Source organism: Canis lupus, chromosome 2 (genome assembly GCF_011100685.1).
Source record: "Canis lupus familiaris isolate Mischka breed German Shepherd chromosome 2, alternate assembly UU_Cfam_GSD_1.0, whole genome shotgun sequence".
NCBI classification, from domain to species: domain Eukaryota; kingdom Metazoa; phylum Chordata; class Mammalia; order Carnivora; family Canidae; genus Canis; species Canis lupus.
In genome coordinates this window covers 14,285,190-14,428,997 of record NC_049223.1, presented here as the reverse complement: position 1 = coordinate 14,428,997, position 143,808 = coordinate 14,285,190, and the positions used below count along the sequence as shown (strand labels likewise).

Below are 143,808 nucleotides of genomic sequence, written 5' to 3'. Positions count from 1 at the left end.
ACGTACATGCGAGTTTAAAATGCCTATACTTTTGACTCCTTGTAACTAAGGGTGTGTGTTTTCACTTTTTCTTTTTCTTGAGTCTTCCAAGATTTGCATCTTCATCAAGGCATCGCATGTCAGGGAAGATGAGAAGGACCCATGCTGCCGTGAGCTGGCCCAGCCGGCATGGCTTTGGCTCCCGAGACGCAGCGTGGTCCGAGCCGGGTCTGCGCAGCTGCCTCTTCAGGCACGAGCTCTGGCTGAGCAGGAGCAAGCCAGGAGGAGAGAGCATCTGGCTGAGGTCTCCTCGGGGTGAAGCGCTCACCCTCCGACTTGGCCTCGCCCACCCCTCCACCCTTTCCAACCCTGACGCTGCCTTGGCCTGCACTGGCGAGTGGTACATGTGAGCTGCCCCGTGACATGTGGTTGTGCTTAACTCTATAGAACTTTGAACCAACCTCAAGCTGCGCCAGTGAAAAGATCAAAGTCAATAAAGTGTATGTATTTTATAAACGGTGAACTTTTGTGAAGAAACCAACTCATTTAAGCCAAAGCCAAGGGAGTGTTATGTTTTGACTGATGCATAAAACAAAGAAAGAAGGTTGTTTCCCCCTGTGTGTTATTTGGGGTTGTTTTTTTAAAAAAAAGACTGTTTATTAAAGTCCATACTTTAAAATAAACATAGAGAACTCTCGTGTTCTTTCTGTAAACACATCGGAGTCCTTTGAAGCCGTGGATAATGAGTATGATAGCAGATGACTGTTTATCCCCTCCTGGGCTCCATGTTTAGTTAGCTGGGTCTCGAAAACTTTAAACCTCCTTCTCCTTAAGAGAGATTTTCAGAATTGACTCTGTTCGAACAGAGAGAGGGGGGGAAAGACCTCAAGACTTAGTTAGCATCTATATTCAAACTTCCCTGCAAACAAGGTCCCCCCCCACCGGGTCACACAGCTGAGGCCACAGACCCCTCTTGCCCTGTGTTAACATCGAGCCTAAACCCACTGGAGGTCCCCCTACCTGCCCGCCCGGGTCCCTTCCCGGCCTCTCCAAGCAGCACCGTGCTGGCACCTGTTGGAACCTTGTCTTTGGCAGGAGAGGACTCCTAGTGCGTGACACTTGCTGATTGCTGATTTCTGTGGTGTGACTAGTTGAGCCACCCATGTCACCCATGGAGCACTGGGTGCGGAGAGATGGGCACAGTGCTCGGGAGGCTGGCCTCCGTCTGGCATGCAGCCTCCACCTCTGCCATCCTCTGCCCCTCTTTCCCTCCTGAGCCTGGGAATCAGCAGACTTCACTGCAGTAAGTGTTTCTAAGGAGCAGTTTCCCCCACTGTGGGGAAGCTTTCTTTTCTTGTTCTAATGTCCCCCTCCTAGTACCACAGAGATCCTGGCTTCCATTTTCTTTACTCCCCCAGCCTGCAGCAATCTGCCAGGCTATTCTGGTCATTTCCTTTGGACAGTTCCTTGAATTGTTTTGATGCCATTGTATGACTCACCGAGTCCAGCTTCCTTTCCCCTCTTAGGCAGCTGGGAAAACCAGGCTCCCCTCACATTTTCCTTTGTTAATGGCTGTATCCTGAAGTCATTCATGCCTGGCTGGTCAGGGGGTGGTGTGAGCTGTAGGCCTAGTGCCCAGCCCTCCCAGGCATCAGTGATGCTCCTTGATAGGTGGAAAGACCTTCTGGCAGGAAGTTGCGGTGTCGGGGGTGAGGCAGGCTTTCCACTCGGTTCCTAGGTGTCAGTGGGTGAGTGCGGGATCCACAGCCTGGATCAACTGGAGGTAGGATACCTAATCAAGATCATGAGAGTTTTGTCCAAACACATAAACACAGATTTGGGCCTCATAGTTTAAAATCTGGAAGCTTGAGTCTTGCCTTGCAAGGAGATGGGACACTTACCCCAATGGTGCATGTGGCTACCTGGGGCATTCCTGGGCCAGGCATGCTTGGGCCTAGCTGTCCTTCCCTCTTGGAGCCTGACTCCCCATCAGCTCACTGAGGTGAAGAAAACAGTCTTAGGAATCAAAGATGGCAAAGCTTTCTTAGGACCATTTGGATCCAGGTTAGCTCCTCAGCCGAGGCAGGAACCGAGATGAGAGATGGCGGGGGAGCTGAACAACGGTCTCCTCTGGCCTGGCCACCCTGTGATTTTTAAGTACCTACTACCTGCTTGGGGTTCTGAGGGGAAGAGAGAAGGGGCAATCCTTTGGAAGGGCTTATGCCCACGTAGCTGGAAGTAGGGAGAGAAAATAGAGCCCCACAAAGAGAGTGACAGCTTTGTCCTCCAGTCAATAACTTCTGTGAACACTGATTGTAACAGCAGGAAGAGAGCTTAGCTATTGCACAGTAAGTAATGCAAACCACCCTGCACCTGTCACCTCATTTAACTAGTACATTAACCCAGTGGCTTACATGTTTTATTATCCCCATTTTATTTTATTTATTTTTTAAAGATTTTATTTATTTATTCATGAGAGACACAGAGAGGCAGAGACATAGGCAGAGGGAGAAGCAGGATCCCCGCAGGGAGCCCAATGAGGGACTCAACCCCAGGACCCCAGGATCATACCCTGAGCTGAAGGCAGATGTTCAACCACTGAGCCACCCAGGCATCCTTATTATTCCCATTTTACAGCCAGGAGGCTGAGGCTTAGGAGAAGTTACTAATTTGTCCAAGACCACAACAGAGCTGAAGTCTGAGCCCAGATTTAAGTGGCTTCAAAGGTTTTCTTCCTGTCACTACGCAACTGTGCTGCTCTGAATCCCAGCTTGTGTGTGTGTGTGTGTGTGTGTGTGTGTATAGTGTCCTGGTCATGTCCTCCTAGAACATACTAGTAACGGGGCTATAGCCTAGCTTTGGTACCATGCCCGGCCAAGGCAGGGATGAGAGGAGGAGCTGAATGTCCCCCACTTTTGCCCCAGAGACCCAGTGGCCTGCAGGTTTCCCAGAAGCAGCTGCTTGGAGTGCTCAGTAGGCTCTGGGACTGCCCTGGGTCTGTCCCCACCTCTCCCAGGCCCCGCCTCTACTCTGGAGTCCTTGTGTCCAGCTGGCTGACTCAAACCTGCATTCCTCTGTGCCATCTAATCTTTTCGGGAGATGACCCGGCCAGACGGCCAGCCTGGCTTTTCCTTTCACTTTGGCCCTTGGACTCTACGCTGGGCCCCATGCCCTGCAGTCCACGTGAGGTCTGCTCTGCTCCTCCACCTGGTTGCCCACCAGGCCACACGCGGCTGGGAGGAAGGTGGATAGAGGCCCACCGCTTTTGCAGCTTGCTCCTTGAGCAGAGACATGGACCCCAGCTCCATTCTCCTTCTCTCTCCTGAGTGCCTGACCTTCTAACTGATCCAGCTGGAGTGTCCTCCTCACGGTGGCAGCACACATCATGGCAAATCAGCTCCACTAGTTGTCCAGTTAATTAATAATCATGGTTGGCAATTCCCAGGGTAGAAGAGGAGACAAGGCCTGGGGTCTGTATGTGGTCTAGTTAGCCATGGGTGACTCAGGGAAGATGACTTACCTCTCTCTTCCCATTTCCGTATCTGCACAATGGAGAGATAATAATAGAATTTCCCTCATGCAGTTGTTTCAAGGATTAAATGAGTTAACACATGTAAAGTGCTTAGAACAATATTTGGCACTGGGTAATCCCTATCTAAGTCTTAGCTATTCCTATTATTGTACATACGTTACTTCACTTGTTCCGGGGGTCCTTACTTTGTGGTCACCAAGCAATGGGTTGACCAGATCCCCGAACCAAAATCAACTAACTTTTCCCTGTTAGTTCAAACCACATTAGTAACCAATCAAATTCACAGTATGACACTTGACTTCATTAGCTCTGGCTGACTCTTATTTTGAGGTGACCCAGAGTTACCGGACACTGTCCAGGGGTCTGAATTGGTTAGGCATACCTCCAAAGGTAAGAAGGAGCTTTTAGCTAAGAGATAGTCTAGTCTTTTAAATTCTTAAAATTCCCCAGATAGCTTTGGACAAATCCCATAGTCCTCTTGCCCACCCAACATTATCATATCCAGATGGCCTAATGAGTGCTCAGCATTTTCAACGAGCTATATGGGACTGTGTATTAAAAATCAGAAAGAAGAGTCCCTGCTTAAAAGTCTAGTATGTAGACCACAAAATAACAGTAAATTCCAATGCAAGTAGTCAGTGGTATAGACTAGAAAATGAGCAATGTGTGATGAGTAACTTCGTCACTAACCTGATAAAACAAATCCAGTGGAGCTTTGATGCTCCAAGCTGGTGACCTGTTTGAGCCCACTGTTTGGTTTGCAGTTCCCCTTGTCTCTGCTGGGTTGGCTTGGGACCTGCGTGTGGCAAGGCAGATTCTCAGGACCCTGGCAAGAACCCTGGCCCCCCTGGCCATGGGACTTGCAGAGCGGCTCTGAGCTCAGGAAAGGCGTTGGTGGGACAGGCTGCTGGCACCTCCCAGCACAGGCAGCCTGGCTGCTCTGGTTTCCCTCAGCTCACCACTCTGGCACTGTTGGTGAGCTGACTGGAGAGCTGAGTAAATAAATAGCTCGCCTACTGGGAGGATAAGAGGTTTGTGTTCCTCCACCATGGAGCAGAAGAGTGAGACTTCCAGAGCCATCAGCACCTGCTCTGAGCCTGGGAAAAATGAAGGAGACCTTGACTGTGACATAATGATTAAGCTGATTGTACACTCACACCAAGACAGTGTGTGCTGTAGCTGACCTTGAGGAGTCTGAGGGCCTCACGGTTTCAGAAAATGGTCCCTTCTGCTACAGTGTCTATCTGGGTGCTCGTTCCCCAGAAGCTGAATGTGGCATCTTACTCTGAGCTGGGTTTCGGGATGTGATAGAGGTCTGAACGTGTGTGCAGATGAGCATGTGTGTGTGTGTGTGTGTGTATGTGTGTGTGTGTTTGTGCGTGCCGGGCACCCATCATTGTTGCCCGGGAATCTGAGGCCAGGGCTGGGGTTGTCAGACTTGCAGCTGTGCCACACTTGCTTGTTTTTACCAGCATGTGAATAGCACCCTGAGGACCTGTGAGAAGTTAAGTCACAGCATTTTCAGAGTAGTAACGTGTCAGACACAGTGAGTGTCCATGAATGGAAAGTATAGGATGGTGTTTGGAAGTGGGGTTGGGGGGGTCAAAGCCCACCTGACTACTGGGAGCTCGGATAGATCTAAAGAAACCATCACAGCAGAGACTTTTCCCTGAGAAACACTGAGGTGGAATGTGTCCCTGGAGTGCACCCTTGCCCCCTCCCTGAGGGCAGGAAGGTGGTGACCCGCTCACTCCCAGCACCCCCACAACTAAATCTCTGTTCCTGACCATGTTCTCCACATGCTCTGCTCCCATTTCCGTGCTCAGTGTTCTCATTCTCTTCCCTACGTCCTCCCATGAAGCCCTTCTCTTGAGGAGAGTGTGATGGGCTAATTTCCCCTATGATGCCAATTACTGATCAAGCCTGAAGTGTTATTCTCTCCAAGATAATGGCCTCTTAAGAGAGAGGACGATGATAGGTCTTGGTGTGGAATTAAGTGTGGAATTAGAGGCATCAGTGAGTGAGGAGGGAAGGTGGGGTTTCAACACACACGTGTGCCCACTGGAAGGTGGACACACATGCGCATGATGCAATCTGCACGGCTCTGCTCTCTGGAAGGGCAGTGCGGGCTCCTGTCACCGGAGGAGAAAAGGCGGGAGACGTCGTCCAGGCCCGGGTCACCTCTTCCTCCCGATCCTTGCTGAGGGAGTGCCTGGAGCTCACAGCTGCTGTCCCGGACGCTGTCTTTTCTCTCTTGCAAAAGTGCAGCGCATGCAGGTTGGCGCCTTGCCCTCGCAGCACGCGGGCTGAAGGGAGCAGGGGCTCCTCCTGCAAGCCCAGGCGAGGCCGCACCCCGGGGCTCCCCCAGCGGCTTGGGCTGCGAGTCGCCGTCTTTGGGCGCGGGGCTCCCCCCGCCCCCCGGGGCAGCGCCCGGGCTCCGCAAGCCCCCACTCTGGAGGGGGAGAAGGCAGGCGGCCGGGAGCCGGGTCGGGGTGCCCAGCCTCGCGGGCGGGCTGCAGCTGGAGCTCCGTGCCCGCCCCCCCCCCCCCCCCCCCACAGCCCCGCTGCCCGCGCGGACGTTCCAGGCCGCGGCTGCATCAGTCCGGCCGCCAGGATTCCTGTCTGAATTCCTCCTCATTAGCAGTGATGTGCTCTCCCCCCGGAAGTTCCGAAGAGCTCACTTCAGCGGACAATGATTGTTTTTGCAGGAGGGACCCCGATGGTTTTTCCGTTTCCTGTTTCCGTCATCTGCAGGGAAAGCCACACTGCATGGAAAGCAGATGGCGAGCGCGTCCCTCGACGGCCAAGGGGAGAGCGGGCTGGGCGGCTCCGGGCGGCCCCAGAGGGGCTGGGCCCTGGGGACCGCGCGGGAGCCGGGGTGGGAGGGGGCGGGGGGGCGGCAGCGCTTAGAAGGCTCCTCCCTTCGGGGCTCGGCTCCTGCGGAGTCCCGCGGGGCGGGTTCGGGGAGGCGCGGGCGGCAGGCAGCTAGCTCCCCTCTGGAGGGAATTGGTGCTAAAGCCTCAGCGCCCGAGACCGAGACCCGGAGACCCGGCCCGACCCCGAAACTCCTCTGCCTCCGCGGAATGTGATGAGAAGCATATTCTCTACCGTATCTTTCCCGAGAACATACACCCTATTTCTCGGTCTCCAAAAAAGGCGGAGGAGGCTTGCTGCTCCCCGGGCTCGGGCTGGCCTGCAGAGGCCTTCACAACCACAGCCCCGCCCCGAGCCCCAGGCCTCAGGACTGTGCCGTGCCGCGCAGAGGTCCCTGCGGTCACCCCAGCAGCCCTTGAACCCCGGGGTGACGGAGCGCACACTCGCACTGGTGGCCGCTGGCTCATCGGAGGCTCATGGGAGGCTCACGGGAGGAGGCTGCCCACCCTGGGCACTCTGACAGGGGTGGCCAACACCCTGCTCCTCTGGACACTGGTGGAATGTGCCTGACCTCTGACCCGACACATCAGCACTCCTGGGGAAAAAGCTCATCTTCAGGGGTGGGGGTGCATGGCAGACAACTTTGACTCAGAACAAACACAAGGGGAAGGTAGACAGACAGGTCTTGGGGGTACAGGGGGTGTGTGGTCAGCCTGCTGTGTGTTGTCAGTTTGCCTGCAGTCCAGCTTGCTGCAGGCTGGTGGCCCAGTCCTCTTGGGAGCAGGGGCTGTGGGCCCAGGGATGGATGGTTCCCGTAAGTGCACAGCTGGGCCCTGCTGGTGGAATGTCACCCAGAGAAGAGAAGCCTCCCCACCCGGGGAAGCAGGACAGTGAGGCTTGGGTTCCAGGGTGTAGGCAGTGTCTGGAGGAAACTGCGCACGGTGTGGGGGGGGGGGGGTTGCTGGGAAGCTGGTTGGAAGTGGGGGGAAAGGGCCAGAAGCAGGGAAAGAACAACCAACTGCAAGCAGCCGTGCAGGTGACTCAGTGTAGGGGAAAGCAAACAGGCGGCTGGGGCCGGGAGCTTTGCAGAATGGCTCCCAAGTGCTAGAAGGCAAGGCTCTGAGGGTGGGCCCCCGAAGCCACACGATGGTGTGAAGTGTTTCCCTCCGGAGAGTGAGCGTGTGCAGGGAGGGCCACGGTAGTGGAAGATTTGCACACACATGGCATTCCTCTGTCAAGCACTGATGACTTCACCTTCCAGACCATCTTGGATGGAATTCCGTGCACCATCTTGTTAAAATCTAGTTGATAACCCAGTTTAATTCCACACGCTCCGGATTCAGGAAATCCAACCCGATAGGCAGAGATGTCTTAGGGTAACTGAAAATCCAGACCCCAGAGGACAAAAAGCTTCAGAGAGGATAAGTTGGCATGCAGTTGCTCAGGAAGTCTGAGGAGTTGTTTGTGAGGCAGATGGGGAAGAGGAGGGCCCAGAGGGCTTGTGTGGCAGGAGGACCCCAATCCTACCCATGATATTGTGACTTACCGTGAAAAATATATACAATTGGCCCTTGAATAATGTGGGGACTGGGGTGCCAACCCCCTCTGCAGTTGAAAATCCACATAGAACCTTTGATTTCCCCAAAACTTACCACTACTTGCCGATAACATAAACAGTCTATTAACACATACCTTCTATGCTTTCTGTACTATACTGTATTCTTACAATAAAGTCAGCTAGAGAAAAGAAAGTGTTATTAAGAACCCTGCGTGAATAGGTAGACCCGTGTAGATCAAATCTGTGTTGTTCATGTGTCAATTATATTTGATCTTCATTGACTTTTCTGGCAAAGAGCTCCTAAAACTTTTGGTATCTCCTAAATAGTAAGGCATCTTTTGTTAGGTAAATGAGGTGACCTTTGGACAGGAGAACCCACCATGTGATTAGAGAGTTGGAATTTTCAGCTCTACTCAATCTCCTGGGAAGGAAGAGTGGCTGGATATTGACTCACCCACCAATGGCCAATGGTTTCATCAGGTCATGCCTGGGTAATGAAGGCTCTATAAAAACTCAAAAAGACAGGGTGTAGAGAGCTTCCAGTGTGGGGGTTAGGGGCAATCTTATGGGACGGAGGCCTTGACCAGTGGGATCTGATGCTGTCTCCAGGTAGATGGTTCAAGAATTGAGCTGAATTGTAGGACACTCAGCTGATGTCTGACAATTGCCACCCCCCCTCCCCTGCACAGGTGTTGACCATTCCTGTCAGGGTGGAGTTGGGTGTAGAATGCTTTACTACTCATATTCTCAAAGTCTGGGACATCGCTTGCTCTCTCTCAAGGCTTTGACGATCTCTTCCTCTTCTGAAGTTTTTCTTCTCTCCTGGCCTGCCATTCTGATTTGATTCTTCACACAGCTCATCTTATGTTGTTCCTCGTCCTGAGTAGAACCCTGTGTCCTCCCGCAGAACCACTCACAGGGCCTGGCTTGGAATGCTGGCCTTTCTCGGGCACATGGAGTAATGAGAAAGGATTACCTGGGTCATTGACTGATGGGTTCACAGATTAAGGGCTGTTGAGAAAATCTGTTTATGGTGTCCCCAACCACATAAGGTGGTGACATATCTGGGGATAAAGGGGGGATGATTTGACTGTCATCAGGCCTCTGCCCTTGGTGTCTATCAAGGCTCTCTGAGGGGTTGGGAAAGCACAAATCTTCATGTGTCACTTCAGCAGGCCCGGGAAAGAAACACATAGCTGAAGGCCTAGATTCAGTGCTGTGTTTCTTGTTCTCTGACCCAGAGCAGGTTTGTTTTAGGGTCTGAGAACTTTTTATTTTTCCCTCCTTAAAAGATAATAATAATAATAGAACCAGCCATTGAGCTCCTATCTATATTAGATCACACACACGCACATGCTCCACAATATATAATTCCAGAGCAAATATATGAGATGGGTACTATTATTACCTCATTTTTCTGGTAAGTGGAGAACTAGAGAATCTAAGAAGTGGTCTGAGTCTAAACAGCTAGTAAGTGGTGGAAGCAAGAGTGACGGGACCGTCTGCCCCTAGCACCGATGCTCCTGAGCGCCACGCCCTGCACTGTGCTGGCAAAGCCTCAGAGATGAGGTGGGGCCATGGCCATACCCCATGACACCACCAGCCTCTCCCTGGATTCCTAGAGCCTTAGACCGTTGATGCCGGGTGGGTCAGCAGGGCCATTAACCATGTCAGTCCTCTGGGGAAATAGCTGGACTCAAGTCTGATTCAGATGTTCTACTGTTTGCTTTGTTCTGTCTAGGAAATCCTGTTCTCACAGTTTGCCAGGCAGAGGCTCGCTGGTGTGGTGTCCACACTGGAGCTTGGCTGATGTTTTGGTGCAGGAACTGCACGCCTTCTTGGGAAGTCACTGCTCCTTCCCTGATAAGAATACAGTGTGCAGGACAAAGCACCCAGCCAGGAGCCAGGAGACCTGGGCTGGGGTTCTATCATAGACTTGCCCTGCCCCATGCCCTTGGGCAGGTCTCTTACCTCCCTGGGCCTCAGTTTCTCCTATTAAAACAAGCGGCCAGGAGGCAGTTGGTAAAATTCCTCACAATGCTGAATGTTTGATGATTCTTCATAAAACTCCAGGGCACTTTTATTCCTATGTTTTGTTTTTGTTTTTGTTTTTGTTTTCTGTCCAAGGGCATCTGGCTAGATGCAACAAAATAAAAATACCCTCTGGGATCTGAAATGTGAAGTGAGAGATGCCTACAAATGTCAGACTTGTTGGAATCTCTCCTTTCTGTTAATCTTCGTTATTATAAACTCATTGATACAGAGTGAGATGCTGTATTCCAGATGATTTGGGTGGTAATTTTTATTTACCCAAATGATGTACAGCTGACCCTTGAAAATGCAGAGGTTAGAGACACTAACCCCCTACGCAGTTGAAAATCCCAGAATAACGTTTGATTTTCCCCAAAAACTTAACTACTCAGCCTACTTTTGACTGGGAACCTCATTGATATACAGTTGATTAACACATATTTTATATGTTATATGTATGACCTATGGTGTTCTCACAATTGGATACGTAGAGATTTAGGAAAATCGTAAGGAAGAGAAAATACATTTACAATACTACACAGTATGTATCAGAAAATCCATGTATAAGTGGCCCCTTGTAGTTCAAATCTGTGTTGTTCAAGGGGCCAACTGTACAACAGGTAATCGAGAAGTTAGGGTGAGTAACATAATGTGCCCACCACCCAGCTTCAGAGATCAAGCATGGCCCACGCAGGCAAAGCCTTTCCCTCGGTTTGCTTCCCACTCCCCTCCCTGAGGTGGCCGCTGTCCCGAGTCCATCTTCATCTTACAGGCACAGCACACCTGGCTGCACGCCTGGAGAGGTAGGACATCACATAAGCAGCATCACGTAGCGTGTTTCATTTTGTAACTTGCTCTCTTTCCACATTTTGTGACTTTTATCCATGCTGATCCATTTCTATGCCTTATGAAAGTCTACTGTAGACATCAATCAAAATTTCTGAAAATACATTTTCCTCTTGGAGAATTGCAGCCTGCTTCCTTCCTTCCTCCTTTCCTCCCCGCCCCTCTTTCTTTCTTTTTTCCTTTCTTTCTTTCTTTCTTTCTTCTTTCTTTCTTTCTTTCTTTCTTTCTTTCTTTCTTTCTTTCTTTCTTTCTTCTTTCTTTCTTTCTTTCTTTCTTTCTTTCTCTTTCTTTCTTTCTTTCTTTCTTTCTTTCTTTCTTTCTTTCTTTCTTTCTTTCTTTCTTTCTTTCTTTCTTTCTTCTTTTTCTTTCTTTCTTTCTTCTTTCTAATTATTTATCAGTGCTCTTCTTGAACACTCCTGTGTATGTTTCCTGAACACTTTTTCTAGGAGGGTTGCTGTTAGCCCAACTTTATAAAGTATTTCCAGGTTGCTTGTCGAGGTTGACCTACCTGCCCTCTTCCCAGCAGTGCCTCCATGTCTTCAATAACATTTGGTTTGATTCTGTCAGACTTCTCTTTATAAACAACAAAGTCCTTTGAATGAGTCAAACTTTCAAGTGCTGCAAAATTCAAAACCATGAAAGGGCAGAATGTGAAGAGTTTCTGTTCCTGTCCCCAGCCCCCTGGTTTCCGGTTCAGTGGACACCATTATCAATGGTGTCCTTCCAGACATGTTGTGTGTCTGCAGATAAGGGTGCTCGTGTGGTTGTGTCCCCTCTCTGACTGCTCCCTCTGCTACTCCACCATAAGCCTCCTGCCCCCATTCCCTTCACCTAACAAAGTACCCCACAGAGCCTTCCATATTCCCCTACAGAGCTTCTGCATTTTTTTGTTGTTTACATCATTCATTGCTACTTGGCTGTTTTTTAAATTAGAAGAATAATTTTTTTTGCAAAAGTATCATACATAAAGAGTATAAAACATTTATGTACAATCAGAAAAGAACAAAACGGACCCCTGCATAGTCTTCTCTCAGGCTTAGAAGAATTATGTTGGTATCTTTCAAACCCTTCTTGCTCCCCTTCCCACTGACAGCCCCTTCCCTCCACCTCTGGCTCAGGCCTCTCCAAATTTGGTGGTAATGATTTCTTTTCTTTATAGATTTACAACTCATATACATTCCCCAAAGGAATCATGACTCGGTTTTGACAGTAAACACAAATTTAACTGGAAGAAAAAGTAAACCTGATACTTGGTTTCCAGGAGAAGATCTGCTCAATGGAATCTCTGGGTTTAGATTCCTTGAGTTTAGAATTCCAGAATGTATAGAGAGAGCCCCCTCTGGAGAGATTGGAGAGCAAGGTGATGGTGAGACCTGGAATGTGGGCTCACACTTTGAAGCATCTGGTGTGGAACTGGTTCTGGGTCCCAGCAGTGATGTGATTGGGCAGGTAGGCTACTCAGAATTTCCTGGGTCTAAACTCATCATAGCCTACCTCCAGCTCCCTGGGGTTTGTCAAAGGAGCACATTTCTAGGGGGTGGAGGTGAGGAACCTCAGCTGGTCCAAGCAGTAGGTCATGGAGGAGGAAGGAACTTTATTAGTACATGGATATAATAAGTCAAATAAGTTCAATTGGCCCTCAGTTGGTTTAACAAGATATCAACAAGGATGTTCTGATGACTCTGTTGGCACATCTCTGGAGTTATGGTGCTCCCATCTGGACTGTGTTGCCTCTGACTCTTCATTTTGGGGCCTCCCTTCAGCGTCCTAGGGATGCCCTTTGCCTCTCTCCTTGTGGGATTTTTTTTGTATATCCCACACTGCTTTTTCATGGTTTACTCTCTCATTTTAGTGCAGTACTTTCTTTAGTAGCTTCCTAAGAAATATGTAGGAGATAAAGAAGATTTGCATTACCCTCATACTCAATGGTATTGCTGGCTATAGAATATAGGTCAGATAGCATTTTTCTTTAAAATATCTTCTTACTTATAATATCTATTTTCAAATTTTAAAACCATGAGTATTGGTCCTTTGTGTGGTCTGTCTCCCCCCCCCCCCCCCCCCCCCCCCCCCCCCCCCCCCCCCCCCCCCCCCCCCCCCCCCCCCCCCCCCCCGGAAACCTGTAGGCTCTTCTAATGGTTCTTGGAACTAGAAATTTCACATGACATGCTTTGGTAGGAGTCTCAATGAGCTCTCACAATTTGGCAATTCATGTCCTTCCATTCTAAGAATGTTCTTGAATCATTTCATTGATGCTTTCCTCACTTTTCTCTAGTGTTTTCCGGAACTCCTGCTAAATATCAGTACTGAACCAGCTGGTCGATCCTGTAATTTTATTATTTCACTATTTTTCATCTTTTGTGATTTTGACTACACTCTGGGATATTTGATCACATTTAACTTCCATCTAGCTTGGTATTATTGCTTCTGCAATTGTATTTTGAATTTCCAAGATCTCTTTTGTGAGCTCTGAATGATCCTTCTTCAAAAAAACTCCATTTTCATGTCATGGATGAAAATCTTCTGAATTCCTCTGAGGGTATTGTGAGTGTGTGTGTGTGTGTGTATGTGTGTGTATGTGTGTGTGTGTGTGTGTGTCCATTCTGGCCTGCGCAATTTGAGTTGAGGAATAAAAGGCTGATTAGAAGCTCCGAGTTCATGACTGTTCAAAATCATGATTGTTGATTTTCATGCTCTCATGTGACCTAGGTGACCATTTGTTGGGGACCTCTGGTGTCAATATCTTAAGAGCTTTCCTCTTCGGCTGGTAAGATTCTCCATAGAAAGTCTCTTGATCCCCTGGCTACAGAGGAAGAGTCTGGCCACCTGTGTTCCAGGTGCTGAATGGGAGGAAGGGGCTGAGATGTGTCTGCAGTAAGCATTCAGTACTTCTACCTGCAATAGGGACTGGTGTCATTAGCCCTGTGACTTTCTGTTTTACCCTCTCCAGAGAGGCAAGAAAGAAATGGCACAGGAACAGAGAGTGAAAGAAGGCTTTGGAGATGAATGACTTCTGAAACCACTGTCACCTGGTTCTTAGCTCATTGCCATTTTCACCCCAGTTCTGCTACTGGCTTTGGGACAACTGGATTGCTCATATTTTGATTCTGCTTTCACATGGAAATCTTTGGGAAGCTTATCTCTTTCTTGTAGTGCCTTGTCAAACACAGGCAATAAGAGCAAACTTGTGGTACTGATGTTTTGTTTCTCTATCTCCTAACTAAAACCACAAGTTCATTTGGTCCATTTTTCTTATTGTAGGCAACAGATTGTTTCAGGCAATGTTCTATGTATTCTGGGGTTTTTACTAGATCAGCACCACATTTCTGGTCTTGATATCTGTATACATCAGCTTAAGCCAAATTATGCTGTAGTAATAAATGACTTCCAAAATCCTAATGCCTTATGACATCAAATATTTCTTGCTCATATACATATTGACAGTGCTTTGGCTTTCACTCTATATTCTTTGTTCTGTGATATGGGCTGAAGGAGGAGCCTCTATCTCAGTCTTGTGATAGAGGGAACAAAGCAGTGGCAGAACCATGCAGTGACCCTTGAAACATCTGTTCAGACAAGGTGCAAATTCCATTAGACCAAGATACCCCCCATGTGAGACTTGACTTCCATAGGCAACATGTAAAGTCCCCCCCATGAGGAAGCCTCCCAAGGAGGGTCTCTCTAGGGGTGAATCTAGAAGAAGGAAGCAGCAAATATTTGGAATAAATGATCCAATAGTGCAATCTGTCATGATTCCTTTATTATTATTATTTTTTCATCTTCTTTAAACTGGCTAACCTAAAACTGGGGTTGGTCTTTCTTCATGCCGTACTGCTGTAATAAAGTGAGAAGTGGTCATCTAACATCTCTGCCCTTACATCCATATCTCTTCAGTGGGCATGTGGCCTGGATTCTCAAAGTCAACTGACACTTTGATTGACTCCTTTACCACCGCACACCATGCTGTTAGCACTGGATCGCAGGATATGAAGGAGATTCCCACTGTTACCCATCCCAGCAAGGCACCAGCACTAACTCTCAGAGCCCCACTCTGCCCTGGAGGTTCTTTTATGTAGAATCCCATTCCTGCTGCTGCTGAGATCCTGGGGATACCTTAGATGTCTGGGGGCATGCTGGTTTCCAGTTTTACCTTCCCATGAGGTCCCTCTTGATCTCATGTATCCTCAAAAGAACCTCCCATTACTTGAGGTAGCTTGAGAGAGATTGATTCTAGCAAGCAGAAAAATTGAACACAACTCATGTCTCCAGATATCCTACATTTGAACATGAGGCAGGTATTGGACCCCTCTTGTTCTCTAGCTGCTGACTGAGCATAAATTAATTTAGTTTACATTTTTAGGAGCAATAATTAGCTCATGATTCATGCTGAAGAAAATGTTCCTATCTCTTCTGCTCTGTAAGGATTTATTTTAGTTTCCTCATTGTTTATGTTGAAAGTTCCAAGATCCATTGGCTTCACTAAATCTGCAAAAAATCCACTGTCTAAACAAACAGCACCTTTCTCTGGGTCTGTAGGATACAGGCTATTTATTTTTATCTGAAAGTGACCAGCATTAATTTATGCATTTGTTCCAGATGTGGCGCCCCAGAGGGCTAACCTAATCAGTGGGCAACAGTGTCATCTTGGCTCCTGAAGTGAGAAGGATGGAGCCTCCTCATGCTGGAGAATGGTGGGGCCACGGTGCTGTGAGGGCAAGTGCTGCTGTATAAACATCTCTCCCTACAGATACTCGAATCGACCACATAAACCAGTCAGACGTATCTACTTGTATGTCTGTATTGTATTATTTGGCTTGTGAATGTGTTAGGGAAAGTCACAGAATTGGGGTTAATCAAAAAGCGGTTCTTCACCTTGACTCCAGCAAGGGGGGAGGAGCTTGTGGTGGTCATCAGGGCTGTTCACAGACCCTTCCTTCTCATGGGCTCACCTGCAATTGCACTGCCCTGCAGGTGCAGGCGGACCACAGGACTCGCCCCGGCCAGTGACATGTGAGCAAAGCCTGTAAGTGCTGGTGTGCAGTTTGCCACAAGTCCTCCTGACCCAGAGATCATGGATGCACCTGCAGTTTGTCCCTGCTTGATGAGATGCTGAGCTGGTCTGCACGGGACATATGGTGTGAGCAAGAAATTAGCTTTCTTATGTTAAACCATTGAGAGTCTGTGGTTATTTATAAGTGTAGCTAAACTTCCATAATCTTGGCCAGTAGAGTAACCTGGTGACTAAAAATCTAAGCTTTTTCTGACTCTGACGCAAAGCCCAGGAAAACATGAAGGAGAAGACTTAAATGCAACTACATTTCTAAAAGTCAACATTTTCTAAATGGTAAGGATCACCATATAAGAAGCAAAAGAGAAAAGGTAAACTGAGTGAAAGACGTTTGCAGTTCATGGGCTAAGGGCTGGTTACCCTAGTGTGTACACAACTATGCACTTGCCCCACCTCCGCTTATGAGGGCCTCCCCCAGAGGGCCACAAAACTCAACTTCTCACCTGCTTCCAGAATTTGCTCAAATGCCATCTTGGTGAGGCTTTCCTTGCTCATGCTGTTTCAAATTGTAGTTCTCCTCAGCCTCTCTCCTTTTCTTGGCTTTATTCTTCTGATAAACACAATAATCCAGGTTTGTGTAGTTGTACTGATTTGTTTATGTTGGTCCATGTCAATCCACTAGAATGTAAGTTCCATGAAGGGGGGATGTTTTCTTTGTGTGTGTTTGTTTTGGTTACCATTCTATTTCCAGTGTTTAGAGAAGTGTTAGGCACTTAATAAGTGTTAGGCACTCAATCTATTCATTCAATAGATTGATGAAGTCTGTTAAATGAAAAATTACAAAGAGGATGAATTCTATGCTACCATGAAAAAAGAATTTTTTCCCTTTCACATAATACAGATTGTTGGGAATTTTTTGAACAAACAAATGATTTCTTCAACACATAAATTGCAAGGAGTATAAAAGAAGGAAAGTAGAGGGAGAATCTGGAGATTAAAAAAGCCTTAAAAGGCCTATCAACAAATTCAAATATGGTTTTGAAAAACTAAGGCATCTGTGAAGTATTTGGACATTTGAATACGGACTGGACATTTTTAATATTAAGGAATTTTTGTTGACTTTTAGGTGTGATTATTGTATTTTGGTTATATTTTAATAGTCATCTTTTAGATATATACACAGAAATATTTATGGGTGAAATGCTATGATGTCTGGGAGGGGATAGGCCAGTGTGGTTGAAACAAGGTTGTTCTTGCATTGATACTACTTGAAGCAGTGAGATGGGAACATGTGGGTTCCATTGTAGGATTTTGCCTATTTTTTGGTGTTGAAAATGTTAGACATATACATGTTCCACACACACAGCCCTCTATTGACTTGTATATGCATAAAATATCTCTAAAAGGATCCTCAAGAAGCTTATTATATTGGTGGTCTATGGGAAGGGAAACTGGGAGGCTATGCTATGAGTAGAAAGGAGTTTGGGTTTTTTTTTTTAAAGAAAATCTATCCATCCATCTGTGGTCTATATATACAGTGGAATATTACTCAGCCATTAGAAACGACGAATACCCACCATTTGCTTCAACGTGGATGGAACTGGAGGGTATTATGCTGAGTGAAGTAAGTCAATTGGAGAAGGACAAACATTATATGGTCTCACTCGTTTGGGGAATATAAAAAATAGTGAAAGGGATGAAACGGGAAAGGAGAGAAAATGAGTGAAAATATCAGTGAGGGTGACACACATGAGAGACTCCTAACTCTGGGAAACGAATCAGGGGTAGTGGAAGGGGAGGTGGGCAGGGGGTTGGGGTGACTGGGTGATGGGCACTGAGGGGAGCACTTGGCAGGATGAGCACTGGGTGTTATGCTATATGTTGACATATCGAACTCCAATAAAAAATATACAAAAAATAAAATCTATAAATAGTTTTTGAATTTTGAACACAGTGAATGCATTATTTATTCAAAAAATTAAGTTAAAAAAGGAATCTTTTCATCCAAATTGTGGTACCAGACAGCCTGAGATCATACCCCAGCTCCATCATTATTAGCTGTGTGAACTCAGGCAAATTATCAAACATCTTTAAGCCTAAATTCCCCTTCTATAAAATGGGGAAAACGGTTATCTCCTTCCTGGAGATGAAGAGCGTAAAACCACCTAGCATAATGTTTAAGACACAGCAAACCCTTAGCAAATTTTAGCTCTTGAATTTTTACCCTTAGTAAATTCAAGCTGTTTCATTGTTAGGAGTCTTGAGCAAAGCGGAGTGGGGAACCAAGGGCAGGAGTGAGCAAGATCACTGACTTGAGCTGAAAGCTCAAAAAGAGAGACCCTTGTTTGTTTTTGATGTTCAGATGGTCTTGCCTTGATTAATATCAGCTGCGTGAGAATAGACTGTTATTTATCTTAGAGAAGATGACTTTGGTTGGTACTCTGTCTGATTTTCATGTGTCTTTATTTTAAAATTGTGGTTTGAGGCCTGCCTCAGGAATTGGAAACAGCTGGGGCCCTCTGAACCTCTGAGTGGCTCTGCTGTGGGCAAGTCTTACCTCTTTAGGCTACGCGCTGTCTTCATGTGTAAGATTAGTCAATGGGGTCGGATGACTGTCCAGGACTTCCAGCTCTAACACCCTGTGATCTGGTCACTTGTTACTTCCAGAAAAATATTCAGAAGTCTGTTTCCTGTGGTTCCTGAATTCAATGGTCAATAAATTCAGAGGGGACTTCAAATTCATTCATTCATTCATAGAACAAATACATGCCAGGCATGATTCTCAACCCTGGAAATTCAGCAGTGAACAAAAAATCTCAATTTCAATAGTGAAAGATAAACAGCAAGAAAGTGAACCAGCCACCAATCAACAAATCGAAATAATTTCTAATGATTACACGTACCATCAAGAAAATAAAATACAGAAGTGGCATAAAGAGCAACTGTAGGGTGATCAGGAAAGTTCTCTTTCTAGGGGAAATAGCTGAGTCAGACCTTAAAGATAAGACATGAGTCACGCAAAGATCTGGGAGATGTGGTCTAGAAACATGGGGTTCAGCTAAAAAAAAAAAAAAAAAAAAAAAAAAAAAAAAAACAGTGACTTTCTGCTGTACTTCTCTGGTGTGTCTGCTTTTAAGGGAACTCCCTGTCCACCCCCTAGTCCGCCCTGCAGCCCACAGAAGGGCTGCATTACAAGAGGTTTATTACTTTAAAAGATAATGCCTCCTAAAGTTCTTCTGTGAACTTCTCTAGGGATTTGATTTTCAAAAGAGTAAATACTGTATTTTAATGAGAGATCAATTTGGTAAACAAATGCCTTGCTTTATTCTGAAGACTGTCCTAATAACTCGTAGCAAAAATTAAGGAAGACTTTGGGGGACAGTATTTAGTTCTCAAGAAGAAAAGGAAAATCTCTGGAATTTGCTTGCATGCTTATCTTAACCTTATCTTTTTTTGTTTTGTTTTTTCAACGCCTGTGCCCTCAGAATCTTCAAGGAGGGAAGAATGACAAGTCCCTGCTCCTGATACCCTATCTACTGCAGGTCACTTCGCTCTGCTCTGGGAGGTCCCCTTCCTTCGGGCACAGGGTGCACAGGACGGAGATGGGCTGCATCAGCCACGCGCAGAACTTGTCTTCCGGAGTCAACCCCAGCTCTTCTGTTTTTGTAAACTTAATGAGATCAGTGGCACCGGTTTTCAGCTGGTGTTTCAGAAAAGACCTTGTGAAGGTCAATCAATTGAACTCAAATCCTGGCAGGCATTTCACAACAAAAATTCACACCCTGGTCTCACACATCTTTGGCCCTGCACCCCAGGAATCAAAACCCAGGAACTGTGTAGTCACATGAGTGAGCTCTCTCAGGAGTTGGCAAAAGATGTTGTCTGGATAGAACTTACTCATTCAGCACAGGGGGGGGCAGTGCTGATGCCCCATAATGCTTTCGGGGGACCCATAATAATGTCTTACTGTTTCTTAAAACCAGAAGGGAAAAATGAACTTTTAGGGCAGAGAAGATGTTTCAATAGATAATATTAACATATTTGTCTTTTTATCAACAGCTCATAAAACATAATTTTTTTTTTTTTAATGGAGGAAGAGTCTATGAAGGTAAAAGAGCCCAGGGTTCTGGGTATGTTCAGGGTTAATGACTAATAATACAATGATAAAGTTACACATTTATTGTTTATGAACTGTAGAAGACATGTTAGAGTTGGAAATTTTTTTTTTTAATATTTTTTATTTATTTATGGTAGTCACAGAGAGAGAGAGAGAGAGGCAGAGACATAGGCAGAGGGAGAAGCAGGCTCCATGCACCAGGAGCCCGACGTGGGATTCGATCCCGGGTCTCCAGGATCGCGCCCTGGGCCAAAGGCAGGCGCCAAACCGCTGCGCCACCCAGGGATCCCAAAGTTGGAAATTTTTAATGAGTTTATATATTAAAAAAAAAAGTCAAACTGTGAGAAATGATTTGCTGCCTGATAAGGATCTTTCTTCTGGCTTCTTTACTCAAGGCAAAATTTTTTCCTGATTTTTTCCACCAATTTCCCACCCTCTCCCCCACCTTTTTAGCATCACAGATGTTACTTTGGTCATCCTTTTAGTCACGTTGCCATGAGAAATAGGTGAGAAAGTGTAGGTGAAACAGACGGCCCATTACCTGAAATGCAAGTACCTGAGAAATATCTTTCTTCTCTCCCTGGGTCTCTCATCCTTTCTTCCTTCCTTCTTCCCTCTCACTTTTCTGCCTCATTTCCTCCCATCTGCTTTCTGTCTTACCCCTTCCCCCTCTGGCTTCCTCCCTTCCATACTAACATAGCATGCTTTTCCTTGTGCCATGCCCGATGGAGCTTGAAGTGACTTCCAAAGAGGAAACCCAGCCCTGAAAATCATAATAAGATACATTCAAAAGGATGTTCTTGTAATGTGTGTCCCTTTCCCAAAGAAATTATCTCCTGTCCTGCTTACGTACAAGGCCGTGTGTTTGTGTCTGTGTACTTGCGTGTGCATAGCAGAATCCACCTGCTTTACCTTCTCAGGAAGTCGTGCCGTAAATTTTGTCTGATAAGTCTTCACTCTGCTTTCCTTAGAAATATCCTAAAAATATACTTCTGTGTCTTGACAACAAGCTGAGGAACATGACAGCTGAGGACACTGAATTAATGTAAGTCATAAAAGTTTTACCTCCATGAGACTCGCTCTGGAGATCATAAAGCTGTAGTCAATGAAAAATAGCACTTGACTACAAGCGTGGGGGTAGATAAATTTTCCTTTGCATTTTGCTCTGATCTTGGCTGCAGAGTGGGCATAGTGATGCTTTTGTTGTAAAACTTAGAGTTTGTAAATAAACATAATTTAGGCTTAAAAAATGGGGTAGGGCCAGATTTGGTTGCAGGGCAAAGAGGTCTTTGCTAAGTTGTAAAGCCCCCAGATTTATGCAATGCTGGAAGGCCACATGGTACAGAGAAAAGTTGGATCTGCATTCAAACACTGGCTCTGCCACTTGCTACAGTGTTGATGGCTCCCGGGCCATGGCCAGGCTCTGACCTCTTCAAGAGTACTGAAATTTCTGGAATTAAGCTTTCTCTACTCTGAAAGTGCACAAAGATCTAAAAGAAAATGTTGTGGGTTTTTTTTTTTTTTTGGTTTTGGTTTTGTTTTGTTTTTGCCATATTGTACGTAATATGTTACAGAGGCATGGTACAAAATAAAACATTTTATAATAGTAGTATTTTTGAACAGCCTTTTATATACTACAACTATATTATGTACACAATTAAAGATTACATTACGTATATAGTATTATTTCATATTCATCTAAAATATCTGCTCACTTTGAAGATGGAAAAAAAATCCACCTAAGGACAGGAGGGGGTGCAATAAGTGAAGCACAGGAAATGTTTTTCCTTGCTCACTCCTTCAAACTTTTTTTAAGATTTATTTATTTATTTATTCATAATAGACATAGAGAGAGAGAGGCAGAGACACAGGGGGAGGGAGAAGCAGGCTCCATGCCAGGAGCCTGACGTGGGACTTGATCCCGGGACTCCAGGATCGCTCCCTGGGCCAAAGGCAGGCGCCAAACTGCTGAGCCACCCAGGGATCCCCTCACTCCTTTAATTATTAACACAAATGGCAGCACATGGCATACCATATCCTGCGTCTCATAAAGACATTTTGTTCCAGTTTTATTGAGATAGGATAGGCACACTACACTGTGTAAGTTTAGGGTGTACAGCACAAGGCTCTAATGCATATCGTAAAATGATCACCACTGTAAGTTAACGTCCATCATCTCATATAAGTACATATTTTTCCCTTGTGATGGAAACACTTAAGATCTATTCTCTTAACAACTTTCCTGTGTAGCATGCAATAGCGTTGGCTACAGTCCCCATATCGTACGTTTCATCCTCAGTGCTGATTCACCTGACAGCTAGAAGGTTGTGCCTTCTGGCCACTTCCTCTGATTACCCTTCCTCCCTCCTCCCACCCCCCTCTTTTGGTAACCACAGAGCTGATCTCTTTTCCTGTGAGTTTGTTTAGATTCTGCACGTAAGTGAGATCATACAGTATTTGTGTTTCTCTGTCTGACTTATTTCACTCAGCATGGTGCCCCCTGGGTCCTTCCGTGTCGTTGCAAATGGTGAGATCTCCTCATTGTTTAAGGCGGAATAATATTCCGTCCTACTTGGGTTGTTTCCATGTTTCAGCTTTTTAGGACCGTGAAGCTATTCTATCACGGTGGATATGTTACACTTACTCATATGTCAAAACCCATAGGACTTCACAGCACAGAGTTAACTTTAATGTAAGCAAATTTTAAAAAATCATTTAGGAGGCAGGGAATCCCAGTTTGGAATATAGGCATGCATGAATGTAAGCCCCATCACTGAAGGGGCGGGAGAAAAGGTGTTGATCATGGACCCTTGGAAATGAGTGAAGACCATAAGATCAAAGACAAAAGGAATTGCTCATAATCATTGAACTCTGGTTGGTAAAGTTGTCTTCTATGAGGATGGATTCAGGGTTCTGAAACCACTAGATATGTAAACTGGAATTGAGGGACGCATGGCTGGTTCAGTGGTTGAGCAACTGCCTTTGGCTCAGGGTGTGATCCCGGGGTCCTGGGATTAAGTACCGCATCAGGCTCCCCACAGGAAAGCCTGCTTCTCCCTCTGCTTATGTATTTGCCTCTCTCTCTCTCTGTCTCTCATGAATAAATAAATAAATAAATAAAAGATTTTCTTAAAACCTGAAATTGAATAGTGAGGTGAATGTATGGCAGACAGCAGGAGCCAGGTTTCTTGCTTTGGGATTGTAAGGTTATAGACAAATAGAGAAGGCTAGAATAAATCCATGTAATACTGGATTAGAAGTGAGGACATCAGCATGAATTTAGGTTTTGCTTAATTTTGATACAGATGCCTACATACACACATGATTTCTTTGTCTATTTGCTAGGAGAACCTCAAAGGAAGGACTCCCCAGTAATAGCAAGCACACTCAACCAAGATCTAGCCTTGGTTTCTCATACCACTCTCTGATAGAAGGGAACAGCATTTCATAGAGAATAGCTATTTCTCAAAAGGGCAGGGATAGGAAATACACAAGATGAGCCTAGAGCTTTCTGTGGTGCTAAAAAGCAAAGCAGGCTCAAAAAACAACGATAACAACAACAACAACAACAAAAACAAAAATAAAACAACATCACAAAACAAAACATGCATACACACATACACACACACAGACCAGTGGAGGCATGTCTAAGAGCCACAGAAACCAATGCAAGAGCTCCCTAATGATCAAAGCTGGACTAATTTGAACAACAAAATAAATAATATAATGTTATTTACACATATTTGTACAAAGTATAATAAAAATATCCATGAGTGAGTCTATTCTGATACAAATTAATGACTGAATGCATTATATTTGTTTAGGTGGAGGGAAAGAGACACATCTCCCATGCAGAAAAATACCTATTAACTTATGCAGATACTCCCTTCTGGAGGAGGAGCATAATGCCCATTCCTTAAGTGTGGGTTACACATGGTGACCTCCTTGCAAGAGTACAGTGTAGAAGGGGGAGGCAGCAAGAGTAACTTTACAGTGGAGAGATCTGATAAACACTACCACAGCCAGGTGGTCAAGGTCAACATCAACGTAAATCATGTTAGGATGTGCCCTTGATAAGATGTGATGAGAATGGTACTTTACCTCTGTTGTCTTCCTCCTAAAACCCATAACCCTAGTCTAACCATAAGAAAAACAACAGGCAAACTCAAATGAAAGAACACTCTTTAAAATACTTGACCTGTCAAGATCATCAAAAACAAGGAAAGTCTCAAGAACTATCCCAGTCAGGAGCAGTCTAAGTAGACAGAACTACTAAATGCAACTTGGTATCTTGGATGGGATCCTGGAACAGAAAGAGGACATCAGGTAAGAACTAAAGAAATCTGAATCAAGTCTGGGCCTTAGTAAAGATGTAACAATACCGTTCACTAATTTTGACAAATGTTAACAATTAGGTAGGCTTCATGCAGACATATGAGGCTGTGTATTATCTTTGCAACTTTTTAAAACTCTTTTAAAACCAAAAGGTTTTTTTTTTAAAGCAATAATACAGTTTATCAATTCTCTTTTCAAAATCTAGAAATTCATCTGCATGCTCCTTTCCTTTACCATTGCAAACAGGTTCGTGCCCCCCAAGAGCACTAGTTGGTTTCCGCTAGTCCTTTCTTTCCAGAATTTTTCTGTTAGCCTGAAAATCTGCAGTAGCCCCTATTTAGTTGTAAATGACTTTTGTTCCATGAAGTTCAGAGATTTTTGCAGCACAAAGTGTCTTCTGACTTGAGTCATCTGTGATGTATCCATGGGTGCCCCACCCCCACTCTGTCCTCATCTCCATGACCAAGGCCAACATGACCTCATTGACTGGTCCTTCATGGCCCAGCAGGCAGAGCACACCACTGCCATGCACCACACACCACGGCAGATTGTTTCTTACTCAGTACAATGGCCTGATGTTTTTAAATGGGTGATCATGAAAATATTCTTTTGGGGCAGTTTAATTATTTGGATGCTTGTAATGCTTTAAATGTCTGCATCTTCCTATGGCTGCAGATGATAACCTCTTTCATCTAAGGAGAGGCCTGGACAAGACCCGTCTTGCTGAAGGACTCTGCATACTAATCACAGGGCCTGCAAAAGGCACACACAGCTCTTGACATACACAGACTGGAAGTAAATACTAGGCTTCCCTCTCTTCCTATTTTCCTGAGCTCAGAGGACAGAGAGGCCAATGCAGGTTTCCTACCTTGTGCTCTATGCATCACTAGTAGACTGCAAGGTGATGGGTGTGCTGTGAACACACAGGGTTGGGAAATCCTATACACTATAGCCATCTCTTGAAGATTTAACATATAGATTAGTCTGCTGGAGGCTCAGAGAACCCTGTAGTGAAGAAAGATTTGACTTTGTTTGCCTAAAATTCCCCACACCCACTGAGCTCTTATACTATGTATGAAGCATCTACCACCCAACCAGCAGTAGTCCTTAAATGTAGTAGCCCAGAGAACACATAGAAGGTGGGAGAATATGGAAGTTTGAAGACTAAATATCTACAAAGTAGATGAAAATGTTGGCCACCAGCTGCTCGTTGGGATTTGGAAAGCCGGGTTTGGCAGAAACCTTTGCATGGATCCCAGCAATTTCAGCCATGGCTGGTGGAATCATTTTTTGCCCTAGAAGGGTGAGTGGTAGAGGTGGGAAGGGGCTGTAGGAAACCACAGATTCATGTTCTCCAGCTACGCATGGTGAAATCACCACTAACTCCTGCTCTTTTACTGTAAGGAAGAGCAGAAACAGTCCCTGAAGAACCCTCCCTGCTTGTACCATGGCACTGGGTAGGATGCATGTGGCCCAGAACCTCTTGGGATGCTCGAGCGTTATGCTGTTTACTTCATGGGGGAGGCCTAGAATAACTTCTCTTTCTCCCCTGAGGTTTTCCCAGTCTCCTGGGAGGTGATTAGCTATCCTTCTAGCATCACTGTGTTTATTGAGATAAGTTAATCCTTGAATTATCTGCTTAAGAGAAGATAACTCCAAAGTGTGTGCCTGTCCAGATCTGAAATGCCTCTGAGAAGAAAAGCAGACCCTTTCAAAGCAGCCGCAGGGAGATGAAAGTGTAAATGCAGCCAGACCTTCCCCTGCAAGAAGGTCAAGCCCTGCTGTGTTTGGTAGGCAGAATCATAAATAGTTATAATCCCTTTCTTTGGTTGATTTAAAAGCCTTGGGGACAGACAAAACTTAGAGTGAAACACAGAACTGGACATTCAAACATGTCTAAGGAAATCCTCCTCCTATGAGGCAATACATATGGATCAGCCCTATCTTCTAGATCTCAAATTCTCCTTTTGTATAAACACAAATGTAACAAATCCACAGACATTGCATTGCAGTAATTTCCATGTGTAGTAATAGAGCCTTTTTTTCTTTTTTTCTTTTTCTTTTTTAAACCTGGTTATAGTTTAGTTGCTTCACTGAATGACTCTGTATGACAAGTTTTTTCTCTGGTCTTTGTCTTTATAAAATGATTTGTGTCTTGTGGATATTTAGTTTTGAGGGTGAGAAACTGAATGATTCCTTAATCTGTGGGGGCTTTTCTAAACCCTGTTTTCTCATCACTAAAATACTTTATTTCAGATTTCTGGCCCCCAGAACTGTGAGAGAGGTGATTTCTGTTGTTGTAAGCCACCAGGTTTGTGGTTATTTGTTACAGCAGCCCCAGGAAATAAGACAGCCCTGCAGAGGTGAAGATCTGTGTTTATTCAAAGATCTGGGGAGGACCCATGGAAAGGTGATGAGTAGCCTGAGATGATGGGGGAGAGTCAGGAGCCAGGCTTCCCCAGGCTTAGCGACTTTGGAAGGATGTTTGGCTTATTAAGTACAATGAGAAGCCACTGAGAAGTTTAAAGCAGGAACTATAATGACCTACTTTTTAAAAGGAGACCATTCCTGCATGGAGAGGGAATGGAAGCAGGGAAGCTGGTGCAGAAGCATGAGTGAGGGCTAACAGTGGCCTGATGAGGGAGTGCTGGTGGAGATGAAAAGTTGCAGATCAAGTCAAGACATATTTGGTAGATAAAGTTGACAGGACCCATTGACTGATTGGCTATGGCGGTGGAAGAAAGGGAAAAACCCAGGATGATGTCTTGGTTTGAGCCAAAGGAGTAGATTGTGATGAAGCCTAGAGAGAAAACAAATTTGGAATAGGGGGTGAGACTCAAGAGTTCAGTCTTGAACAAGGGAATTTTAGATGACTGTGGATTATGCAAGCAGAAATGTCAGGTGAGAATCTGAGTGCACAGCCTGCAGCTTAGGAGACACATCTAGGCTAGAGATGTAATTAAGGAATCATTATAGAGATTATATGAAACTTGGGTCTCCAAGGGAAAGACAGAAAGACACTCAGAAATAGACCTTAGAAATACCAACATTTTGAGAAAGGAAGAAGAAAATGAGCCAATAAAGGAGAGCAGGGGTTGAAGGGAAATCTAGGAAAGCATGCAGTCCCAGAGGCCAAGGAGGGAAGCGTTTGAGAAAAAACTGTGCTCAACCCCTTTCAGTGCTGCTCAGAAGTAAAATAAAACAAGGCCAGAACAGTTCTGGCCTTTTGATTCAGCAATGTAGAAATCACTAGAGAGCTTGCACAAAGCAACATCAGGTGAATGGTGAGGGTGGCCTCCAGATTGGGGTGGGTGGAGGAGTGGGTGATGCAAAATGAAATTCCAGGTGGAATAGAAGTAAAACCATAAGGACAAAATTACAAAAATATTGTAAGACCATACAGGAGAATCTTTTTTTATAATCTTGTGGGTAGGAAGGCTTTGAAAGGAACCCCACATCAAAACTAACTGTTGAATGATCAGAATTAATAAGTAAATAAATTTACTTATTCAATAAAAATTAAGAAATTTGACTGCACATCAGTTATTAAAAAGCTCTATAGGAGGATACCTGGGTGGCTCAGCAGTTGAGCGTCTGCCTTCAGCTCAGGCGTGATCTCAGAGTTCCGGGGTCAAGTCCCACATCGGGTTCCCTGTAGGGAGCCTGCTTCTCCCTCTGCCTGTGTCTCTGCTTTTCTCTGTGTGTCTCTCATGAATAAATAATCTTTTAAAAATTTTAAAAAGCTCTGTATGATAAAAAAGAGACCACACACAAATTTTAGGGGAAAAATGCACTATGGATTTTGATATGGAACTATCATATATTTGTAATATATACAATAGAAAAAGGATTGCTACTTAGAATTTATCACAAATTTCTATGAATCAGTAAAAAAGAATACATAATCTGACAGAAAAGTGTGCAAAAGATACAAAGGTACCTTACAGAAAATGAAAACCAAGTGGCCAATAAGTATATGAAAAGGTGCACAACCTCATTAGTCATCTCAAGCATGTTCATATCAATTGCTGGTAAAGGGTCCTGGGATTAGGCATTCTCAAACATGGCTGGTTATGGTGGGTATGTAAATTGGTACAGCCATGGAGGGCAATTTGGAACACTATTTATTAACAAAATCCACTTTGTATGATAGGCCCTTCAGAAACACTAACATGTCTATAGAAGATGCTTCATTGCTGGGTTTGTAATAGAGAAATGTAATCAAGACATCAGCCAGCCTTCTGTCCTTTCTGGAGCTCTGGCTCCTCTTCCAAGTTCATACAGAACTCAGTTCCTCGTGGCTGTAGGACTGCAGTCCAGTTTTCCTGTTGGCTACCAGCTGAGGGGTGCTCATAGTCTACTGCCATATGGCTCCCTCCCAACATGGTAGCTCACTTCTTCAAGGCCAGCAGGAGACTCTCTCTCCAGAACTATCTGCTAACACAGGAGTCTATATTATGTGATGCTTTCAAGGGAGTGACTTTCCTATCAGGCGAAAGTAGATAATATCAAGGAAATTATTTAAAAAGTCATGGAAGTTATTCTGGCCTGGTATGAAGTAAATAAGCCCATGAGGATTTTTTTTTGCTTATAAATTTAGCTTATTTCACAGGAGATTAGAATATACTCAATTGTACCATATCTATACCCTGTGTCCTTCATCTTCAACTTGTAAAAAAGATTGGCTTATAGGCCCAAAGCTTACAGTTTGATACGAGCAAAGGAGTAACCAAAATGAACTAAACTAAGCTATATATATAAAAAAAAAGTCACTGAAACACTAAGCTTCCTGCTAGCTCTCTGCCCTGCTGTTGCTTGTACAAACATTTCCGTAGCTTCCTCTCTCCTGGAGAGCATTGGGAAATGCTGTCAAAAGCAAGTTGTGTGCAGGGTTTTGCACCCTGGGTTTTTGTTTGTCTTTTTTTTTCCATTGTGGAGAACCTCATTGATGATATAAGACTTGATTAAGACTGAATAGCACCAACAGGAGAAATATATGAATATATATATATATATATATATATCTCCTATTTTATATATATGCTGCTGATATATACGTATATACATAAATACATATATATGTGAGTGTATATATATATATATATATATATATATATATATATATACACATATATGTGCACATATATAACCCAGGATTTCCTGCAGAGCTTGTCATCTTTGGAACAGTCACAGTGGAAAATAAAAGTATCTCTAGACCTGTTGTTCCCCATGGCTACAATAACACAAAGCTGTGTTCTTTGGACACTTTTTGCTGCCCCAGCAGTCCATAAGAGATTTCCTCTTTGTCCTTAAGCCACCATCATGAGCAAATTGTTTTGTCAGTTGGCCAGGACCTCCAGATAGATACCCAAGGATCACGTTAGCAGGAAACTCCAGCTGCATGTGTGGAAGTGGGGTGGCTATGCCTTAAAGAAGGTTTCATTTTTGTTTCAAGTTGTCATAATCTTTTATTGGGCTCAACAATGCTGGATGAAAACACATCCAGGGTTGTTTCTACATCTGGAACTTAGCTGTCCTGCTGAGGATAGTCAGGGTGACTCCGGGGAATAACCATGGAAAATGATGAGGAAATCATTCTGAGAGCCAGAGAAAGAACTCTTCATTGCACTAAGATGCTCAAAAAAAAAAAAAAAAAAAATTAGATCCTGTGTCAACCCCACATGTGCCCTGGGAATAATCAGACACAATCAGGGTCCCAATTCTCTCCCCTCAACCAGCTGTAGTTCACCTACTGTTCATCTCTTTAGACCTGGGCCAGCATATGCCCGAACTAGCATCTGCTCTGGCACTTGGTATATATGAAGTCTCTAACCAAGGCTTGCTGATTCATTGTATTCAGTTAATTGGCGCTGCCTGTGGCTTAATTTGCTTAACTCACTGGACTCCCTATGCTCCCTATGTGCTCTTAGCCAATGCTAACCACCTTGACTTGACTTTAGTTCAACCATCTTTACTCTGGTTTGACCATACTCAAGTTCACCTATACTCTGATACTCTAGATCTTGATTCAATCCCTTATTCTTTAACCTGTGAATTGATCTTTGTTTACCACATTCTTCCTAACCCTAAACTTTCCCTTTTACAGCCCAGGCTGTGGTCCTCTCCCACTCCCTGTGCCCACTGACACCCAAAGCCCACCTGCTCTCTGGCGTCAGCTCTTTCAAATCAAGGCACCCTTACTCCCTCCTTGACTCCACTCCATCTTCCCTCAGGGTGAAGCTTAACTTCAGGGAAGGAAGTAGGGTGAAGGATAGGTTAGACTCTAGAACAGGAACAGGATGAGCAATAGGATAGGGATGGGAGAAGGTGAGTTTCTGTTGTCTACATTTCCTGGTAACTCACAAAACTGGACATTTAGTGGTGTGGTTAGGGCTATGCAACAAGTATAAATGTCAAAACAAACTCATCAAAATGGCAGAGTCAAAATGGCACCATAAAAATATGCACTTGTGCTGCCTATGTCCTGCATGACAATAAGTGTTACAAGGCAACATTAATAACTCTCATTTTGTAGCATTTCTGAGTTTAAAAGTTGCCTTTACATCTCATATTTAATAGATTTTAAAATTGTAAGATACATTTTTTTCATATATATTTTTTTTAACATTTCTCCACTATTTGCATCTTACAATCAGTATTTTATAGTCACTGTAGACCAGGTTTCAGTTGTTACCCCACTGTCATTGCTGACTTTTTTTTAAATAGTCGATTTGTTATTGAAATATAATTAGCATACACAATGCTATGCTAGTTTTTAGTGTATAGCATATTAATTCAACAATTCTATGCATTAGACAATGTTCACTATGATAAATGTAGTCACAGTAAATGCAGATAAATTGTTACTACATTATTACAATATAATTGACTATATTCCTTATGCTGTAATTTTCATCTCTGTAACTTATTTATTTTATAACTGTAAATTTGTATCTATTAATTCTTTTTATCTATTTCACCCATCTCTCCAATCATCTCCTCTCTTATAGTCACTGCTTTGTTCTCTAAATTTTAGAGTCTATTTTGTTTGTTTGTTTGTTTTTAATTCAACATATAAGTGAAATCATATGGCATTTGTCTTTCTCTGTCTGGCTTATTTCACTTAGCTTATACCTTCTAGGTCTATCCATGTTGTTGAAAATAGCAAGATTTCATTCATTTTTATGAATGAGTAATAATCCATTATATTTTGTACCATATCCTCTTTATGTGTTCATCTAACAATGGACACTTGAGATACTTCCATATCTTGGCTATTGTAAATAATGCTGCAATAAACATTGGAGTGCATATATCTTTTTGAATTAGTATTTTCATATTCTTTGGGCAAATGCTCAGTAGTGGAATTTCTGGATCACAGAATATTCCTATTTTTAATTTTTTTGAGGGACCTCCATACTGTTTTCCATAATAGCATTTGAAATTTGAAATGGATTTTCAAATTGAAATTGAAATGCAAATAAAAACCACAATGAGATATCATGTTACACCTTTCAGAATGGCTAGAATGAAAAAGACAAGAAATAACAAGTGTTGGTGAGGATGTGGAGAAAAAGGAACCCTCATGCACTGTTGGTGGGAATGTAAATTGGTGTCATTGACTAATTCTTAAAAATACCAGCATCAAAGTCTGCAGCATGGGTGGCAGCAGTCTGGAAAATCCCAGGGACAATCATTTTGTAATCCCTAGGGGCCAGATTCTTTGGTGGGGGAGAAAGGGAGGGAAAGTTGGTGAATCAGATGGGTTTAGCAATTCTTAAAGAGGAAGTTCAAAAGAAGACCAAATCTAAATAATTGCAGAGCCAGCTTAGGAGATCAGTACAGTTGGCTTCTAGCTCTTTGATGGATTCTTTTAGAGTGCACTGTGGCATTAAAACTCTTCATGACACAGAAGGTAGTTTATGTAGGAAAACAACAGCTTTTAGTGAATGAAGCTGAATCAAAAAGCAGTTTGGAAGAGTTAGAGTAGGAATGTGAAGATGTTTCAATGGATCTCTCTTGTGTTTTCCTCTTTTATACATGCATGTTAGTATAAAACCTGTGTTTAAATAAAACTAAAATCATCCTTTTAATACACATAAGGTAAAAACTTTCCACGATACGAAAATATTGTCTCATAGTTTGACTGTTTTTTTCTTTCTTAGAAATGGTGTATCTTATAGATAGTGGCTCTCAGATCATGAAATGTGTGTGCCATTTGGTCAATGAGAAGTAGAAGAAGCTTTGCACTATGGTGGCCCACTGGTCCTCCCTTTGACATGACATCGATTCTTAGTTGGTAGGATTCATTGGGTTGTGTCGGTTTCCTTCTGCTCCAGCAGATTGATTCATCTGTGGCCACAGAACATTCCTTACTTCTCTGTTTTGAGACACTCACAGAAGCTACCGACATCAAGAACTAGGTTGATAAATGCCTTTAAAATCACTGTGCCTTCTAAGAAGCCAAGCTCGGAGATGGAATAGTGAAAAAAATGATAGAATACAAACTATTTCCCAATATTTGCAGTGCAGCCTGGGTAATACAGGGGAGGACTGTCAAGCAGTTCCTTGCTCGTCTAGGAGCTCAAGAAACATCAGGAAAATGTGTGATGAGGAAATTTTGCCATCAAAGTGCATGGAAATCAAACTTAACGGGACCAAGGCTACCCTTCAAGAGTTCACAGTGCTCATGCCAGGATTTGATTATCACCACAATATTCAATGCTTACATTCCTTTGAGGGAAAGACGGATATCTGATTGTTATGGGCTATAATATATCCATTTTCCTTCCCACCAGCCACCGATTTCCTTAATGGGAATTACATTCTCTTGTTGAGAATTTCTTGGCCAGAAGGCCATCCTGATTGTTGCCTTTCCCTGCCTCTCCCCACAGTGGAGGCCAATGGGGCCAAATACTTCTTCCATCTGCCTTCTGCTATAGCCAGAGTGTCAGCTTGGGTCAGTGACTGAGCTAGGCTTGACCAATCAGATGCTTACACTTGGGGACTATGGATTCTGTGCCTGTGATGTAGGAAGGAGAGGAGTTTCAGAAGTTAGATTCATCACAGTGGCGCCAGTCATTGTCACAGTGATGTCTTGATCATACTGTGCTTATAACAAAGCTGTTGCCTTATTTTATACATTTTGATGCTTCTCACTAGGTCTTTCATGGTTCTTTCTAACCCAAGACTGTTCTTTTAGCTTCCCTCCAATTATGAGAGCCCCAGATAATATCCCCTTAATCCCTTATTGCTTTAAAGAGCCATAGCCAGTGTCTATTACTTGCCCCTAAGAACCCTGATTCAACAGCACCTCATATGAGGTAAGTGCTATCATAAAGGAAAGAAGAGCCTGCATAATTTTTCAGGTGTCCTCTTTTGTGTCATTAGAAGAAAGAGAGGAAGGAATTGAATCTTTTTCTAGAATCTTAAAGAACACAATGATGTTGTATCTAACATAGGGTGGTTCTGCCAAAAGGACAATAGATACGGCTTTTTATGGTTTCTTTTCCTCAATATTAGATGACTCGTGTGTACTACAGATGTTCAATGGGAGAGTGTAGGCTAAGAACACAGAAGTCCCTGTGTCTGACAGCTTCCATCCTATCTTTTTCTTCTTCTGGTACCAAAGGAGAGAAAACTACATTTGCTTACTATTTTAAAATTAAACTTCCTTTCAAGGTTATGCACATATCTTAGCCTTGCCAGACTAAGAACTACCACATCCCTCTCCAACAAAATCATACACAGCAATAATTTTGGTGACAGGCAGATATACATTCTGGAAGAAGGTGGTGGGGTAAGTATATGCATTTATTTGGGATTCAGAAATGGTTCCCATGTTGATGAAATTATCCTGGATATTTCACTATATATTTAATGGCAACAAATAAAACAGAAGTGGCAACCAATGGCATATCTTAGACGAAAGATTAGTATGTGCCGGTATCCAAAGTTAAGTCTTGCTTGGTGCCTTAGGTGAACTATACCAACAGTATTCATCAATGCAGGAAGATTCAGAATTGCCCATACCTGAAGGTAGTTTGAAGGTGCCTAGCAGTACTGCCCTTGCTTCTCTGCAGCACTGTCAGGTGGAGTAGAAGACTATGGGGATGGTTTCTTGAATCTTGATCCATTTGGCTCTCTAAGCCAGTGCTGTTTCCCATGGGAGTTAGACTTCTCATCCCCAACAGGAGAACCCAAAATGTGAATTATTCTTTCAGTAGAGGTAATGCATTTAACTGGCTGGGAGTATTTTTTAATACAGCTGACCAGGCTTAGCAGTTCTACCTCAGATGCTGAATGAACTTCAGAAATACAGCAGGTGTTGACAACATGGTCCTGGCCAAGAGAGCCCAACAGGCTGGCCACTAAGCTCCTCCTTCTTTTCCTCGGTGTTGCAACAAATGAATGTAGAGGGATCTTCTCCGTACCTCTTGCTCTAAAATTGGCAGAAGAAATTAGAGCAATAGTGCAAGGTTCACTTGCTCAGTCAGGAATGTTTGTATTAGTTACACATAGGTTAAAGAGAGATTAAAGATAAATACTTCTGTAAAGAGGAAAAAACCCATACAAGAGCTGGAACCTAATGGTTAAGCATCATAGATAAAAAGCAAGGCTAAGGTAGTCAGTCTCTGTCTGAGCAGTGCTTCTGAATTTCATATTTAGCAGTTTCTTTCCTTAATTAAATGAACCTTGATACTTTAAACCTTATTTGCTCACATTTCAATTTGGGAAGGGTTGGCGTGGAGATAAGAATGAGGTCTTATCCTCTTATGAAGTAGGAGAGATAGCTGGGAGTTGAAGAGCACAATTGGGAAAAGGATAAGATGCCTTGAAATGGATTGGAGTTGTCCAAGACAAACATCATCCCTTTCACCTGGTGGTCTAGAGCAGTGGTACTCGTATCTGATGTATATCGGAGTTACCTGGGGGCTTGTCCCAACACAGGCTGCTGGACCCTGCTCTCAGGGTCTCTGAATCAGGAAGTCGGGGTTGGGGGCCAAGCATTTGCATTCCCAACAAGTTCTCAGCTATGACGGATGCTGCTGACCTAGGAACCACACTTCGAGAACCACTGATCCAGAACCCTGTGTTGGTTCAGGCAGGGATGCAGCAGACTATGGAATCTCATGTACCTATTGTTGGCTAGCACCATTGGCTCTCACAGCACCCGGTTTGCAGCCTATTTAATTCTGCACTGGGGCCCAACCTATACTATAGGTACTAGTTAAAGTCTCCCCAAGGGGTAAATCTTAGAAGGAAGTCATGTATTTTTCTTGACTCTCTAAAATACTAGAATTTATTCCCTGTCTCAGACAATATTTTTGCACATTGGAGATGTTAGAACTTTTCTCCTGGAGACTTAAGAGTAACAAGCATGTCAGGAGAAAGGCCAGGCCCAGTTGTCCATAGCATTATGTAAAAATGAGGAAATGTGACTTTAAGAACAGAAATGGTAGAACAGCTCCTATAATTCAAAGCAATCTTGATATCATCAAGGTGCTGGCAACATCCATCCTTTGAATCCCAAATTCCTGCTCTCTGACATGCTCATCCAGGCTCCCCAGGCCCACTGCTGGTGGCCCCCGGGGAAACTAGGATGTCATTCTGGCCCTCATTAGTTTAGATGGATTCTTCTTGTTACAAACAGTTCAAGGACTTCTGCTTCTTAGTGAATCAGGCAAGATTTTTTTTTTTTTTTTTTTAACCCTGCTAAGAACAGAATGTATACATGTGGGCATCTTAGCATAAGTTTTCAACTGTTCTGTTCTAAGGACCCCATTATACTCTTAGAAATTATTGAGTACCCCTAAAAGCTTTAGTTTAACTAGGTTATATCTATCAATATTTATCACATTAGAAATTAAAATGGAGACATTTATAAATATTAATTTATTAATTCATTGAAAAATAAGTACAATGTGTGTTTTCCAAAATGAAAGTGAGGAGAAGAGTAGCATTGTTTTACACTTTGCAAACTTCCTTCGTGGTCTGACTTATAGAAGATGCTGGATATTTGCTACAGTAGCTTGAAAAGGGAAGAGCATTTTACTAGCCTTTTCAGATAATTTGTATATTCTTCTCTGTTTACTACATCAGAATTTAACCAATGGCAGTTTCTTAAAGATCGATTGCAACGTAGAATCCAAAACTACGCCAATGATCTATTAATATCCTGTTATAGGGCAGCTCAGGGTAGCGGTTTGGCACCGCCGTCGGCCGGGGGTGTGGTCCAGGAGACCCCGGATGGAGCCCCACGGCCAGCTCCCTGCATGGAGCCTGTTCTCCCCCTGCCTGTGTCTCTGCCTCTCTCTCTCTCTCTCTGTCTCTCATGAAAAAAATAAATAAAATATTTTTTTAAAAAATCCTGTTATATTAAATTCTTTCTTATACTCTGCTTCAGGGTTTGAAATGTAATAAAATTACTAATTTTACTGCTGCATTTAGGGTGTCCTTAATTGAGGCTCTTTTTTTTTCTCCCCTCTGAGTTTGTGATGATGAAGAATTTAATGGCTAATGACTGGTTTGTGCTAAGACATAAACAGTTGTACCCACCATTGCTTCCGTAAGAATGTCAAGAGAAAGGAAAAGGTAAATAGCATTTTAGTATCATTAGGAAGATAGTTTTGGCTCCATGGACTCCTGGAAAGATCTCAGTAACTCCCAGAGGTTCATCAGCCACAGCTTGAGAACCGCTATGTTAGGAAAATGAGGTAACAACTATATCCTATATTTTTATCTTGCTGGCTCTATGATCCTTTCATCTTTCAGTGTGATTAATAAAGAAAACCCCAAGATCACATTAAAACTCTTCTAATTTATTCACGACATCTAATTACAAGGCAAAACAAATCACCAAAAAAAAAAAAAAAAAAAAAAAAGCGAAGTCTCTTGAATGCAATAAAAATAGTAATTAGTAACCCAATGGGAAGTTATCCTCCTGGCAGTCAGATAATGAAATACACAGTATAGTCTAGAATACATAGGAAAATATAAGATTATTTTTTTTTAATTTTTTTTTTTTTTTATGATAGTCACAGAGAGAGAGAGAGAGAGAGAGAGGCAGAGACATAGGCAGAGGGAGAAGCAGGCTCCATGCCCCGGGAGCCCGACGTGGGATTCGATCCCGGGTCTCCAGGATCGCGCCCTGGGCCAAAGGCAGGCGCCAAACCACTGCGCCACCCAGGGATCCCGAAAATATAAGATTAAATAAAATATAAGATTACTTGCTGTAAATTTATGGGAACTATCATGGGAAACTTAAGAAAAATGGAATGCAAGCATGTCCATTATTTTTTTGTTCCTTCCATTTGGTAGAAGTAATGGGTGTGACTGAGACCTCTGAATATCCCATGGTGCCATGGGGGAGAGGCCAAGCACAGAGCTAGGGACTTGGGGCTGACCTCTAGGGAAGGGGTGGGTATGAGAACTACTTAAATGTAGTAGCTCAGCTGACACTGAGCCTAGGCACCCCTGATCCTGAGCTGTGTGCTATGATTCTCCTTCGCCACCTGCTGAACTGGGTCTGGCCACTCCAGATGCATAAGAGATCATACAGCAGCAGAATCTAGCTTCTTAGTCAATTCCAAGGTAGCACCCACTTTGGCTTCATGTCCTATATCATCCTAGATGCTTGTTTTCTAGACATAGAAGCTTAGAACCCCTCCTCTTGTCCTACAGAACTCCTGCTTGCCCTTGACTTTATGGATTTGTATAAAGCATTCCCCAAGTTTGGCTCTTGGGGCTTCTGGCTCTTTTCTCACCTCTCACCCCACATGAGCCTTGTTCCTAGTCTCAGACTTGAATTGAGAGCCAGTGTTCCTTGGCCTTGACCCTCACTTAACTTCCTGGACTATTGGTATTTTGGTATAGTTGACAAATTTCCAAGGCCAGTGAGATTCCATTGAAACCTCAAGAAACTCAAAGAGCAAATTATGGTGCAGGTATGGCCAAGATGGTAACGAATTGTAATGAAGAATCACAAAACATACTTTTAAGAAAAGTCTCCTTTCAGAGGGATCCCTGGGTGGCTCAGCGGTTTGGTGCCTGCCTTTGGCCCAGGGTGCGATCCTGGAGACCCGGGATCGAATCCCACGTCAGGCTCCCAGTGCAAATGAGCATGGAGCCTGCTTCTCCCTCTGCCTGTGTCTCTGCCTCTCTCTCTCTCTGTGTGTGACTATCATAAATAAATAAAAACTTTAAAAAATTGTTTTAAAAAAAAGTCTCCTCTCAGAGAGTGTGTTGGCACTGTCTGTGCTTTTGACATGTAGAACCAAGGAAACTCAGGCCATCCAGTTGCTCACCAACCCCGCTCCATTCAAAACCAAAGTGGCCATTGGAATTCTTTCTGAGGATTAAATTCAGAATTTTACCCTTCACACAAAGACTAAAGTGACTGGAAATGAATGAGTCAAGAACCAAGGGAAACTTTTGAAGAAACATCAAAATTATTCGTGATGGAAGCATGACTTGTGAAGGAACCCTAGAGATCAGTGAATGCAGCTCCATGATGGCAGAAGTGTCTGTCCACCACTTCATCTTCAGAGCCTATTCAAATGTCTAGCACATAGTACATGCTCAATAAAGATCTAATGAGTAAAGGAGTAAATTAATGGATCATTTAGATAAGAGCAAGGGGACATAAGAGAGAGGGAACTCCTGTGTCTCTAGATCTTCTTCCCAAGAGTTTGAGTTTTAAGGTGCCTAAACATGATGGATAATGCATTCAGGCAACAAATATGACCTCAGCCCTTTGGAGACAGGCAAGGAGCAAGAAAAAGAAGCAGGCACCCTAGGATGGATGAGATGACAGATGCCACATGGTCTGGTCGTATATTAGTCTCTTTATTTCTCTTTTGTTATCCAAAAACCTTTTAGTTTACAATTCCAGTGCTATTGCAAATGCATTGTAGGAAATAAATGAAAAGAGTTTGTGTCCACATTTGGGTCAAAGCCTTATGAAAGAGCAGGTCCTTGTAGGCTGGCCTAAAGTAGCTCTAAAAAGAAGGATCTCCAGGGAGGCAGGAGTCAGAATTACAAGAGCCCAGCTGAACTTTCTTGGTGATTCTTACTTCATTGATTCCATTTTTTTTTTTTTTTAAAGAAAGTCAAATTTTTGCCTTGCCATATTATCTTTGACCAACCTGACCCTGTTACTGCCTAAAGCTTAGCGTGAACAGAGGACTTGTAGGAGGCAGTGTCTAGAACACACATGTGTGGCATTAACCCAAGACTACATCTAACATCTGACTATGGTAGGTCATAGGGTTGTCCCCATTGGATCACTGGTCTCAACATGAGGGTGGAAGACGTCGAGCCACCTAAGTGATAGGAGCAAAAGACTACAACTGCTTTGGAAACATACCCTAGAATTGCGTGCAGTCGACACCAATATTGTTGGATGACCACATTAATAGCACAAAGTATCAGTTAAGGGCAAGATGGCTTCGTGGCAGCTTTCTGACACAACTGGTTTTAGGTTTTAATGTAGTTGACCCTCCAACAGGTATTTTTCAGACAAGCGGTCTTCACAAAAGGAGGGTGAGCTCTTTCTAGTTCCTGCCTAAACAGCAGTGAGGGGCTGTAGGGTTAATCCCCTTCAACAGTTGCGTTTCTACATTTAGATATCTATATGGGCAGCCTGATGGTAAAACCCTCGAGAAAGTGGTGGCTGTCGCTGGCGGTTGGAAATATTTTTTGTTTTGGGACTCAGCATATAACAATGTATTTAAAAAATTTGTATCAGATTTAATTAGAAACAAATTTGACACCACATTCATCTGCTTGATCTCACTCCCTAGACTTCACTGGTACGTTGTGTCATAGGTTGCAGTCAAAATCTCCCAACAGCACTATAGTTCTGAAGTAAAGACCTTGGGCTCTGGAGGTGGACAGACATGTTCAAGCTCTGCTTTTACTATAAATGCCACATCTTAGGCACCCTCTGCCCTCATTTCTCCATTGACACAATAAAGATGGTAGCACCCACTCATCAAGCGATGAGGATTAGTGGTAATCTATGTAAAGTGCCCAGCAAAATGCCTGAAAGATAATAAGGGGTTCAACAATAATAAAAGCTACTTTTGAGAATAAATATTAACCATTTATGTGATCAATAGACATCAATACACACTTGCCATCTCCTAGGGTACTTCTACTTTAAAATACCTGTTCCCTTATCAGACCATGTGTCAAGAGACATGGTCACTTCTTGCTACCTCCCAGCTCCCTACCTCCACTTAACCTTCCATATCTCAGGGGCCTCCTTTAGGCAGCCCCTTTGTGTGACCTGCCCAAGGCTACAAGAAGTGGGTTTGTCAGAGCAGGTCCCTGAGGCTGACAGGAGACTAGGAACTACATGAAATATGCTCTCCTTTAGGAGTACATGGTTCCACTCATTGGGCTAGGCCCTGCAGTGACAATCCTTGGGGACTTTCCATGTGGAGGACTTTGTTTCTCCAGAGTAAGCCTCGGACTGCATGTGTGTGATGTGGTATGTATGTGCAGTGCATGAGCACGTGGTGTGTGGTGTGTTTGGTGTGTGGTGTGTGTGTCTGTGGTGTGTGTGGTATGTGTGTATCTATGTATGGCATATATGTATGTATCTGCAGTGTGTGGTATGCATGTGAGTGGTGTGTGTCTGTGTGTGTGTGTGTGTGTGTGTGTGTAAGCATGTGTGTATGCACATGACGACCGTGGCTTTGTAAAGAAGGCCCATTTCCAGAGTTTCCTAACTCATGCCTATATTCGGCAGTCACCCCACAGAAGCATCCAGCCAGCCTTGCCTAAGTGCTTCAGCCCCTGGCACCTGTGCCTTTTGGATCTACGACTAGCCTCTTGGAGAGAAGACTCTGCCCCAAGATGGGAAGATGCCAGCTGCATTCCTTGCTTCAAAGGGAACCAGCCTTTCCTGAGCTCTACAATGAGAAGCCCCACCTTTTTCCTGGCCTGAATGTTTACTCCTTTTTCTCAAGCATCCAGGGACTTCTGGTGAGCTTTCTCCACTTCAACCTCTTTACAGCTGCCTGGTTCAAGTGGCATTCCCATCTGTGGCCTTCCCAGCTTTCCCTGCTCCCAGATATCGGGTGAGATCTGCCGTGTAGCTTGAGGTGGGGTCCGCAGATGGGCTCGCCCCCATTTCTTGCCTGCTGCCTCAGAGTCTCCAGATCAAACCTCCTCAGTCTGCCCAGGGTCAGCAGAGGTTGCGTAAAGGCTGTCTCTACACCTTGTAGTTTGCAATGTGGGAGGGCCCTACAGGCCAACAGCTGGAAAATTTCGAGTCAAATTTCCTCTGGGGTGGGATCCAGAATGACAACACTGCAGTGAACTGCCAATGCCAGGACAGGGTCTGGGGGTAAGCTAGCTGCCTGAGGTGCCTCTGTTCTCCCTTCTGTGGGGGATTTTGTCTCACGATTACTTTCAAGGGGGGAAGAGAGCAGATTTAGAATGAAGACTCCAGGACGAGAGGCATGTTTTTGATGGATTATTGTCCTCCTCCTTCATTAACCCTAAGCCCTGTGCCTTCCGCCTCTGCCTGTGAGTGACCTGCATGCCGCCCACTGGGAGCACCTTCCCCAAGCCCTGACTTTGGCACCAGTGGGGCTCAACCTCCCCCCACTCCTGCTGACAACAGGGAGGAGTGATCTTGCTCACTAGAAGAGAGATTAATTTGGTTCCAGCCTGAAATTGTTTCGTAAGTGCTCGTAGGCTAGGGAGATCCGTGCTGAATCTGCACCTAGAGAACCCCAGGTACCGAGTCCTACCCACTCCGAAACTGCGGAGCGGAGGGATGCCTTGCCCTCTGTCCATGCACGAGGTCTTTCTGGTCTCCTCCATGTCCCTGCCCCTCTTCCTCCGTGGTCCGCCCCTCTGCCTCCCTGTTCTCTTAACCCCCAGGCCTGTGATTATCTTAAATAAATATGAAGAGAGGGTGGGAGAAATGGGGCTCCTTCTGATGGATGCTGTTGAGGAAACATTTCAAAAATGGGACACAGTGAGTTGAGCCCCTGGGAAAGGCCTGAATCACTTGAACTGGGACTTCCTCGGTGCTTGAGGCTTCACGATGATCCCTCTGGAGCCTGGCAGGGTGACAGGTGGGATGCAGTTACCAAAAAGCCGAGAAGAATCTCCTTATGCCTTTTCCCTTGTCATCGGCTGTCCTGGCAAAATGCGAAGCGGGGCTGCAGCGAGCTTCTCAAGTGTTTCTACTGCATCAGTGTGTACTTTACAGGTCATGTTGTGGGGTTTTGTGTTGCTTGTGCAAACAAGCACAGTGATGTAAAATTGTCCAGGACCCTGGATTTCCTTACACGCCCCCATCTCAGACGCAGCAGAGGCTGCATGCCCATCCTCAGCCACTCCTGCCCCTCTCAAAACAGTGTGCAGAGCCTGGGACAGTGAGGAGGCCACCCTGAGTGTGAGTCTGGTGGCACTGTCACATCCAGTGGCTGCCAATGACAGTGTTCCATACAGTCAAGCCCTGATCATTTCATGGTCCCTGTGTAGGGGGTGGGATGTTGATGGAACCCGATTCTGGCTGGTACATACTGAGCGCTGGGCCTGCTAAAGCACCTTCTTTCCCATTTAACCTTCAAGCAATCCCACACTGTAAGCACTACCATTATCCCCATTTTTCAGAGGAGGGAACTAAGGCTCAGCTAGGTCACCGGACCATGGCTAAAAGCAGACAGCTTGTTAACTGAGCTGCAAGGCAAGCCAGGTCTGTCACCAGAACCAGAGTATTCTATCCCCCTGGGACTACAGTGAGCGTTTGAGGAAGGAGGGCCGACAGAGCCAGCCCAAACCTCTACCTGCCTTCCCAGGGACAGTGTGTCTGACCATTCGGGGAGGGGTTCTCTACTGGGGCTCTTGTTCATGTCCACAGCTGGGCTTCGGGGTGTCCCTGAAAAGCCCTCTGAAACTGCGCAAGCTGCTGTGGGAGGGGCACCTGGGTGGCTCAGTGGTTGAGCATCTGCCTTCACCTCAGGTCATGATCCCGGGGTCCTGGGATCAAGTCCCACATCAAGCTCCCCCCAGGGAGCCTGCTTCTCCTGTTGCCTGTGTCTCTGCCTCTCTCTTTGTGTCTCTCATGAATAAATAAATAAAATCTTTAAAAAAGGATGCTGTGGGTATGTGTGGTATATTTTTTCTGAAGAAAGAATGCATAATTTCTGTGATTCTTGAAAGGCTGGTGCCTCTCCAAAATGGTAAGACACAGGGTCATATCACTTTACCACATTGTCTGCGCCTCCTAAAGGCTTTCTCTTGCCTCACCCCATCCCTGCTACCCACTCTGTTTTGTTCCATCAATGGGAATCCAATCCAGGGCCTGTTTGATGGTAAGGTCAGGTGACTGGTCACAAAGGTGATCAACCTTGACTCTCACACTGCCAGCAGACCTGCCCAGCTGCCACCCTCCTTGCGATGTGCTGTGGTGTCCAAACTCTCCATGGATTCTGCACCATCTCTGGATGGAGACATTGGACACAGAGCCCGAGGAGGCTCCTTGCTGGCCCACTTTGATGTGTTACAATAGGGTGTGAGGGTCTGGCCTTACTGGGGTGAGGGGTGGTGGGTCAGTGGGCCAGCCGAGCCAGGGTCCCTGCCTCTCTCTGCTGGACTCACTGGCAGCTTCATTCGGAATCACAGATGACCTCACCTACCCTTTAGGCATGGTCTTCAACATGAGCAGAGGGAAGTTGTGAGAGTCAGGAGTCAGACCCTGGTCATTTTGACTCATTTTCCTGAAGTAGGAGCTGAAAGATGAATTTCACGTGGAGCAAACTTGAGCAGGGCAAGGGGTATGGAAATGAAAACCCTAAACACCAAATGTTCCTAAATAATAAATAGTTTTCTTCTGATTAGAGGTCATGTTAGAAATCCCCTCCCTCAAATTATGAACAATTATAAGCATGCTGGACCCCGAGTTAAGAGGTGCCATGATGAAAATCTGGCCTTCACTTTTCACAATCTCTTTTTCTCAAACTGTCTGGAAAGCCGTGACATTCCCATCAGTTTTTCCATTTGTCCTTTGTTGAGAAAAACTGGCCTTAATAATCTGAGAACAAAGTTCTTTTTAACCATCCTTCCTTCATTCGCACCCCATTCCCCAACCTGAAAACAGCCTGCCTTAGATGGATTAAGACCACCTCTCACTCCTCAAAAATGACCATGATAAGAGAACTTTGTTCTTCTCCTTAACTTGTCTGATTGTACCCGAAACTGGATGTGAGCTGAGTTTTCCATAAGACCTGGTTAGCAACAGGTAAATATATCTGAAAGTCCTTCAGAAATTGGTTTACTTGAAGCTAAGGATTGATTTTTAGCCCTGAACGGCCTGAGATCATTTTTGGAAGAAGGCGCGTGGAGATAAATTAATACAGGATTTGAACCCTGGTTCACAGCCAGCAATGGGTCCCGAGCAGGATCAGGAGGTGAGCTACACGTCCTGGGTCACACCACTATTGCCTGTTTACTGTTCGGATAGAAGAGAAAGGTCTCGGGGTGAGGCTCAGTCTCAAAAAGATTTCTTCCCTCAACCACAAGCTTGACAATTTATAGAGAATAGACTACAGTGAAATAAAGCGCTTCTTATTCAGGGCTTTTGGAAGAACTGAGTCAGAGATGGGAAGGGGACCACTTGTTTGGAGTCACGGGGGAGATACAGGTTCCCACGGTGGGTTAGCGCCCATCATTCAGAAACTGACCGTGGGGCCCTGACCTGGTTCTGTCCCCTCCCGATGTGTGACCTTGAACTCACAACTTAACTTCTGCGTGTCCGCTTCCTTACCTGTCGTATGCGGATAGTAACTGACCTCATGACGTTGTTTTGAGGATTACGGGAATTAATGTTTCTACCGCTAGAGTTGAAACTGGCTCGTGGAAAGTACTAGACAAAAACTACCTATAATAGCTACCACTGCTGCGATTACTGTGAAAATCACCTTCAATTCCGAGGATGCCAGAGCCTGAACCACTGCACTTTTAAGGCCGTGCTCCCCATCCCACCTCATCTTTCCCCTGCCAGAGAGTACTGACTGTCACCCCAGCTAAGGGTCTGGCTCTCCTCATCTCAAAGGTCTCTCCACCAATTCCTCAGTTATTTGATCTCTAATAACCCTTCGAGTCCAAAAGTCTGCCATAGAAGTCAATTAACCTCTCTTCTTGAAATTAAAGCCATTTCTTTGCATTTAAATCACTTTAAGATGGAGAAGTGTTCTCTCCTTAAAATAACTCTCCTATATTTAAATGCTTGATTAAATCCCTTTTCTGCCTTTTCCTCCCCTGAAAAGAAATCACAATCATTTAACTTTTCCCTGGGGTTCCTTTCTATTACCTACTTGAACTGTTCTTGCCTTCCTGTTTGCCGTACCTCCCTCTTAAAAACCAAAGCCACATCTGAAAAGACTGTCATTGAGGACACTTCTTGCCGACGCCACAAGTCAGGGATGGATTTCTTCATCACTCTTGCCCATTCTCTTCCTGTTGTTTTGGTATCAGCCTTGCTCTCATGGCCATAGTCAAACATATGAGTTTGACTTGAGCTGAGGGGGCCCTTCATGATCGTCTGCAGGGTCTCAGCCCTTTCTGCTACTCATCAATCACCATCCTCAGCTCTTAGGATCTTTCTGAACCTGTCAAGGTGCTAGACTCACAACCAAATATGGACTTAAATCTAGTGGCCAAAAGGTGAGCTCCTCAAGGTAGAACGTTTGGCTGTCTATCCCAGCACTCATTATGATGCCTGGCTCACAGTAGAGCTTCAGAAAACTTTGTTAGATGCATTTTCCAAGCCACCACCAGAAGTAGGAGGTTTTATCAGGCCCCAGGTAAGCCATGAGGACTAATGTGACATTCCCTGAGAGACTTCCTCTCTCCCATATTTCCACATGGACATGGCTGGGAAGGGGGTCTATAGATGTGACTTCTCTCAGACAGTATGTACCCACATGGAAATATGGTTCATAGTTTTTTTTTTTTTTTTTACCCGAGTGCTATTTCATCCTAGAGTTGGACATTCTCGGGAAGTATTTTCAAAACCTCACAAAGGGAAACCTTGATCTACTTAGGGTCTGGATTCCATTCTGATGAGCTCTTTGGAGAGATATGGAGGGAAAAAGTGGGACATTGTGAAATCAAACCAACAATTATAATGTCTTCTAACTCCAGCTTGGTTGGGAATCATTGGTTCAAGTCACACTTTCCACAGGGTCACTGTCTCAGAATAGTGTTCTTCAGAGATTACATAGCCACTTGTTAAATATACGGAAACCAGATTTATTTCCATCTGTTCCAGTCTGTGTCCCTTCCACGCCGGTCAGCTGGCCCTACTCCCTGCTCCTGGCTTCATCTCTTTCCATAGCTTTGCTAATTCTGTTTTATTTTTGTTTTTTACCAGGGATGCCCTGCCCCCTCTGTACTCCAGAGACATCTTGAGTAGCATTTAAATCCACCCTGAGGCCCCCTTTCTCACTGTCAGTATTCTCTCCTCTTCAGATGTGCAAGTTTTGTCTTCCCAATCACTCATCATTGAAGGTGGGCCAGGGGCAATACCTCTTTCCCAATTTTCAGCCCTCAGGGGTGTGTAGTACAGAGGGCAGAGCTCTAAATCAGTGGACTGTAAACCAGTCAATTTCCAGAACCACCTGAGCAATTCTTAAAAATATCTACTGAATCAAAATCTCCAGAGGAGAGGCCCAACAATCAGCTTCTTACATATTTTACATGTTTTAATTTTTTTTTAATGTTCAGGTGGTGATGAAGTTCTGATGATAGGTCAAGTTTGAGAACTACCATGATGAGAGGAATCTGTGTCAAGTCAAGGTTTTGGTACTTAGGTGATAGAGCTACTGAGCCTTTGACTTGGTCTAACAAAACCAAAAAAGTTTTCTTCCCAAGATGTGCACTGTGAGTCTTCACCACTGGAGTCCATGAAAACACTTGGCTGCTCTGACACTGTATACATCAAGATACTGGCTTTTTCTTTTCTTATTTTGCATCACATCCACCTCCAAACTAAGTATCACTGGTCTTACTAGCCACTTGATTTAGCATCCAGATGAACAGGCTTTGCTTGGCAACTATCATATTCCATCCCTCCTACTATAAAATATGGCTTCTCCTTGGCCAACATACAGGATAGATTCTGTTCAACTTAGTGTTTAGTAATGGTTTTGTTCATGATGTGCTTGTCCACTCTTAGAAGGTACAATCACGACCACTGTCATTACCACATCCAGGAGGCTTTTCTAGACAGTGCCTATTTAAATGTGGAGGTGGGCCATTCATTTGTTCAAGTATAGTCTAGGCTGTAGAATCTAACCTTAGACACACACAGCCAGTTTTGCTCATATGTTTGCCTGTAGTGTTTCTAATCTGTGGTTTGGAAGCTTCTATAAGCCTCTAATCTTGGGCCTAGGATATGCTGTAATATGTAGGCATGAAAAATTTTCTGAAACTGGAGGCATCAAATTTCACTTCTCATGTGGTATCCATTTATTTTACTTTAGATTACCATAATGACATAATACCAATATTAATAAAACCATTTATTGAGAACCTAATATGCATAGGACAATGTACTGGGTAGGTGCTTAGACTTCAAAGATTCATAAGATAAGGTCCTTGCTCTAGGGAGGACCACACTCTGGTGGTAAATAAAGGAAACCATTCATTAAAAAGCAGTTTACAAAGCCACAGAGGAGACATCAAGTACTAGATGGATGGCTCAGTCAGTAATCTCCCTTAGGATATGAAGGAGCACTTGACCATGAAGCATTTGCAAGCTTCATGGGGAACCTACTATAACATGGAAACTGGAATACAGCAGGTACTCAGTAAATACCTGCCAAATGAATAAATAAATGAATTACTGTATGGATGGTGCTAAGATAGGAATTGCGCCTTGGAATATAGGCAGAGCATATTTAGGAAAAGAAGAAGTGCACACGCAGAGCTTCTTTATCAATGAAGCATGAACCTGTCTCATCAGGGAGCAACATGAGAAATGTAGGGAAAAAATAGTTCCATTAAGGTTAATCTTTTTATTGGTAGTAATCATTTATTGAGTAATAATTAAATTAATAGCACTTACTAAATATTACTTATTTGGTAAGTTATTAGTAAGCAAATTATTAGTAATTTAGGAAGTAAATTATTTTCAGTATATAAACACTCACTGTGGAAACACTGATTCACCATCTAACAGGGAGACAAAGGACATGCCTGAGTATAGATGCCTTTGCTGAGCTATGTACAGTCACTATCTGATTTGCTTTGTAATCAATTAATTTCTATTCCACCTTTTTCCAAAACAGATTTAATATCAAACGATTTCTAAGACCTAAGATAGGAAGCAAGATATAAAGAGGCTGAGAGATGGAGCAGAAAAAACTGAAAAGGACCTGAGCTAATGGGGTCTTCTTGCAGCTTGGGCTAAAAAGAAAGGATATGAGTGACTTAGAATGAGGAAACAAATAACTTTCTGGGAGAATAAAGGAGAAAATCTTTCTCCTTGCTCCTAATTTCTGAAGAAAACATTTTCACGGGGTTATTTTAAACCGTAATCCCTAGTTAATTGCTGCCATTCTCATTTTTACTACCAGTGAGACTCTTTCTACCAGCTAGCTAGCCAACTTTTTTATGTGCCTGGCACTGTGCTAAATCCAATACACACATTTAAAAAAATTTAATCCTACAACTGCCCTGTGAATAGGTCCTATAATTCGCCCCTCTCGGCAGAAGCTCTTCTTTTGTGCAGCCCTTCCTAAGAGCAGCTGGATGCTCTCTGTGAGCAGGTCTTCTCCAGCCTGGGAATCTACTTGCAGAGAGCAAGCAGACTTCATTAGGCAAGAAGCTTCCCCAGTGGGAGAGAAGAAGATCCCACTGCAGAGACAACTTTGATCTGGAAAGAGGAGCAGACACACAAGCTATGTCCAAGCAGCTCAAGGAGACTTGAGGCTGAACAGGAGAAGAAGAATCTCTGATTGTCGAGGACACTGGATTGCTCAACCACCGCCTTTGTTTTTTGGAAGGAACCATGTGTGGAAGGCAGTGTTCTGGACTCCGAGTCAGAGAAGATGTTTCCAGCTGTGTACAATGGAGGAGGTCACTTCACATCTCTTAGCTCCAGTTTCTGCTGTTAGCAGTGGCAAGGAAGGTCTGCCCCCTTCTATGCTAATTCCAGAGGACCAGATGTGGAAGTGCGCATAATGCATTAAATGTGAAAGCTGCAACATGTGACTGAACCCCAATTTAAAATCTTACATGTTTGGGGCACCTGGGTGGCTCAATTAGTTAAGCATCTGCCTCAACTCAGGTCACCATCCCAGGTCATGATCCCTGATCTCTTCCCTTTTCCTTCTCTCTCTCTCTCTCTTTTTCTTTTGTTCCTTTCCTATGTATGTTTGGTTGTACCACCCTAAGCAATGACAGGAAGAAGATAGGCAGACTCGAGTGGCAGCCAGCTACCAGGACTTGGGGCATATTGAAGAGGACACAAAGGTAGAAAGAGAATAAAAGAGGAAATACTGAGACACCAGGTAGTAAGGACTTGTAGTGACTCTCAGGCCCTATCTAGAAACAAGAACACATAGGATTTTATTTTTTATTATTTATTTATTTATTTGAGAAAGAGAGACTGAGAGAGCACAAGTGGGGAGGAGAGGGAGAAGCAGGTTCCCTGCTCAGCAGGACCTCGATGCCAGGACCCTGGGATCATGATCTGAGCTGAAGGCAGATGCTTAATCTACTGAGCCATCCGGTGCTTCTCTGTGAATTCTACTTATTGTACACTGCTGTGAACAGTTCCCAAGTTGCTATGTCATTTTCATAACTATTTTTGCTACTGGTTGTAAATTAGCCCATGGGACAAAGCATCTCATGATGAAAATTCTAATTTTATTACTGTTGGACATTTAGGTTTATTTAATAAGTAGCACCATCATGAATACCTCATGTATGCAGACCTTTCCACCCTATGAATTAAAGTAGAAACTGTTTATAGTTATTTGGTTTTCTAAAAGCCAGGCAGTTTTCTAAACTCCATACACACTCAGTGTATGTATCAGGCTTTGCTCACCCATTCTGCTTTATCTTGCTTTATCCTCATGGGATCTTCTGGTCAGTGAGGCAAGGAATTAGCTGCTGTTTCTAATAATGACTTTTTCTCTCAACAGATCTCTTTAAATGCCCTGAAAAGACCAGAAGAATTATGTAGATAGCCTGATAGCACTGCCCTTGCAGTTGTCAACTTTGGAGACATGATGCTGTCCAAAGCAACATGAGGAAGTTCACCCAACAGAATGACATGCTGCACAGCAGGGTCCCACTTGCGCCCCCGGGCAGATTTTTTTTTTTCTTCTTCTTTTTTTTTTTACCTAAAACAGAGATGGCATAGATAGCTGTACCAATTGGGGACCAACCAGGAAAATGAGAACCACTCTATGTATCTAAAACAGAAGACATTTAATACAACGAGGTAGTGACACAGATAATGGAAAAGCCCCAAAGCCAAATGAGACTGGTGAGGCAATTGAAAGATTAGCGAAGGTGGGAAGTCACTTCTATCCCTAGGCTGAAGGACAGAGCCAGAGTCATTTGGTAGAAGTTGGGCCCACTGGGCCTGGTCCCACAGTGCCAAGGTCACTGAGGAGGAGATGCAGCCCTGTTGGAGATGCTATCCACAGCACTGGGGGTGGGGGGTGGGGGGTACCCTGGCTTCTCCTCACTCCAGCCTTCCAATCTCCCTCCAACACCTCTCCTTGGTTGAACCCAGCTGGAAACTAGGTCTCTGGAGAGTCTAGGACACACAACTTGGAAGGGTGAGCATCCCCCCTCCCCATTATGATCCCAAGTGCAGTAGAGAAAGTATGAGGAATGAGCCCCAGGGCAAACAAATCAAGAATAAGTACAAAATCACATTGCCAAATATCCATTCAAAATGGCACTGAGGCAAATAAAGAAAATCCTCTGGAAGTTCTGGCCAAGAAAGCAAAAGAAAACTAAATGGTTTGGTTTTAAGTACCCGCATCAGCCATGCACAAGTGCATTGTTAGTTGCAAATGGCACCTCTAGCTATAGTGAGCTAAAAACTGATTTATTGAAGACTATTAATAGGTCACAGAATCTCTAGGAGACCAGTGTCAGGTGTGGAAGCTGTAGGACCAAGAGGGAACACAGTACGAGTTTTGCTGCAGGGAAGAGTTGCTGTTGTTGTGGAGGCAGGGCCAGGCCCCTGGACTCACACAACAGATAATCTGTACCAGACACCATGACTGGTCTTCCTTGGAGCTGTCTCTGAGAGCTGATGACTCCCTGCCAACTGGCACTGACCTCCCGCAGAGTGGATTCACCCCCTTTCTTGCCTCCTCCTGGTCTTTACTAAGTTGAAGGCAGCTAAATGCCCAGCCTGTGACACATACCTGCACCCCAGCTTCAAAGGAGGCTGGAAGAGAAAGTCTGGCTTCTAGTTTGAGGAAGGATCACTACCATGGAGTGAATTGTGTTCCTTTCCCCTCCTGCAAAAAATTCATATGTTGAAGCTCTAACCACGATCTGACTGTTTTTGAAGGTTGGGCTTTTAAGAACCTTTTAAAAGGTTCTTAAGGGCAGCCCGGGTGGCTCAGCGGTTTAGCACCGCCTTCAGCCCAGGGCCTGATCCTGGAGACCGGGGATCAAGTCCCACATTGGACTCCCTGCATGGAGCCTGCTTCTCCCTCTGCCTGTGTCTCTGCCTCTCTCTCTCTCTCTCTCTCTCTGTGTGTGTGTGCCTCTCATAAATAAATAAAATCTTTAAAAAAAAATTTTAAAAAAGGTTCTGAAGGTTCAATGAAGCCTTGAAGTGAGGTCCCAATCTGATAGGATTGGTGGCCTTATAAGAAGAGAAAAAGAGAGAAAGAGAGGGATGTCCCCGTACACACAACGAGGAAAGGCCATGGGAGAGGGTGACCGGTCAGTCTGCGAACCAGGAGTTGAGTTCTTGCTGAACCTGACTGTGCTGGCACTCTGATCTCAGAATTTTAGCCTCCAGAAGCATGAAAAAATACATTTCTGTGGCTGAAGCTACCCAGTCCATGGTATTTGTCATGGCAACCTGCGCAGACTGAGATGAGGACTCAGTGTAGGAAGTCCCAAGTTCAGCCAAGGATGACTACTCACAAGACGTTGAGTGACCACACATGTGATGACCGTCCACTGTGACCACATGGCCAAATTTTGTTTGCTCCAGAATGTTATTAGGTCTCCCCACCCTTGTGACCATTAAAGAGGATACAAATTACAAGAGTGGTGACACAGCTACTGAGATGGTACAGTGCCATTGCTCCTGTCACGTGAGAACACTGGTTCCTTTTGCGCCCTAGATCTGCTGGAGGCAAATCTGCATCCTTCAGCCATGTGGCAGCTCTGTCTTCTGATGGGGTCACACCAGGGAAACTAGGCTGTACCAAACCTTAGCATGAGAAAGGAAGCTTAGAGAAGAATATGCTGCCTCTGTTTCACCCAGGGCCAGATCCTTCCAGGTCTTGGAACAGCTCTAGTTGTTACAAAGATTCTTTTTTGTAACTACCATTGACATTTCTGCAAGGAAGCTCATCTACAAATTCAAAATTCAAGAAACTACTAACAAAGAGTGTGTAAAAGTTGGTCCCACTCGGGGACAAGTGTTAGAAAGACAGAGCCTGGGTCATCCCTGGGAGGGCTATTTTAAGAACACCTCATTTTCAAGGAGTGTCAGACAATCTTTCATTCATTTCCTTTGCCATTAGGTTCCAGTGGAGTAAGACCGACTCAGTTATTTTTGTAGTAACCACTAATGGAGTGGAGTCTACTGATGTGTCTTTTATAGTCTTAGGGTCTGGGAAAAGTTAAATAAGATATCATTCTTACTTGCAGAAAATACATAGTGTGGTACGAAAGGCAAACATAGAGATCACTAGCCTGTAACTACAAGAAATACAAGAGAAAAATGAACAAAATGTGAGGAGAGCCTTCAGGAGGGAGCAACTAACTGTTTGGAGAGACTCAGAGACGGTCTCAAAGACAAGGTGTGTTTGGGGATGCCATGGAGAGGGCCTGACGGTGCTTCCAGGGCTTCTATTGAAGAGAACAGTTGGACACAGCCGTTGCAGTTCCTTGGGGATGAAGCTGGAGCAGTGTGCCTAGGCAATGCCTGAGTAAAAGAGTTTCTCTGATAAACAAATAATTCGAATGGAGACTCTGGGCTTGAATATGGGCTGGGTGATATGAGTAGGTATATCTTCCCCAGGTTGATCTTTAGAGGTTATTGCAAGAGACTTTTTCTTTCTTTCTTTCTTTCTTTCTTTCTTTCTTTCTTTCTTTCTTTCTTTCTTTCTTTCTTTCTTTCTTCTTTCTTTCTTTCTTTCTTTCTTTCTTTCTTTCTTTCTTTCTTTCTTTCTTTCTCTTCATTTTATTTATTTATTTATTTGAGAGAAAGAGTGAGCAAGCACAAGAGCACAAGAGCAAGGGGAAGGAGAAGCAGACTCCCCCTGAGCAGGGAGCCAAACATGGGGCTTGATCCCAGGATCCTGGGATCATAGCCTGAGCTGAAAGGCAGACGCTCAACTGACTGCCACCTGGGCGCCCCTCCTTTTTCCTTACATCCACCCCAAAACCAAACACCCTCCCTACAATCTCCGCCACATCCACTCCCCTGGGCTGTTATAGTACCCAAACAGTCGCAGACAGTCCACCACTGAGTGAGTGTGGCTGTGTACCAATAAAACTTTATTTACAAAAAGTGTGCATGTGGCCCAAGAGTCCTGCTTTGCCAACCCCAGCAACGTGGGATCAGATCTGAAAGCGCAGCCCTCATTCACTCCTGGCTTGTGGTTTTCAGGTCCTTTGAGGCTGCGTATGCAGGTGCTGGGGATGGGCGCTGGCGGGGCTCACGGGGGGCAGGGGGTGCGGGTCAGAGAGGTTAAAGGCAAGTTAAAGGCAGGTCCCACTCATTCCTCCCGCGGAGAGCCTCCTGGCCGCCCGCCTGCTGTCTCGCTGCGGCTCCAAACTGACTGCTTGCGTCGGGGCCAGCTGCTGCTAGGCAGGAGCCGTGGTTTGCTCCCGAGGTGACTGTGCACAGGATAATTTATATTTTGGTGTAAACCCACCTCGAGCTCCTTTGAGATGAAAGACTCTATATAAAACTGAGTTATGACCCTGTTTAATGGGAGCACTGCTGAGTTTTTTCCAAAAGTGGAGTTAAACCCCTCTGGCATCTGTGAAGGGCTGGCTGTAAAGGTCTGTTGGCCATTCCGGCGGCTCTAGTTTTTGCTCTTGATCTGCATGCGATAAATCATTCTCCTCTTCCAAGGCCAAGGAGGCATTTGCATTTGCCAAGACGCTTGAGGAGGAAGATCTCCAACTGGTCTGAGCTGAGGCTGGATCTTTGCTTTTTAAGTTGTTTGGGAAGTGAGAACACAGACACATATTCATGCTCTTTCACACTCACACACACACACACACACACACACTCTCACACATGTTAATCTCTCATGATCACATATTCCAGACTAGCTATCCCCTCACCCTATAACTTCATATGGATTGCCATCACACTGGTTGTGTTTTTGTTTTTGTTTTAAGATTTTATTTATTCATGAGAGACACACACTCAGAGAGGCAGAGACATAGGCCGAAGGCGAAGCAGGCTTCCTGTGGGGAGCCTAATGTAGGACTCGAACCCAGGACCCCAGGATCACACCCTGAGACAAAGGCAAATGCTCAACTGCTGAGCCACCCAGGTGTCCAGACACTGGTTATGTTTTTATACAAAAGATGTGACTTGGCCAGTCTCCTTTGACATTCTATACTTTTTAACCACTGGAAGACTCCTTTTTTGTGTGGAGCAAAGCTGTCTCCAGGTGTCTCTGCCTCTAGCCGAGGCCTTGGCCCCCTGCCCGCCCCCCGCTCCGGCCAGCTCTGTGCAGGGCTTCCCCTCAGACAGTATCAGACAGGGCATACCAACATGGCTTTTTTAAAGAAAAGACCAGAAGTGTCTTATCTTACTCATTTGGAATTTCCACAGCTATTTAACCTCTAGTTTAGGAAAAGTGGGTTTGAGGGTTCTTCCAGTTGTCCCCAAGCTCTCACATCAGATCAGCGAGCTCATTTCACCCGAGGTGGATGGTGCTTCTGCTTGCCAACGTACCTCATTTCCATCTCTCCTCCCTACTGACTAGAAACCTTGTGGTTAAAATAACACACAGCCTCTATTCACAGCTCAAACTTAGAGCTGCTCCCAGAAGCAGATTGGGGATTTAAGGAAGTCTCAGAAGGTGCTTTTGAGTTGCTTCTCAATACCCAGTGTTAGCGTCTCGAGAAGAAATCAGGGATCTGCAGGTAAACAGCTTCTTTTTCTTTTGCATTGGTTTGTTAGGGGAAAAGAAATGATTAAGAAAATTGCATCTGCACGCATTAGAGGAAGCCAGCTGCTTGGTAGCTTTTTACTCTTGAACGGGGCTTGTGTCTGCTTCTCTGAAAGGGGAATAAAGTCTGACCCCAGAATTGCACGGAAAGAAAACTGCACTGGCAATTCTCTGTTGGCAGAGAACGGGCTGGGGCTTTGGGGGAACAGATGCGTCTCCTTGGCGGAGCAGCAAACCACCTTTGGGTTTGTGGAGGTGGTAAAAATAGGAAACAGTGGTTGGGTTGGTCTCCTTCACGTGGGGCAGTGGCTGGAGGTAGGTCACGTGACAGGGGCAAGGGGTGGGGGAGCCCAGTCTGATCTGGGCATCACATCTTACCCGATACAACAAACAGATTATCCTTCCCCCGCTGCTTTCTCCTCAAGCAGTTGGGTGCCACCCTTACCTGTGTCTGTCTCCCACTTCTAAATTGTTGGGAAATGTAGCTGTATTATCTCATTTTTAAAAAATGAATTTATTTACCTATTCATGAGAGACACAAAGAGAGAGAGGCAGAGACACAGAGGGAGAAGCAGGCTCCATGCAGGGAGCCTGATGTGGGACTCGATCCCAGACCCTGGGATCACGACCTGAGCAGAGGCAGATGCTCAACCACTGAGCCACCCAGGCGCCCCTTCGATCTCATTTTTAAATACATTTCAACTCATACCTTTCTCTAGGGATAGAACATTGAGGATTTGTCTTTCATCTATTTGTAAAAGGTTATTCGTAAAAGGTGTTTGTTCACTTGCAGATTTTCTCCCTCCCTCACTGTCCCTCTGTGTGTGTGTGTGTCTCTCTCTCTCTCCCTCCTTTTCTATCTTCCCCTCTCCCCACATCACGTTTCCCTTTATGTCTTAGTTTGAAGAAAGTTCTATTCCTATTAGATGATAGAGACAAATCAATCACTCAATCAATCAATCATCGGTCACCAAACATTTATTCGATCCACATGCTCTGTATTGGAATAGTCACCAGGGTTGGGGGAAGATAAGTACTGTCACGATGTCTGTCATGTATTTTGACTCCTCCGTACAGTAAATAATGACCCAACACAATCAGTCCGAAACGAAGTGCTAAATTTCGAACTTCAGATTATAGGAGACATTGAGGTGATGACAGGGCTGCCATTCCTGAGAGCTCACCCCTCACCAGGTACTAAGTTCAGCACTTTGCAGTTGTGTCGTTTTATTATTCTCTCAATAGCCCTTATGTTACATACAGGGCAGGAAACTGAAGCCCAGAGAAGGGACGAGTACCCAGCCTCACGTGGCTTATACGCAGTAGACTCTCTGCTCCAAGTCTCAGTGCTCATGCTCTGGCAGGTATCAGAACATGTGCCCCAGGAGAAGGGGTCTGTGTGCTGGGCCCCAAACAGTTGTCCAGCCTACAAATGGCCAGAAGGGGCAGTTCTGTGGGCAAGGGGCAAGGGAGGAGGGTCGGCGCGGTGGCAATGGGGGGCTGCAGGGAAGTGCTGGATGCTGAGAGCCAGAGGTGTTGGGCACTGGAGGAGCATGGTGCTGTTGGCCTGGGGGGTGAGACAAGGAAGGGGGTCGAATCACCAGCCACAGTGCTCAGAGCCGTCTGCAGGCTGTGCCTCTCCCTGCCTTTCCTGGTGAGTGCAGGGCTCACACCTTCCTGCCTCAGGTTGCAGAGAGGCTTCGGCCCTCATAGGAGAGGCTTCCTGGACTCTCCTATCAGAGGAGCACCTGTGACCACTGCCATTTGCTTCCTGTTGTGGTAAAACAGACGTAACATAAAATTTAATTTGGAACCATTTTAAAAATGCACAATTAAGTGGTATTTAGTACATTCACAACACGGTGCAACCATGACCATCATCTAGTTCCAGAGAACGTTTCCATCATCATGTACCCTTTAAATCTGATATCTGGTCCCCGCTTCCCTAGCACCCCCAGGCTCTGAGGACCAACCCACCAATCCATTTCCTATCTCTATAGATTTGCTTATTCTGGACGTTCCATCTGGACAGAATCATACAGTATATGGCCTCTCGTAGATGGCTTCTTCCTCTTAGCATCATGGTTTAAGGTTCATCTTGGATGTAGCATTAATCAGCACTTCATTCCTTATGGCTGAGGATATTTCACTGGGTGCAAGCATCACATTTTGCTCGCCCACTCATCACGGATGGACATTTGAGAGGTTCCCACCTTTTGGCTACCATGAACAGTGCAGCTGTGACATTCATGGGCACAGTTCTGTTTGAACACCTGTTTTCAATTCTTGGGGGTGAACGTGTAGGAGTGGAATTGCTAGGTCCTGTGGTAACTCTCCATTAAGCTTTGTGAGGAACTGCCAAACTGTGCTCCACAGCAGCTGCACCATCTCACGTTCCCGCCATCGTGTATGAGGGCTTCAGTGTCTTCACATCCTCACCAATATTGGTTTCTTTCTATTTTCATTTGATTGTAGCCGCTCTGGTGGGTGTGAAGTGCTATGTTGTTGTGGTTTTGATTTGCCTTTCCATTATGACATCGAGCATTTTTTTCATGTGTTTGTGGGCCATTGAAAGTCCAGACTTTCATTTGGAGAGTTTGGAAGGATGCTCCTGAGATAGGAAGTCTTCCTGTCCCGTGGAGCAAAGCTGTGCTGGGCCCATGGGTGTTCTCTGCACTCAGCAGAGCCCTGGTAGAGCATGATTTCAGTGCAAACAACGAAGTATCTAAAGATCCCTGAGCACAAGGGCATGTGAGAGAGGCAGCAGCCTGGGGAAGAATGAAGATGCTCGGGCCCTGGAGGATAGTGGGAGAGCAGCTCTGAGGTCCTCTGTCGACAGCTCTGGTTTGTGCATTCAGCCGACCCGGCTGGGCCAAGGACTCCACGCTCAGCGCACCCAGATTCAGTGAAAAAATATCTACTCCCAAAGTGTTTGATGGGGAGCAGGTTTATGGGAACTTGCCCAAAGCATGTGCAAGCTAATTTCCTTTTTTTTAACGTTGAGGATATGGGAGGTTTTTCTTCCATCAAAATGTAGGCTGTCATGTATTTATGAAGAAGGCACTTATTACCCAGGATGGAAAACTCTGACTTGGGGAAGAACATTTAGTGGCAGAAATCTCCTCTCATGGACTCCATGGAAACTCCAGGGAGGGGATGATCCCTGCCATCATCCCTCCCTGAGGAACTGAATTCTGGGGACGATGGCACACCTTGTCCTGTGAGCCTCCCACTTGGAGTGTATAATATTGTTCCATGCCTAGAGTCTTGCTGATAAAATTATCATCTCTCCATTGCAAAGCAGTGTTCACTAATCATAAGGCTGGATGCTTATCCTGTTCCGGCTCCAAGCCCGAATAGAGAAGAAACTTCTGAAAGCTAACTACACTGTACTGACACCCCACGACAGCCACCCCCTATGCAGCTATTCTTGGCACAAAACAGGGCTCTTGACATTTTTCTGGAACATAACCTACCAAGATGTCCCAGGCAGTAGAGGAACCTACCAGGATAGGGTACATATTTCATTAGACAGTACTGCCCAACATTTTTAAACTTTTCAGGAAGTTGTCCCTTATGTAATTAAAAAGCAAATAAGAGTTCTGTCTTCATTCTGAAATGATGGGGCTTCAGGACTGATGTCCTTGGATGATACCATTTTCCAATTTCAGTCAATTGTTCATTAATTTAAAGACTTATTCATCTAACAAATATTTGTGTAAGCTCACCAAAAAGCCAGTCAAAAGTCCCACTGGGAGAAAGATACAAGACCCTGTCCCTGTTCTCAAGTCTTAATAAAGAGTTAGGGCTGCCATGGAGATGAAAAGAGACCACAGAAGAGAAGTGCACAGAAACCCACTGTGCGGGGGGCGGGGGGGGGTGTCAACGTGGAGGGATCCTTGCACATAGCTCTGGCCTCCCTACATTTGAGTTGGGGGCCACCTCCCTAGCATGTCCAGCCAGGAGGATAATAACTGAGAAATTAAATGGGAGAATGGGCACCATGCATGTCATCCAAGCTCAAAGATCCACAGGGTCCAAAGTATTTATCCAAATTAATCCTTTGTGCTATTGCAGGCTTCACAGTGACCAAATTGTACAGAATACACTGCTTTTACAGGATGCACCCTTCCGTGTTGTAAAACATCTGTTTAAAATAAGAGAAGATGTCTAACACATCATCTGTAATAATGGTTTTCAATGTTCTGGAATTGTGTTGGAATAGAAATACTGGCTGGGGTCTTAGTGTCATGGGATGCTTTGTCCTAAAGGAGTGATGTGTTCCCTTCTGGATGTTGCCACTAGGATGTAAGTGAGTTGAAGGATCATCATATTTGGGTGAATGCTGGGCCTGAGCCACTTCAGGAGATAAAATGTAAAACCACCACTGTGGACTTCTGCACATAAATTGTAAAAAATCAGCCTTTAATCTTTTATATTTATCCAGAGCAGTAGTATCAATTAATGCCATTGTTAATTTATAATGGCAGGTGATTAACATAAAACAACCACCCCACGGGCTTCAAAAAGTATTATATGAATTATTTTATAATAGTCTTACCTTCCTGATTCTTACTTTTCTTATTAAAACTGTATTTATGATTTCAGCACATACAACCTGAAGGTGAAGAATTGGGCCAGAAAGTTGGCAGAAGGAGCCCCTTAGGGGTTAAATGTCACCCACAATACGGGGCTGGTGATAAGCATAGTGAAGCTCAGCTTTTGTCTTCTTGTCATCCTTTTTGATACCAGCCATAAAAGAGAGTCTAAAAATTATTTTCACCTCTCCCCTGGGTACTCCTCAACAAAATCATCGCCAACTGGAGTTAGCAATCCAGGGCAACATAGCACCACCCTTCAGAGGGTGGATTTAGAAATAGAATCTACTTGGTTGGTTCTCCAATCTGCCTCTTATTCTAGCACATTAACTTCCCTAAGCTTCAGTTTCCTGATCTGTAAAATCAAAATAATAAAAGCTCCTAGACTTCAGGAACGTTATGACAGTGAAGGAAGCTAATGTATGCAAAGCTCTTAGCGCATTCAATCAATGTTAACTATTATTATCACAGGTAACAGTGAGTAACCGAATGAGCTGCCGTCTTTCAGCCACCCTCAGCCTGCCTCTCTCTCCCCTCCTGTGAGTTTAGTCAGAAAGCACAGCTCTGAGGAAGTTACTCCTCCACTCAAAGCCTGGGATGGAATCAAGTGCAAACCCCTACAGCGTGCCACGGGGTGGGGTGGGGTGGGGGAGCTTCTCTGGAAGCTGTGTCACTCTCCCTTCCCACTAGCAACCCTCTCCAGCCCGGGGAGCCCAACGCTCCAGCACTCCTAAAGTCACAGCCCTTTCTGGAACGAGTCCTATGCTCCAGGGCCTCTGTGAGTTCCCTCCTGGTCGCCCCATCCCTGGTGCCCTTTCCTCCCCGGCTCTGTCTGCGCACTAGTTCTGATGGGAGCCAGTCAAGCTGGAGTTAGATTTTTTTGGTGCATTTCCGTGATACTTTGCGCCTTGACTGTAGCACCAACCGGGCTCACTCTGAATTGCTATCTCCTGTGTGATACAGCAGGCTCCTTGAAATCTGGAACAAGATCATGCTCATTTTCATGCCTCCTATCATACTTTGCAAGCTGTTTTGCACATAACCGAACAGCAAAAAACGTTGGCTGAATTGAATCAAAAAGTTGATGCTCAAAAAAAAAAAAAAAAAAGGTTGATGCTCTAGTTCTAGATCATTCCAGTAACAGTAGAGAAGCAGCTTGTTTGGGATCCAAAGAACTGAATATTTAAGTCTGTGTATGTAGACATGTGTATACGTGTGTGATTTACATATTAATTAAAATATATAAAATATTTTTAATATATAAAGATATGGGCAGTCCCAGTGGCTCAGCGGTTTAGCGCTGCCTTCGGCCCAGGGTGTGATCCTGGAGACCCCGGGGATCGAGTCCCGCATCGGGCTCCCTGCATGGAGACTGCTTCTCCCTCTGCCTGTGTCTCTGCCTCTCTTTCTCTGTGTCTCTCATGAATAAGTAAAACAAAATCTTTAAAATATATATATATTCGTAAATAAATATAAATAATATCTAATGTAGTAATAAATATATAAATATATTTGTATATTATATAATATATAAATATATTTAAAATAAAAATATAATTTATATTTATATTTATAAATATAAATATATGCTTATAAATATATATATCCCTTATCTGTGAAATAGACAAATGACATGTGAAGTTCCTTCCAACTCTGGGTCTATGAATCTGAGTTACAGGCCTTCCTACCCTTCCCATACACCTCTAAATATTATGGCAAGAGCATAACCAGGGCTCTGCCATCTAGAGCCACAAGAAGTTCACTAGGCAGGAGGTGAGTCACCAAGAGTGGTCTGAAGGGTAGTGTGCTGGCTGGCCCCCGGCCCAGTTGGCTTTTCCCCATCAGGGGCCACAGTAGACTTGGCTCATTATTTCAGTCCTGCTTTTGAAGTCATCATGTGGCAGTTTTTCTCTTCTCCATTGTACCATTTCACAAGCATGTGAGTACCTTGCCCACAGCAAACACCCCATAAATATCACTTAATTGAATGAGTGGATAATCTTTCCTTTCATCTAATAACAATAATAAGAACACTAATAATTTTAAATACATTTATGGCAGGAGTCTGTGCTTAAAAACAAAGCCACAAGGCAGCCCGGGTGGCTCAGGAGTTTAGCGCCGCCTTCCGTCCAGGGTGTGATCCTGGAGACCTGAGATCGAGTCCCATGTCAGGCTCCCTGCATGGAGCCTGCTTCTCCCTCTGCCTGTGTCTCTGCCTCTCTCTCTGTCTCTCTCTCTCTCCTCTCTGTGTATTCTCATGAATAAATAAATAAAATCTTAAAAAAAAAAAAAAACAAAGCCACAGTTTCCACCGAGTAATGAATCCTCCTCTCTACATTATGAACATATAAGCTCACTTAATTGTCACACTCCTGTGGGTTACGAGCTACAAATTCAGACATTTTATCATTGTATGTAGCAATGACCATGTAACATTATTTGTTGGTCTTCTCACTATGTAAAATTATTTTATGCTCATGTGTATTATACTTCTCTTTGTAAAACGTATTCTCCATGAAGATAGGGATTTCCTCCATTTTATTCATTACTGTTTCCTTAGCACAGTGCCTGGAGCATAGTAGATGCTCAATAAATACTTGCTAAAGACAATTGAAATTTATATCAAGAATTTGGGGAATGCCTGAGTGGCTCAGTGGTTGAGAGTCTGCCTTCGCCTCAAGTTGTGATTCCTGGGTCCTGGGACTTGATCCCCCCCACAGGGAGCCTGCTTCTCCTTCTGCCTGTGCCTCTGCCTCTCTCTGTGTCTCTCATGAATAAATAAACAAAATCTTAAAAAAAAAAAAAGAATTTGGTACTAAATAAACTCTATGAGATAGAGAAAATGATTTAACCAGTGAAAGAAGCTAATTTGGAAAAAGAGAATGAGGCCTGAAGTTGATTGGGTTTTGGGAGGGGATGGTTAGGACTACTGGAAGTTTTGTTTGTTGGTTGGTTTGTTTTTACCCCTGATGTGTGTGTGTGTGTGTGTGTGTGGTGGGGGGAGGGACTGGAATGAGACAAAAAATGGGAAGATAGGATTTCCCTGAAGGTTCTGGAAATGATTATCTGAGACCTTTCTTTCATATTGTCGTTTTACATTACGAAGGCAAGGAATAAGAAGAATGGGGGATAACTGTAGATTTCATCTTCTTCAGTTTTTAATACTGTGAAGGACAAGAATAAAAAGTAGGCAGGTTGGAAATTGAAGAGGAAGTCTATGGAAGAAATAATAGAAAAAGTCGGGTGGAGGAGGAACTAAAAATCCCAAAAGACAACGCAGCTCTCCTGGCAGGAAGACTGCAAACAGGGAGTTCAGAGGCTATCAGTGAAATCAAATGAAGGAAACAGTGGGAGGGAAAAAAATCAAGAAAATGCACCGTTAAGGAAAGCAGCACAGATGCAGTTCAGCTTGCCAGCACGAGAGCCAACTGTCTAAAGGAAATGGGAAGCTTCGGGGGCGAAGGTAGTAAGTGGAGCAAATAACAGAGTGGTGGGTGGAATATTTAGGCTGGAGATTGCATGGCAAAAAGTTATGGACCGGAAGAACTTTGGCATGGCGGGTAAAGAGATGAGTCATTCCAGAGACTAGAGACTTTATAAAAAAAGATGTAAATGTGTTAGGAATTGGAGGACACCTGTCACACAAAAAAAGCTAACCAAGAAACCAGAATTCATTCATTCTTTCATTTAGCATTTATTAAGCATCAGCTGGCTACTGGGGATACAACAAATGTGGATGAATCAGACGAAACACAATCCCTGCTTCTTAGAGTTTACAAGTGAATAAGTCATATAATCTCCCTGATGAATATATATGCTCAAGTAGGTGTTCCAGGCAAAGGAGATCAGATGGAAGCATGATAACCAAGGAGCCATGTCTTCTTGGGCTGGGGAGGAGGTGGAGGTGTGAAGGTGTAAGCAGGCTTTCCAAGTAGTAGTATGTGAACCAGGATCTGGAGTGGGGAGAAGAAGGAGTTTGGGCGAAAGAATCCTTCTTGAGGGAACATCACATGCAAAGCCCTATGGAGGAAGGCTCATAGCACCTTCAGGAAACAGAAGGTGCTGGAGAACAAGGAGTCAGGAGGCTGGGATGAGGTGAGGTGGGAGGGGCCAACAAAGCCACATCCAGGAGCCCAGGGAGTCATGGTCATTGTCCAGGGTTTCATCCCAAGAGCAGGAGGACATCACAGGGAACTACAATTTCTTCCTTAATGGGAGGAATGAGATGCACCCAGTAGCTGGACTCTTCAGATAACCAAAAGTCACCATTTGTGTGCCAGGGTGTCTACATCTTTCCTGCCTTTGATGGACAAAGGTCTTAGATGAGGCTTGCTCATTTTCTCTCCTTTCTGAGGCTCATGTCCCTGAACTCTTAACATTCTTTTGATGGTGCAATGCATCAAAGACTGTACTTTTGAGGTATAAAAGCTACTTGTCCTTATGCTCAGTTATCCTAGACAGTTTTTCTCTTTGAGTCCTAGTCTGTGTTCAACCTTTTTCATTCCAGTTGCTGCCATTGTGTCTGCCTCTCTCTCTAGTTGAATGCCCTGGTCTGTTGTGGAAAGAATAATCAGAGAATCAAATCAGGAGGCTTCAGTTCAGCCTGAGTACATGGGCTTCGTGGCTCTCCAGGTGCATTTTGGGTACCCCCCACTATGTGCACTGATGCTCTAAACCTCAGGGTGGCTGGAGTGGGCTTCAGTTGATGCCTTAGGGCTGCGCTGTACAGTATGGTAGCCAATGCCCATGCAGCTATTTAAATTTAATGAGTTAACACTGAATAAAGTTCAGAATTCAGGCCTCAGTCTCATTAACCACATTTCAAGTGCTCGATGGCCACATGTAGCCAGCGGCCACCATACAAGACAGCTCAAATCCAAACCCTTCTTTATCGCAGAAAGTTGAATTAGGCAGTACTGTCTCAAGATGTTGGTGGAGATCGTGAACCAAATCATCTACACTATTGTCATTAATATTTTTAAACATCTATCTGATGGTGACTCTAGGCATTTACCAAATGAAGAAGCGGATGTGGCCTTTCTTATTTCTCCGAGCTTACAAAAATACACCCCGTAAATTATTCCTTTCAGAATTGTTATAATTACTGTAATGCTATTGAAGAAATGCTTAGAGATCTGCTATTTCCAGCAGAGAAATGGACTCAAAGCTCATTAAAATTCTACAGTTGCTCCCTGGAAAAATCGGAGCTCTTGCTCGCTTCACCTTCCAACAGTGTCTCCAAATAGACACACGTTGCATACATGCCATGCAGCCTTAATGATCTATTTGAGAAATTCCATGACACCACCTGAGCCTCCATCAGTTTATACCTTCAACCTCAGGAAACAAGGTACATTCAGGAACCTGAGATCTTGGCACAAGCAGATGCAAAAAAAAAAAAAAAAAAAAAACCAGCTTGTTGAACTGATGAGCTAGTTATCCTATGTTCTGAGCTCAGAATAGCAAATGAGAAAGAAAGAGATCGAAGATACTCTGGTTGAATGTTATAGAAAAGTCATGTCAAGGTGTGATGAATAATGCATTAGAGATGCCTTGATTTTCAGTATGTGTCAGCTTGAGAATGTGGTCCATGCCCAGAGGTTTCCATAATCATCACAATCATAATGACACATCTATAGGATCACTAATCACTGTGACGACACTGTAGGATAGGCAGCATTCTCATCGAAAAGGTGAGGAAACAGGTTCAGGGAGATGGGGATTCGTCCCTAAGCTGCTGTGACTTGTATGCCCCCACGGCTCTGCTCTCAGGTGCATGCTCCCCAGTCTCCTGGGAGGTGGGTTAGGAAAATGCACACACCAAGGCAGAGTGACAGGCAAAGGAAGCCTTTATGGTCCAGGGTACTCGAATCTTTCTGGAAGCTTCTCCTCATTGTAGCTCCTCAGGTGATTGTATGACTTGCCTGCACTAAACCTTGGCTTTTACTGACAGTGAGGAAAAAAAGTGGAACACAGCATTTTTTTTTTTTCTGACTATTGTAGTCAGCTGACTCGACATGAGTTTCAGAGAGAAGTTCTACTTTATTTAAAAGTGAACAAATAAGCAAATAGACACAAACAAACCTGCAAAACAATTCTCTGGGATGAATGTGAACAGCCTATCTTTTGCTAATTTGGTCATTTGTCATCACCACTGCTTCTGGGAAAAAGTACTGGCTGTGGCAAGGCTGGGCCTTTTGAATTCTATAAGGTCTTTCCCTTAGAAGACCTCAACTGCTAACCCAAGTGGCTCAAAATATTTTCTGAGTACCTGTCTTGTGTCGGGCACTTAGGATCCAAGGATGAGTGAGATACAGTCCTTGCCCAAGAGGGGTCTGTGGTCTGGCCTGGGAGGGCCAGGGGTCAGCAAATAATGAAAGCAAAACAAGATAAATGTTACCATATGAGGACATAGGACATGCAAAAGATTTGAGTACCAAGTGTATACTTTCAACCCCAAATTCCAAGTTAGGGTAGGCTGGGTGGGGGTGCAAGCTTAGAGACAGGACAAGCTAGGAGCAGGCTATAGGTAATGGCTAGTGCTGAGCAATACAGACAAAGTGCCTAGGACACAGGCACCCATTACAGGGCCACTGGGGAGGCTTGCCCAGGAATTAATATGCAATGATGGTTTTACTTTTTTTTAAATATTTTTATTTATTTATTCATGAGAGAGAGAGAGAGAGAGAGAGAGAGAGGCAGAGAGAGAAGCAGGCTCCATGCAGGGAGCCTGATATGGGACTCGATCCTGGGACTCCAGGATCACACTCTGGGCTGAAGGCAGGCACTAAACCACTGAGCCACCCAGGGATCCCCACGATGATGGTTTTATAAACCACGGTTCACTAAGGGACAGAATCAGCTTTAATAATTGATTAGTAAATATCTATCAGCAATACTGAACTAGAAGTGGAGAAATAGATCCAGGATCAGGTAATAACTTTAAGAGATGAGAGTCACGTGTTCATCCATCAGGCAATGCTGGGAACTGTAAGTTTGAGGCAGGAGAGAGAAAATGAGAGCATGGACCACGGAAGGACACAGAGTTCACAAAGAATGGACATGAAGTTTGTCCCAAGGCCACACGGAATACTAGGGAAGAGGATGAACTGATCAGAGGCTACTCAGCATTCCACCACGGTTTTACGATGCACCAGCCTGAACTCAGCCGGACTGAAGTCTGAACCACTGGGTCCAACATCCTCCTCCGACAGTTTGGATGCAACATCTCTCTGCTGAGAACTGGATGTTCTCCTTTGCATTCCTGAGTGAGGGACTCTGGAGGCTGATTTTCAGACAGAGTGTGGGTGGAGGAAAAGATGGGAAACTACCCCACACTTCAGTAAGATCAGGGGGAGAGAAATTCATGCAAGAGACTAGATAATGAAAAGGAGAGAACGGGCAGGCTAAATCTGCGATGCGTGGGCAAGACAAGAAGGTAGGAGTGGGTGGGCCTTCACGAAGGCCAGGATGGCGCGTTAGCTTACAGAGGGAAGAAGACCAATTTCTTTCTGTAAGACCACCAGCCACCTCCCCCAAGACGGCATGAAGGGAGGGCGCAGGCAGCAGCAAACCTCCCGGGCCTTCAACCCGAAGACGAATATTCTATAGAGCTTCTAGGGCAGTGATAGCAACCTCACGGCACCTGGTGGTCTGATGTGTCCCAATATGTTCCATTTTTCTCAGCAGCCCCTCCCCCGTCCACACTTTATGAGTTTTCCCCTCGGCTTCAATAGGAGTGGGGACAAAGCAGGAAGGCAACTTCCTGATGACATCCTATAGTGACCCTTAGAGCAGTATCACATTCTTCTCTTTCACATGGCAGGACCATCTGACACTCACCGAGTCCCTGTGGGCCCAGCAAAGTGCCATGAAAGATAGCATGAGGTCAGTCCCCTCCCTCTCTAACCAGATACCTACGATCTCAGGCGAGGGTCTAATTAGGGCAAGTAATAGCCAATAAAACAATATTCTACACAAGGGACGAGTTTGGAGCTTACTTCCGAGATGCTTATTAAAGAGCCTTGACTCCAAGTAGTTGCTGCATCCCTAAGCCATACTCCGTCCCTCCCAGCTCTCCTGCTGCCACCAGACTTCGAGCGTCAGAGTGCTGCCCTGATGATTCAAGAGGGTCACACACCAGGGCCTGGAGTTCAGGAGGTATTTGCAGGAACCCAGGGAGGCAAAGCACTGAGCAATCCTACTCGCAGATATTCCTGGTTGACTCAGCACCCTGCCCAGTCCCTTTCTCCATTCTGCTGTCCTGACGGGACCCGCTGTGGGCCTTATGTCCGTCTGACACCTCTCCACAGGCAGCTCGTCTGCACCAACGATTTCAAGGAGTTGCCAGTTCCAAATGATCCAAACTGACGTGGGTGTCCAGATGTGGCCAACAATGGGCTTGTGAGCAGCACCAGAAGGTCAGCCTGGAATAGGCAGGCCATTGGGATCTACATGGAGAAATTAGGAGACCATCTGCAGGTTTTGTCCACATTTAAACCATGCCCTGCATGAGTGACACCTTAGTTTCTGCTCAAGGCAGATTCCTTTTCTCATTTGGTCGCAGGATGTTTATCAGAGCACAGGCCTCTCACATCACAAAATTGGAAAGTACAGTAGACTTAACATCTGGGACCTTGGCATATCAGCACGTATGATGTTGAATTCCTTCTATAGTATGTCCCTTCCATTATTTTTTAATTTCTCAAAAGTGTCTATTTTCTGGGGATACCTGGGTAGCACAGTTGATTGAGCATCAGACTCTTGATTTCAACTCAGGCCATGATCTCAGAGTCATGAGATTGAGCGTGGCCTGGGGCTATGCACTCAGGGCAGTCGGCTTGAGATTCTCCCACCACCCTTCCAGCGCGTGCTCTTTCTCTGTCCCTAAAATGAAAAATAAATCTTTGAAAACAGCAACAATAACAAAAACATCAAGAGTTACTGAGCAGAAACCTGGGGAAAACTGAGTTGAAATGTAGATAATAAGCAGTAGCCTAAGCTCATCACCAGCTCAATGGCTTGGCTCACTCCAAACAGTTGCTCTCAGACTGTTCTAGTGCCTCAGCAGGACAAATTATTATACATCACAGGCTTTGGGGGATGTTCACAGAGAGTCAAAACCAACAACAGTCGAGCTGCAAGTGCCCAGCAACCCACATGCCAGCTCTGGCACTGCTATTAATCCTGCCCCCAGGAAGGAAAAGGCTTCTTTCTAGAAACTTTGGATCATTCCCGGGGGGTGGGGGGCTGTGTGACACAGTGCTGGGCTTCGTGCTCGGAGGTGAGGCCTTTGCTCAGGATGTTTGCCATGGATGCGGGTGTCCATGAGGAGAGCCCTCAGGTGTGTCTTTCCCCCAGGGTGGCCTCCCGGCTCCTGTTTGTGGGCTTGGGGGTTGGATGGGGAGTGACGGGTGGTTGTGGTGGTTTTGACAACCATGGCGGCTCCCAGCTGCCCTGCTCTGCCAGGAGCTGCGGTTCAGCACCACCATGCAAATGCACGTCTTGGGCCCTTCCTGCCACCATGCCCTACTGGGAACCCCAAATACCGCAACCCGTTCCCCACCTCCCTGCCTCACCCCTGTTTCCACTCTCCACTCACCTTTCTCCTTCCAGAGGATCCCTCTGGTTTATAGAAAATGTACCCTGTGATTTTAGACATAAAGGAGGTTGAGGAGAACTTGAATAGAGTTTAGAATATGGTGATTGCCATCAGGAGGAAATTTCGAATAGTTTTATATGCCTTTCCACCTTCTTAACTCCTACACCCGTCCGAGAAAATTTGACGTCAGTTCCCATGTGTTAGCACCCCCTCCTTCTGACAGGAACTTCCTTTAAAGATAAATTTAAACAGAAACTCCATTATGCCATTAGAATCTCATCCAGAATCCACATTTATTTTTGAAAAGTTTTTTCTTAGTGCTGTTTAGTGATCTTTTAATTATGCCAAACAACTGTCAGAAATCATATTGCAGAGCTTCTCACAAATATACTCGTCGGCTTAAGTCACCATATTGTTACTCCTCCAGTTTGAATGCCTTTGTTTACCCATGAAAATGAATGCAAGCATCGGTACCTGTGGCCCTGAAAGGAGATTCATGAGCGTGGCCCAGGCTGGCCGGGAGGGCCCAGGCCAGTGCTCCCTGGTCTCTAGGGCTTCTTTGAGCCAGGCTGCCATTTCCAATCCTGCCTTGGCCCAGCTCCAATTCCCTCTCATGCCCCGGATCTTATTCATCAATAACCTGTGAATTAGAGCAGAAGCTAACAGACAATGAGCTAATCATGGCCCACCCTTCTGCCTGGTGAGGACAACTATGTCCCAGAGGCCCGGATGTACTACAGCGACTTGATTTTCAATTTCAAGGGTCCTGCTTCTCATGAGCTGTTAGGACTTTTGAAAGAGTATGGAAAGGGATTTAGAAGTAGACAAGGATAAGATCTAGAATGTTCACACTCTCTTCCCTTAACCCTTTTCTGTCCACCCATCCCTCTGTGGCTGCCTATCCCTTGTGCAAATATTTCTCCTAAAAAGTTCCTCAAACAATCAGCAAGTAAGCAGGTGGTGTCCAGGATGAGTTCTGGACCTTGATGTATTCTTAGAGTATTTTTAGTGTCATTGGCTTTGGAAACAAAGGAACCTACAGTACACCATTTATCACACTGCTGGACTAGCAGCTTTTTGGCCAATAACCCCTAAATTAAAGATGATAATACTTAAATAACTACCTATTAGGTTGAGAAGGAAAATATCAACCTATTCTCTGGTTGTTGGTAAAATTTAACCAGGTTATGGATCATTGATGTTAACTACTAGGACCCAGATATCCTTTTGATCATTTTCACAAATGTAACTGGTAATGAAATGAACCAGTCATTTTGAATTTATTTTTGAAACAATTGTGTTTTCATATTTTGCAAATAACTTTTTTACAGCAGAGTTGATGTGTGTGTGTGTGTATACTTTAAAAGCCCCCCAATACAGGAAAGTCTTGCTGTTTGCTAGACAGCTGGCACCTGCTGCTCTATTCCAAGTGATTAACTCATCTACAGTGACTTCTCTTTTGGATAAATCAGAACGGTGATGGTGTCACTGGCTACAAAAATGGTGGTGGCTAGCCTATGTTCTATGAAACGATCATCCAGTGAACTCTAGATTTTTTTTTAATGTATTTCAGAAAGGACTTCCAAAAAGGTCTTCCAACATTTCTGTCCCTAGATAGCCATTAGCAGCAACTTAAAAAAAAAAAAAAAAATATATATATATATATATATATATATGGAAGGAGCATCCACATTTCACACCCCTTCTCCCTGGTGTTCCACTGAGATTCGACAGATGGAAGCACAGCAGTAGTTTTGCAAGTGGCTGCCAAATAGGGCAGCCAAACGGAGCGGGGAGAGAAGAGGTGCTATTCGAGATGCTGAGAGACAGATGCCCCTCCTGCGCTCTCGCAGGTAGCTGCTCCCCAATACCGCTGTGGTTCCGCTCGGCTGGCGGCAGAGAGGCAGCTGGAGGCAGAAGGCCCAGCCTCACCACCAGAGGAAGAAAGCCGCCCAGCCCTTCATGTCACGGTTGGGGAAACTTTGATGCAGATGGGGACAGTGACTTATCAAGGACATGGGATGATTTAGGAAAATCCAGTTTCTTGCCTCCCAGTCTAGCGGCCAGTCTAACATTCTCCAGGGCACTGTACCCATCACAGATGCTAACCACAGGCTCAGGAACCAGAGCCCTTCTGACACCCATGGCTTCTAAAATTTGTTCTGAAGAGGGGGAAAAAAACCCTTCTTGATTTCTGTTAACGAGAGTTACTTTTTATACATCACCTCCCTCATTGGGATAGATTTCAAGGCCTGGGAGCCGAATGGACTTCGTCTAGTTCCTGCTTTTGAATCACAGTGTTTTTGAACTGTTTTTGTTTTTGTTTTTTAAGAGGAAGAAACTGAATCAAGGCCTTTATCTTACTATCTTCCAAACTATTTGTTGTTTTTTTTTTCTTCCAAACTATTTGATTTAAAACCTGAACACTGAGCTAGCAGATCTTGCCACTTGCTCTAAATAAACAAAGGAGTCAGGAAGCCTGCAGAGAGGATTCCTTCAGTTTTGGCTGAGACCCACAGACTGACAACAGTGTTGTGTTCTCGCACATCTAAGGGGGACCATTTTATCCTAAACTTCCCATGGGGAGAAATACTAAGATTTTCTGCACTGATACTGATGATCTATCTTTGGGTATTTGAAGCTGGATCAATTGCTTCATACTGTTTGTTTATAATGTCCACACTTAGGCTACTTTGCTTTTTCCCCACCAGATCCACCCTGCCATGCCTTCATTAATGTTAAACAAAAATTTACTCATGTTCAGTGAGGTTCCTGGTTCCATGCTAGGTCTTTTTGAATAGGGATGAAGGAAAAACACCCCTGAGTTTTCTCTTCTCACATTTGGAACCTGTCTAGTGTGGGATTGGGTTACTGATAAAATGATATTGGAGAACGTGGTTTCAAGTCTACTGGCCAAGTGGGCTTAATACCAGGCCCCTAAATTAGGTCTGCTTTTGGCTACAGACAGTGTTGCTATTGAACACCCATGGCCACCAGCCTTGAGGAGTGACTAACATGGTGTATGTTGACTGGCAGGTTCAGGAGGAAGGAGAAAGAAGGTGTTGAGTTGTGTTCAGTTCCTCCCAGACTCTACATACCACTTTGCCTTGTGCCTGCAGTACAGCATAGATGGGGGTGGAGAGCCTGGACTGTGACTCTGTGTCACCAATGGGGAATGGGGCTTCCTCCGTTGTACAGACATTCCTAGTTCAGAAGAGCCAGGATTTCTGCCTAAGTTTCCAGAGCCCAAGTCTGGGTTTCAGTCCACTGTTCCCACCCTGCTCTCCTGACAGGGAACAGCAGAGTTCTTTAGTGAGACATAAAATTCCACCAAAAACTAAGAAATTTACTGTATCCTTAAAAAAAAAGCGAGAGATGGCAATATGCCCTTTAGAGAGCTATTTCTGACTTATGGGGTCGATTGAATTTCTTTGTTTATAAAAAGTATGAACATTTTAAAATCACATGCCTCAGATTAGAAAAGAGTTCAGATTTACTGGCTGGGAAAAGGTAGGTGGATATCCCCATCTCTTCATCCAAGGTATGAGCCATGGGAAGGACCATGGTCAAAAAGCAAGGATACCTTTTGTCAGTTGGAAAAAAGCATCAAACAGCTTTTTTCTTTTTAAACATTTTATTTATTTATTCATGAGAGACATAGAGAGAGAGGTAGAGACCTAGGCAGAGAGAGAAGCAGGCTCCCTGTGGGGAGCCCAATGTGGAACTCGATCCCAGGACCCCGGGATCACGACCTGAGCTGAAGGCAGACACTCAACCACTGAGCCATCCAGGTGTCCCCAAACAGTTTTTTTCAATAGCGGGACTGGATTTACACCCGAGGGGTAGCGGTTAAGGATCTGGCTTTGTGATGTGGCTCTCAGCTCACAAAAGTCACTGTTGCAAATCCGAAGCTAAGATAACTGAGCTTCCCACCTTGGGCCAACTGACATCATCCTGCAGGCAAACCCAAAGGAAGCGACCTCTTGACTGATTTATCTAACGCAGCTCATTTCAAACTCAGTAGTAGACTCTATTTTCTGCCCTGTCAGTAAAATGCACCCTTTGGGTTAATGCCCTGCACAGCTGACACACCATTTACACGGATTTGTCTGCCAAAGGACAACTCAGTCTTTTGTGGAGGGGGAGAAGTTCAATGTCCCAAAAGAGGCAGACAATAAGTAGACTTTGTTTCTAATTGTTTTGCTGGGCAGTTCATCTTTTGTGTACTTTATATGAGTTCATTTTTCTTTGAGGAAAATTTCTTTTTTTAAAAAAATGTAAATGTACTGGTTTATTTTTCTGGGGACAGTTTGATGCTAAAAAAAAAAATTCTGAGTTTTCCATTTTTCAAAAGAGTTGGAAGAGATAGAGTTTTATATGTTTTGTTCCTACAGTCCCAACCAATTTGCCATGTCATTGCAATTTTTAACCTTTCAAAGGAGTTCATTTAAATAAATAGACTGTCTAGAGGGAAGCCTAGATGGGTGTTAGAATTTGACTAATTCTCTCTGCTGCCATAGATTCCTGCTTTGCAAGTGAGCAGGGCACTTAGAAGCCCATGGACTGGGCACCATCACTTTAGATCCATGGGCACTCTTAGACAGAATAGGTAAACTATTCATCAGTGATGCTGGAGATTAGGTTTCTTGGCCTATTTGCAGTGACTGGAGGGACTCTTCATGTCAATCCACCATTTCCAGCTTACACATAGAGTTTCCAACACACATATTTGGTTCTTGAAACTCATTCTTATTTCTTTGGCTCATCACTTGGAAGTCCTTCCTTCTTCTCATCCAATAAGGGCATTTTGTGATTCAAGTAGCCTTTTGTGATTTCATGGCTCTCACTGGCCTCTATCTTCTCCGAGTTTCCACAAAACCTGTGTCCCATGTTACAATCTCTTTAACTTGATGGAAAAGTATTGAAGTCAATGACTTTTATTTGTTACAGAATTTTTGAGCTAGAGAGAACTTTACAGTAAAGACAAAAAGACAAATGTAGTAATACTACTGGAGAGTAGAGACCAATACAAAGTCACATAAAAATAGCGGCAGATAAAGCAGATGGCCCGCACAGAACTGGGCCACCATGTGCTCATTTTATAGTGGATCATTTTATTTAAGCCTAGCCTAACTAACAGTTTGAGGCACTGTCTTTAGCACCAAGAGCCTAGGTCATACCAAAAGACAACCACGTTCCTCCTCTTAAAATATGGAAAATGTAAAAACTGACCTTGAGTTCACAAAGAAACCAAAGATTAATTAACAACAACAACAGAAAGGTTTATGTAACTGAAAGAAAGAGAACGGTGAAGAGCAGAGTACTGGCCTGCATTTCTAGTGTCAGGAGTGGAGTGTCCTGCTAGGTCTAGGATCAGGACTGTTTCTGTAGGGGAAGATGTGAGGGCAACCAGTCTGAAGACCTAATGAAGGTAAAGAACAGAATGAACATGGACTGGGTGACTGTGATGACTTCAGAGCACAAATGATTTTATATCAAATTAATTTAATTTACTCTCCCACCTCATGAATAATAGACATTCTTAGGTTCCTTATTTTTTAAAAAAGATTTTATTTATTTATTCATGAGAGACACAGAGGGAGAGGCAGAGACACAGGCAGAGGGAGAAGCAGGCTCCCTATGGGGAGCCCAATGAGGGACTGGATCCCAGGACCCCAGGATCATGCCCTGAGCCAAAGGCAGATGCTTAACCACTGAGCAACCCAAGTGGCCTGTTTCTTAGGTTCTTTAAAACTGTTTTGTCCAATTGCATATTTTTTCTTATGATCTAAATGCCTGTATTTCTGTACTGATTCAGGAATGACTTGCATTACGGCTGGTAGACAGAAGTTTCATTTGATTCCCATGTAAAATTATGGATCGAGTTGTTTAAACACAGATTGGGTGACTTAGCAAATAGACATTTGAGGTTTAACTATTAAATTAAAGCTCTCCCGCTGTCTGTAGCCCTCTATTCTGGCGTTCACAAAGAACTCTGCTGTTTCTATTGAATAGAGTGAGACACCCATAAATAAATGTATTTGAAATCTTGAAAACTCTTTGTGGTCATGTAAAATGTTGTTCAAGAATCTTTTACCAAATCATTCAGTTGATCCACATATATACACACAGGCAGAAAATCTAATATGAGTGACTAGTTATAGAAATGGTTCTTTACAAAGTGCCTGCTTAGCATTGGGTGGAGGTGGGGTGGAAAGGCACCGGAGAAGACACTTGGTTTCTACTACATATTTGGCTCTAAACCACTGTCTGGCCTTAGACAAGTAAGTTGTTTCATCTGTAATTATATCTGAGGGTTTCTCCAGTTCTAGAAAACTCTACTTTTGTAAAATAGAAGATTTTTTTCCCTCTTCTTATACTTAATGTAAGGGATAAACTATTTCTATAAATGGGGACAGTAATACTATGCATTTCTGGAAGTCCTGGATTGTGCACCTGGAATTGGTCTGGAATCAACTGCATCACCTTTAAAAATATATATATATATTTTATGTATTTATTTGAGAGAGAGAGAGAATGAGCAAGAGGGAGAGAGAGAGAGAGAGAGACCGCACAAGTGGGGGGAGGGGTAGAGAGACAGGAAGAAGCAGACTCCCCAGTGAGCAGGGAACTCAATGCAGGGCTTGATCTCAGGATTCTGGGATCATGATTGAGCTGAAGGAAGACACTTCACTAACTGAGCCACCTAGGCTCCCCTGCATCACCTTTTAAAACACATTTTGAATTAGGTTTCAGACCATTTGATCAGAAGCCTTTTTTTTTTTTTTTTTGCATTCTGTGACATTCCTTAATAGCAAGTTGTCATAGTCTTCCCATAGCAGAATTTTTACAAAAGAATCCATATCCTAAGGGGTTAGAATAAGTGAGAGCTTTTCTTAGCACTACCTAAGACTGACTCTGTTTTTCATCCTTCTGGAAAGCTACATTTGACAGCTAATGGATCTGTTTTGTTCTAAAGCTACCATCTGCTCCACGGCACTTTTAAAGGTTTCTATTATCACCATCATGTGTAAGATGTATAAATATATGTTAATAATTATTCATTTCTAAGAAAAAGGCAAAAACACAATTACACTTAGGCTTCAAAGATATAACATCTAAACAAATATACTGGCGACTCCTAGTTATACACACATTTGATATCGCTGAAAACTAAAAGAACATTTTATTATTACAACAGAATTGCAGGAAGTGCTGGAGAGGACTGTACAAGTTACAGCTTCCAAACATGAGTCTGCTAATTCCAGGAGTGGCTATACAGCAGGGATGTGTCTCTGCTACACAGGTCTCTCTTCTTGTCAGAGACACGCTAGTGCCACCGGGGTACCTGCTGGCATTTGAATTCCAGGTTCTGATTCAACTCCAAGCCCTAACCTACCTGATTTGTTTGCTCAACCCTTTCTTCAACCCTGTGATCCAATGAAATGTCTGATATGGTCATGCTAGTTCAAACTGGGTTTTTGTCATTTTCAGCAAACAAAATTCCTGACTGATGGATAAAATATCAAAATAGAATGACCTTTCATCTAGTTTATTCCTTACTCTCTAGTTTACTCTACTTGGCAAACTGGTCTGTGGTATGTGTTCACTAGGTGCCAATAACATCTCATCCCTTCCAGGCAACATAGATACCTCTTAAACTCGACCTCAGGAAGAGTGTGCCCATACCTAGGGAACTATGGGTGGTCAGCAGTAAGGAGATTTTGGCCATGGTAAGGATACGTTGTATTGTTCTTCAGTGAATTTGGCATATGAACAATACCTGGTACAATGTTAAACCTACCCTGGTGAAAAGAGAATTCAATTTCCTCTTTCTGTAAGCCGAGAACATATCTTGGTAGATTCCTGGTTGCATGTGGGAGAGGAGCTCAGGAAGCCAGCTGGGCAGGAATTACCACAGACAAGGAGACCCAGGCTGAGCCAGAGGACAGCAGGTCACGGAAGGCTGTAGTACATGCAGACCTGGGGTATAATTCTGGGGATTGCTGCTGGAATTGGAATCAAAGGGGGCCCAGAGAGTGATGACAATAGCGAGCATTCCAGAGGAGGCAATGGCCTGTAGAAAGGCTGAGAAGGGAGCAGAGTGGACTGCAGAGTGGTCAGACGTGGGGCTGTCCTAGCGGGGTGGGAGGGGTGATCATCCACAAACCACATGAATAGGAACTTAATTCAGGAAGTGTGTGATGTAAGATTTGAATTCAACAGAGGCTCTCCTGCAGGTTTGCAAACAGAGGAGTCGGGTGATCCTCATGAGATTTGTGTCAGATTGTTCTCCAGGCTTTGTGTGGGAATCTGAGGGAGTAGTTAGGCCAATGGCAGAGCCCCAGACATTGTTGCCAAAGCTGCAGGACTATGTTGGAAGGGACAAGGGATGGGCCAGAAGGACACAAAGTGATGACTTCCTGTGAGGGAAAGACATTTAAGTAGGGAGGGGCTAGAGTTGGTTCTAGGCTGTGAGCCCCAGAAACTGACAGGAGGGCACCATTCCTGGAGCTCCTTGAAGATGGGAACAGGAGGGTGAGAGGAGCAACCACACTGACTCTCTCAGAAGAAAGACTCAAGTGATACTCAGAAACCTGGTGGTTCTTCCAAGACCAGGATTCTGAAAGAACAGTTCTTTTTTTTTTTTTTTTTTTTTAACCTAGCGACAATTAGATCAAACCACTGGATAGTAAAAGGATTGATTCCATCTGGACTCCCTCTAGGAGACATCTCAACTACTCAACTTAGGTAACTCATTAAGGAAACCCTCTCAGAAATTTGTTTTTCCTGTCAAGAGAGCTATATAGATATTATTTTCATTCTTGTTCTTTCTTCAGGAGGGTGGTGTTGTTTGAAAAACTAAACAAATGGTGGATAATAATTGGAATAATTGTGCAAGCAAGACCTGAGCTAAATTCTTTTTATGACGTATTCTCATAATCTGCAGAAATCATTCTACGTTTTAAGCAGGGAAGACAAATGTGAAGTCCTAGTGTCTGGTTTTCGTGAGTGGATTAGACTCATCGAGACAGGTGTGATACTCCAGAAACCCTCTTGCCCACTGCCCTCTAGTATTTGAATAGGAGCAGTCGCGTTGTGTATCATGTGAGCCAGCCCCCTAGCCACAGCCCCTGGGAACCCAGTCAGTGAGCTGACACACGGTCAGCCAATCCATGGTCAGACATCTAGAAAGAGGTTTGGGGAAGGGGAGGGACAAATAGCTCTGCCCAGAGATGATAGTGATTAAGTGAACTAATCAGATTCTTTCTCTCAGAAATTCCCTTCCTTAGAAAATCAAAGAGCCCCATCTAGAACAGCAACATCGCCATCACTCTAAAGTTCACTTGTACCTTTCTGTAGGCTGCTGACAATTAGCCAGAAGTTCCTATAATTATTTGACCTACTAAAGAAGTAAGTCAGATCCCTAGACCAGGATCACCAGCAACTTCCCTGATGTTGACCGGAAGGGTCTCACCAGAGTCTGACAACTAGAGGCAGAAGCCAGATTTGTGGAGCTCTTACTACCACCATCTCCACCACCTCAGATACAGTTGCCTGCTTCGGAGGCACTCAGAAAAGATGACTATGACATCTCAGCATCCTTTACCGAGGTGTACTTAAGAACACTGGTCACACCCCTTCTTTCCTGAGTGCTGACAGCACCGGTCCCTGCATCAGAGGCACCATCCTCCTAAGTGTCACCAAGGAGACATGCTCTGATACATCTCGTTCAAAAGAGGAATGCATGGTGGTCCTGTAGCCTTTTTATGCAGCAGTATAAAGGGGCCTGCTGCCACCGGCCGATCATCAGAGAAGCAACTCTTCTGATTGACGGTTCTGCAGACAGGTCTTTCCAATTATCACAGGTATAATTTACTGGCCTCACGGTCCGGTCAGAGCAATCAGCTTTTCCTGCAAAAGCAGAAAGCCCTGCAATGGTCACCTTTTGTCTAGCTTTTCAGCCGTGAAAGAATCTATTTCAACCATCTCCACAGGCTTGATGGGTAATTTGCCTGGTTTGCACTAAGCAGCAGGTCTCTGATGCTGCCGTATTAAAAAAAGAAACCCTTCATCCGGCCCGCTGGGAGTGCAAAGTGTCTGTCTTGATTCAGATGTTTGCCTTTCTACAATTGCAATCAGTCCTGGTGCGCTATGTGGTTGTGACAGCTACAAGGTGGAATCCTGCAGAGCAGCTCCGAGATTTGTCAGGAAAATAGGCTTCACACATACACCCCCCGTTTGGTTGACCATGGCGAGCTACTGAAATTTCAACCGACAAGCCGTCCCTATCTTTCTGTAGTGACTAAATTATTAAGAGAGTGGAATGCAAATCAAAACCACCATGAATACCGCATCACACTCATTCAGGTGACTATTTAAAAAAAAGAAAATAAAAAAAAAGTGTTGGCAAGGGTATGGGGAAACCTGTTTATTGCCAGTTGGAATGTGAAATGGTTCAGCCAATGTGGAAAACAGTCTGGAAGTTCCTCAGGAAGTTAAACATAGAGTTACCGTAACATCGGCAGCTCCGCTCACAGGTATATACTGAGAAACCTGCAAGCAGAGACTCAGACAGCTATTTCTGCACCACTGTTCACAGCAGCCTTATTCACAATCGTGCCCATCGATAGCAAATGGATAAACAAATGTGGTCTCTCCACACAATGGACTATTATTATTCAGCCTTAAAGAGAAACGAAATTCTGGCACCTGCTCCAACCTGGAGTCTTGAAATCTTTATGCTAAGTGAAACGAGCCCGTCACAGAATGAGAAGTATCATAGGATCCCACCTCTAATGTGGTACCTAGAGTAGGAAAATTTAAAGACAAAATAGGATAGAAGGTGCCAGGGGTTGAAAGGAACAATGAATGGTGAATTATTGTTTAACGGCTACAGGGTTTCTGTTAGGGGTGATGAAAAAGCTCTAACGTGGACAGTGGTCGTGTTTGCACACCATCGTGAATGTACTTACTGTTACTGAATTGTATGCTTACAAATAGTTGCAATGGTGAGAAGAAATACATGGAAAAGTACATTTCTTCTGTGCAATTCCTTGCCAAGGGCATAGGCAACTCAGTTCTGTGTCCCATCTTCTGCTCAGGGTTTTTGAAAGAAGCCACACCCATGTGTCACCTTGTCACAGAGAAGACTAGAAGCTCAGACTCTGGGAGACAGGTCTCACTGGACCACGCCGGCTGGCTTGCAGCAGCCTTGTTAATATTCTCTGCAATCCCAAATGTCTTCTTAGATTTTTCCAAGTTCAATCACATATATGTCCATTTATTTGCCTGCAATTCTGGGCAAGCGAGTTCTGCTGGGGAATGTGCCTTCTCCTCTCCCTGAGAAACCCTTTTAAAATGAATAAAACATGGGTCTGAGCAATTCAGCCTTCCCAGCTGGTTCTTACCAGCTTATAGTATGTCTTTTGTTTCCTTCTACCCTTGACAAGCTTGATGGCTTTGCTCACATGCTGACTTTTTACTCCTGTGAAGTTGAGGATAACAGGCCTTCTGTCAATCCCCATCTAAAACAGACTCTAGTGATTCACAATGCCATGCTACTCAGGACTACACATGTATCCTTACCTTGTCCTAACTGCACACAGATAGCCCTCCCCAACTGCACTGCAAAATTCGAGAAGGAATAACCAGACAGCACTACGATGCATCCCTTGCTGAAGTGTGAAACCCTGTTTCTACGTCTGGCTGAGTGGAGGACTCAGTCTTGGAAGACTATAGTCTTGGAGGACTCAGCTCTAGCTATGGTTTCTGCAATCACCTGACAGTGTAGCTGTTTTGACAAAATAGAAGGATTGGCATTCTATCTCTAGAAAGAAGTAACTCTGTCAGATTTTGAGTAGGCACCAAATGCTCAAAAAGTCCTGTTTGAACCATATTTATAAATTAGAAGTGAAAACACGTATGCCCCAGGAAGCATCAGGCTAACTCCATTTGTCATCTCAGTTGAGAAGATTCAGAACAAATGACAATGCTTGGGAATAAGTGTTATAATATAATGAGAATACAGCAGTGGCAGGCTGTGGAGAATAGAGCAGATGCAGAGGCATGACAGCTCCATTGCTATTTACCCCAATTCTTCCAAGGGACTTCTTCCCCCTTTAGCAGATATTAATAAAGCAAAAACAAACTGCCCTAATTTCGAGTGCATTTCCCCCCCCCTTCCTCACTTCAGAATTTTCCAGTGTGCTGCTCCATAATCTGATGGCATGATTCTGACAGGTTGGCATCTGCCAGTGTTTGGTTTTTGGCATTTCTGATGTGACACTGGCTTCATTTTATGGAAGCGTTTTTATCCAGAATGAATATAAGTTCCTAGAGTGGCTTTGGGGTACAGCTTTGCTTCAAAATCCAACAATGTCGCAAACCTTGGAGTGTTCCATCTCCTTAGTTGGCCATCAGCTCAATTATTATGTAACAGTTATCCATGGTCATCAGTACGAACAAGAATGTTAAATCAATTAAGCCATTCCATGGAGTTGGAATAAAGCTGTGTGAAATGACACCAGATTAACAGGTCTAATGAGAAGAGCATGTTGTCCCTCAAGAATTCTACTAAAAATGTATTGAAAGCAACATGTCAGAGTTTGTTACAAGGGCTTTCTCCTGGGAGCAGAGGAGAACTGTGCTTGCATTATATTCTTCATTTCCAAAGCACATTTCTTTCCTTCAGAGGTGAGGACAACCCTGACCTACATTCCATTCTGGATTCCAAGGCCTTTTTTCCCATGGAAGTATAAGATGCTTCCTGGAAGTCTATATAGATCTTCATTTCTGTAACTGGAATTTAAATAAAGCCTTTATCTGATGTGAGAAACGGAGAGGGGGTCTGCCTTCTAAGAATAAGCAGGTCCTGCTCCACATATGGGAAGTGTCACCCATTGGGAAGAAGTGATTGGTATGGTAAAGGGAATGGTGGGCATGCCACAGGTAACATATGCTACAACCCTGCTCAGAGGAGTCCACAGCATTTTTGGATTTCTCTTCCATGTGGGGATCACTGGCAGCTGGAGGTACACACACAGCTGCAGATTTTGTCTTACCCTGGAAACTGTTGCTGTGGTGTGTTTGGGTGGATGCAGAGCCATGGACAGTAGCACCACCTTTGCTATACCCACTCATTTGCAAGGTGAGATACTGTCTGTCCACCTGGGAATGTTTGAAAACCAGGCCTAGATTGTCAGGCTGACTCTTCCGGATGTTTAGGCCAGAGAATTTGGCCCAAGATACATTTGAGCACTTAATCTTGAAATCACTGAGACTTTCAGTGGATTCATAATATGGTTGCATCACTTCTACCTTGGCCAGTTGCCTACTTGGCACCCTCCCATTAAAACTGGATAGAAGGGGTGAAAGGCAGTGGAGTAACGACGTGCTAGCCACAGGTACAGTAGGTGTTAATATCTGGAGAAAGAGTCATGTAAATTTATCCTGCTCATGTATACTTCAAAGGATATACTTGGCTTAGTATCAGATGGCTATTTTGTCCACAGTATTTTTGTCAAGATTTCTAACACATTTATTCATCCTCTCGTCACTGGGCCAAAACTGGTCTTCTAAATCCTGAAAGCTAGTTCTTTAACTGCCCTACACACACATACACACACAGAAAGCCATATGCTCAGATTAAGCTCTGAGACTTCACATTTCACATTAAATAAAAGTCCTTTCATTTATTTTTTATTTTTTATTTTTTTAAAAGTAGGTTCCATGCCCCGTGTGGAGCCAAACATGGGGCTCGAACTCATGACCCTGAGATCAAGGCCAGGGCTGAGATCAAGAGTTGGACACTTAGCCAATCAAGCCATCCAGGCGCCCCAACAAGAGTCCTCTTATTGAAGTGTTCTCTTGGAACCCTGTGTTACCTGGGCTTCCTGGGAAAATGAAGGCATCTCTAAATACCCTGCTTTACATAGTGTCTGAACTGAATTCTTTATTTCAATAGCTTTAAGAAGTTCTAACACTTTGTTTTAACCTGAAAATGCATACCATTCTCTTGCCTGGAAAGAAGGAAGGAAGGAAGTAAAGAAATGCCAATCTTGCTTTCCATCTCAAAGGCTAAATGGAACAGTCTTTCTTAAAATTTGTTAATCATCTAGTATCTCTGTAACATTTTTTCCTATAAAAAGCAAATGAATATAGAAATAGTTTCCTCCCTTGGTTCTCAACAAATGAAGGAACTGTGCTCATAAGTTATATTTAGTTGCCCGAAACTGAAGATACTAATAGCTCTCGTTTGCAGAGTGCTAGGATGCACCAGGTGCTCTGCATTTCCCGCATTCATTCTCACATGAACCCGATGAAGAGGGCAGCAAAAGAACAGCTTGCTTTTATGGAATGCTGACTCTGTACTGAAGATGTTCACAAAGTATCTCATTTAGTCCTCATAACCAGATTATAGTTTGTTATTTTATAAACTGGGGCTCAGAGAACTGAAGCTTTGCAATTCATACAGGGCAACATGTAGCTCCAACCCAGATTCTTCTGACTCTGGAGCCTAAAGATTTTTTCCTTCAGGTTATGTCATCTCCTGACGAACAGAGGAATTGGGAGGCACTTTACTGTCAATATACTCAGCTCCTCAAATGGGACAACCAGTCACTTTGTGGTTAATGAGACCACAGAGCCAGCAAAGAACCAGGAGAACCTGCCAGTAGGAGCAAGCTAAGATTAGGATAGGTCACAGGTGGCTACTCTAAAACTTGGGTGCTTATTAGAATCCCGGAACTTGGTTAAAGGCAGGTTTCTGGGCCCCACCTCTAGGCTCCTGGCCAATGACAGCTAACCACTCATTCTTCTGCCAACAGCCCACAACTCTACCAATTCATATGTGAATAGATTTAAAGGATGACATTTCTAGTCTTAATGGTTGATGTCATGAATGGCAGTTGTCCTCAGATATCTTGCCCTTAGGAAACTCACAATCTGGTGTGATGAGGGAGGCCTTTGCGCCACATAAGGATGCTGCGGAAGGCAGGCCCTTATTTTGAGATATTTGTAGTGTGGAACACAAAATGGAGCCTGTAACCTAGAAAGTGGGAATGTTAAATAGTCATAACTCAGCAGTGGGAGTTAACTGTGAACTAAAGATGTTCCACCACACCTGCCTTTATAAGAGAGAGGAAAGTATTCTGTCTTCCCAAACCAATGCTATATTGGTGTCTGGGGGAAGGGGCGTCCTTCTTACTGTCTTTGTATTGGTGTTTCAACTCTACCTCTAAAAAATCTGTCTTCTAACTTTTAAAGATAATTAATTAATTAATTAATTAATTAATTAATAATTTAGAGAGGTGAGTGGGGGAGGGGCAGAGGGAGAGGGAGAGAGAATCTCCAGCGGACTCTGTGAAGAGCCCGACACAGGGCACAATCTCAGGATCCCAAGATCACCTGAGCTGAAATCAAGAGTCGGTTGCTTAACTGACTGAGTCACCCAGGCCCCCGTCTTTTAACTTTTAAATATATTCCTTTAAACATAGTTATTAAGACCTTAACATTTTATGTCAGATGGCTGAAAATCAGATTTACCACCCTGCAATCACTTCAACATTATTTCGTCCCCATGTTCTTCAGTCCATCAGCATTTCCCTTCCACACGTGCTAGCACCCTGTTCACACTACAGTTCATTTGGAAAGCTGGGAAAAGTTAATAATAACAGTAATGGGACAATATTTCATGAGGTAGCAGCAAAGAATTCATAATTAGGAAATGTTCTTCGACATTTTAAATTAATCCTTCAACCTATAAAGTCCATCATAACCTCATATATAGGTGTGCCAACTGATAAACAGGTGGCCCCTGATAAAATAAACAGGTGGCCCTTGACCATGAATAAGGCAGTGTTCTCTGGATAGGATATTAGTTTTGTTGATGCATATCAGCTGTTCCAAGAATGTAGAATATTATAGCTCCAATATATGCTATATAGAGAAGGAAAAAATAGGGGCGGATTTAATACTCCATCTGTGACTAGTTAGTTATGGTAACCTTCAGGTATTTGGTGGTTTCAGCAAAAGTCTGATGCACATTCCAGGCATCTGGAACTATAGGAAAGACGGTAGAAATGTTTAGACAGAGAAGGAATACATTCACTAGTTTGACAAAAACTAGAAAGTACATGCAGTTCCAGCTGACTTGAGGACTGTACTCTGTACTCTGATGGCGGAAATGTGCTCCAGGTTCCCACACAGGGCACAGGCTCTGGTGATGGCCCTCCTTTTCAGCAAGGACTGGGTAGAAATGAACCAAGTTATCCCGGGAGGGTGGGTGACAAAAGAAACTGCAGCAGCTATCCTGGAGTTTACTAAGCAACATTCTAGCCAGATGAGACACTGGGTTCGGACTTTGTTACTTTCTAACCACTGCTGATGAAAAGCTGACTTTGGCTAATGATTTGTTTTCTTTTCTCTGAATTATGTTTCATGTCTATTGGTTGCCTTCCTCCAAACTACTAATTGTTCCCTTTGTCCTCTCGCATTTGCATATTTTATATTGTTTGCTTTTAGAAAATTTAATTTCTGTTCGATTAAACCAAACAGGCAAATAGCATGCAATCTACTTGAGATATATATCAACCAGGTACTTAGAGGCTAATAAACGGAGTTTGAGAACAGTAGACTCTTTTTAAGGCAGAGCATGGAAAAAGCAAAAGTAAACCTCAAAACATTTAAAAACAAGCAAATAACCCAAGGAAACCTCATCATTTGCTAAAAGTGCTGGCCACTTTTCCTTTGGTAACCTTTGATCCTCAGCTGAGTATTTCGACCCCATTCGTATGGTGAGGGTTTATAACTCAGTATTTGTACCATGTGAGTTTCCATGATCATTTTTTCACTTCAGAGATATATGCCAACTCAATTCAATAGACAGTTGTTTCATTCAGATGCCAAAGGTATGGTGCTAGGTTGTAGTAAACGGAGAGACTGATTTGTACCAGGTCTTAATATATAAAGGTGACTGAGTGACAACATGGAAAGGTCAGTGTAAAGTTCCTTGCAGTTCCCCCAGAAACATGGGGCGTGGCCCGCCATGCAGGACCACAGAAAGAGCACCAGTGTCCATCAAAAGATGGAAAAGAGCATGGGGAAAGCATAGACATGGCCTTTTTTGGGGTCTCTGTGTAAAAGACAAGGCAGGGGGGCACCTGGGTGGCTCAGTGGTTGAGCATCTGCCTTTGGCTCAGGTCGTGATCCTGGGGCCCTGGGATGGAGTCTCCCTTCGGGCTCCCTGCAGGGAGCCTGCTTCTTCCTATGCCTGTGTCTCTGCCTCTCTCCCTGTGTCTCTCATGAATAAATAAATAAAATCTTAAAAAAAAAAAAAAAAGACAAGGCAGGGCTAGGGAAACAGCTGAGTATCGGCTGGTCTGAATAATTCCGGTGGGCTTTAGGGGGTAGAGGCTGTCCCAAGCCAGGGAACATACTGGTTTGATGTGTGGCGGGTAGGAAAGGAAGTGCTTTAAAGAATGGGCTCTGCATCACAGAGGGCTTGGAAACAGCTGTGGCCATTACGTTGGCCATTTACTATAATTGATAGAGGCCAAACACAGAACTGAGGAAAACATGGTTGGGACAGGGTGAGGGGGTAGCTGTGAGCAAGCCCTTCCTCTGGGAACTCAGAATCTAGGAGCTGAACTAAGCACATATGTTATATGCCAATAGAGTGAATGCAAGGTAGACCATGCCAGATGCTAACCTAGCAGCTTAAACAGAATCCTTTAGGAGTTTCACAGAGGCAAATAAGCAAAGTCACAGAAAGCTTTCTTATATGGGAGATTTCCATCGTCTTTGATGCTCAACTAGAATCACTTCTTCAAAATCCTAACACCCTGGTAATATATATGGAAGGACATAAGACAAGGCCCAGCCAAGTGCCTGGCACATGAGAAACAGTGAATGAAAGGTGGTTCACACTTGTCCCTCACAACTTGGTGTCATTTCTGTCTCGCTAGCCATTGCCAACTTAATAAAAGGCCAATATGTCACCATGATTCCAAATGGAAGCGCTTTTTTTCTTTCTTTCAATTCATACTGGCAACCAACTTCTTTCGTTGTTATTCACATAATTCCCATGTTTTAAATAAGAAGTCACGTGGGCTTAGAGAAAATGCTGGAGTTATTTTTCAGTGATTCTTGATTGGCTGGCGTGTGATGGGAAGAGAGGGATGCCCATGTCTGGACCACTCTGGTGCTGGCCACACCACTGTTTTCTTGGAGCCATGTGTGCATCTCCCTTGTACCAGTGGGACCCCAGCCAGCCACTGTCATTCCCCAGAGGATAGGAACGCAGGGTTTTCCTAATGAATCTGGCAAAGAATTGCAGACTACAGGCAGGGAGATGCTTGGGATGTTCTGTAAACCACTGGTAAATAGTAACCCTTCGCAAGGGTGGTGACAGGGCTTGGGAGAGAGGCAGAGAGGCTGTTTCCCATTAACTTGTAGCCTTACAGAGGAAAAAGCTGACAAAGAGATAGCAAATAATTAAAAATTATTTTTCTAAAGTATAAATAAATAAAAATTATTTTTCTCATGTAATAACCATGTGGATTCACTCTTCTTAGAGTGAAGGTATCAGGCTCTAAAAAAATATTTGTTATTCTTCTCTTAATCCCCAGGATTACAATTTTCGGTCTTGGCTGGTACCAATTCTTCTAAATCAACAGTTAACAAACACCTATTGCATTTTATTCCCAAAGGACATTGCTCTGCTGCTCCTCATCATCATAGAGTGATGGTGATGACTACTGTTTTTTGAATGTTTAGCATGTGTCAGTCATTCTGTTAGGCTTTTGACACACTATTTCTATTTCTTGCGCTCTATCCCTGCCTCTCAAACTTTCCCAATGTGTAAGAAGTATCTGAACATTTACTGGACATTTACTTAAAGGACAGATTCCTGGGTCTCAATTGTAGAGATTAGAAATTCCGATTGTGTCTGATGTGTCTCAGGGGCCAGGTACTTGGCTTTTGGTCAAATCCCCAGTTAATCGAAAATGAGGAGTCCATGGAATGCACTTTGAGAAACAGATTTCTAGTTCATGGTTAAAAATAGTGATGCAGAATAGCCTTGGAATTAATGTACAGCATGTCAGTATCTTAAAAAAAAAAAAAGGTTTATTGGCACCTGTGGACATAAAAGCCTTTCCAGTGTTTGTATAATTATTATTGTCCAACTTTTAGAACAAAACAACAAGAAGGACTTCAAGGTTTTATCAAGGACGTTCATCTTTTAAAAAATGAGAACTGGTAGTGTTTTTCAGACTAGGAAAAACATCAAAGAATATCTAAGTCAGCTAAAGGAAACCTTATAGTAGGTCATCACAAAAGAGCCCCAAAGCAAGAAGGGAGGAGGGTTATCTTAGGTCCTTGAAAAGGCAGAGAATTAAAGAAACAAGGGTTTTGTCCTTTTTTTTTTTTTCCTTTTTTTCTGAAGACGCCCTTTCTCTGGTCATCATATATCTGTCCTGATGACTCAATAATCTGAGTTCCTTCCTGAGTCTGTGAAATCTCTTCTCCAGGACTCAAAGAAAGGCGGGATGTTTGGGCACCTGGGGCTGGATCCTGGCACACATTCCCCGGCCAGTGCTGGGTTTCTAACAGCATCATGCTCAGAGTTGGTTTAAATCACATTTGATATCTCTTATCACCTAAGTAGCAGAGAAGATATTTTTCCCTGTGTTGAAATCAAGTAGGTAAGAGAAAGAGACTACGGTTGCATTAAGAAGGGTGGGTGGTGATGAGGAGAAGGAGCGTGATTCTTCCTACAGTCAGAATAAAACTTACACAGGTGGTTTTTGCATTACCCAGTCCATGACTTATAAAAAAAAGATTCCTTTTTTCTGAAAGCATAACAACCAACATATTCGTATGTGCTTATATAAAAAACATAAGACTACACGCAGATGTAGAGCTGGTTTCTCTCATGCCATGTCCACCATCTCGAGGCTGTGGCAAACTGGCCCAAGGGACTGACCTTACCAACTTTTATCCTCATTTGGGGAAGCACCTCCCTCCCCTTTGCCTCTGTCTGACATTGTAATTCAGATAACCACCCACTCAGACTCGTGGATCTTTTTAACCTTACCTCCTTCTTCGTTATTCTATTTTCAAATCTTCGGGAAAAATCTCTCCCAACTTTCTCCTTGCTCCCCAGCTCCTCCACCATTTTCTATCCTTTTTTTTTTTTTTTTTTTTTTTTTTTCATTCTGCTTGTTCACTTCAAATGGCCTTAGTCATGGCTGGAAAGCAATAGAGCAGGGTTAGTAATGTATCAGTGCAGGAGAAAGAGGGAAGGCAAACATTTTGAAATGAGGCTGCCATGATAAAGAGCCAGGGCTCAGAAACCACAAAAATCTCTGAAACTGCAAAGTCATCTTCACAATCTGCAGCAGCTCAATCTTATTAGCTTCTTCTAATTAAATCTGCCTTTACCAACCTTTCTGCTGAAACATAATTTACTAAACTTTATTTAGGTGGGTTTCGCTTAGTTCCTAGCATTGCTTCAATGTTTTGGGGTTGTTGGTTTTTTTTTGTTTTTTTGTTTTTTTCCTACTGCAACATACAGCATTTCAGTTACATTATAAAACTTCTGTGGGGTTGACCCAGAAACCCAACAATATAACATTGTTCTAATAGGTTTGCTGGCTGATAAATGATCTTGCAGGAACATTTGGCTTCATATGTATCTGCATGATGCTGGGCACCTATAGGTGTTCCACAAGAAGAAAAAGTTACTTCAGTGAGTAATTTGTCACAAATTGCGGGCAAATGGGAATGGTATGCCATTGAAGCACTCTGTCCCTGAAAGATGCGTTTATGGCAAGAAGTAATGGCACCACTGCACAGGACTACGACTTTTTTCAAAAGCCTCTGTGATTTATTTTCTGTTTTTCTCATCTTACTCCTTCAGTCGGGAAGTGATACCCTCTGCCTCTGCCTAGAATACAACCCACCTGTCGTCCAAGGTGCCGCCCACAAAGCCTTTCCTGGTGGCTCCAGCCCACAGAACACCATTAGTACAGGTACCAGTGGTAGGAATTACCAGCTTCTGCACTTTTGCTATGTGCCAGTACTATGGCTTTCCTAGGAGGTGAGCACTGTCATTATCCCCATTTGTCGGAGAGGAAATTGAGATGGACAGAAGGAACACATCAAGAAAGTGGTAGAAGCACCCCAAATTGTATCCATGCCTTCCTGGAGCACCAGGTCATGCTGTCCTGCTTGCCCTGTCTCCCCAGTGTGGTCCTTGGCTGCACTATAGATAATCCACAACACAGCATTGGATCATACATATTGTTTTTCTTCTTCAGCACTAGTGTTTTGGGCTTTTTGCTCTCTTAGCCTAGATGCTCCTCACGGTTAGGGTTCAGAGCAAGGGTCTTTGGCCAGATTCTGCAACTTCTATCTGTGTGCCTTCCTGAGCCCCAGTGTCCAGTGCACCCCCCTCATAGGACTGTGTTGAGGATTACAAGACAATAATGCATATGAAGGGCTCAGCCTGGGGTGGCCCATGGTGAGAGTGCAAACAACTGCATGTATTACTGGTGTTGTGGAGGGAGCACAGCCCTAAATGCATGGTGCCACTAAGAGGCTTTCTAAAAATCCATTCTGCGGGGATTCCAGTCTGCTCTGCCATCCATGTTCGCCACTGTGGCCTCGATTTTGCCAACACTCTCTTTCTCTTCCCAACTCATCAGCAAAGTTGAACACTTTATGTCTTTTCCCCACCCTCTGGAGTCGGAGGACTTTTGCCCCTGAGCGGATGGGGCCGCGGTCTCAATCACTGAGGCCAGAGAAACATGGAGTGGCCTGGAGTCACTGTTCATTCTAGTCTGAACTCTCCCACTGACCTCCTCCTACTCTTTTTTGCCTTTAGGCAAATCCTAGTTCCAGCCTTAGTTTCCCCATCTATCTAAGAGAGGCTAGACCGATTGACCTCTAAAGTCTCCTCCGGCCTATAGCTAAGACTCTTAGAGGTCTTTTTTTAAACAAGGAAATCCCAAGCACTAAGCTGCTGTCACCGGCACCGTTTTCTGCTCCTCACGCCTTCCATGATTGTGTTTTTGTGAAAGAGTGTGTGTATGGGTTTGTGTCTGTGTTTTCTGTGTGTCTTTGTGTATATGTGAATATGACTGTGAGTTTGTGTGTGACTGTCTATGAGTGTGTGCATCTGTGTGTGACTGCATATGGGTGTGTTTGTGTGCGTCTGTGTGTAGTCATTCGCGAGTGCGTGTGCATCTGTGTATGAAGCAGATGGGTGTGTGTTCTGTGCGTGTGTACATCAGCACAGGGGCGAAGCCGCCCACACCCAAGTGACAGGAAAAGAGACAAGGGTGTCCCGCTCACCTGTGCTTTGAGGCGACCCACCCAGGCTGGGCCCGCAGGAAGCCGGTGAGCTAGGCTCCCCACCCGGGTACCGCCCTCGGCCGGAGAGAGCCCGAGCCCGAGCCCGGAGGCCGCCTGGCGGGCGGGGCGGAGCGGAGCGCGGGGATCCGGGCGGGGCGAGGCGGCGGAGGGCGGGCAGATGGGCGGGGCGAGGGCGAGCGGGCGAGCGGGGGGCGGGGATCGGGGCGGGGCGAGGCGGCGGAGGGCGGGCAGATGGGCGGGGCGAGGGCGAGCGGGGGCGGGGCGGGCAGATGGGCGGGGCGAGGGCGAGCGGGGGCGGGGATCGGGGCGGGGCGAGGCGGCGGAGGGCGGGCATGATGGGCGGGGCGAGGGGCGAGCGGGGGCGGGGGCGGGGCAGATGGGCGGGGGCGAGGGGCGAGAGGGGGCGGGGATCGGGGCGGGGCGAGGCGACGGAGGGGTGGGCAGATGGGCGGGGGCGATGCGGCGGGGGGCGGGGGCGAGGGCGAGCGGGGGCGGGGCGAGGCCCGGAGGGCGAGCAGATGGGCGGGGGCGAGGGCGAGCGGGGGCGGGGGCGAGGCGGCGAGGGTGGGCAGATGGGCGGGGCGAGGCGGCGGGGGGCGGGGCGAGGCGGCGGGGGCGGGGCGAGGCGGCGGGGGGCGGGGGCGGGGGCGGGGCGGGGGGCGGGGCGGGGCGGCGGCGGCGGCTCCGGGCATGCTCGGCCGCGGCGGCAGCAAGCGGGGCGGGTCACACTGGTCCCCGGCCGGCCGGATCGGCGGCGGCGGCGGCGGCGGCGGCGCGGGGCAGCATGAGGGAGCCGCTGCTCGGTAAGTCCCGGCGTCTCTCGCGCCTCCTGACCCCCGCCGGGCACTGGGCCTGCTCCACGGCGCTCCGCGGGCCTCGCCCCCAGTGTCCCGCGGTCGCCCCCAACTTCTCCAGCCCGGACGTTGCTCCCGGACGAGGGGGCGTCGCGCCCCAGCCGTGGGCGTCCCGCACGGTGCCCATCCCGGCCTCGGGGTGCGGAGCCCGGTCTGCGGGGAGGGGGCGTCCCCGCCGCTCAGGGGCCACCCGGGTGCGGGTCTCCACCGCGGCCGGCGCTGGCGCTGGCGCTCGCGTGGCCCCTTGCCGGGGGTGGGGGGGGGGTGAGGGGTGGGGCCGGGCCGCCGGGGGTCGCCGTCTCCCCGCTGGGCGCCCTCCTCGCCAGCCGGCTCCCGCCAGCCGCCCCTCCCGCCTGCGCGCCCCGACTTCGCTGACAGCCGCTGCCCAGAGCCCCCGAGGTCCCGGTTCCCACGGTGCCCCCCGCCCCGCCGCAGGTCGGGACCTGCCCGCCGGACGTTGGGAGCCCGCGCCCGCGCTCCCTGCTCGGGTCTCCGCCGGGCCCTGCGCGCCGCGCTCGGCGGGGTCAGGACCGGGGATTAGGGCGCTAATCGCCGCGGCTTCCCGGCAACTGCCTGGGGCGGCCCGGCCTCTCGGCTGCTGGGGGTTAGGCGGGAGAGAGAGAGAGAGAAGGGTGGGAGAAAGCAAAGAGCCCCGCCTGAGAGTGCTGTAAATGTCGTTCATCAGCTCGTTTATGGGCTCTGGAGCGCGCCTGCTGCTCCGGTCTCCGGTCTCCGCTCTCGGCTCTCCGATCCCGGGCACCCTCGCTCTCCCCACAGTTCCCCTAGACTGCCAGGGTTTGCCCACACGCCGTGACCACGGTGGGCTCCGCACCTACAGCTGAGAGCTCCGTTCCTGCTCCTTGTCGCTGGAGGCAGCGCCCAGCGCCTCGGATTCTTCTGGGGGGGCGGGGGGTGAAAAAGAAGCTGTGATTTCACTACTGGAAGAAAAAAATACAAAACGGAAACTCTACGCCAGCGCAGCCTGGTCAGACCCTATTCCTTGCTCATCAACGCTCTCTAGGAGCAGAGGACTTTGGGGAATTAGCTTCGGGAGACCTCCCCTCCCCCTCCCAACACACACACCCTGCCACCCTCACTCCCATCCCCTGCACCTCCTCCCTCTACTCCCATGCTGGCCTGTCCGCTTGTGCCTCCCCTGATCCAGTGGCTTGTCTTGGGAGAGGGATGAAGTAGCGTGGACCACACAATTGCGAGGTTTTCCCTACATCTTCATGTCTTCTCTTCTCTGGCTTTTTGTCTTTTCAGGTTTGCAAGGAAATTTGATTTGAGATGAGGATTTGGAAGATGGGATAGGGTGGGGTGGGGGGGGGGGGCAGACGGGGAGGATTCCTGGGAGTCTAGGGACATGGGATTTAGGCAGCCAGAAATACTTAGATAAAAATGGCAGACTCAGTATTCAGACCTAAGTGGTCACAGGCTAAAGTTCAAGAAAACAGTGCCTTATATCAGGCAGGTTTAGAATTTAAGATGACTTGATTAAGACCATACAACAGGGCAAGCGTGTATAGTTGTTTTAGAAATCACGTGCAGATTCTTATTTCAGGGGACTTGTGGTAGTTTGCATGTGAAATTGGGAATTTGGTAAATTCATTTGGTTTCTCATAATGCTGTATGGGTTTGAACTTTATATTTACCTTGATATTAGGTGTCTCAGTCTTGGCCACCAGCTGCACAGCGGTCCCGAAGGTCCCTAACTGTTACTCTGGGCAGATAGCATGTAGCAAACAGTTTGACTCCCCCAAGAGTGGGTGAGCAAATATTTGTTGAACGAGGCCTTAATCTGCTGGGCCTTCTCCTGGCAAACTTCACCCTGTGCTGCAGAGAATGGAAGGTCAGGCCTTTGGCAAGCCCAAGAGATTTCAGGGGATTGGATGGGTGGAAAAAGCCTGTGCCAGAAAAAAAAAAAAAATATATATATATATATATATACATATATATATATATATATGTATATATATGTATATCTGTCTTTCTACCTCCTTGGAATATAATTTAAAGTGCCGGAGCGCTCACATGCTCTGGAGGGCTTGACGATCAGAGTTATCTAATGACCATCTGAATAGTCACAGACTCCAGACACATACGGCTTATCATTCGATAGCTATAAAATGTAACTAGAGATTGGAGGTACACAAGGAGAATAAATAAAGGGCCAGTTTTTCAGTTAAAAAAAAAAAACCACAAATCTGAAAAGATCCTTGGAGTATAATTTTTTTTAAGTGCAGTTTAAAAATAAACTAGAAATGCTATCAGTAAAGAAAGCCCAGAAGTCTGTGGTTCCGCCAAGTTCTCATTGTCCTTGCTGGAGAGTCCTCTAGTTTGGGAGGACAGTAAACACCAACCCTGCTCTAGGAGTCCAGAGTTTCTCTTTTAATGAGCTTGGCGAGACTTCACACTAATTAATCTAGGGAGAGTTTAGAACACAGAGCGTTGGATTTGAAACAATTGTTCTGTTGTGGTTTTTATTTTGATAAGCAAAGACTATGTCTCTGAAATCCTATTTCAGGCCTATTGCTGAACCCATTACTGCAGTTTATTTGGTTTTTTAACAGATGTTGTTTTTTACCTTTTGGATGGCAAGGGTTATCTCACTCATTAAAATGTGGCTATTGTGCTTTGTTTCAAGAGTCTATTGAGTTAAGGAATGCTGAGGGACACTCACTTGCTAAGGCCAGCAGCCCAGGGGAGGTGAGGTCAGTTTCCAGTACTCTGATATAGCCTTTAAATGCTAAAAGTCATCGAAAAACTATAGGAACCGCTCTGATACTAGAATCTCAATCATTTTGATTTAAATTGATGGTATCTTGTTTAAAATTTGGATTATTACCTTTACTTTCTTTAAATATATTTTACCAAAACTTTCCGTAGATCATATAGTTGGGAACAGCCAGGTCAAACGGGTAAAGATTATTAGACCACAAAATACCCTTCTAATTTGCTGCTTATTGGTGATCTCTCTAAAGTTTACCTATAAGCTTGTTTCTTCCATATGTAAATGGAATAATTTATTATGAAGAGACACTGGGATCCCTGGGTGGCTCAGCGGTTTAGCGCCTGCCTTCAGCCCAGGGCCTGATCCTGGAGTACCAGGATCAAGTCCCATGTCGGGCACCCTGCATGGAGCCTGCTTCTCCCTCTGCCTGTGTCTCTGCCTCTCTTTCTTTCTCTCTCTCTCTCATGAATAAATAAATAAAATCTTAAAAAAAAAAAAAAGAGAGAGAGACACACCAAGATATATTTCAAAGAAGAAAAAAAGGCGGGGCGGGGGTGGGGGGGAGACAGAAAGCAACTATATGTATACAAGGAATAGTAGGAAAAATGGAAACCAAACTATTGGTGGTGGTTATCTCTTGGCACAATGGGGTTATTGGGAACTTTAATTTTTTACTTAAATACTGAATTTCGCAATGTTTACTTCTAGAATAACTTTACATGACTTTGCAATTAGAAAATAATGTACAAGTTATGAGAAATAATTTAAACCTTAATATTATTGTAAGACCTTGACTCTTTTATTCTAACGTTATTTTAAAAGAAAACTAGTGTGTTCTAAGTTTAATAGACTGTATCAGGAATCTTTACGTGTGAAGTTTAACTTACATGATGGTAGTGGGATTACAGTCTAATCTAAGTTTGACAGTTATTTTTGCAAATAGCCAAAAATTCCAGAAGATTTAAAAAATCTTAACCAATTTCACTTTTTCTTAATGACTGCTAATCCTTCAGAAATGTTAATGAGGTACTTAGGGTCTCATAAAAAGGAGAGGTCACCAAAGCACTAATTGTGTTGCAGAATTTAGAGGTGAAAGAGAAGACAGGAGTTGTGTGTGTGTGTTCACACATGTACAGGGGGAAAAGACAGGTAATATTTATGAAAAAATAAAGTGCATAACATTTGGTACTTTTCTTCTCTTTCTCTGTGTTTTGGAATCCATGCCTTAACACTGACCAACCCAGCAAGATTAGCATTCCAGGATCCTTTTGATCTTAGACCCAAACTTTCCACCTCCGCCCCCCCCCCCTTTTTTTTTCTGGCGTGTCACCTTAAAGAAACTTAGTGATGTTTGCTCTACTAAAATGATTACTTCACAGATTAAATACGCTTTCTATGTTTAGGAGATTTAACAATTTGAGGGCTCTGGTAAGAGCTGGCCATCACACTGTTGTAGCTAACAGCAGTGTGTGAGCACTTCCTGTCCCAATATGTAAGCTGGGACTATGGAGTTCTTTAATTATTAAGACTGAAAAGAGAAATGGCAGTCCTGTTGCTCATAATAAAATACATAGGTTCTATCATTAAAAAAAAATACAGAAAGCATTAAATGTCCATATAACAGCAACGTGCCCCATTCTGCTTTGTTTTAGGTCTTAGCTATTTACCTCTTGTTTAAAGAAAGTACTTTGTTATATATTAATCATAACATTAGACCAAAAATTGTCAGTTGAAGAAATATTTACAGTTAACTGCCAACAATTTGAGGGATTAATTACATCTTAAGTATGGAATGTCAGTGACTATAACTGAAAAGTTTTAGGTTTTCTAGAAGAGTAGCAGTGTCTAATCAAGCCCTGTAGAATGCTGTTTGTAATCTTGTATTAGATTTTAGTCAGCAGAACATGTAATTTTCGGCTTACTGGAAACAGGTTAAGAATCTCTGTAGCAGATAAGACATGTGTCCCATATACTAGACCTTTAGAACCTTATAGAATTCACTGTTCATTTATTCTTTTCTTCGGTGTTTCTTTTATTTTCATGAAGTGTTCCAAGTTTTCAAAGATATATATTCCTAATCCTAATTAAGAAACTGTTCTTAATTTTGTTTTCTTTAAAAAAAAAATTTTATTTTTATTTTCTTAAAATATTTATTTTTAAAGTAAACTCTATCCTAATGTGGGGCTTGAACTCCCAACCCCGAGATCAAGAGTTGCCTTTCTACTGACTGAACCAGACAGGCACCCCTAATTTTTTTCTTTAAAGATTTTGTTTATTCACGAGAGGCACAGAGACAGAAAGGAGGGGCAGAGACACAGGCAGAGGGAGAAGCAGGCTTCATGCAAGGAGCCCAACGCAGGACTTGATCCCCGGTCTCCAGGATCACGCCCTGGGCAGGAAGGCAGGCGCTAAACCCCTGAGCCATCCAGAGATCCCCCCTAATTTTTTTTCTGATGGTGAGATTGTATCAAGTTAAAGTACATGAAAGTACCTATATTTGACCATTTTTTTTCCTGCAACATGGCAACTTCATATGCTTGTATCAAATATATTTCATCACGGGACATCATAAAATGCAGTAAAGTATAAATAAGGACATTAAGAAAAAAAAAAAAAGAAACCAGAATCCAATACCACTGTTGATAATTTAGTATGTTTCCTTTTGGTGTTTCTTCTCCTGTGTGTGTGTGTGCGTGCACATGCATGAAATTACTACTGTACTGAATCCTGTCTTTATTATTTAACGTGGTACCGTGAGCGTTTCCCTGTGCCATTGCATATTTGAAAACATAATTTTATGCATGTGTATGCATATTCTAGTCTCCCATGTGGATGCATCTGGATTTTTTTTAACCATATCTTAAATGGACATTTATTTGGTCCAATTTTTTACTTATCATAATTAAGACTTGAGTAAATATCTTTATAGATGACTTTGTGGGTATCTCTGATTATTTCATTAGGATGATCCCAAGAAATGAGGTTATTAGCCCATAGGGTGTCAGATATTGGAAGATTTTATAACATATTGATCACTTTTAAGAAAGGAAATACCCATTTGCACACAGACCCCACCCCCACAGTCATATACCCACAAATAGGAGAACGCTTACAGCTCATCATACCCTCACCACCAACAAATACTGCCTTTTTTTGTTTTTTGTTTGTTTGTTTTTCAAATACTGCCTTCTGAAAGCTTCAATAATTTGATCAGTGAATAATAGGATTTTGGTTTAATTTACATATCTTTAATTACTGGTGAGAGTAAACATTTGTTTTACATTTTTAAATGAGTATTTGTGTTATTTTTACATTAAAAATAAAATTTTTAGTTTAAAAAGGAAGAAAAGTTTTGGTTGATCTAATGAGGTTTTTAATAGTTTTATTTCACTGTCTTGGGAAGCCTTGTACCTGTAAATATGAGAATAAAAACAATTTTTATTTTTATAAATGTAAAGGAGGAGGAAGGGTACCTGTTATAAAGTAACATTCATTTGCCAATCTGAACCTTTGGTGATGAGAATGCCCATGATGGACACACCACAACCTAGAATCGAGCATCTGCAAGGGTGCAGGTTGACAGGGCTTGTGTCTTTACGTTCTCCAGCACAGAGACCGGTGCCTGGCACAGTCAGTGTAAAACAAGTGTCCCAAGCGACATAAGTTGGAAGAAATGTTCAATACCTGTGCTCTGGGACCTCTGGATGGAGAGTTGCTAGGTGGTACTGAACTCCATGGCCTCAGCCCCAACCCTCGCCACCTCCTCTTCACAGTGTGTGGCCATTTAGCTCTGCTTTCTTGGTTGGCCTCTCTGGGTGCTAATGGGGCCAAGGTCAGAGGTTCTGTCTTCACATGACCTATTTAGCTTTGTTCTGTGTCATGGCCACAAGCTGTATCCTTTTTACTGTGGCCAGCTGACTTAGAAATGCTTGCTGTTCATCACAAGGGTGAGCAAGCTAGAGAGAGGGACAGATTTCTAGAGCCAGAAGGACCCTATAGAACCTCTAGTTGAACCTTCTTATTTTACTTCTTCTGGAGAAGACTGAAGCTCAAGGAGTTCCCTTCTTTGGTGCAGTGTCCCAGGCTCAATTCTACATAACACAACAACATGTATTGAGCAACGTGGAGAAACAGAAACTCATCCCTACAGTGAAGGGGTGGACAACCCTATGCTTAAATAATCATGGCTAATCTTTAAAGAACTTAGGAATCCACCACAAAATAAGATTACTTTAAGTAGTCTCAGGTTTCTTGGATGGGAAAAATAATCTGATGGAAATCTGTCTGACACTGATTTGGGGAAAATAAAATTTTGTGGAACTAGGTTGGTTCAATTAAAATGGGATGATCCTGTTATCCTCAATCAATAGTTGTTTCTGATTTCTGTCTTTCTCCTAAATGAATTGGCCATTCTCTTAGTCACCAAAGACTAAAATCCACTGTATGTTGAAAATTACTTTATCAAAAATTACTCTTATTATTCCTTTCTCCCCACCCCCTCTGTTACTACCCCTGCACATTACAATAGAAGAGATTTATAACTGTTTGTCCCCTGGTCTGTCCTTGTTCTAACCACTCTCATCCTCTATTTTCCAGCCAGATTGATTGTCAGTGTTTCCCCTGCTTGCCCAAACACTTTTGTGGTTTCCCATTGCCTACTCAGATGAAGTCCAAATTCTATCAGCGTTGTAGATAAGAGTGACTATTGTTGATAATTTCTGTTTTAGAATTTAGGGGTTTTTTTCCCTAAAAGCTACTCACTCCTTTCCCATTTATCATGGATGTAATTTGCTTCTCAGATTCACACAACAGGTTTTGCAATAGCTCTGTAGGAGTCTGAAACCAAACATGATCTGAGGTCTGCTGAAGGTCACCAAGCAATGACACGGTCTATTTGTACATGAGTCCTATTACTGAGCATTTAAAATTAATACTAGCACTGCCATGAAAACATCACAGTCAAGTGAGGCATCAGGTCTTGTGTGTGTATGTATGTATGTGTGCATGCATGGTGTGTGTGTGTGTGCCTTGTGTGCATAAGGAAAGAATTCTGTAGAAGAGCCATCCGAATCCAAGAGAACAAAGGAGATTTTTTTTTTCCTTTTAAATGTAGGATATCCTTTTAAATATTCCTTTTTCATTTTGATGCCACTATGCCTTCCATCTTTTCTTGTTTATTCTTATGCATTATTTGGTAAATTAGGAAACTTCTATTGTTATTAAGGAAGAACATTTAGGGTGAGCCTAAAAGAGTAGCAAGTGGCAAGGGTTTTGAAGCTAGATAGACCTTGGTTTGAACCTCAGATCTGTACTTACAGGCCCAAGATCTCAGCCTCAATTTTCTTGTCTGTAAAATGGAAACATTCGTGGCTACCTTAGAAGTTTCCTGGGAGCATAAGATGAAATAAAGTGTGCTTTCTCTTTTTACCTGCTTGTTCTTTGTTAAATGTTTCTTCTGTATGAATGTGTGTTTAGATATTCATGGAATTAGAAGGAGATTCAAAGTGGGTTCATTTGTGTCTTGTGTTCTGGTCCAGCCCATGCTAGAAGTCCCCTCCTTACCTGAGATTGTGTCTAGACACCTCTACTGTTGTGCCCACTCTTCCTAGATGTTCACTATGAGTTTTTGATACAAGGCAACAAATAAAAGTAGGGAAGGAAAAAATTTCTTCAATGAACTATCTGGAAAATCATATAGCGTAGACCTACCTTGATGGGGAGGATTTGTTTAGCTTTGAAGGAATCTTCCAGAAGCTTCCTTGACCCCTTGAGACTAGGTTAGGGACCCTTCTGCCTATTTTCTTGCTGTCTATACGACAAGATAGTAAGACTCTCAAGGGAGAAGAATGGATCTCATTCTTTACTATAGTTTCAGTGCCTGGTGTATTAGGCACTCAGGAATTGTGTCTTAATGTTCTGGATATAAAATAATCCTGTTCTAAGTGACTTGGATGGAGGTTGAGGTATCGATTCACAAAAGACAATATATGTGGGTGATATAAAGCAGGTATGACCTTGGAAATCAAAAGTTACATCCTACATGATACAAGAGGAATTAGGAAATGGTCTGAATTTCATGATGAAAATTAATAGCCAATGTGGAGTCTTTCCTTAAGGCAAGTAATTCTTCAGAGACAAACTAGAGTCATTGTAGCATGATAAATCATCTCATGTTTGCATGGTGATTTACACTTTTATACATATTCTTTTTTGATCTGCAAAACAGTCTGGTGGGATGGGAAGATAGTAACATTGCTGTTTTGCAGAATAGAAAACAGGTTTGGTGCAGTTATTAACTTACTACAGGGGTCATAGCTGGGGTTGGGTGTCAGCACTAACGCTGGGATTAAAAGGATTGCACCTGCTACTGTGCTATTTTAACTGCACACATACCTTTTCCAGTTGTTAACTCTGATGTTAAAATAACTTACATTTATGTCAAATTTTACTATATGTTTGTCTTTATAGCAACGCTTTGAATTGGTGAGTGGGTGATCAAATTAAATGCTGTTGATTTAGGATGCTGGTATCTCTGGATCAGAAAGCAACTTTAAAAGGGACATCTTTTTGTGCAGCAGTTCATTGGATGCCTGTCTCCTCAGCATGTCAGCGTCTTCTCCTGGGGGCTGCTCTGACTGATGTGTTCATGGTGGGCCTCTTGCTGCCTCTTGAGGCAGCCCATTAAGCCTTAAGTAGATAAGGACGCTAAAGAAACTAAGCTGAATCTGATAGGGATCAGAAAAATGATGTAACTGTTCAGAGATTGGTTTCAGGGGAGTGGTGATGTTTAGCACAGGTGTGGGAAAGGGGTGAATTCTGGGCTCTGAGTTGGGATCAGAGCATGTCGAGTGTCAGCCACAGGGAGATTGGATGGTGGCTGGGAACACTCGTTGGGGCTGTGAGGCTTGTGTGTCATCCTCTCTCCTCTTGGCTCACCTGCATCGCTCCAGGTCCTGTGTGTGGAAGCTGGTGTACTTTGTACTCCTGCCTCCCATAGGTTCCTGACCTCTGTGAAGATAGAGCAAGTTAGACGTATCCAATAATCAATACAGCTTTGACTTCAGACCTGTAAGGTCAAGTTATGGCTCTTATAGTTTGAGTCTTTTTTTGAAGGACAACTTGGCCTGGGTTGTCATTGCCACTTGAGGGTTTGCTAAATATAATTATCATGCAGACATGACCATAGTAGACCAACTAGGACAACTCCTCTCCCAGTAGGAAAATGACCCACATTGCATACTTTACGAGGGCCTTTTCTTCTTCCACCCTCTGTGTGTCGCATGGCCACTTGGAGTATAGTACACTTTGCTTTTAAAGAGCCTGACATAGTAAGAGAGAGAAACTGAGTGTAATACAACCTAAATTCCAGTGTTAGCTGTGGTGCCAACTGGCTGTGTGACATTGAGCCAGTCCTGGTGGGGACCCTCCCTGGTCTAGGCTACTAGGATTTTGTGGCCATGTCACTTTTTTTTTTTTCCATGTCACTTCTTTACTTCTGAGGTAACTGTACCCCAGATTTATGCTATATACCAATTCCCTCTCATACACACACACCCATGCAGTTTATCTAGTGAGCTCCTAATCAGTCTTCAAAAACCTAGATCACATGTCCCTTTCTCTTATTTCTGCATTCATTCAATAGTTATTTACTGAGAGCATGCTCTGTGCTAAATGCTGGGGGGGTACAGCACTGAACAAAATGAGGACGCTGGTTTCATGGCCTTGCCCCTGTGTTCCCATAGCCCTGTGTTTGTAATGGGATCACTTTCCCCCACAGACTGTAGTCCAGTGACTTGCTCAGTTGAATCAAAGAACCAGTGATTGCCTCTCTGGCCCTTCCATTCCTAGGAGAACGACCCAAGTGGTACACAAGGGGCACACTAGTGGTACAACCCCCAGCGAGACAGGTAGCGGGAGTGTCAGGAATGATAGAATCGCCATGGAGACGTTCCCACCAGTACAGTAACCCCGGGGCTTGTCAACCTTCCATAAAATGTAGGCACATGATGGGAACTTCTCAATTTCCCAAGTTTGATGCTCTCTGTACTGACAACCGGGACTCTTTTGCCTCCCGTCGTCTAGCATGTGATGAAGAGCGAGGACTTGCAGTCAGCAGAACTGCACGGCAGGCCCAGTTAGGTCCCAGGACAGGAAGCACATGTGTCTCCCTTTCACCTGCACACAGACCGCCAGGCGTTTCCTGGCCATTGTTGGCGGGGCTGCCACAGGCTGTTTCCGCAGCAGCCAAGTGGGCCCGGCCTCCGTGTGCTCCCTCCAGGCCCCGGGCCCCAGGCCGCGGCCCATCCCCACGAACCACCCGCAGATACAGGAAAGAAGATTCTCTTGTGTAAAAATAACTGTGGCAGCCCCATCTGTTTTTACACGCGGGCTCACCAGTGGGTTCCTTTTGTTCTTTGCCAGGGCTGTGGCCTCGGACCATGTACCCCAGGGGAGTGGCCGCTGTTGAGCCCGTGGACCCTGGTGGGATCTGGGATTGGGGGTGTGGCTGCCCCAAGGGTTCTGGGGGAGAAATGTGATTCTTAGAGATTTCCCGGGGGGAGAGCGTGTGGGGTGCTGCAGGGTGCGGGCGGGGTGTGCAGGGCCAGCAAGCCCCAAGACTTCAGCTCTGCCTTCCGAGGCTCCCCCGGGTTACCCCTAAGCCCATCGGCAGGCAGCTCGCCCCCGCCGTCGCCCTCTGAGAGCAGCGGTAGGGCACCGAGGTGGAAGCGGGAAGTGTAACAAGGTAAAGCCCGTGGCTGGTCGTTGCTCTTTTTAGAAACTCCCAGTCGTAATTGCAGCTTCCGAGTCTGTATTTATTTTGTCCTCCTGCGTCTGCCCATTGTTTTCAGATGCCGGGGGCCAGGGAACGGTGGACGCCGTTAATCACCCGTTGCTTAGACGCTGTTCCAGACTCCTCTGCGAGGGGCGGCCGGCGGGGGTGGGCGCCCGGGCGGAGCCATCCACGCCCCCCTCCGCGTGGGCCCATGCGGTGTTCGCACCCGAGTCTCGCTCGGTGGGAGCGCAGGGACAGGGAGGCGTCAGCCGGGTTCGGGAGGACGGGCCACTGCTCTCAGACCCTCTCTGTTGTCCCTTCAGTGTGGGTCCCGCCCGCGCGCTGCTCCCCGGGGCCGAGCTTTGATGAAGCCGGTGCATTATGTACAGCGTCGAAGACCTCCTGATTTCTCATGGCTACAAGCTGTCGAGACGCGTCCCAGCGCCGCCTGAGGAGGAGCGAGAGGGCCGCCGGCAGGCGAGGGCCCGTGGCCGAGCTGCCCGGGGCCTGCTGAACGGGTGCGACCATGGCCCTGCCGCCCTCCCCCACAGCAGGCCCCCGCTGGGCAAGGGACACGCCAGCACCTCCGAAACCAGCCACCGCGCTCCCAGAGCCCACGGCGAGCCCCAGAGCGCCTGTGCTCCTAGAACTCCGGAGCTGGGGTAAGCCTCAGTGTGAACCCACCACTTCCTTTGTTTGGGGGATTTGGCAGCAGGTTCCTAAATCAGATCCTTCTGTGCCTTGTGTTTGACTGGAGCCTGGAGGGAGAGGGTGAGAGACAAGAACATCCTCCCACTGGGGTGTTTGGGGCATCGCCGCAGCACAGAGCACGGGGCCTGGCCATAGGAGGCCCTGAGCAAACAGTGGTAAGTAGATGCCTCCTATCATGTGAAACACGCCGCATTTTAACCCCCACCCTCTATTTCCCCTTATAATAAGCTCCTCGTATTGCCTTCACTAGGCATCATTTCAGAACTCTGGAAAAGCTAGTTTCCATCAAGCACACATTCCGAGTCCATTAGGCTTTATTAATGGGTTTCGATCTTGTGTACATTAGAGAGTCGAAAGAGGTGTATCTCCCCCTCCATTTGTGAAGAAGAAAACCTTTCTTCTTGTATATTCATATGATTCTGTTGGCTTCTGACCCATCTTTCCCTTGCACACGCTGGCCCCAATGTGGGTGTCCCATCTGAATACAGCTCTATCGGTGGGTGTTTTCTTACAACAAAAAAGAGGGCAGGTTGGCTGGGGGAGGAGAGGGGTTAAAAAAGGGAATTTGGGCAGCTTGCCACAGAGCCAGCATGGGAGGGGAGCCCCTGCAACCCCTATCCAACCTAGAGGAAGCCCGTGTCATCACTTCATAAAAGTGTGTTTGTCTTTGATGCTGCGTTGGGACCAGGCTCGGCCTGGGGGAGGAGAGCCCTGCCGGTCGGCGTAAGATCATGTTATGTAATCGTGCATAATTGACAAGAAATGGACCAACACACAAATGGAAGCAGAAGCCCATCTTCTAGGGAAACAAACAAAAAAACCAAGAAAACAAGAAGGGAAGTGAATTCCTGTCTAAAGGGAACGAGCCAGCCTTCCAGGGTTGAAGGTTCCCTTTTCATGGAAAGGATCTTCCTTGCTGGCTGATGGCTTTCAGGTGAAGACAGGAGGGATTTTATTCTTAAAATTTAGAGCATTTGCCACCTTGGTTATGAGTAAAAGCCAAGATGGTTGGTCTTCTGATGCCCAGTGTGGTCAGGGCAGGCATCTGCTGCCATGTCAGCACCATTTCTTCAGCCAGAGGCGAGGGTTACCACTTCTGTGGGCTCAGGAGGAAACCCAAAATGGGAAAGGGCTTAAACCTTGCCCTGCAGACTCATACTTGTGCCCATGACTTTTATGGGCCCATGCCTTTTGTGAAAAGGGCATAAGTCCCTTTTCAGCCACGTTTCCTGAAAAACATGCCATGCCCACCTTGGATTTTGGGAGAGGCCGCTTCCAGAGGAGTTGGCAGAGAGTTAGAGCAGCCTTAATTACCACTACACAAGCTTGTGCCCGACTCTCTTCCTGCCTTCCGTAGCTTCTAGCTTGGTGCTGAGTCTATCTGTACCTTCCACCTTGGATTTCAGGGCACTGAGGCTGTACCTGCTCCACTCCTTCCTCCCTTGGCTTTAGAGCTTGTTGTGGTGTTGGATACACAGTGTTTCATACGTGCCTCTTTCTTCCACCACTGTAACAGCTGTTAAAAAGCAGGAGGCTCCATTTGTGGCAGTGGAGTCCCTGCAGATGGGCCTCGTAGGCAGTGTGGGTCTCCCTCAGTCCCAGAGGGCTGGATCAGAGATCAGAGTAGGGGGTGGTAAAACCCCGTCCAGAATTCTGGGGGCGGGGTGGGCTGTGTGGCTCCCAGCCTCATCTACAACTTGTTCAGGACTTTGTAGGCCTTTGTGCTAACAGGTTTTTGAGGACTGCAAGCACTCACAGCTCAGCATCCCTCCTACATAGGGAGGCATACTAGGGTCTGTAGTCAGTCTTTTTTTCTGTCATGAGCAAAGTGCTCAGATAAGTGGCTTTGGGTAGCACGGGCATGTCTTTATACAGATGACACAGTTCTTAGCTGATCTGGCCATTTTCCCCCATTTCTGAGGTTGGCTTCTAACCTTCGGATAGAAGGTTGCCTTGTAGGGTAAAAGGAGAGTATGCATACATGTCCGCAGAACTCTGTGCCAGTGCCCAGAGCCTCAGAGAGCAGCTGCAGGGCTTCCTGGGTTGAACTGAAAAGATGTTTTCTTTCTTTAGTCACTTAGAACTGAAAACAGAAAAGCAAACAGGTAGGCAAGAGCATTCTCAGGGAAAAAATAAGTGCCTTGAGAGGAAGTAAATAGGTGCTAGTAGTTAAAGCCTGGAAATTGAAGAAAAAGAAAACCCAACAATACTTTGGCTTATGTGAGTTCTGAATCTGGATGAATCGGTGGTACTCTGCCAAATCCTAGCCTTCAGCCTCTTGACTGGAGCAGCTGCAGTCCTGCTGCCTGCCTGTCCCACACGGTGACTCTGCGGGGCTGATCCCCAGGTCTGGAGGGGCAGCGGGGCCCCAGCTCCCAGCCGTCAGGCCAGGAAGCAGCACGAGAGCCTCCTCTTCCTGGATTTCTCAGGTGGGTTGAGGTTTGCCCCACACCATGGGCCAGTCCTCAAGGTCCCATGGGCTTCCAGGAGAAGACGGTGGTCAAGGTGGTTTAGAAGGCCCCAGGGGCCAAAAAGAAGACTGGTTTGCTCTATTCTGGTAGGATGGCATGTGAGCGGTGTCATTATTTTATAGCCAAAGGACACAAAGCCCAGAGTTCAGTGGTGACTCTGTAAGGGCCACTCACTTGGTGCCACAGCAGAGGGAAACCTGGCTCAAACCTCAGGCTCTGGGCCACCAGGGAGGCTCGTGGGTGCTGTGCTGCAGAGTGTCAGGTGGGGCCAGCTCTCCCCAAGACCTGTCCTCATTGGAATGGACATTGGCTTCTCTGAGCTCCTTTCACAGTTGCCCTGAGGGGGACTTGTCCTCTCTCACTTCCTTGTCCTGTGGCCTGTGTGGATATGCAGTGGCTGTCAGAGCACAGCTGCGTCCCTTTCCTGTCTGAGGAGCCGCAGAAGGAAAGCATCCTGTCGTGCCTCGATTAGATGCGTGCACACAATGCCGGTGCTCTGTGTGTGTTGTTAAGGGCAGTACTGTCTGGCATCTGGGGCAGGCCTTGAATGTCAGGACTGTCTGGTGAGAATGATAGCACTTCTTTCTTTTCTTTTCTTTTCTTTTCTTTTCTTTTCTTTTCTTTTCTTTTCTTTTCTTTTCTTTTCTTTCTTTTCTTTTCCTTTTTCTTTCCTTTTCTTCTTTCTTTCTTCTTTCTTTCTTTCTTTCTTTCTTTCTTTCTTTCTTTCTTTCTTTCTTTCTTTTTCTTTCTTTCCTTCCTTCCTTCCTTCCTTCCTTCCTTCCTTCCTTCTTCCTTCCTTCCTTCTTTTCTTTTCTTTCTTTCTTTTCTTTTCTTTCTTTTCTTTTCTTTTCTTTTCTTTTCTTTTCTTTTCTTTTCTTTTCTTTTTTCTTTTCTTTCTATAATTAACATCAGCTTCCAACAGAGTTTCTTACGTAAGGGCCGGTTATATGCAGCAAAATTCAGAGAAACAGACCTCTCAGATATGGAACCTTGACTTGATTTTCGAACATGCAGTATGCACGTCTCCCAACTTGTGAAAGAGGCTGTGCTTTGAGCTTGCACTCTTCCCAGATCAGGTGATACTGAGCTCCCAAGATGGGAAGAGAGCAACAGTTGTGCTGTGTGCGGACGGGAGTGACCCTCTGGCTTTCCAAGAAGCTCTTGTATGCAGGTGGTGGAAACAGGACCAAGAGTCACTTCTTACTTGGACACACGTATCTGAATTAGTGAGGACAGGGCGACCATGGGGTGTTGCACTGTGTGTATCAAGGCTGTATGAGCATTTAAAGCACGGAGGGGCCTCTCAGCCCCTTCCCTGGTCCCCTTTGCCTGTGACATCAGCCCCCAGCTCTGAATGGGCCCCCCAGGTTCTCCTCCAAGCCCGAGTCCTGTGTCTTCTCCCATTTCCAGGATGCCAAGTGTGTGGAGCCACCAGGTGCTCCCTATGCCCGAACCCTGCCTGGAAGCTCCCAGAGCTCCCCTCTCCAGCTCCTACCGCACCCCTTCCAATCAGGCTAAGGGCTTCTGAGGCTCCCCCAGATGGAAGGCCTCGCTCCTGTGCCCCGGTGTCCTACCAGCACCCAATCCTGGTCCCCAGGATGGTCCACTCTCTGAAAGGTGACACCCTTTCAGATTCATCTCTGGTTTTGCTAATTCCTATTAAGGAATTTTGCATTTATTAAACACTCAAGCCAATTTTTTTTTTAATAAGTTGGATGAAACCTAGTACTTCTATGCCAAGGCAGTTGTGGAAGTATGAGTATCTCAGAACATTGGGAGAAGATAAGATGTGAAGTAGAGGAGGTTTTTCCAGTGAGAGGACCCAGGTGAGGCTGGTTTGGGAAGGTTCCATTGTGGAAAGGAAGGGTGCTTGGCTTTCCAGGCTGGGCAGCTGAGGTGGCAGTTCTGATGGCTTTGTCCACAGGACTGCCTCCTGGGGGACAGCCAGGGAGGAAGAGAGAAGGAAGGAGCAGACACAGACTCAGCAAAACTCCTATGAGGCTGAATAGCCTGGGCGGGGGAGGTTCCCCTCCTTTGTAGATTCTGCGGGTGTAAGACCTCAGCCGCCAGAGTGATAAGGGGCAAGTTGTCGTGAGACTATAAAGGAGAGTCTCATGGAGCAGCTTCAGGTAGGAAGTGAAGATGAGCCGGGCCTCATTGACGTGGGAATGAGAAAACGAGGACCCAAGACTGGGAGTCTGTCGACCTTTCTCAGGGTTGTGGGTTATTCCCATGGGGGACTGTTCCCTCTCTGTCCCACCTTGTGACCTGGCTTTGCATCTCCCTGTGCTTCTGCTTTCCTCTGAGGGCTAGCCTCTTCCCTCCACCGGCGGCCCTTACTTGCCAGTGACTTTGGCTCACAGTGAGTTTTGTTCTATGTTTGCTTCTATGTGATGCTTTAGCTCCCCTGGTGACCACTGGCCATGCCTTTTATATTTTTGAGAGAAGGAATCAGTAGTTGGGCTGGGACCTTGGTTACGGTGGGGGTGGGAAGGAGGGGGTGAACCAATATAGGTGTCTGATCTTTACCTGCCCTCCATAAAGGGGCTGTAGGTGAGGGAGGTGAGTGCTGACCATGCACCCCAAATGTGCTCTTTTCACCAGTCCTTCACTTAGTAACTCCAGAGATGTGGCATTTCCCGCTTAAGTCTGTTACTCCAGAGAGCTTATCTCAATGTTAAACCACTCCTAAATGGTCTCAGTCAGCAGACTGTGATGATGCAACTGGCTGTAGGCTTTGCACAAAAGTCACTCTGATAGTACAGGAGCAACCTCACAGGCCATGTCAGATGTCACTGCAGGATTGATAGGTTCATAGCTGGAAAACCATAGATGTCATAAAACTGCAGACAGCATTCTATACATCAAATGATTTGGTGCTAGATTTTTACCATGTCCTAATTTTTGCCATATAACCAATGATTTGGTGTGAGATTTTTTACTATGTCCTAATTTTTGCCATATAATCAACGACAGATACTTCTTGAGTGCATCATATGTTCGCATCTCTGTCCTCCCTCTGGCAATATGGAGAGGATGCTTCTGGAAGCTTACATTTATATCTGTGTTCAAAGATTATAATGAGGAGTGTTCTTTAGTTCATCAGTTTGCACGAAGTTTAGCTACTGTTGCACATACTGTGATGCTCCAAGAAAGGCCTGCTTCCCAACACACACACATGTGTGCGTACACACACGCACACACATACCCCAAGATTAAGGAGGGAACAGAGGAAGTGGGCATAGGGGAAAAGTGAGCTGTTATCTATACATGGAGGAAACTGCATTCTTAAAATGTAAGTAGCCATTACTGAAGAATATTTAGCTACCTTTAAAATATGTAAAAGACTGTTCTCGGGCATTCACGATTTCCTTACTGCATTTCCTCTGAAAGACTATAACAGAGGAAGCTGTAAAATAACTTGACATAGCAGGAGTTTGGATCTGAAAGTCATACCATAATAGATTGTTCTCTGCTTGGCCCTAGGAATTCTGGTAAAGATGTTTGTAAAGTTAACTATGAGATTGACTTACAATTATGTCTTGTCATCAGCAGCAGGCATCACTAAGTAGAGACATAGCAATCCAGACGAGTCTCTGATGTGGTCAGGGCCTCATCTTGGGAGGTTTACATTTGATCAGCAAACGTCTGTTCTAGATGGTGCTACTGGATATGGTAAATAGTCACTTTTTCAGAGGCTTTTTAAACTTCTCTCAAGTCACATCCTGCCTATAATAGTTTTCCAGAAAGGAAGGCTTCAAGTTTAACATCTGTTTCCATGTATATCTTTTTCTTTACACAATTATATTTCCACTAGTAATATTTGTCTTTTAGCTGCTTGCTTCATATTCTCCTTATTAGGTAGGTGGTGGTATTCTGACCCCTTCACAGAAAAAAAGTATGGATTGTTTGAGCTGGTGAGCTCAGGAATACACAGTGAAGGTTCCGACCCCCTCTGTTTTCCATTGGGTCTTTGATAAACCTTTCTTCTCAGATGCCTTGTCCTTGCTGGTCAGCCCTGCCACCATCCAGAAGTGCCTGGAGCCAGTCCCCTCTCCAGCATGCACTCTCGCGCTGCTCAACTGTTACCAGTTCTTCCCAACAAGAAGCAGGTTAGACCCTTTGAACACGTGACTTCTAGAAGAACAGCAATGGGAAGAGGGGGATACCTCTAGAATTGATGGAAAGCTCCAGCAACACAGCCTAGAACTTCATTTGTCTGGGAAGCTGGGTCCTCATCAAGAGGAGCATTGTGAGTCAAGTTCCTTCTTTTGCTAGAGAATTGGGTCCATTAAGGAAGCCAGGAGATACTCAAGTGAGGGCACTGGATGGTTAAGGGGGTCCACAGAAAGCCCTGAGTGCATCTTCAGTTCCAGTTCACTTTGTTTCAGAGATGATGATACCTCTGAGTTCTTGACTAGGTACAAAGAACCCTACAGGGTCTAGCTGCTGTACTGATGTGCACTTGCTATACGTGATGGTGGAAGCAGTGTCCTCATCTGTCTACGCAGATGCGAGACTAGTTCCTTCTAGCCCCTTCTGGCCCTGGCTTACCTTCTTTGGTGGCTGCCTTCCCCAATCTTCACTGCTGTAAGCTTAGCTTCTTAGGCACAGAGAGCACTCTCCACATGTCCACATGAGCACAATGGGGGTGGTGATGGAATCATGAAAGAGAAGCAAGAAACTGGGGTGCTTTTTTTCATTATTGATGATGACACCATATAGACTGCACTGGTGAAGATATTTTCACAGTAAAAGTGTGTCCTTATGAAAGAGAAAACAGGAAAATTCAGTATTTGCCTCACCTATTGCATTTATGTGCAAGAAAAATGTATCAGAGCTTGCTCTTCTTTCCGCTTTGTTTTAATAAACTAAATATTGGTTTGTTCTCCATCATCATTGTGGAAGCGGGTGTAGCTTCTTCCTTAGAGACCAGCTATCACCGGAGGGGCAGAGTCTTGTTATGACAGTCAACTATATCATTATTTCCTGTTATTGTGAAGGCCCATTGATTACGACTTTGAAAAAGACAATACGGATCTAAAATAACCATCACATAAGACAAACACTCAGCTCTTCTGTCTTTCCTTTGTGCCCCTCACCTCCTTCCGGGGACGATGTGAGGAAAAGAGTTTCAAAATGATCTGTGCCGCTGAGAACTTATTTTAATTGAGTTAATAATAGTAGTAATTGTTTTAAAAAAAAAAAAAAGAGGGCTTATTGTGTGTTAGACACTTCACTAAACAGTTGGAATGTATTATCTCATTAAGCCCTCCCAACAAACTTAGGAAGGAAGGAACTATTCCCGTCCCTTGAGTATAAACGAAGAATTGGAGACAAATTGAAGTGACGTTCTATTGTGGAAGGCATAGGCTGGAAAGCCAGTGTCCGGGCCAGGTGCTCACACTCCCCTGGTAGCATTGCCACACTCACCCTGTTGGCCACTGAGAAGCCTAAAGCCACTGATGCTCCCTGTACCCTTTGTGGAGCCACAACCATGACCATCCTGTTGACCTGGAGCAACCCTCCTTGGATGCAGGCACCAACTCTTCTTTCCCTGCTGCCCTGTCTTCCTGACAGCTAAGAAATTCATCAGGAGGTGACTAGTAACCAACAGTAAATAACAACTAATAATTCTTGTTCAGATTGAATTTTTGCTGATAAGCAATATTGATCCATAATGTTTCCAGAGCAGCCTTATCTTTTCTGACTGATCTTTATGCTGCCCTCCATGTGTGAGTCTTAATCTTCTCTTGACCTTGTATTTCCCCTTTCCAAAATTACCTTTCTATTACCCTGGATCAGAGGATTATTTACACAGTATATTATATTCAATATACCAAGGAACACTGAAAAATAAAATTGCAGGCTTCCAGTCCCAGAGAGCATTAAGAGCAAATCCTGTAGCAGTAGATGGCTGACTCCATCACAGAAACATCAAACATCTCACACAGGGACTGGTGAATATGAGCCACTCTGAAGAGATGCCCCAATGCCTCTGCCAATCTAGTAGAAGAGAGCTTCTCCTTCGAGGTGTAGAAGGCTCTTTAAGTGACCTTTATGCTCAGATTATGCATCTAGGTAAGATGGACCCATCTGGAATAGGGAGTGGCTTCTGAAGGAATAGCATTGGCAAAGTGCTACAGCTGTCCCCCACGTCCTGTAGGATGTGACCATCTTTTAGGCTGGTGGGCTTGCCAACTGGAAGAAATCACAGGACCTGGAGTCTACTTTAGTGGAACCTCCCACCCTCCACCAGGACCTCCACAGGGAAGCACAGTTGGCTAGACTTTGGGATCTGCCCCCAGAGAACTGGGTTCAGGACTTCGTTCATGGAAGAAGGAGGACATCTCTCCCATGCCCACCAGTATCAATGCAGAGCTAGGCTGTAGTGTGCCTGGATGATAACAAGTTTGGTGCAGCTTCTAAGGACCTCGGGGTCCAATAAGAAGACGGCCCTGGGGTGTGTGAAACCATGGTTACAAGTCATGTCAAATATTGTCATTCTATGTAGGCTTTTACTTTTTTTTTTTTTTTTTAAAAAGGACACTATTTTCTGTTTTGGTTGAAAGTGAGTCATGAGTGTCTTCTAATTTTTTTCATTATTACCTTTTATACAGCGAATGGGCTTGCCTATTTTCCTTTGGACATGTTGTTTTTCACATGTTCACATTTCAGATATTTTCCAAACAGTTTTTATCAGTTGTCTTGTTGATATCATGTCTCTTCTCTGTGATAAGGCGTGGGGCTGTTAGCAGCCGTAACGTGTGTCTCACCTCTGTTGTGCTTTCCCAGGGGCTCTGTATAAAGACCCTGCTTGTCTATTTGAACTTGTCCACACAATTTATTTGAGCTCTTAGATTCCACTTTGTTTTTCTTATCTTTTTCCCACCCTTTTCCCCACATTAATACGTGTGTTCAGCATGTTTTTGTAAAACGTCCCATTGTTCACTTTTTTAAGATGTAAATTATTAGGACTCATTTTTTTAAAAAGAAAAATTTGATCTCATCTCATTTCCTCAAAGGTATGAGAAAATCTGTTCTTGGCTTTGAAGCCACGTGAGGGAACACACAATTTAATGGAGAATGGACATCACATATCGAAGCCAGTAGATATCCATGCTTGATAACTTGTCTGAGGGAGAACTGTAGCGGAACTATTACCATGTGGAGGCCACTTGAACCTGTCAGAGTCAGGCTCATATTGGGTACAGGATAGATGTTTGTTAAATACGTTCCTTAGCATTTTCAATTATATAGATTATTTAATATTTCTCAGATGACCTGTATTTACCTTAAATTGGGATTTTGGTGTGTTGTACTAATAGAAAAAAGTTGAATCCAGAATGCTTAGCCATTTCAGTTGGCTCCATAGGGCAGTTTTGACAAGGTGAAGGTGATACAATGTAACCTTTTTATGTGGGGAAGAAAATGGATTAGGTCTGACTGTATTCTTGCCCTATTTATGTCATTCTTTATTTGTCTTCTGATCATGCTCGTAGCACGTACATAGACAAATAGCACCTTGGGATTCCAGCCACCTCTTGGCACTTAAGCACACCACATATTTACTGAGAAACCAGAATAATCCACTCGAAATGAGCAAAAGCCACACAATGTGGTTTTTCTTACAAAGTTGAGTGCCCCAGGAAAATGTTTATAGGCCTATAAGCACTAAGAACGGTACTCATTAAAGCCATGTGGTATATAAAGCCCACTCACCATCTGCTGAAGAACAGAGGCAAGAAAGGAGATTCTTTACTCTCTCTTAATTGGGTCTGTGGCAATTGTCACTTCTTACTAAGTTGCAATGTTTAAGTCTTGCCCTTGGACCTGCGTAGAGCCTATGACCCCACAATCAGTTCATCTTCTGGTGTTTCTCAGGACATCTGTGATGGACAGACAGTCACAGAGGACTTACTCCGGGAAAAGCCTGGAGCTTCCAGAGCTCATGCTGGGGACTCGCTGGCTCACCAGGGTAGGGGGTGGGGACCGCGCGAGGAGGGTGGAGATGATGGCTTCCACCTTGACCAGTCCTTATAGAAACTGATCCAAGAAGTGTTCTGCTAAGCATTCAAATCCTAAGTGCTCAAAACAAGATTTTGATAACAACAAAAGCAGCAAGACTGCTGACACTATGTGTAAGTAGCAAATGCAGGGGCACCTGGGGGGCTCAGTCTGTGAAGCATCTGAGTTCAGCTCAGGTCACGATCTCAGGATCCTGGGATTGAGCCCCGAATCAGGCTCCCTGCTCAGTGGGGAGTCTGCTGCTCCCTCTCTTCCTCTCTTTCAAAAAAATAAATAAAATCTTAAAAAAAGAAAAGTAATAAATGCAGAAGCATTTTGATTGCTCAGTGGCAAATGCTTTACCTCACATTGATTTTAAATATTTTCTGCTTTTTCAACTCATAACTCAGCTTTGCTTTAAGTGGCTGCTTAAAAAGTTATCTGGAGTGGGGATGGGAGCAGGACTTGAGGCAAAAAAGTAATTCCAAAATACTAACTACTACTATTACTACACTAATGATGGCATGCCTTGGAGATGTTGCTGCTTCAGTTACGAATTTTTTGCTTTCCCAATCCATATTAAAGTTACGTGTACACCATACAATAGTCTATTAAATGCACATAGTGTTATGTCTAAATAAGCAGAGTATATACCTCAATTTAAAATATTGCCAAATTGGGGCACCTAGCTGGCTCTGTCGGATAGAGCATGCGACTTTTGATCTCAGAGTTGTGACTTTGAGCCCGGCATTGGGCACAGAGATTACTTAAAAAAATAAACATTAAAAAGTTAAAATATTGCTAAAAATGCTAACCACCATCTGAGCTTTCGGCAAATCATCCTTTTGCTGGAGGAGGATCTTGCCTTGAGGTTGTTAGCTGCTGAAGGTGGGGGTGGCTGTGGCAATTTCTTAAAATAAGACAGCAATGAAATTTGCCACATTGATTGACTCTTCCTTTCATGAACAATTTCTCCGAGAGATGTGATACTTTTTGATAGCATCTGACCCACAGTAGAACTTCTTTCACTGTTGTACTGAATTCTCTCAGACCCTGCTGCTTCTTTATCAACTCAGTTTATATGATATTCTAAATTCTTTATTGTCATTTCAACAATCTTCACGGCATCTTCACCAGGAGCAGATTCCACCTCAAGAAACCACTTTCATTGTTCATCCATAAAAAGCAGCTCCTCATCCATTCAAGTTTTATCACAGGATGGCAGCAATTGAATCTCATCTTCAGACTTCACTTCTAATTCTTGTTCTCTTGCTGTTTCCACCCCATTTGCAATAACTTCTTCCACTGAAGTCTTGTACATTCAATCTGTAAAAAATATAATATCTGTGAAACACAACAAAGTGAGGTATGCCTGTAATGTCATCATCATAAATATTCACTCTTTATTGACCATCCAGGCTCCTTCCTAAAGGACAGCAGCCTCCATCAAGTGTGTTGGGAATGGTCCCCCTTCAGCCTGTCCCTGGAGGTTGCTCCCCTGCCTCCCAGGCCTCCCGCTGTTGCCCAGAACCAGTGGCCCCAAAGCTCTTCCTATTCCTACCACCCTCCCTCCATTGTCCATCAGCTGAAAAGTGGGCTGTGTTGTAGAAATCGTTTGGAACCAGAAATGACACCTGAGCACATGAAAAAAAAAAAAAAAAAAAAAAAGCTGACCTCACTTGTAATCCATGAAATGCAAATTAAAACCAATCAGAAGTTATTTCCACTTATCTCATAAGGAAACAAATTAATTGTAATAACCAGAGATGGGAAAGGTCTGGCAAGATTGGCTCTCCTCTGCACCACAGGTGGGAAAGTAGATTGGAACCACTGATCTAAGGGCAGATTTGACAATAAAGATAATATAAAGCCCCTGATCTATTAATTCCTTTTCTAAGGATTTATTCTAAATAACCCGAGACCTCCTTAGTGTTTGCAAGCAATAGCGTTTCTCATAGTGTTTTAGAATGTCATCTACAGAGAGGCCCTTAAAGTAATCCTGTATGTATGATACAATACTATTCATCTGTTAAAATTATTCACTTGAGGAACTTTGCATGACATTGGGAGCTGTGAAATGGAATGGCTACCTGAATGGGCTTTATTTAGGGCCACACTGACTGCAATTTGAAGCTGTCCCTACTAACTTCCAGGCTGTGCAACTTGGGAGAGATGTTAAACCTCTCTATGCCCCAGTCCCTTAAAAGGGAGAACAAACAGTGGAAATACATACAGTTCATTTGGCATCCTTCGCACAGTGCCTGACACAGCATAAGTGCCAAGTGCATGTTACTGTTAAGTGACTTACCATCTGTGCCTCAGTTTCCTCCTTTGTCAAACGGGAATGACAGCAGTACCTGTCTCAGCGGAGTGAGGGTGCGTTAACAAGCAGGAAGCACTTAGATTCCTGGTAGAGAACCAAGGCTTTTCGAAAATCCGCACCCTCACCCACACCAAGACTACGGGATATATATCAAAATAACAGTTTCTGGGTTTTCCAGTGTCATAGCCCTGGTCTCTTGTCACTTAGCAGCTGACTGTTTCTGTGCAGGGTTAACAGGGCTGTTCTGATTTCCTCCTCATCTGCCTTAGAACAGTGATTCTGAACTCTGGATGATGTCGGAATACACTGGGGGTGTGCTGCTTGCTAGACTGGTGGGCCTTGGGCCTTCATATTTTTTAAAGGTTCACAGGGAAATTCTGACGTGTGGCCAGGTGATGGGCAGCAGGCTGGAACCAGGCTGGCATTTGGTGCTACCTTGTCCTGCCTGGCAGGGGGTTCTGGCGCATGGACAGAGCCCCTCTTCTCCGGCTGAGTTTCAAAGTCAGCCCGAGCAATTTTTCCCACATCACCTAAGGTGAGACTCCCCTGGAGTGCTTGCTACGAATGTGGGCACCTGAATCCTAACCCAGACCTACCAAATCTGGATTTTTACCCGAGGGACTTGGTAACGTTTATTTAGTGAGCCCATGGGGAGATTCTTGCCATCAGGGAATCGCAGGAACTCTGATGAAGCCATGGTTCTGTCCAGCTGCACACTGGGCATATCTAAGGTGCCCGAGAAACCCCGATGCCAAGTCTCCTGCCTCTGGGACTCTAGCGTGATGCAGCAGGGATGCTGGCTGGGCCTCAAGACCTGGGAAGTCCCTCTAGAGTCTAACGTGCAGTGATGATTCTCAGAGTGGGGTGCTGGGACCCCCATCGCCTGGGGACGTGTTGGAGATGCATACTGTAGAGTCCGACCTGAAACTGCTGAATCAGAAACTGGGGATGGGAGCAGTCTGTGCCTGAACAACCCTTTCTCGTGATTCCTGCCCATGTTGAGGTTAAGAACCACTGCCCGAGGGTGGGGTTCTAAAAAGCCGGTTCCCAGACAAATTCCCAGGAGACCTCAGTGGTCAGGACTCAGGGGGAGAGTGGACTCCCAGTGGCCCATGACCACACTTTGAGAAATACTACTCTCGAGTTGACCCTTGTTCCCTTGGGCATTTGAACATTATGAGAGCCCTGACATCTCTCAAGTACCATCAATGTCCTGATGTGTTTGTGGGCAGCCTGTTGCTGCCACTCCTAGGCCCTTGGTGGCAAAACACATGGCTGCCTTCCAACCATAATTAGTGGGACATGTTTTCTTTAAAGTCAATAAGTACTTGGGTTGGGAATATATTTTGCAGAAGCACTGACCTGTGTTTGACTGGGAGCACCAGTCATAGAGCAGACGAAGAAATGCTTCTCCTGCATGGGTCTTCCCCTGCTATAACTTCTGTGCCTGTCTGTTTTGTAGGTTTTACGACCAGCCCGTGCTAAGGTGGTCCTCTCAGCCCCAGACTGCTCACGACCACGCCTACTGGAGAAGAAGAGGACAGGAGGTTGGTGGCTTCCTGGGGCCAAGGGACCGAGAAGACCTGGAGGGCAGAGGAATGGCCCAAGCCCACAGTCTGCCTGTCCACATGAGGGAGGGTCCATGGGAAGTTGGAGGAAGGACAGAGAATGTGATGAAGAAGGCAGTTTGGGAAGAAGAGCTGAGAATGGCAGCACCTGCCAAGTGGCAGACTATAAGCCTTGAGAGCTGGCACCAGCCAAGGAAGTTAGGGAGGCAGATGTCTGATGGTGACGGGGAGAGACTGTTTCAAGATCTGTACCCATTCATGCAAGGAGAACAGGTGCTGAATTCTCAAAGCAAAGGGAAATCCCAGTCCTTGCCCAGGGTTCTTTCCCCCGAGGGCCTGAGTTGCATGGAGATTCCCATTCCACTGAATGATGGACATTTTCCAAGTGTTCCTAAAATGCCATTTTACCCTCCAAATTGTGCCCCCAATTTGGAATCCACAAGGAACCTCGAGAAGAGTGGCTCCTCGGCCCCTTTGCCCCGGCCCAAGTTTGGGAGACCCCTCAAGCCTCCGTCCTACGACTCTCACCAGAACTCCCGAGTGGGCATGGAGAGCAGCGACTCTCCGGATGGTCAGCAGGCAGACCTGTGCGCCTCCTACCTGAGCAGAGCTAACGAGCCCAGGCTGGAGCTATGTGCGTCCGACTCCGGCTTAGAGCCTCCGGTGTACGTGCCCCCGCCGTCGTACAGGTCACCGCTGCAGCACATCACCAACCCCTACGGGGACGACGCGGCCCCCAGGCCCGTGTGCGCTGGGCCCCGTCAACAGCAGCATCCCGCGGAGGTGCCCAGTGCCGGGGGTCAGCCTCCTTCCAGGCCGCTGGGAACCGGGACCGAGTATGGTGCGAGCCCGCGCTCTCCTCGAGCCTTCCCTCTACAGCCCCGGCCAACCACCGCTTATGACAGCTCTGTCCTGTATATTCCCTTTGACGATCCCCGGATACGACATTTTAAACTAGCCCAGCCCCAGGGTTTCCATCCAGAAACACAGGCTGCTGAGATGTTGTACAGCTCGAGTCCGGGTACTGCCCCAGCACCTGCTCATGGCAACAGTCAACAGGACGGCGCCGTCTTGAGCCCACGGAGCGTGAGGACCCCACCAGGCAACGCCAGCAGCTCCGCCCCAGCCAGTCCTGGTCCCCGGTGGCTATGGGGCCATCTCCCCGGGGATGCAGAGAATGGCAGCTTTCCTGACCAAAGAGACCATGGTGCTGTGAGAGGACAGTGGCCTGCCGTGGGTGGCAGCCCGCGTGGCCACCCAGAAGGCCCGGCCCCCTCCCCAGGCCCGCAGGGTGAGAGTACCTGCGAAACTCGAACCACGCTCAAGAAGTTTGAAACTGGGATTCAGACCAAGAAAAGTTCAAAGAAAAAAATGAACGAGACGATATTTTGTTTGGTTTCCATCCCAGTTAAATCCGAATCACATCTGCCAGATATAGATACGAACAACAATGACTTAAAACAGAGCTCTGATAAAAAGAATAGGCTTGATAAGAGCCCGGCTTTGCAAGAACAAAGTCTGCTGAGCATGTCTTCCACGGACCTGGAGCTGCAAGCTCTCACAGGAAGTATGGTTGGGAGAACAGAGTTCCAGAAACAAGATCTGGGGGAACCAGAAGAAGGGAAACAAACAAATGACCTCAGATTCCTTCACCCTACAAAGCACAGAGAGCTCAAGTATTCTGGCTCATGGCCAGGGCACCAGTACAGAGATCAGCAAACACAAACCACTTTCACCGAGGACTCCAAAAGCCCTCTGCCCCTCCCATGCGAGAAGCCGGGAGGGTCCCCAAAAGCAGTACTGACACCCAGATTTTCAGACCCCATTGCCTCTGAAGCTCACCTGCCTGGGGTGTTAGCTTCCAGCCACCAGAGCCAGAGGCCACATGCTCATCACCTGAAAGGTCAGATGTCCCTCAGCCCCTCCAGCAACAGCGCTTTCTCGAAGACTTCCTCCTGCATAAGCCATGCACCTGTTCTGAAAGCAGGGCCCACTCAGCCGTGCGTGGATGGCCGCGGCCGTGACGCCAGCCCTGTGCCCCGGGGCGAGGTGGTGAAGGGGGAGACCACCGGCCCCTGCAATAGTCAGCAGCTCTTTGGCCAGTTTCTCCTGAAGCCAGTGAGCCGGCGTCCCTGGGATTTGATAAGCCAGCTGGAAAGTTTTAACAAGGAGCTTCAGGAGGAGGAGGAGAGCAGTCACAGTGGCAGTGGCAGGAGCAGCGAGGACAGTGACACGGAGTGGCAGTGTGAAGGCCACGTGGACACCACCGCCAAGAGCCGGGGCTTGGGTGAGGCAGGCCAGGTACAGAGAGCTGAGGCTGCCCTAGGGAGGCTGGCACCCGAGGAGCCCGGGCCCAGGTCGGGAAGAGTGAAGAGTAAGTCTGAGAGCTGGAGCGAGGAGCAGAAGCTGGGCCGGCCCCACGTCCCGCCTTGGTCCCTGGGCCCCGTGACGGTGGTAGGCGGAAGGGCTGCGGCCTCACTGTCTCCACGCACCAGCCCGGTCACCGAGAACAGAGACCAGGAGGCCGAGCACAGGATGAACCAGCCAGCAGTCAGCCTGGGTCCTGTGAACGCAGTGACGTCCTCTAAGTCCAGTGACACGAAGCCAGTGCTCTCGTCTGAGCCAGCTGAGCTGAGGCAGCCCGGGGAAAGTCAGGAGCTGCCCGGCATGTCCATTTCTGGTGGGCCAGGTGCAGCAGCCCCTCGGAAGGCTGGTGGTGGAGGGGAGCAGGGCCCGCGGCTCCCACTCTTTCTTGCCAGCAAAGCCCGAGGACTGTCGGCCCCAGACTTGAGGTCTGTGGGGCTGCTACCTGCACCAGAGCGGAGTGCTGAGAAGTCAGATGGCTCTTTAGGGGAAGCGAGTGCCATAGAAATCCCCCCAAATGAATCCCTGCAAGCAAGGGCTGCAAGGATCCTGGGCATCGAGGTGGCCGTGGAGTCCCTACTGCCAGGTGCCCAGAGAACAGGGCAGAATGAGCACCCTGAGCCCGATGGAAGTGTCTGCGGGCCAGAGGCCCCCAGGAAGGAGGCTGCATCCAGCTCAGCGCAGCCAGATGACCCCGCGGTGTCCACGGACGCCTTCTATGGCAGGAGGAAGTGTGGCTGGACTGAAAGCCCTCTCTTTGTAGGGGAAAGGGATGGTGCCCGTCGGGTTGCCCCGACCAGTGAGCACGTGAGCGTGGACAGGACTGTCCCCAGCAAGGTCCCCAGTCCTGAGCCTCAGCCCAGGCCCCAGGAGTTCACATCCTGCGATCACAGGGACACGGAGACAAAACCACCCTTCAGGTCCACTCTGTTCCACTTTATAGAAAGGACCCCGAGCGTGGCAGGCGCAGAAAAGAGGCTCAGAAGCACTTCCAAAGTGATCGAAAGTTTACAAGAGAAACTGGCCTCCCCCCCTCGGAGAGCAGACCCCGACCGCCTGATGAGGATGAAGGAGGTAAGCTCTGTGTCTCGGATGAGGCTCCTGAGTTCCCGGAGCGCCGACTCCGTGGAGGAGGCTGAGGACCTGAAGGCCGAGAGGGTGCCACCCGGAGGCCCGGTATCTCCAAATGCGGGGGACCTGAGGGTCGGGCACCCCCTCCCTGTCTCCAAGGGGGCCCCCTCGCTGGAAGAAGACGGGCATCCAGCAGCACAGAGAGAGAAGACTGTCCAGCAGGACTTCTGGTGCCCAGGTGAGGAGGCAGGCCGCAGGCAGGGCTCAGTATTAATTTGATGGTCTTAGAGTATAAAAAACACCAGGTTGGGGATGCCTGGGTGGCTCAGTGGTTGAGCTCTGCTGTCAGCTCAGGCAGTGATCCCAGGGTTCTGGGATTGAGCCCTGCATGGGCTCCCTGCTCAGTGGAGGGTCTGCTTCTCTCTTGATCTGCCCCCCACCCCTCCACACCTCACATTCTCATTCTCTCTTCCTCCCTCTCTCTCTCTCTTTCTCTCTCTCTCAAATAAATAAAATCTTAAAAAACAAAAAGCAAAAACAAAAATACCAGGTTGTCAGATGATGAAAATCCTGTATTGGTAAAGCTGAGTTTGTCAATTATCATTACCAGAAGATTCTTCATTTTACAAAGAGTCATCCAGAAGCTTTCCTTAAAAATCAGTATCCCGTGGTACATCATAAATGATTATGTCTTTATGGAAATTACCTATGCAAACAATTATATACAATTATCTGTATAAATAAATCTTGGGTCCCTGACTGTGAAGAGGTAAATCAGTAAAGTATCCCAGCTTTGGTGCCACCCCTTGATGAACCTTGTAGAGACCGTGCCGCACATGCTCTGCACTCTCTCCCAAACAACATTCACCTGGACCACCTGCGTGTTCTTTATTAACCTAATAAGAAAGAGATACCCAGATAATTAAATAAACTACCCAGCCGGACTGCTGTGTCTTACACCGAACCTTCCAAAGTCCTTTGTCCCATTTTATCTGTTTTTGCTACCACACCATTTATGAAACTTTAAAAAGGTTTAGTAGATAGAAGGAACAGTTTGCACTTTCTCAGCACCCCACCCCTAAAAGTTTCACCCATTAGCTCTGTCCCATAAGGTCTCCTAAGGTCTGAGGGCTAAGCCCAGGACAGAGGGCACCCCCAGGCCTTTGGGCCTCTCCCGTCTGTCACCTTAATGCCTTCAGAGCTGCTCCAGGTCAAACCACCAGGCAGGTTATCAGGGGCAGCAACGGGGATTGTCCCCAAACAGTCTCACCCTCTCAGCTCTGATGCAGACAGGCATCTCCATTTCCAGCATTTTCTTCAGAGGCTGGGCAATTAGAAATCATTTATGCTAGCACTGATTAGAAAGAAGAGTGGAGGTATATGTCAGAAGGCCTGCATCATAAACCACACACAGGGAGGGACCTCAAATCATTCATTTAGACCTTTTTACAGCAAGGGGGAAACTGCCCTTGTGTGTGTGACCATGCTGACCCTGGGCCCCCAGCCCCCCTCCTGAGGCATCCCCCAGTGGGGCAGCACCCCTACTCCCTCTTCTCTGTCAATGGACAAGATTACTTGTTTCAGCTAAAAAAATCCAGAATTTTTGTTCTGCAAAACATCCACATGGCACTTTTTAAATTTTCCCACGAATGCAGTATGATTCTTAGGAGTGTTGGCCAGTGTTGCTCAGTTCCTTACACAAAATACATTATTGAAATAACCCATTTGTCAGGGCCCTCTTGGATCATCTGACTTGATAAAGGTCTTTGCCAAGAGAACACTAAGATGTGGAACTCTTGCCATAATGGTGGAGAAAAAGTGTTATACGACCCATTTTTTGAGCTGTTGGGATTAGTCTTCAGCTCTAATAAATGGGTCCTCTCTCCTCCCATGCAAAATATGCCCACTCGCTTTTGAGTGTGAGTTAAAATGAGTTTCTTCATCAGTCTGGTCTCATCCTGAAGATTGTAAGGATTTTTAAATGAGGCAAATCCTGTTACCAGTTTGTCAAGATTTCTCTTTCTCAGTTCATGGCCACATATTTCAGGGAATGTTTTATGACACGAAACTTCTAGTTCAATAAAGCACTCCCTCAATTTTTAGCTCATTTGGCATGTGAAGAGGGTTTAGATCATTCGGTACGTGAAGAGGGTTGGACAGGTATCTGCAAACATGTAGGTAATGCCAATTTTAATGTTAACCACTAGGAACACCTCTTCCATTACTTTTTTTTTTTTTTTTTAACTGTAGTTACTGGGCAGCCCAGGTGGCTCAGTGGTTTAGTGACACCTTCAGCCCAGGGTGTGATCCTGGAGACCCGGGATCTAGTCGCAGATCAGGCTCCCTGCATGGAGCCTGCTTCTCCCTCTGCCTGTGTCTCTGCCTCTCTCTCTCTCTTTCTCTCTCTCTCTGTGTGTGTGTGTGTGTGTGTGTGTGTGTTTCTCATGAACAAATAAAATCTATAAAAAATAAAAAATAAACTGTAGTTACTGACATTTAGTAGATATTTTTTTCCCTCTTCTCCATCTGATGCATTCATTAATACATAATAAAGTGACCACAAATCTAAAGGCAGAGAGCTGCTCATGATGCACACAGTCCCCTCCGGCACTCTTAAATAATGGCAGAGCAGGACACCATTAGGGACAATTTCATTCAGGAAGAGGAGCTCGGGTGCACCTCCTTCATGTGATGGTCACCAGGCGTATCCAGAATCATTTTGAGAGGAATGTGGATCATATGACTATGACAGTCAAACTTGAGATATCTTACCTTCTCCTCACTGTTGCTTCACAAGTGAGAATAAAGCCTTGTTGCTTTTTTTGCTGATAAACTCTGGGACATGTTTTTTTCTTGATATAGTTTATCATTTTATACATAAGAATCAACATCTCCATCCCCCAACCCACCCCTGCCCCTGTCATCCCAGTGTGTAGGAACCACTTCACTATTCCCGAATTCGCAGCCCACTTAGAATTCAGTTTATGCCACCGTATATCTAACCCCCACCCAGTATACACACATGCACATGCCCTTCCACATGCAGTGATCCTTGAAGGTGGTCCTTTCAGCTGATAACTTTTTAGTGGTCTTTTGGGCCTCTGGCTAAGAAGTCAGCACTTCAAAACTTAACTCAGGTGACAAAATGCCATCTCTGTTAGATGGATCGTGTTCCAGTTTGGAAGTGTAATCTTAGGAACTGGTAGTGTTCAGAACCCTGGTTCTGTCAACCTCCATGGCATACTCTATCCATCTGGGTGCAGGAGGAGAACAAGGAGAGACTGCTTTGGGCCCAAAGGGGTGCAACTTGGGAGGGTGTGAGATGCCAAGCAATGCCACTCGTGCGAAGGCTGGATGTAGCTCTCCCGCATGTTGATGCACAAAACACCCACAAGGGCAGGCCTTAGTGTGTTGTCTCTACCCGAAATCCTGCCCACTGGAACCAGGATTCTCACTACTCAGAGTAGCCTCTCTGTCCTCTAGATCTCCACATGCCAGGATGGTAGCTCCTGGTCATATGTGGGGCCTTGAGCATTTGAAATGGGGCTTATCCAAACTGAGGTGTGCTGCAAGTGTAAAATACATACCAGAGTTCAAAGACTTAGGATTAAAAAAAATATTTTTTTAAGTTTCTCAATTTTTATATTGATCACCTGTTGAAATAATAATAATTTGGATGTATTTGGTTAAATAGAATATATTATTAAAATTAATTTCACCTGTTCCCTTTTACTTGCTTTATCACACCTTCTAGATAATTTAAAATAATGTTATGTGGTTCACATTATATTTTTATTGGACCTACACTGTCTGTGATTGGCAGAAGGAGCCCATTGTTCTACAGAGTTCTTTCCCTGGCTCCGGGCCGTTAGCTGCATCAATAGGGCTGTGGGGTGTGAACTTGTTCTGCAGAGGTGTCCCCCTGTACCTGGCCCGAGGTGAATTGCTCGGTGCCCACTGGATGTAACCTATGCTCAATAGATGCTCAGCGTCTTTCTGGCCTCTCACCGGCTGGAAGTGACCACCCCCCGTCATCTCCAGCAGAGAAAAAACTGTTCTTGCTCAGAGGAGTTCCCCCTCCAAATCCACACACAATGAGGCTGACTGAGCACAAAAATGTAGCGCTCAGCTGTTCATATCGGATGTTATCACACTGGGTGTTGCTGAGTGTAAAAAATCAGAAGGCAGCCAACCCACTTGAGCTCCACTTGCTTTTAGCCACGCGGGCACTTGGTGCAGCAAATCACATTTGGGGAGGAGCAGGCTGCTTGCTTTTCCTAAATGCAGGCACTGTTGTCCTATTTGGTTTGTAATGTCTGACTCAGCGCTGTAAGCATGGTCTTAGCCATCACAGGTGTGTCGTCTGGATAGTAAGCGTATCATGGCTAAGCTGAGACTGTGTTAGCATAGGGCGTTTTGCTGCTGGAGAAATTGGGATCGGTACGGCCTTCGTATTGCACAGTTGTCCAGGCACATTTAAGAAGAAATCGTTTTACAATAGTTTTTATAGCTGTCAAATTGTACCAATCCTAGATTTCGTGTTTTCTTTTTTTTTTTTTTATGATTTTATTTATTTGAGGGAGAGAGAGAGAGAATGAGTAAGGAATGGGGCAGAGGGAGAGGGCGAAGCAGGCTTCCCTCTGACCCGGGAGCCTGATGCAGGTCTCGATCCCAGGATGCAGAGGTTATGACCTGGGCTGAAGGCAGACACTCAACCACTGAGCCACCCAGGTGCCCTACTAGTGTTACATTTAAAGTTGAATGATGTCCCATTTCTCTGATTAGGTAGTGACCAATGTACCAATTGTACAATGTACAATGACCAATACAGTGCCCTTTTAAAACAGCCTTTTGATGATAGTTTCTTACTCCTCAGTGAAAACCATATTGTTTAAATGTCTAAGCGTTCACTTTACACCTGTGAATTTTGTTCCCTCAAAATATCTATTTATGTTTGAGGATTGAACAGAAAACACTCTAATTGAATATACCACTAATCTTTTTTTTCTCTTTTATAGATTCGTATGACCCTAGCAGAGTGGAGAGGGTGTGAGGAGATGCCAGTGAAGCACCGGATCGCTAGAGTTTACTAACTGCGTGTCCTCTTGTTTGGCCTGTCCGCCCTGCCTGCCCGTGTGTTGGCTGGTGCCTGCTGGCTTGTACTGTACTGTCGCATCCTCTACCACTGCCACCAAGAAACTCGCCATCCCTCCAGAATCACTTTGTGGAAATAAAGCATTAGTCTATTGAAACCATCTGTTTTTATAATATGAAGAGTTAATGCCTGTATGTAGAGAGGAGTTGCATAAACTCTCCTTAGTGATGGATTTAGCCAAGCTGGTAAATAGTTTGGTGTTAATCTGGTTCCATGTAAAATTCAAACGGGAATGGTTTTGAAGGGACTGTGAATGTCATTAATTCCCCTTTGCATCTCCATAGCCTGTGGCCCATGCTCGTGTTAAGGAGTTTGGGACTTGGGCCAACTGCCCGGCATTCCAGCACTTTGAGTTTAGGGGAAATGGGATGAATCTATATGCCCGTTTCTAATCAATTTGGCCTTCTGCTGCTGCAAGTAACTCTATTTGTAAGTAACTTGCCATCAGAGAATAAAAGCAATATCTTTTAAGTTTCTAAAAGATTAAAAATTGTACCATAATGTATTCAGAGTATTATTTATCTGGCGATGAAATACTTTGATCATTCGCAAACATGCCATCGTCTGCTTTGCCCTCAGTATTATCTATTTTTATGTTCTGTATGGATGTTTAGAAATTCTTTATATGAAAAGTAATTGCTGGTTTAAAATAGACCATTTTAACAAAGTAACTATATTTCTTTTTACAAAAATGCTATTTTTCTATGATGTAAACAATTATGAGGTGGCAGATTTTTAAGGAAGTATTATTTTATTTAAGAGTCTGTATCCCTTTGTGTGAGAGGAACCCAGAAAGGGTTCACATTTGCTTTAAAGCACACACCCCTTACCCCTTCACAGCTCAGCTACTTTTATGTTATCTTAAAAAAAGATGTCAATATAGACATTGTATTACAGGGTTAATAAAATGAACTTTTCACAAAGATGCTTTCGCAAATGTAGCTGTAAGGTTATATTTGAAAATAACCCTCTCAAAACCAGCCAACATCCTTACAACTATTTTTGCTGCCATATCCACTAGAATTACCAAAAAACATAGTTTCATCTCGGTATGTCTGTGGGGATCTCCCCTGAGACGATACTTTCCACTGCCCCCTGCCCCGTTTATGAAATACTGTATTTTTATCTAGAATGATCCTTAATTATTAGTCTCTGCATATTTTTTAAAAGTGCTAGAGACATTATATATATGCCAATACAAAAGTACTACGAGGCCTATGTATTCTACTGTGTTTACTATTGCAGTAGCCTGCACAAATTTTAAGCATTTTTATGCATTTGTCCCTTCTTTCTAAGTAGGGTATCTTGTTAGCTAACACTTCCTGAATGGTTTCTTGTCGCCTTCCTTCCTCTTTCCTTCCTTCCCTCTCTCTTTTTTGAGAAACCACCTTCTCTATTTTTAGATGTTTCAAATTCCTAAAATGTAAATTGTTGGGTGGTCTGCAATTTGGCCTGCAAACAACTTCAACTGGGCTTTCATGGCCCATTTTTATCTGTACCATATGATTTTATTTCATAAAAACTTCATGTATTTGGACTATAATAAACAACACAGAATCTAAGTAGTTCTGAACAGTTGTTTCAAATACACTTATCTGCATTCTTGGTCCTTACCTCTCTTATGCAGTCTTCTATTACTTGTTTCCAGATTTTGGCTCTTGTGAAAAGTTGTACTAGGCTCTTGCTTTCCCAGCAAATGAGATGGGCCAAGTCTTAGCATTAGGAATGGCGGAAACTTTTTCCCCAGGAAAAGTTTAATAGGGAAGAGGTCAGTTACTCTAATAGTTGGTGAATCACTCAAGTCATCTGCTAAAACCAAATGAGGGTGGCTACCTGGAGGTCTTTGTGGGGTGTGCTTCCCTCCTTAAATTACAAATGGAAGAAGGTGAGGTGTACATATATGTATGTATGTACACATATAGAAACATACATATATACATGTCTATTAACTCTACTCTGACTTCTTAAATTTGTTGATCCCATCTAAAAACTTCTTTAAATGAAAGTAATCAAATTTTAGCTTATTCCTCAAGAGAAAGAAAAGGATCCTGAAGAGAAAAAAACATGGTAACCTATGTATACCACAAAGCAATATAATGATGGTCTTCTGGTTTTTATTCTAAATTGTACCATCTTTCTGAAACCATTCTGAATTTTGTTGAAATTATCAGTATTTCTACTTTGAACCTTAATTTCTGGACTTAAGCCTGTATATAAATCTTTTTGGTGTGTGTTGGGGGATAACTTTGACAATTAGAGTTTTAAGCTTGCACATTCTGAGGTAAATAATACATCCTGTAATCCAAAATAGCTTTCCCAGAAGTTTTGAACTTAATGCTAATTATTATTTTATTATTACTACTTCTGATGCATATATAACTCTCCATTATTATTTGTGGCCTGAAAAAAAAAAGTTCTCTTGTCTTTGTCATTGTTTTCTCATATGTATGCTAACTGTTGGTGTTTCATGATTTTGGGCTTATGAAATTAAAAGTTCTACCTTTGACCATTTGGACTAAACATTACATGAGGAATTGCCTATGAAATTTATTTGTATTTTTTGATTTGCAAAAGAAGGGAAAGAGAACATGTTGGTAATTTGGCTCTAATTACCTTTCTTTGAAGAAAATTTTCAGGTTGCCAAAAACCAGGTATCTTCATTATCATTTTCGACCTCAGGTGTCTGTGGATTGCAGGAACCTGCCCACTAAGGGGGGTGCAGTTCTTGGCGCATGTCTGCAGAACTCTGTTCCATGCTGCCTGTCACATGGAATTCTTTAAAAGTCCCTGAAAATGCATCTACTCTTGGAGATCCTGGTTTCCTTACTAGAATTGTAGGTTAGGGTTTTGATCCATGGGCAAATTCTAAGTAGAACTTTTTCTATCCTCTTTGACTGTTGGTTGGAGTGTTTCTGTTCATGGAAGTTCCTATGCGTAAACTCAGATGACTCTGGAACTAGCCCCTGACCGCTTTTTGCCACAGCAGGATGACTGACTCTGGTGGCAGCTTGGCTTTGGGCTTTGGAGGAGGAAGGGTGAAGCTGACCTGCTGTTGACACGACTGCTTCCCAGCTCAGAGCAGAAAGAACCGATGGAAAATATGATGAGGCCACCACTTCGTCTGGGACCCCCCGCCAAAGACTGTGTTTGTGTGTCTTGGCTGTTTTGCTTTGTTTTGTTTTGTTTAAAATGATGAAGTAGGACACAATTAAGTGTCAGGTTAGCAGCTCTTGGAAAGTGACCAGTAGAGCAGAGTTCCCACTCTCTAAATAGCCGGGCTTAGAGAAACACTCTCAGTATTCTAAGTGCTGGTGAGCAGTTGCTGCAGTGTTTGGGCCATTTTCTGCAGATCCATCTGTGCTAGAGGGATGGAAGCAGGGGTGGGAGTGAGTCTCAGGCTGCTCTTGCACGCCTGGGGGATTTTCACATTTGCTTTTTCTTTTGTTTTTAACTGCAGATTCTGTACATCTGTTTGTGGGAGGAGAGTTGCTACTCAGGACAGGATTTAAGAGACAGATTCCAAGTGACCTTTAAGAGTGCATGGTGGGAGGTCCTGTTCCAGGAGTGTGGGTTGGTCCACTCTGGGACCCACCAAGCGAAGAAGGAGGGGATGGTAAAATAAGCTTAAAAAGAGAGAATAGGTCCCCAGCCTTCACATTTTGTTAAGAAAGAAAGAAAGAAGAAAGAAAGAAAGAAAGAAAGAAAGAAAGAAAGAAAGAAAAAAGAAAGTGGTTAAGAATACAATCCAGATTGAGATCTCATAAAAAGGTCAATATGGTCTAACCAATTGCCCATTGAAACAGTCCTTGGGTTCATCAGCAGTGCGGAGAGGTGGGCAGAGTGCCTGCAGATTCCTGGCTTTGACTTTTGAGAGCCCCTGTCACACTTGTATTTGTTACAGAAGACAGGGAGGGCCTTGTTCTGTGGCCTCTGCTCAGTGATTGAAATTTGAACCCAAATTGTCCAACCATTCGTCCCATTGCCTTGATTGGGGGGGTGAGGAGGAAGCTCTCCCCATAAGATGACCCATCCCTGCTTCCATACAGAAGCCAGGTCTGCTGGGGCTTGCAGCAAAGCCGAAGGAGCAAGACTTCTCTCTCCTGCTATCCTTCAGCCCACCCTGTGGCAGGGCCAACACGTGTGACACTCCCTGTCACAGCAAGAGCGAGACAAAGGCAAGTCAAGTTGAGAAGCATATGGCAGAAATTAGAAATGAAAACCATATGTCCCAGCCAGAGAGAAAAGCAGTAACCTACAGATTATAAAAATCAACGAATTACTCTCCCACTTGGGGCAGCTGAAATTTGAGCCCTCACACTACACTCGGATGTGTCAGGAAAGCTAGGCAGAGGGATCTCAAAAAACAAATATATAAATAAATAAATGAATAAATAAACTTCCAAAATGTGGTGAAAACAAGGCTCTGTAACCCCATAGAAACTTTGCTCATCATTTCTTTGAGTACCACTGATACGTAAGGCAGGTGGAGAGGATTCCAGGAAAAGACACACCTGGTAATGGCCAATCACCAGCTGCGAGTCGTCGCCCTCCCCCCCCCCCATCAAGCAGCACCAGAGGCCTTAATGTGACTAACGGTGGAGATGGGTAGAGTAGTCATGCCCACAGGGCACAGATGAATGTCTTCCAGGAGCTCTTGTATCTCTGCACAATGTAAAGACTTGCTATTTCAGGATGGTTGACCTGCTCGTAGCACACATATTCCAAATAAACATTTTGCATGGAAGTACCTCTGTCCGTTGTCTTTGGCTGTGAGAGCAGGAGCTGCCCTGTGAGCCCTTCAAGGCTGGTCCTCAGAGGGCAGCAGGTGGCACAGACTGCTGCTGCTCAGATGCCGTAATATGGGGACCGGTGGTCCCAGGAGGTCCAGCACCTTTTGGCCTCCACCACGTATTTCCTGGGTGTTTAAGCAACTCTGACATCTACCCTGCAAAGACTCACTACAGGGTGGAAAGAGGCCTTTGGTCAATTTGGGGACTGGGTTTGAGTTTGGGCTCCATTATTAGCCAAGTGGTCTTGCCCATGTCCCATTCCTGGCTTCTGTTTTCCCCACGCACCTCTCCTACTCCTTGAATATAATAAGACCCAAGCATCTAGAAAAGCCCATGTTGTGGGTGTCCAATGAATGGAAAATGGAGGTTGACCTGTGCCGTACAGGGTAAGGGGAAACTGTCTGGGAGCTTGTAGGTTTTGAAAGCCAGGCCGTCATTCTCTTACAGGGATTCACCTCCTTGTTTCTAGTATCCCAGTTCCGGAAGCAGATGCAATTTCGGCACCACATCATGCTCTCCACTTATTTCTAGTAGCCCAGGAAACCTAGAAGCAGTTGTGTCTGAGTTTAAAAAAATAGATTTGGTCCTTCTTTCAGCTTAAGCCCCCTCTCTTCCTCATTTGCTTCTGGAGACTTGTCCTCATTCCTTCTGAGTCTCCACATGTGTGGGTCTCCATGCTCGAGGGTTCCCAGGCCCTCTCAATAGTCTGAAATTTCAAATCATGTTCAAATGCGGGTTTTAAAGTAAGAGCTATTCCCAGTTGGTTGGTAATTGAATCCGCATAAGAAAATAAAACTGAAAAAGAAGTCCCTTGACCAAATTAATGCTGTAAGATGAAACACACAGCCTAGGAATCGGGGGACCTGTCCGGGCCCAGCTCTGCATGAACTAGCTGTGACTCCGGCCACCTCCCCTGCTCTCCCTGGAACACTTGACAAGTGGAGAAGTGGGATTGAACTAAATTAACTGGTTTCTTCCAATTCTAATATTATGTAGTTATTTTTTGGCAAAATTGGAAGTCCATAGGGTCTTTGTCCTGCCAGAAGGGTCCAAGAGTAAAATAATGTGAAAACCACTGTACAGGCCTGAGGACCGACCGGGTCATCGCTGGGTAGGGAGCCCTGCCATTATTTCTTTCACCAGGGTGGTCCTTTCCCCATTCCAATAACTTATCGTACTTCTCTCCCCCTTCTCATAGTTTGGGACCAGCCAAGAGACTGACAATATTGAATTCTCCCAAACATATTTTTCTTATGTGAGAGCAGGGCACTGGGTGTTTATGGGCCTGGCTGGCAGCCCAAAGCATTCATCTACAGCGTCTGCACAGAGCACTTTTCTCACAATTGGCTTGCTCGGGGTCCTTTTAAATGCACTTAGGTTTGGAGATATGTGTGACTTACCAGCTAAGTTGGCCTCTCTGCTTCAGTCCTCCACAGAAATCTTTCCCAAGGGGGTCAGCTTGTGTCCCACAGGCTGGAAATGCTGTCAAATCACCCAGAAGTCAGCATTTGGGAGACAACAACTCCATGGAACCCTGGGAGCATCGGCTCTCCACGTCTAGTGGGGCCACTGGTTTGGTTTCAGCAGGATAGTCTCACTTTTCTTGACGTGAGAGATTTGTGCCGGATCACGTGCAGACTCCACTGGCTTCCTCTTTGGGCTACTTCCCTGTGTCCTATGCTCCCACGGCCTTAACTGTGGCTGGGGTTTTTGTTTGTTTGTTTTTAAATAAAGGTTTTATTTATTTATGAAAGAGAGAGGCAGAGACACAGGCGAGGAAGAACCAGGCTCCATGCAAAGAGCCTGATGTAGGACTCGATCCTGGAACTCCAGGATCATGCCCTGAGCCAAAGGCCGGCACTCAACCACTGAGCCACCCAGGCATCCCTGTTTTGTTTTGTTTTGTTTTTTAACCTAGCCTAACCCTACTGGTGTTTCTCCAGCCATGACAGCAGGGTCAACTTGTGGAGATTTAAACCCAAATGTTCATTTACCTAGAGTTTCTTTTGAGTGTTTAAAATAAAATGCTCGGGGCACCTGGGTGGCTCAGTGGTTGAGCATCTGCCTCTGGCTCAGGTCGTGGTCCCGGGGTCCTGGGATCGAGTTCCACACTGGGCTCCCCACAGGGAGCCTGCTTCTCCCTCTGCCTGTGTCTCTGCCTCCCTGTGTGTCTCTCATGAATAAATACATAAAATCTTTAAAAAAATAAAATAAAATGCTCAACACGGAGATGAAGGGAAGACAAGGAAACAAACATTGTTAGGTCCCTGTGGTGCACCAGGTATGTTGTATGCATGGACTAATTTAATGCCTGTCACTCTACAAAAGATAAACAGAAACAGAGAAGGGGAGGCAAAAACTTGAAGCATGTGGCTAGCAGTAGAGCAGGGATTCAAACCGATTTCTCTACCCTAAAGTCCATGCTGCTCACCTTAGCTTGCTGCATCCCAGGAGGATGGACAATGATCTTCCAGCTAGGAAATTCAAGGATAACAGTTTACATTACTAAATACATTTGTTATGATCAGATTCAGCTGCTTACATCAAAAAATTAGAAACAACAGTGACCTAATGAGATGGAAGCTCATTTCTCTCACATTTCAAAGGAACCAGAGGGTTCAGGGCGAGAGTGTCAGGAATGAAGGATATTTGGAAGAAAGACAGGGACAAAAGGAAACCACCCTTTAAAGGATTTTACACCACCCGGCAAGGAGCCCTCCACCCTTTCCCACGTGATAGGTAGATGATAAAAACCTGATTGAGTGACAGGCTCATGGAGGGTTAATCGGGTTAAAACAGCCCACCAATAAGCCCCTAAAAACTCCTAGGCTTAGAAACTCCAGTGGCAGCCCTCTCAAGTCCCCTCTGCCTTCAAGAGCTTTGTACTATCATGCAATAAACTTTGCTCTTTTACCCACCACTCTTTGTCTGGTCAACCTCTTCATTTTTTGAAGCAATGTGACCAAGAACCGTAGACACCAAAAAAAAGAAAAGAAAAAAAGAAAAAGAAAAAGAAAAAGAAATCCTGCACCAACCATGCAGAGTCTTCACATGGTGGCTTCCATCCTCAAGGTAACTTTATGGTCCAAGATGGCTACCAGGGTGCCAGCCATCTCAAACATTTTCCAGGTAGCTGACAGGAGGAAAAATCCTCCTTGCAAATGAGTTAGCTTCCCCTAAAGAGACATCCAGGGTGTCTTACACCATTCTGCTTATATTCCATTTGCTGGAACTCAGTCACACTGTCAAACTAGCTGCAAGGGAGGCTGGGAAATGTAGGGGTTTTTGTTTTGTTTTTAAATTGGGCACATCACAGGTCTGAATAAAATCAAAGTTCTATTAGTAACAAAGAGAGGAATGATAGTTACTGACTGGCAACCAGCAGCCTCTGCTGCAGTTAAACTACCTACAGGCATCATTAGCCCCGGGGAGATGGATGCTCGCCAGCCACAACACAGAGCAGTCCATGTGCCTTCTTGGTCTCTGTGGAAAGCTCTGTGGCAGAACTTCACAAACAGCACCGAAGATTTTGTCTAATGAAAGATTAAACATGTTGCCCCAAGTGGAGAGTTTTTAATAGTGCCTTTAATCCAAGAGGGGGACAACCACCAAGCCAAAAGGACCAGCTGTAAGCAGCTACCCCTGCAGTCCACTCTTGGGGTCTGACAAAAGCAAACCCTCACTTTCCGGGAGATCCACGCTCAGGGGAAGGAAATGATTTTTCCACGTCGGTGCTCTTCGTACTCACAACAAGGAAATGTGGGGAGAGGCAAATGGCCAACACCGGAGTGGAGATACCAGTGCAGATGATCGCTGGGTTCTGAGAACCACAGACTGTGTTTACCCTTGTGTCATCACACCTTCCGCCCGGAGGCACAGACTGAACTCTGGACTATCTTCCTTGAGGTCCCAGTCCTTAGGGAAGCCCCCCAGGGAAGGGGGAGGGGCGCCTGGTGGGCGAGCCTGGGGCCGACGCCACGGAGACAGATGGAGCAGCTCGGCCTCCCACATCCTTGTGGGAAGGTCCCCTGAAGGGCTTATGCCAATGCCTTCCTGCCCAAGACGGACCCCCTCAGCCTTGGAAGCCCTGCGGCCTACCACAAGGGCACCGGAATGGAGCTCTGAGCAGTTCAGATAGCAGGGTTTACAGCAGAATCTTCTGCCTTTCTAGTTAATAATCTCAGCCAGTGAACGTTGCAAGGGAAGGTTCCCGAAGCCCTTTCTTGGGTATGGAGATTTGCTTTTATAGATGTGGCTCTATCGAAGAAGATAGTGCCCCAGGAACTCTTATTTTTTACTCAGACTTCATGACTAATGACAAAAATCAAACAGGAGCCACAAGAAAACATTTCAAGAGGTCAGGGGAGAAAGCTGTGGCAGGTGGCACTGTTTGTCCAGCAGCACGGTGGCGAACATTCTGGATGTAGAATCCTCTCCCTGGTGGGTCTTCCCAAGAGGGGCGGAAGAGATGAGCTCAAATTGGGTGGGCGTGCTATGCTAAGCAAGGAAGGAGAACCTAGGGGACGGTAGGGAAAGATGATTACCAGATTTTGACAAACCTAGGAGATATGTCATTATTTGTTGGGAAGAAAATGTTGTCAGTTAAATTATTAGTTGCCCTTGACTATAAATTCATCCCAATTTCAGAGATGGGGGAAAGAGATGTGCCCATCCAGTTGATGAGATGCAATAACTGGCCTTCACTCCCTCTCCCAGACTTCACGAACACCCCCTCTCCCCAGCTAGGGCCCTGCGGGGATGGTTCTGGAATGACCAGCCTGCCCTCCCAGAGCATGCAGGCCACGTGCATGAGGAGCAGCCCCCAGGCTGTGGCTTCCAAACTTGAGTGTGTAGCCCAATTCCTGGAAGTTGTTAAAAGAGAAAAAGAGGCTTAGTTTTAGTGCTTCTGGAGTGACAACTAGGACACTTCTTTAACCAGTGGGCATGTAATTTCCAAGTCCACTGTCCCACAGACATTTGAGGAAACTCTTCTGGAGTCTTCAGAAGCAATTCAAAGGGCAGATCCAGAGCTTCCCTCTACCCTTCCTAACTCAGAGCCCCTTCTCTTCCCTGGACAATGTCCACGGGCCTTTCATTTCTAAGATGAAACCTCAGGTTTTGCCACAGCTTCCCTGACCTGGCCACATGAGGTGGTGGCATGGTATGAAAGTGTCCCCCCAAAATCCATATATTGAAGCCTCATGGCCTGATGGGATTAAGAGGTGGGATCTTTGGGTCGTGACGGGGTCAGGAGGGTGGAGCCCTCATGAATGGGATTAGCAGCCTTTTAAAGAGACCTCAGAGGGCACCCTTGAGGGCACAAGAAGTCTAACACCCAGCAGAAGACCCTCACCCGACCACGTGGGCACCCTGACCTCAGACCTCCAGCCTCCAGAACTGTGAGAAATCAATTTTCATTGTAAGGCACCAGTCTGTGGGTGTTGTGATTGCGTCCTGAGACGGCTAAGACAGGTAGGGTCGCTCTGGGATGCATTTCTCTTGTAAGGCACTGACCATAATGACTGTGATGGAGCGTCCTTAAAGTATCAGATGTCACTGTCTCTTTGTCCTAGGTGACAAGCTTCTGAGGGTTTGCATCATGTCCGTCTTGTGCATCCACACAGCCTAACACAGTCCCTTGCACATACTGACGACCTAGGTTAGCAATAAACATTCAGAAGTAAGACGCAAGAGAAGAGGAGAGGCTACTCCTCTGTTGTACTTCAGGAGAGCAGGAAGTCATCACCATCGAGCAGCCACCATGTCAAACAAGCCTGGATGGGTAAAAAGAGAGAGAGAGAGAGAAGAAACAGTGGACAATGAGTTGAACTAGATCCTGAGGTGGTGGGTGGGCCAAAGGTGCCTGCGTGGATGCGAGCGAGGTGGTAGGAATTCTGGAAATTGGATGGGGTAAGGGGGCTTGCTGGGGAGGGAGACTCAGGCCCTTGGAGACTTCTAAACACAGAGAAAGTCGCAACTCTGTCCCCAGGTTGCAGGGCAGGTGGGCAGAGGGCTTGAGCAGGTACAGCCTCCCTCCCCGACGGCTGGCCATGGAGTCTCCGTCCCACGCAGCCTGGGCTGGCTCTGGCCAGTCTTGCCAGTGGGTCCTGAGGGCCCAAGGGAAGGACCCCCACTGCAGAAAGCTGGCAGATGCCACACAGCTTATCCCAGCTTATCCCAATCCCGAGGGGCGGTCCCTTGCCCCTCACATCTGACCTTATTTATGCCAGCAGGAAGTGACGGCTAGGGTCCATCCCCATTCTCTCGGCGCACTCCTATATCCTTTCAGTGGGGGACAAAACCTCTTATGACAACTAAGGATTGTGCTGCTACTGCTGGTTGATGCGACTGTGGCCTGACATTCACTCTGAAATCTAACCGCCCGGGGAGCCTGTGTCAATAATTGATTTTAATTTCCATTTGGACAGGAGAAAGGGATTTCTTTTTAAAAGGCCCCTGACAGTGAGTTGCAGGCCTGGCAGCCAGCCTCTAAAATGGCCCCAATGATCTTGGCTCTAAATTATTCCCATGCTTATGGAGCCTTCTCCCACACGAAGGAAGGCTGAACTTTGTACCCAACGGCATGTTGCAAAACTTAATGGTGTGTGAATTCTGAAGCTGGATCATGAAAAACCCCACTGTGGTGTCCGACTTGCTCTCCTGGATGCCTCGAGGGAAGCCTGCTGCCCTGTCAGGGGGACGTGCCCGCAGCCCTGGGGTGGGAGCCGAGGCCTCCCACTGACAGCCGGCACCAGCTTGCCTGCTGTGCCAGGGGGCCACCGTGGAGGCAGACCTTCTCGCCCCATGGAGCCTTCCAGAGACTGTGCTCCGTCCAGCCCCCAGGCTCAGCTGACAGAAATGAGGTGAAATAACAAATGTGTACCGTTCTTTTCAACTGCTGCATTCGGAGGTGATTTGTTTTGCAGAAGTGGAAATGTGATCCTGGATGTTTGACCTTAAACTGAGCAAGGAAGTTAAAGGCAAAGGGACACTTGTGGTCGCCATTGGGAAAAGAAGAAGAAATGTCAGACTGGGGCCTGGGAGGATTCGTTTTGACAGCTTCATAATTTCACTGTAGGGTTAGCTCTTTTGGGCTTCAACTCTGGAAGAACAAGTGGGAGCTGTCAGGAGAGTCATTTCTGCCTCTGACAAGCCCTGCATGCACGCACTTGGGTGGAACGCTGAGTTTGAATCATGCCTGCGGGCCGCACAGTTTATACCACTATTTTAAAAATGACCGTCTTTATGATGAAGGTCTGCTACATGGAAGATTCCCTGTCAGAGTTATAATTGTGCCCATATTATCTCTGGTTCGGACCCATCCCATATACGTAAGGTTGTACCATGAAGAAAAATTAAGCTGAAGTTTATCAAATTATTCTATCTATAATAGACCATCTTTATTAAGTTCGGGTACCTCCAGTGGATGGTGCCTGTGGAGGGGTTAGGTTCTTTCTTAATCCAGAGAAGTTTCAAGGTCACAGAACCATGGTGTAGATCCCAGTATCACACACAGTACAGAGAAAATGTCTTTGTATGGCAAATAAAAGTATAAAATGTTAATAAAATGCAGGTTTCTCCAATATGCCTTGTTCATTGTGCCAGGCTGCCCGTTTCGAGGAGTGAGCTCTGGGATGAGAACCAGGAGTCTCACAGAGCAGCATCTCCACAGACAGCCCCTCATTGACAACCCTGAACCCTCAGCCCTAGGAAACTGGACCATCCCCCTTGCCAACTTGGCCTCAACAGTTTTGTCTATTCTTGAGTGGTCTTTATGAAGAGCAGCAATTGGTCATAAGTAAATCCCCCTGTCTGAAGCTGGTACATAGCAAATAGTCACCCACCGGACAGCCAGTGCAGCATCACCTCCACATGGCCATGTGTGTCCCACCCATTGATTAAGTCAAAGGCACATCGGCGTCCAAAAGGGTGTAATTGTTTGGATCAGAGATTTGGATCAAATCTTTATTTTTGAATCTTCACTCTCCCCTTCAGTGCACACTCTGAAGACAAAGAATAAATCCAGGCCACTGATTTGAGGCTTGGCCACATGGCCTGCTTTGGCCAATGAGGTATCAGCAGCCTTTGGAGCAAAGGCTGGAAACGTGTTCACATGGTGGGTTTTCCCTACTGTGCTTCTCCCATTGCCAGGAGACTATGCCCGGGGCAGCTCCTCATTCCGGAGAAATGAGAGACACAGACAGGTGGGCCACCCCAGTCAATGTGGAGATGCACAGCTTGAAGTAGGGTCAGCTCAGCTAAGCCACAGATGTATGAGAAAAACAAATGCTTCCTGGGATTGGTTCCTGAAGTGCTTGTGCTTGTTACACAGTTTTACAATGGCAGTGCCGCTAACTGCCACATGGGCTAGTTAACATCTTTTATTTATATATCATTGTATCCAAGGGGAACATGTGCCTGAGGTCAGGGCTTGCAGGAGTATCAAGAATCTTCGGGAAATTCTTGATATGTGTATTCAAGAGGCTCTCGCTCTGCCCTTTGATCCGGAGCCTGCTCTGGAAACTCGAATGCTAGATTAATGTAGGCCTGCTGCCTTGGGAAGTCTCCCCACGCACCCCGCCTCCCATTATTCCTGGTGGTCAAGCAGAACTCAGACTTGTCCTCTTACATTTCTTCGACTCAAACATTTCTCTAAAATCCTAACATGAGGAGTTGTGTTGTTCCCTAGCGTACAGATGATTGTCTTTAGAACTAGGTTCCAAAAGAGATGGTGATGTGGGAAACAATAGGAAATATATTTGAGGTTTGTGGAATCCAAGCTGAAAATACTTCCATATCAACACTTGCCATTAGCTGTTGGGATAAAGGGCTTGGGAGGTGACTGTAGGACAGCACACAAGTCCCCGTCAGAGAAACATCCCTTCTGGTGGAGCTGAGCGTGCAGAGGGCGGCCGGCAGCCCCGGCCCCGGCCCCGGCCCACGCGGCCCCGGACGCTCAGGATTTCCACGCAGGGGCCTCGCTGTGGGTGTGGGAGAGCCCGCCGGCGAGGGGCCCAGTCCTGGGAGGGGCAAAGTACGGTGGGTCCTGCCCTTCCCGGGAAGACCACCCTGCGCGTCCGGAGCCCGCGGGTGACCCGCCGCCCTTTGAACACTAGAGGGCAGCGTTCGCTCATGCCAAGGACATGGTTGCTCGCGCCGGGTCCCTCCTGGATGTGACCGTGGCTGCAGCCTTTCTGCAAGCGGAGCCCAAGGAGCAGCTCAGCTACGGAGCTGAGCCGAGGAACTTGACCCAGATCAAGGGATCCCGCTCCCGGCCCCCTACTTGATTTGTGGAAACGCGCAGATAACCCACAAGCCCTTGGCTGGAAGCATATGTGGATGAGACTCTGATGAGTTGGAGTTTTGTTACTCGTGTGATTTGAGCATGTCACCGCAGAAATGGGTCTTGGGAGGATTACGTAGGATGATGCATGCAAGGGCTTGCCACAGCGCCTGCTCAACCAGTGTTAACGAGCAGTCATACTGGTGGACTGGAAAGAAGCCCCCACTGGGCAGGAGCCTCCTGAAGAGAGAGAGCCCGCAGGCTGCTGCTCCTGCACAGACCCACCCCTGTGGGGGGTGCAGTGAGAGCCCCACCAGGGCACCACATTTGTGGAAGCAGAGACCTCAGTCCCAGGCCACAGGGCCTCTTGAGTCTGGCAATCTTGGCTGCACAGAAGGAACCCCTCAGGGTAGGACCCCTGAGGATGCAGCAGAGGTTTGGGTGCCGGCTGACCACCCCCCCCCCCACACACACACAGACCTGCTCCTCCCAGGAGGCTCCACGCGCTCCTGCTCAGAAGGCTGGCTCACGGGGGCAGATCTCCCGTGGGGCCTGGTTGCTCCTGGGTGGCTGTGAGCTCTCTCCCATCCCTCTGACGCCCAAGTTGGCAGGGCAGCCCCTGGAATCATTCTGATAACCCAGAACAGAGCCTAGTTATTTAGTGCCCATATCACCTGTTTTCAAATGAGCTCAGCCTTGGAAGCTTCAGAAGATTCTAACGGCAGCTACTGCTGAGTGCTCCCGGGTGTTACAATTTGTAGATTGTAGTGGGGACGAATGAATGAGAGATCGTCTTGCCAGTGGCCTGGAGTCTAGACTCCTCAGTGTTAGACATGGCAGTTCACCAAGTGGCTGGGCGGCCATGGGCAACACTTAACCTCTTCCTACGCCAGGCTCCAGATCCACAGAAGAGGCAAAATGCTGATTTCTGCCTCTCCTCCTCTCAGGGCGATTGTCAGAATGAACAAAGCAGGACACTACGTGTGCACAGCACTCACCCTTCACACAGCACTTTTGTGGGGAGACATTCTCCGTGGGTCTCCTGCCCACAGAGGAGCTGACTGCTTTTGTTCTGGCCTTTGCTCGGGACCAGCTTTTGAAGGGTGTCTGCGGAGCCGACAGCCTGGGAAGACAGAGGCAGTGCTGTCTGCACATAAGGCAGGTCTGTGCACTGCACAATAGAATGAAGAGAATGTGTCCCTCTGGGGCGGAGCTCAGCAGGGCTCCCGGCCCATCCTCAGCCCCGCAGGCTTCCTGGGTGCAGGGTCCCGCCCTGGGCGGGTCCCAGGGCTCCCAGTGGGGGCTGGGGTCCAGGAATGCCTGTGGAAACGCTGGTCCCTGCCCGCTGCCATAGCTGTGGGCAGTAGAGTCCTTCATCGGGGACCCGGGAGTCTGTGTCGTCCACCACCGCCCCAGGGGCGGGCAGGCTCACCGGCCAGCTTCCGAGGAAGGCCCAGTCCGCA

The 143,808-nt window shown here is 45.4% G+C and overlaps 1 protein-coding gene and 3 long non-coding RNA genes across 10 annotated transcripts; 1 reads left to right on the top strand and 3 right to left on the bottom strand.

The window, feature by feature from the left end:
- Positions 1 to 56,516: 56,516 nt before the first annotated feature.
- On the bottom strand, positions 56,517 to 92,357 carry LOC111091384. Of its 4 annotated transcripts, none has more exons than XR_005355221.1 (5): positions 92,221 to 92,357; positions 89,960 to 90,113; positions 69,862 to 70,091; positions 68,992 to 69,146; positions 56,517 to 57,433 (listed from the first exon to the last, which is right to left on the bottom strand). It is a non-coding gene; the product is annotated as an uncharacterized LOC111091384 (long non-coding RNA). The 4 variants fall into 4 exon arrangements; XR_005355220.1 differs by lacking the exon at positions 56,517 to 57,433 and adding an exon at positions 70,336 to 70,501 and having other exon boundaries at positions 63,768 to 69,146; XR_005355219.1 differs by lacking the exon at positions 56,517 to 57,433 and having other exon boundaries at positions 63,769 to 69,146.
- A 591-nt stretch (positions 92,358 to 92,948) lies between these two features.
- On the top strand, positions 92,949 to 132,001 carry JCAD (junctional cadherin 5 associated). 4 transcript variants are annotated; one of them, XM_038529912.1, is made up of 4 exons: positions 92,949 to 93,044; positions 104,926 to 105,264; positions 119,577 to 123,120; positions 128,136 to 132,001. In XM_038529912.1, exons 2-4 carry the CDS (start codon positions 104,984 to 104,986, stop codon positions 128,208 to 128,210), a joined length of 3,900 nt encoding a protein of 1,299 aa, XP_038385840.1. In that variant the 5' UTR covers positions 92,949 to 93,044; positions 104,926 to 104,983; the 3' UTR covers positions 128,211 to 132,001. The 4 variants fall into 4 exon arrangements, with proteins under 4 accessions (XP_038385840.1, XP_038385839.1, XP_038385841.1 ...); XM_038529911.1 differs by having other exon boundaries at positions 119,577 to 123,355; XM_038529913.1 differs by lacking the exon at positions 104,926 to 105,264 and having other exon boundaries at positions 92,973 to 93,044; positions 119,577 to 123,355; positions 128,136 to 128,372.
- On the bottom strand, positions 102,077 to 105,260 carry LOC119870120. The gene is made up of 3 exons (XR_005355223.1): positions 104,224 to 105,260; positions 102,766 to 102,837; positions 102,077 to 102,554 (listed from the first exon to the last, which is right to left on the bottom strand). It is a non-coding gene; the product is annotated as an uncharacterized LOC119870120 (long non-coding RNA).
- LOC119870121 lies at positions 116,874 to 119,963 on the bottom strand. The gene is made up of 2 exons (XR_005355224.1): positions 119,477 to 119,963; positions 116,874 to 117,117 (listed from the first exon to the last, which is right to left on the bottom strand). It is a non-coding gene; the product is annotated as an uncharacterized LOC119870121 (long non-coding RNA).
- Positions 132,002 to 143,808: the final 11,807 nt, after the last annotated feature.

Excerpts from the sequence above, each read along its gene's own strand:
- JCAD (XM_038529911.1), top strand. The coding sequence starts at position 104,984 with ATGTACAGCGTCGAAGACCTCCTGATTTCTCATGGCTACAAGCTGTCG. Across the intron at positions 105,265-119,576 it reads CCTAGAACTCCGGAGCTGGG|GTTTTACGACCAGCCCGTGC; the intron begins GTAAGCCTCAGT and ends TCTGTTTTGTAG. Across the intron at positions 123,356-128,135 it reads GCAGGACTTCTGGTGCCCAG|ATTCGTATGACCCTAGCAGA; the intron begins GTGAGGAGGCAG and ends TCTCTTTTATAG.